Below are 139,888 nucleotides of genomic sequence, written 5' to 3'. Positions count from 1 at the left end.
TGCTTTTGGAGGCTGCCATTGTGCAGAGCCCAGTGTAAGGAGGGGATGAGGTGTGGGACTAAAAGAGAGGTCCCATCTCTGGGTCTGGAGGAGCTGCCTGCACAGGGAGAGGCAGACAGCATCTCACAGGAGCCCTGTGCATCACAGACACACAGCTAATACCAGAGTAGGAAAAGGGCAAGGTTATCCACTCAAACAGCCGAATTCCTGCTCCCTGTGGAAGAGCCATCCCCGGAGGCACAGGACAGACAGACAGAGGGCAGCAGTGCAGTTGTCTGAACAAGCCTGAGGGGATGTGGCTGCACGGCTGTTTCCACCAGACACCCAGAGCAGACACTGCCTTCTCCCCAGTGTGGGGAAAGGGATGCTTTTGGAATGTCATGATGTTCCCCCTGGTGGGCTGCTCCTCAGGGGATGCCCGTGACAGTGCTCCTGTCCCAGGGCAGCAGTGAGACAACACTTCTGCCCCCCAAACACACCCAGCCAGGAGGAAAGGGTAGCTTCATGGGGTAGGCAACGAGCCCTGTGCCTCAGATCTGGGCAGGAAAGAGACCTCTTTCTAAACCCTCAAACACCTCATTTGAGGAGGAGGCAAAATTGCATCCTACACTGACTCCAGTCATACAGCTCACTGTGAGTACATTTGTCCTACACGCTCTCACCCAGAGAAGAAAACAAGATGCTACTCACTTTTGCTCTTGAGGAGCTGGTCAAAGGACTCCCTCCATTCCAGCACCTCTTGGGAGGAGTTTCTGAAAAAGATAAAAAGGATGTGAGGCTCTCTGTCCAGCGGTGAGGGACGGGAGCACTTCAGCTGGGAGACAGCAGCATTCAGCAGGAAACCAAAGCTAGGGACCAACATCCATTACCTGTGGGCTCTCTTTCCTCTCTCCTCCCTTTCTTTCACCTTCCCTGATGGCTCACCCGACCTCATCTCCATGCTGTTGGCCAGGAGGTTCTCTAGGGGATGCTCAGAAAAGCCCTTTTCTGCCGACACAAGTCCAGCAGGTTCTTTAGGGGATGCTCAAAGAGCCCTGTTCTGCCGATGCAAGTCCTGCAGGTTCTCTAGGGGCTGCTCAGAAAAGCCCTTTTCTGCTGACACGAGTCCAGCAGGTTCTTTAGGAGATGCTCAGAAGAGCCTTTTTCTGCTGGCCCAGCAGAGTCTCCTCTGCAGGAAAACCCCCTGCCCTCAGCACTGATATTCAGTGTTCTGTGTTTAATGCTGCCTGCATTCCCCGGGGATCCCAGCGCTGGTGTGAGGCACCAGGAAGGGCAGGAGCCCTGCGGGATCCCTGCCTCTCACCCGGGCCCTGCTCTCTGTGCCTAATGCCACAGCATCCGTTCCCTGCCGGGTTTTATAGCCGCTGGAGCAGGGGAGTGATCCGCCTTCCCGGCCCGCCTGGGTGGGACTACACGGAGGGGGAGCTGTGCTCTGTGCTCTGTGCTGCAGATGGGCAGGAGCATCCCTCGGGAATGGCACAGAGCTGTGCTTGGCTTACCTGCGCCTGGAGCCCAGCTGCAGCTTGCTGGAGCTCCCACTCCTGTGTCCCAGCTCGGGTTTGTGAAGCAGGATGCCCAAGCGGCTCTTCAGATCCTTGGCTCTGGAAAGGAGGGAGGGAGGGGTCCGATGGGATCTTTGGACCATCAGTCGGCTGCCCCCACCCCTGCAGGGGTTGCACCCCTGCTTCGCCCCCGGCTTCAGCCACTTCTTGGCTCTCTGGTGTGTGAAATAAACGCTCCCCCCTTGCTTTTCCTGCTCCCTGGCAACCGTGCATTAAGCCTGGGGGACCGTTTTCTCCTGTTCGCTTCCCAGGCAGAGACACATGGAATATAAAGCCGGGTCTTTCCTCTGGGGCAGGTAAAAGCTGCTGGAGTGCTGGAGACCCCCCCGAGCTCCCGGAGAGATCCTGGTTCCTTTCCCCACCCCACTCTACCAGCATCACTCCGCTGCTCCTAAATCGCTGGAAAAACACAGCGATGTCCTTCCTCTAGGCACAGCGGGAGCATTCCCCTGCTGCTGCTCCCCTGCTCTGATTTTTGGGGTGCCCCTGGGCTCCCAGGAGCCTGTCAGCAGGTCGTGGGCAGGCCAGAGCCATCCACCTACCCCATGGCTTTGGGAGGCAGCACTGATGCTCCTGAGCCAGAGGCTGGGATGCTCCTGCAGAGGGTGGTTCCGCCAGAGGCTGGGAGCCCGTGCCAGAGGCTGATGCTCCCTGCCTGTCCAGGCGAGCGGAGAGCACTCCCTGCAGAGGGTGTCGCGCAGAAGCAGGAGGAGGCGCCCTGCCTGTCCCCAGGGTGGCCCCGAGGTGCTGTGGCCCAGCTGCTATTTGCGTGCCCGCGGTTCGCTCGGGCGTCCCCAGGCGCCCATACAAAAAAATCAGGGTTTAAATGTCAAGCCGGCAGCGTGGGGGCTTGGCAGGAGGAGCAACATGTCACTGAACAGTTCGGCGGTGTTGACAAAAATACTCCTGCTGCTGTCAGCTCGGAGCAAGTTGGCAGAGCCCTGGTGTGTTTGTACAGCCCTGGCCATCCTCCTCTCTCTCTCCCTGCGCTGGTTTCACCTCCGTGTTCCCCTCTGGGGGAGCAGAAGGGATTCAGCCGCAAGGAATCACTTGGTGCATCCCGGTTTCTACCCTACCATCACATCGGCGGCGGCAGAGGCTGGTCCAGGTGCGACCCCTCTGCCTCCCAATGCGCCTTACCTTTCCAGGCAAGTGATGGGCAGCGCGGCTAAGCCCCGGCACATGCTGAGAGCTGGGCACCCAGGCATCCAGCAACTCATCGGCTCCTCCCGGGGGCTGCAGCAGGGGGATGCGGGCACCACCTGTCCCGGCGGCTGCGACAGCGGAGCGGAGCCGCGCTTTATATGGGCCGGGAGAGGGGAGGGGGACCCAGCATCACCGCAGCCTCCAGCCAACCAAAAGCTGCTCAGGCAGCGCCCCTGAAGAGGAGAGCTTAGGTAAGTTTGTGTGTGCTGCTAAGGGAGGGAGGAGTGGGAGGCCCAGGCTCGTCCTTGAGCATCACAGTCATCGCCGCTTCCTCGGGAACAGGAAAAAACAGGCTCGTTTTCCAGCGACGTGTGGAGCCTGCTGATGAAGCGCCGGCGGGTGGGAGAGCAGGGACAGGACAGACGCTGCAGCCCTCGCAGAGACCCGTCAGCTCCATCCTGCTGCTCCACCCCGCTGCCCCAGGGCTTCCAGAGCTGTGCCCCAGTGGTTAAAACAGGGGGTGGCAGCCCCCAGCAGGGTCAGGAGGGTTTGGGCTTCCTGGGGGATGCAGATGGAGCAGCAGGGTTTAATGTTTCCACTTCTCTTTAATGGCACTGCCAGTTCACAGCTGGAATGTATATATATAATATATAATATATAATATATAATATATAATATATAATATATAATATATAATATATAATATATAATATATAATATATAATATATAATATATAATATATAATATATAATATATAATATATAATATATAATATATAATATATAATACAGCATAGCATATTATAGATAATATATATTATAAATTATATAATATTAGAGATTATATAGTAGATGATATATAATATAGCATATAGCATATAGCATGTATCATATATAGCATATAGCATATAATATATGTAATGTGCTGGCTGAAGTTGCACTTCATCACAAATTCCCTGCTGGGTGTGTGGTGAGAGGAGGGAAGGGATGCACATCAAAGGAGCCAAAACCTGAGAAAGCATCTGATAATGGAGGATCCTGATGAGACCTGGAAGTTGAAAGGGGATTAAAAGCCAGGGAGAGGCTGGAAACCGGAGGGGAAGGACTGAGCCAGCAAAAGAGAAAATGAAGATAAAGGGTTAAAGCAGTGCACAGCAGCAAAGCCCAGGGTCTGGGGCTACAAGAAGAGGTCCATGAGAACCAGCAGGCCCCGTGGTGAGGTCAGGCTCACACAGGATCCCAGAGCTGCCCTCCCTGCAATTCCCCAGCTCAGCAGCAGTAGGGGAGGGAGTGACCTTAAAACCCCCCTGCTCATGGCCAGCCAAGCACAAGGCCACAGCTGCCACTTCCACTCCTCATCCTCTCCCTTCCTCCCTGCTATTCCCAGCTCAGACGTTTTTCCAGAGCTCAGGTTGTCTCCTCCCATTGCTGCCTGCATTCATCACCCACAGCACATTGCCAGAGCAGCTTTCCCTTTGCCAGAGCAGCTTTCCCAGGAGAGATGAACTGTGCCAGGAGAATGGCAGCACGAAGCCATCTGGGCCCTGGGCAAGGGGGAAAGGCTCCTCTCAAGCTGCCTTTGGGAGCAGGAGCATGAGAATACCTGGATGGGAGACTTCAGGAGGAGCATGAGACCCCTCAGCCCCACTGAGCAGTAAAGGAGAGTCCTGTCTGTCTCTCATCACTTACAGGAAGGCACAGAATGGTCTTGCTCATGGACAGACAGGAAGGATGCATCACATCAGGACTAATGACTGAACACACACTTTTAGCTCTTCATGTAAGAGCAGCCTCTCTCCTGATGGCTCTGGGGATTTTCACTCAAATAATCAAGTTAATCTTGGTTAGCAGATACTCAGCTACAGATAAATGGCTGGAGCTACACCAAGCTTTTATTCATGTCTTCTCTGTGCCTTAAAACCAAAATTTGAGCTGTGATGCTTGCTGTGATTCCAGGGAAGAAATGGAAGAGTAAAGGAGAGAGGGCTGGAAGGTTACCTTTGCCCGTACAGCTGCTGGGAATGTCTGTGCACAGCCACAGGATGTGCTTGGCAGCAGTTTTGGAAGTGTCACCCCAACCTGGAGCCCCACCCCAGTTCAGCACCACACTGGGAGCACTGGTGTCCCAGCAGCAGTGGCACATGGGGATGGGCACAGGCTCCTGGCACCCACACTCAGCTCTTCCACAGAGCCACTCAATGCTCAGGGTTGGAAAGGAGAGCTGGATATCATGCCAAAGCAGTTTGGCACTCACCTCCCAGCTGCAGCAGGTGACCAGAGGGTTTAGGGTGGCAATGCCCCTTCTCCTCATCCCCTATATCTCCATCTCCTCCCTGGTTTTTCCATATAAATGCTGTGGGAATGTTCACCTCTATCCCTTTCCCCTGTAGAGCTGCAGCCCATCCTCCCAGCTGCAGATCTGCAGAGTCACAGGATGCTCTGGTAGCTCTGCCTGGTGTTTGTGGCATGGTCTGAGCAGGTCACAGGATGCTCTGGTAGCTCTGCCTGGTGTTTAGGGAATGGTCTGAGCAGGCCATGCCGAGAGGAAAAGCTCCTGGAGGGTGGACACGTGTTCCAGGCACACGGGACAGATGATTTCTGGCTGCAACACCCCGGAGCCTGGCACAGCCACTGTGCTGGCAACCACGTGCTGCTCACAGCAAATGTAACTATGGCAAACACACAGCTGGCATGGCAGCAACTGCAACTGGTGAGCAGCCTGGGGGATGTGAGCCAGAGCAGAGAAACTCTGCACATCTCTGCCTTGAGATTACAGCCTGCTGAGCCCCTCTCTTGGCTCCAGGCCCTGTTTCCCTGCTGCTTTTCCCCAGAGAAATAAAGTGCATTGGACAAGCGTGTGTGTGAGGTTTTACCTTGTCCCCTGTGGCACCTTTTGGAGCTCTGGGCTCAGGTGAGGCCAAGGTGACAGTGAAGCTGCCCGTGGTGAGAAAGAGAGCCCTTAGGGAAGGGAAGGGGTCGGTTAAAGGTGTTTCTTTTAGGGCACCACAAGAGGCACAAAGGTGTTTGCTGCTGCAGAGCTGGCTCTGGGGTTCAGGGCTGTCGGAACTCAGTGCATCCCTCCGGGTGTCCAGAGTTGCCAAGGACCCCGCCAGGGGGCTGGGAGACCCTGGCATGCTGCCCAGAACACCTGGGGATTTGATTTTGACCCTTGGAGCAAGTTACCAGCTTTGTATGAGGACCTGAAAGTCACACAGGTTTGAATAGTGTAATAACAAAATGATCACAGGGTGAAAATGTAGATTTTAGCATTTTTGGTATGGGGGTTTTGGGGACAAGATGGAGGAATCTGGGCATGTCCAGCCTTTCTCCTTCTTCTTCTTGTTCTCCATTTTCTGCTGTGATGTTGGCACTTTGGGATTGGTTTAGAGTAGAAGTGCACTGTCTAACATAGGTGATAGGTATTGGGAATTAAGTGTAAATATGTTATACGTAGTTTGTAGTATAAAAGGACAACACAGAGTGCCTGTGGCTGCCTTGCTGAGCAGATCTCAGCTGGGCAGAAAGGAAATTTTATAGATAAGAATTAATAAACAACCTCAAGACCAAAAAGTGAAGAGTCCAGACTCGTTCTTCATTGCACGGGCCGAAGCAGAGACATCCTGCACATCTCAGGGCAGCAATTATCAACAGCAACCCAAGACTGGGCAGTGCCAGATCCACGTGTGCAGCTCTGAGCCCTGGATTGGGAGCAGGATTGGGCTGTTCCAGCAAAATCCCCCTCCCCAAGGCTGGGACAGCCCCTGTGCCCACTGTGCCACAGCCACCAGCTGACCCCTGTGCTCCCTGGAGCAGCTTTTCTGTCTCTCCCGAGCCATGGGGCTGCTCCAGGATGGGCATGGGCTGCTCTAGGTGAGATATTTCATATTGCTCAGCCCTTCCCAGGGTTATGCAACAGCCTCTGAGCCCGTGTGTGTACTCAGATGTCTTCATGCTGCTCTGTATCTAATTGAATTACGTGCTTCCTGTCTCATTTAGCTTAGCAGCCTCCCGCGGCTCCGGCCCCGTGCCCTCCATTATCAGCCCTTGTTTTGGAATACAAAAAACTCTTCTGTGTCGCAACGCCTGGGGCCAGGCTGCCTTCCCAGAGCCCTGCCAGCATCAATCCACCTCCCAGCCATAGGGTCGGATTTCATCTGCACCAGGAAGGTCCAGGTTGGGCTGAGAAGGCATCCACAGGCAGCATTGTTGGGGGTACAGCCACCCCCAGCAGCAAAACACACACACCCCATCAGCCTCAGGGACTGGTGTTTCTGGGTTATTTGCAAAATGCCAGCAACTTTGGAAAACACAAAAACCAAAGGTTTCAGCTCCAGAAATGGGGTGGGGAATTGGGAAAACAAGGGTTTGGTGACAGGGTTGGGAGGTTGGCTGGGCTGAGAAGGCGCCCACAGCCACCCTTTGGCAAAATTTGGGAGGTACAGCCCCAGCAGCAAAATACACACTCCATCAGCCCCAGTGATTCCTGCTGGCATTTCTGGGTTAGCGTTTGCAAAATGCCAGCAACTTTGGAAAACACTAAATCAAAATTTTCATCCCCAAACTACAGAAATGGTGTGGGGAATTGGGAAAACAAGGGTTTGGTGACAGGGCTGGGAGGTTGGCTGGGCTGAGAAGACACCCACAGCCAGCCTTTGGCAAAATTTGAGGGGGTACAACCACTGGCTGGCTTCATCGTCAGCAGCAAAACACAAACACCCCATCAGCCCCAGGGATTGGTGTTTCTGGGTTATTTGCAAAATGCCAGCAATTTTGGAAAACATAAAACTAGTTTTCAGCCTCAGAAATGGGGTGAAGAATGGGAAAACAAGGGTTTGGTGACAGGGTGCAAAGTGCCCTGTGTATGTGCCCCAGTGCACAGCCAAGCTCTGAGGAGAGTTTCTGGCAGGGGTATTTTTGTGGTTTTGTTCTGTTCAAGTGGAATAAGGGGAAGATGCAGAAAGATTTTTGGAAGGGGAGGCAGGGAGAAGGAAAAGGGGAAGAGCCAGGCTGAGCTGTGCTGTTTTGGGGTCTCACTGCAGGCACGCTCCCCAAGGAATCTGTCTCCAGTTTTTCCTTTCTTCTTTGGCCATCTCTTCTCAGGGATGGCCAAACCTGGAGGCACTCCTGCCATGAAATCAGGGAGGTGCTGACTGCAAAGGAGCAGAAATGGGATGTTTAAAGGCCCTGCTCATGTTGCATAGCCCCTTCCTCCACCTGCAAGCTGTTGATGAGCTCTGGATGTGTTTAAGGAGGGAAGTAAGCCAAGGAGATGGGGATGGGATGGAGTTTGGAGATGGGCTTAGCTTAGACCTGATAATCTTAGAGATCTTTCCCAACCTGAGAAATTCTCTGATGGTGCCAGGGAGGAGCAGGGAAGCTGCCAAGGTTGAGACAGCAGCCAAGAATTTGCAAGTGGCCCCTGAGTAGCCACATGGCAGCTAGGGCTGGGCCATGGGCACAGCTTGTGGGACAGGGACAGTCAGGGGTGGCTGTGAGACACCTTGTCCATGTGGCTGCAGGTGAGCCTGGCTCCACCTGGGGCTGCCCAGCCCATCCAGGATATCCCAGCTGCCCATGAAGGATCCCTCACCCACGGGGAGTTTGATGGATTCCCAACACTCCACATTCACATGAGGCACGGGAGGAAATAGCTGCTCTGGATATTTGTAGCAGTGCAGAAAGAGATTATTGAAATAATAATAATAATAATAATAATAATAAAGAATAATTAGAATTACAAATGAGGTTTTCAAGGGGCAGCTGTTACCCACTCTGCCCACGTGCTTGCTTTGCACAGCTGCACAAGGAGAGGTAGCTGACAGCAGGTACTTTTAATCTTCTCTTTCCGTTCCTAGCACCTGCTTTTTAAAGCCACTGAACAGCCAGCAAAAAAAACCTAAAAGATGATGGCTAAATATATCCTAACTAAGAGGAGAGACAGAGCAGCACTAATGGCAGATCCCTCCTTGGATGCATTCAGATGGGTTTGGCTCGGCGACAGGCTGAGGGAAGAAGCAGCAGATGAAAAGGAAAAACAGCAGAAGAAAAGATTTAGGGGCAAAAATAAAAGGGGGATAGAAAGAAGCCAGGGGGACTGATATATTCCACTAGACCCATTTCCAGAGGAAAATTTAATGTTTGGCTTTCAATGCAACACGTGTGTGTGCAGAGCACAGAGCAAACACTCACCTTTCACAGGGAGAGAGAGGTTGGGAGCCCTCGGTGTGCCCAGGAGCAGCTGAGATCCAGGTCACTGCTCAGCCCTTCCTCACTGAAGCCCCACATGGTTCCTGCAGTAAATCTCTGTCCTGGGTTGTAAGATATGGCTTGGGGCTGTGTATTCTCATCTGTCAGAGCTGGGGCGGTTCTCTGCTGTTCATGGGGCAGTTTTCTTTATCTCTGCCACAACCAATCCTCCCTCCAGGAGATCTCTTCTGTCCATGTGCCATTAATTATTAATTATCTTCTGTCCATGGCCAGTGAGTGTCCCTGCAGGGCTGATCCAATCCCACCATCCCATGGGAGATGCTCCGCCCAGGGGAGGGGCCAAGCATTCCTACCTGGATACAATCTGAGCCTGGGGACACCACAGCAGCCTTTGCCCACTGCATTGCCAGAGGAGCAGCTTTCTGCTGCCCTGCATGGCCAGAGGGAGCCCAGGCCCATCTGCAGCAGCCCTGGAGCTGCAGAGGAAAACTCCCCCCTTGTGCAGGATCCCTGCTGCAGCAGAGCCACAGCTGGGACTGCAGGAGGGCTGAGCCCCCATGGGATGGGGCTGGGACACCACCCTGGCACAGAGGGGAGCAGCTCCTGCTCTGACTCTGGCAGTGGTTTGTTTTCTTGTTTTAATTTTTTTTTTATTATTGCATTTGTATTTTTATTTTTCCTGATAAATAACTGTTATTCCTATTCTCATATCTTTGCTTGAGAGCCCCTTAACTTCAAAATTATAACAATTCAGAGGGAAGGGGTTTACATTTTCCATTTCAGGGGAGCCTCCTGCCTTCCTTAGCAGACACCTGTCTTTTCAAACCAAGCCAATCTCTCACCATGCAATTTCCCACTAAGATCTAACCTCACCTCAAGTGTCCGGCATCCTGCCCCTGCTAATGCCTCCCCTTCCCCCCCGATATCCAGAATTGCCCTCAGCTGCTGCCTGACCCTTCCCCAGGCTCCTCCAGACTCCCCAAACTGCTCCATGACTGGCTGGTGACTCTCCCCCTACTCCTGCTCATCCCTCCCTGGTTTATCCCACCAGGATGGAGCAAGCTGAGGGTCAAGTGTGAGCTGCCTGCTGGAGCTCAGAGTGGCTTTTTTATGGTATGGAGAAAGCTCTTCATTTGCTGTTTGCTCTTTGTGACCTCATCAAGCTCCATCCATCCATCCATCCATCCATCCATCCATCCATCCACACTGCTCCCTTTCCCAGGAGCTTGTGTGTCCCCCACTGCTGCTCCTGGTGCAGGGAGCAGGCTCAGCACTTGTTCCCACCTCTGGCCATGATAGTTTTGGGATTTGGGGCAGGGAGTCCATCACTGGCAGCAGCAGGGAGGTGTATTCAGAGAAGGACAGCAATGTGCTGCTGGAAGGCTCCTGGGATTTTCCTTCCTTGCAGGTCCTACTGACTCTTTTCAGACTCATTTCCCCAACCTGGACCTCTGGGGAGCCTGGTTCTAAATTGTTTCTACTGAGGCATCCACAGCTTGGAGCCAACCCATCCTCACTCTGCTGCCCTATCCAACATGTCTGCACCAGCTTCTTCCCTCCTCTTCCTCCTCAGCAATTTGGCTGGGATTCACCCCTCCATCCCCAGGATTGCAGCTTTTCAGACACTCAGGCAGAGAGCAAATAGGCTGTTTATTACATCCTCAGGGTGTCTATACAGCAGGGGTGTAACACTGCACAGTGTGGTGACACGGCTCGGCGGGGAATTGTGGTGTGGCTGAGGAGCTTCTCCAGCCTCCCAGGGAGCAAGGGGAGCCTAGCAAACAAGCAGCTAATGCAGGGGGACCCGGGGAGCTGAACCCATGCCTCTCCTTGAGCAGGAAGGGGTCAGACTGAACAGCCTGCCTGGCCTGCCCCAACACCAGCAGCACTGCAGGGGTGGCAGCTGCAGCAGCAGGATCTCCTGAAAATAAAAGCATTGCCCAGGGAAGCACTTTTGAGCTGTTCTTTCTGCCTGGTGGCTCACTTCTGAGTTCACTGAGTGCAGCAGAGCCATCCTCACTCTCTTCTGAGCCACCCACGAGCTGATTTGCAGAGGAACCAGGTATCTTTGTTATTTTAAGCAGCCTTGCTGGGCGTGGAGATTGTAGTCAGGTCCTCAAGGGGACACTGCTGTCCCACCAAGGTGGAGGTGCCAAGGAGCTTAAGGACAAATCTGAGCTCTGATTTGGGCAACTCACAGAGGAGTTGGGGGAGAGGTTATGAGGAGATGACATTTTCAGTGGTGGCTCTTAAGGAAGGGGGATCTACCCCAGGGTGTGCTCATACCCTGCTCTCCTCATTGCCAGGAGTTCCTACAGAGGTCTGCAGGAGTAAACACAGCAGAAGGTGCCTCCTTCCCCTCCCTGCTCTTCAGCTGGTGGCTGCAGGCACTGATAGAGCAACATGAAGACATTTCTCTCAGGATAAAGCTGTCACCCACACTGGAAATGCAAAGCTGAGCAGCTCCTCATCCATCATGCTTTAGAGCCAGCCTGGGGCATGCAGCACGTGAGGCAAACCGGGAGCTGTGGGGCTGCTTCAGACAAACAATTCACAGCACAGCTGGTCCCCAGAGCTCCCTGGTGCCTCCAGAAGCAGGCACTGCCTTTTCTCCTGTGCCTTTTTGCCAGGAGTGTTGGATGTTTTTGGTAACAATCTCGTCCCCCTGTGCCACCTCCCTCCCACGGCCTCGGCTCGCTGAACTCGCGCTGAGTTCACCGCAGCCTCAGATTAGACACACATCCTCCTGCAGGAGGCACAGAGCACAGTGACTGAGTTTGCTGAGCAAATACAACCCACACACCTTTATTGAGACTACTTTTATAAACCAGAGAGCCACGGGGGTGCCCAGCTGTGATTGACCCCAGCACAGACACCCTCCACCCCAGCCAGCCCCTGCCACAAGCACTGCACGTGCAGCCTGCATGGAAGGAGGAGAAAAAGAAGGAAGACAAAAGACTTGGGGACAAGATGAGTCTCTGCAAAGCCCAAGGGGTGCGTGGTAGACAGAAGCATTCTGGTCTAGCAGCAAAATGAACTTTAATTCCAGTTCTGGGATATAATGCTACGATGCCAGAGAGAGCACAGCACCAAGGAAGGAGACAACTGCAGCAGCCCCAGGGATGGAAGATAATGCAGAAAATGATGTGAAACATTTTGTTCTTATATAATGGGCAGGGAAGAGCTCCTAGGAGCTTTACAGTGGCAGTAGGAGGCATGTAGGAGGGAGATGGCATGACCAGAGATGAGTGCCTGGGGAAGGGAAAGGCAAAGAAGAGAGGAGGGAGGGATGGGCATGGAGGAGAGGCAAGCAGGGGGGGGTTAGGGTAGTCCCAGGCTCAGACAGATGAGGACAAACAGTGCTGGTGGACAGGAAGGTTTGGAGTGCTTGGAGGAGGAGGAGGAGGAGGGAAGACAACCAGGACAGGAGAGAGAAGGAGAGGAGTTTGGAGGGAGAAGAAGCCAGAGGCCCCCAGGGAGGGGAGAGCTTGCACTGACAGGTGAGAGGCACTCCAGGACTGGCATGAGGTATGCTTTGCTATTGCTCTGAATGCTGTAAACATTTTGGTTTTGTGTCTATCATCAGTGAACATTCAGTTCAGTTTGATACATGTGCTCTTAGGGGTAACTGGGAACCTAGCAGAGTTTACATCTCCTACTACTACTTGGACTTACACACGAGGCAAACACAACACTGGCTAAAGGTCTCAGTTTATGTCATTTGTGCCTAATTCTCCTATTTTAACATGCACATCTATGTCTCAGAAAAGCTTCTGTAGTAGAGGACACTAAATAAGATACAGATGAAGTCACATGCACTCTCATCCACCCACACCCCCAGACACACACAGCAATTTCCCCCTCCCCTTTGCCCTTCACACCCTCCCAGCATGGACTAAAGGTGCATTAATGAGTCCACTAAAAGTGGTGGAAATCATCCCAAGCCTGGCTGATGGACCAAAGCAGGAGAAACTTCAGACAGATTCGAGTTCTGCATCTGACCCTGCAGTTAACACCACCTGAAGCTCATAGAAAATGAAATTTGTAAACTCTTTTTCCCTTCTGCCATCAATCTACCTGGGAGCTGACTGGGTATGGGCCAGCAAACAGAATAAAAAGAACTGAGTGAACCAAATTTTTCCCCCTCTCTTCATGCGATGGCACATTTTAACATTGCTCCAAACAGGAGGAACATTTTGGAGGTGTGTGCTTGTGGAGAGGGGAAATGGGTTTGTAGGTTGTGAGTATCCCTTTCACAGCAGGAAGAGATGAATCAAGGATAGGATATTTGCCCTTGGTGGGAATTAGTCACCACTCAGCTCTTTCCAAAGCTTTGCCTCAGTTATGATTTCCTTGATCAGCCCCTGGTTTAAGGGGTAGAGCTACAAGCTGCTTATTTTGATTCAATTCAGAACAGCATTTGTCATAAAAGAAGCAGCTGGTGCCATTTTCTTGTTTAAGAAAAATAGAATTTTACTTTAAATAACTAGTCTGCTTTCCTTCCAGAGAGACAAACTGCAAGAGCAGCAACAAAAATAACAAGTGGCAGGCTCGAGTGCCTCAGACAATACTTTTGCTCCACTCTGTGTTCTAGGATGCTGTTCCCAGTGGAGGGAACAATTTACTGGGAAAAACACTTCTCCTACATCAGCCAGCCTGATTCCAGCTCCTGTCACCACTGCAGCAACGACATCTCCTTATAAGATTTTAACTTTTGTGTTTTTCAAATCCTACACTGTATTAGTGCATAGCTCTAAACTCTATGGAAAGAGTTAACTCTCCCCATGTTTTGGTCAGACAAACAATCCCTCTGGGCCTGTGATCCAAAGACACCCTACAGCCTCAGGCCCCAAAAAGGATAAAGAAAAGTGAATTGGAGGGGGGGAACTGGGGGTAAATAACTTCATTACCTGAAGCTGTAATTGAGGATTAACTCCTGATATGTAAAAGAACAAACTTGTAATTGTCTGAAAAACTCATGACCATTGTCTATCCTAGGTGTAACCCCTTGGGGAGGTTTTGACTTTACATTTTCCATTTCAGGTGAGGCTCCTGCCTTCCTTAGCAGACACCTGGCTTTTCAAACCAAGACACCTTCCTACAGCCCAGGCAGCACCAGGGACAGGCACTGATGTGTGGCTCTGTGTCCTTTGCTTCCACCTCTGATTCCTTCCATGCATTGCTCAGGTTCACCAGACCTGTCTCACTCTGCCTTGCTTGCCATTAAGCTTTGGGACACTGAGCTCCTGCAGGATCTGGCTCCCTTGGAGAAATCATGGCAAATCTGGAGCATTTTCCTGATGTCCTTCACTGCTCCCGCTTTCGAGCAAGCAGCAAAAAGTTTGTGTCAAACTGTGCCACGTCCAGACCCTGAGCTTTGTGTCTCTTGTGTCCCATGAGGGGCCTCAACAGCCCCAGGAGCTGTGTCACTGAGCCTGGTGTGGCTGCAGAATATATATATATATAATAATATATGTATTATATATATTATTATGTATAATAATATGTCACCTCTGTCACCAAGGCCAGCCCCACCTCCTTGGGTGTCCCTGCAGGGACAGGGGACAGCCAGGAATGCTGGGTCACTGCTGCTCTTTCTGGAAATTCCTCACAGAAATTTAACTGGAGAAGGGATTTGCCTTCCAAAAACCTGGAGGATTCTCCTGCGGTCCAACCAGACACTGAAAAGCAGCTTTCCCTACTGAACATAAAGTTGTAATGTATTTAGATTTCAGGGTCTTGGAGACCACAGGAATGCACCTCCAAAATAAATCCAGCATGGTTACCACCTCTGTCTTGATCCTGTTTGTCCTACTGTCCTGCACATCATCCTTGCAAAAAGCCTCAAAAAGCTGTTTCCTACTTAATTGATGGACAGTAATTTTTAATATCCAGACAGATATTTTTTATCTTCTTCCAAAAACATTTTGCTTGGCTTTAGAATTCATTGTACCTCATTTACACCACATTACACAAAGTCTATATCAGCAGCTTTCTGATGTATCAAAGCCACCCACCACCTTGGCTGGAGCAGAGGTTTACAGCCTCTGGTCTGGGGATGTCTGAGAGAAGAAAAAGATCCATGGGGTCACTTTCCAGGCCTTCATTAAATTAAGAAAAGAGACCTCTGGTCTGCCGGCTCAAATCCACAGACAGGCTGTCTGCTTCTCCCCTCAAAAATATTGCAGGAATCTGCCAAGCTGGAGCAGCAGTGCCATGGAAATGGGGCCATCAGATGGGAGGAATTATTGCCCAGCCCAGAGGAGGTGCATGGGCACAGAGAATTCTCTTGCAGGGGCCATCCAGGCTATGGGAACAGGGCCAAAGAGCCCCTCACACCCCCCTGCACGCCCCAACACCCATCCTGCTCACTCCATGCTTTGTGTCCCACTGGGGAAAAGCACCCTGCATCAGGGTCTGTGTGCTGGGGAGCTCTTTGCAGGACACCGAACCCACTCAGAGAGTGGGAACAGTCAGTAAAAGGGAAATAACAAAAATGGAAATGGGATTTTTCACATTGCCACTGGCCAGGTACCCCATGAAAAATGCCATCTGCTGTGGCAGACGGGCTTTGTGCTTTTCCTACACCCCAGCAAGGGCCAGAGGGTTCCAACAGGTCCTTCCTGAGGAGCCACCAAGCCTGTGGCAGCCAGGAGCCCCTTTGTGCTGGGCTTTGGTCCAGTGCCCAGCACAACAGAGCCTGAATGATGGCTGAGACTGAGCTACCACACAAATAAATAACAGCCACAAAAAACAATCATTCACATTAGAAGACTTGCCTGCCCAGGCCTAGTGAGAGCTTTTGGGATTACCTTCCTCATGAGGAAAACTCAGCTCCTTGGGAATACTCTGAGCCTCCATCCCTGAAGGAAAAGGGGCAGTGACAGAGTGGCAGCCAAGCCATAAGGTGTGCAAAATAGATGGGGAGGTGAGCTGAGTGTGCTGATGGTTCCCACTTCAAAAAAGGGATTGAATCCTGTTTCTTTGTCTCTTGTCTCCCTCCCCTCAGTCCCAGAGCCCAGCAGGGTGAGAGGTGGGCTGGCTGTGGCTTCACAAGTGTCAGCACTGCCCTTGGGGCCCTCCTGAACACAAGGGAGAGGTGAGAGACAGGGAGAGATGTGTGGAAGGATGGAAAGGTGTTATTTACACACAAACCAACACAGCCATTTCAAAGGGAACCTGCCTTGCCCACAGGTGACCCTGAGAGGGCTGTGGGTTTGTGCTAGACAGAGGGAACAACTGCAAGGTGCTACTGCTAACAAAAAAAAAGCACAGATAGTCAAAGAGTCACTCTCTGGAAGCTTCCTCTGCCCCTTGTCCCTCTTTTCTCACTCCCACTGCTTTGAACACCAAGAAATTTCACATTTAGAGATGGGTTTTGGCTGTTGAGGGAAGCACGTGGTTTCTGAGGGCCCCGTGGCTGTCCTAGCTGAGCCTCCTCTGGGTCTGAGAGAGCAGGTCTGTGTAAATTTTGGATCTCAGGAACCTGGGGTACGAGTCTTTCTCCATCAGGCTGTGCACCTTCCCCTGGGCTTGGTCAAAGCAAGACAGGGAGGGCTCCTGCACATTTCTTCTGGTCAGCTCCCGTGTCTGGAAGTCTATGTTCACCTGGGGAAAGCAGCAGAAGAGAGTTTGGCACTGAGTGTCCAGCTGGCCTCCTTCAAATGGCTCATTCCCTCTCTGCCATGGCAGCAGAACCAAGGTCCTACCCCTGCCCATGCCTGAACAGCCCCCACAGTGATTCAGGGCTGTGAGTTCTGCCCCAAGCCTGGAGAAGTTGGGTTTATAGTGATCTGAGCACTTCTGAAATAATTTTATTTTTACTGAAATCACTTTACTTTTACTAAAATCACTTTTGAAATTACTTTCTTTCAGACTCTTAGGCAGCACATCACCTAAAGCTCCTGACTCAGCCAACCTCTCTCCTGTTCCCTCTCTTCTTCACCACATGCCTAATAAATGGGTGAATAAACTTTTCACTGGGTTTAAACCACTAGTACATTCTTATTAAATGTCTCCAAACTCGGCTGATCTAAAATAAACTGTTTGATTTTTCCCATAGCAGCTTCATGTTACAATATCTGGAGGAGAGGCTTGGAAAAATAAATGTTATGACTGCCATTTGTTTGCAAAGGCAGCCAGTGGAGTTTTCCTGCTCTCCTTCCCTAGCAGGGTAATCAGCATTTTTTAGGGTTATTGTCTGGAAGAAAAAAAAAAAAAGGCTGAAAAAAATGTTATTTGTTGTTATTAATTCAGTGTCCAAACTGGAAGGAGCCTGGAAAGTAAAGCTGTCTGCCTCAACATGGATATCAGCAGTATGGATTAACTCTAATAATTTCATATTCTAAGCATGACAAAATGATGTAACAGTGCTAAGGAAACATCATCACAGCACCAAATTGTAGGAAGGACCCCCATCCTACCTGCATTCCTATTTCTAATCAAAAATCAGCCTTCCAGTCCTTAAAATCTCATTTGGCTTCCTGAATAACAGTGGGAAAATGCTCAAGGAGAGCATGGAGACAGCCACACACCTCAGTGCAAATCTGGGTCCTTTCCAGTGGCCTTGCAATGGCCTTCCCAGCTGGGAGAGGGAGGAAAATGAGGAAAATTAGCCCTTTTTGGGTCCCTGACAGGCACCCATGCATGAGTGGGAGAGGCTGGGTGCAGTGAGAGCACCTCTGGCTGTGCTGTGATTGCAGTGACACAGCCCAGCGTGGTCACCAGGCAGGACCTGGCAGTGCCATCAGCCTGTGGAGTGCTTGAAAGGGGATTTAACAATCCCAGGCTCCAGGGTGTGACTGCATTTTCTGTTCAGCTCAGAGTCATTGTTTGTATCTCTCAGGAGGTGTAGGTGAGGGGGGAGTTAGTCAGAAGCTCTGCCCCCTTGGGAGTCAACAAGTTACTCACAGAATCACAGAATCACAGGGTTGGAAGAGACCTCCAAGATCATCGAGTCCAACCCAACCGGCACCCAGGCTTTGTTAAACACACCCAGGGATGGTGACTCCACCACCTCCCTGGGCAGCCATTCCAGAACTTTATCACCCTTTCTGCAATATCCAGCCTGTATTTCCCTTGGTGCAGCTTGAAGCTGTGTGCTCTGGTTGTGTCAGTGCTGCCTGGAGAAAGAGCCCAGCCCCAGCTGAGCACAGCCACTTTTCAGGGGTTGTAGAGTGATAAGGTCACCCCTGAGTCTCCTTTTCCCCAGGATAAACACCCCCAGCTCCCTCAGGGCTTTGTTCCACTCATGGGTGGGATGGTCCTGGGCAAAGGGTCCTGCCAGGGAAGAGACCAACAGCCTGCTGAAGGCTGATAGAAATGACAGAAGCACTGTGAAATGCTCCTGGGGAGCTCAGTGAGGTTAGGAAATGTAGGCTGAGGTTGCCAGTGAACTCCCTGGCTGTGACTAATTCAGTACCATCAAAGCATTGTCCTCATCAGGGATGAGTCAGGGCGAGCAGAGGCAGCTGGAGCAGCCAGGATGGCATGGCCACCGTCCTTAGCCACTCTCTGAGAGGGAAGGGACAGAGGGAGAGCACCCAGCTGGGGGTGACAGCCCTGCTGTGTGGCAGTGAGATGTAATAGCCTGTCTCAGCTATCCCGGTTCCTTCCCCAGGTGTGCTAATCACCTCTCCCTTCCCCTCCTTTGGCCCTGCTTCAGCATTCCAGAATGAAGTGAATGAAGTGAAGAATCGAGTGATTGGCAGAGTTCACTCGAGGCCCTTCTGGAATGCCAAGAATTGGCAAAGTTCAAAAGATGCCTTACACCCCTTGAGGGACATTGAGCCATCCAGGTGTCCTTTGTCCCCTGAGACTTCCCCCCATACCTGGTTGGTGGCTCCCTACCCCTTCCCTGCCCCTCTCCCCAGGGTTAAAAGACTCAGCAACCACGCTGTGCTTGTGTTGGAGCTGTTGCTGCATTCAGAGGCCTGTGGGCCAGGAATAAAACTCTGGATCAAAACCCTCCATCAGAACCGACTCCTTTCCTTCACCTCACCTTGAAGCTACTCCACCAGAGGTAAACCTGATCTCCTGCATGCCTGGACTTATCCCAAGTGCCCAGCTGCAGTATCCAGCCAGCCAAAGGTGTCTCTGAGGGGAAAACACCACATATCCAGCCAGCCAAATGTGTCTCTGAGGTGAAACCACCACAGCTGCCGCCTTTGGTCAAGCAGCAAGGGCAAGACGAGCCCAGACACGTTCCATCTGCCTATATTGGTATAAAATTCCAATACTGCTGGGTGCCCTGGCGTGCTGTGGCACCCCATACTCACCTCCCGAGGGGCCTGCACGTCGATGAACTCCTCGAAGATGCGCTGGGCCTTGGAGGCCAGCTTGGTTGCCGAGCGCGTCTTCTTGAAGTCCTCGCAGGCCAGCCAGAACTCCAGGTTCTCCTCACTGAACTCGGTCTTCAGGAAAGCACGGAAAGCTGCCAGCCCATCTGCCAGAGACACACAGGCAGGAGAGGGTTGTGGGAATCCATAAAACCAGAGGGTTTTGGGAAAGCTGCAAAAGGCAGGCCTCAGAGACAGCAGAGCTGTGATTTAGAGCTATGCAGCAGTCATGAGATTGGTCAGCTCCAGCCCATGAAATCCCATCCTTCTTGTTTTGCTCTCTTCAGCCCACGTTGTTTGTGCTCTTGGGGCTGAGATTTGGATCATCCTTGGTGCCCAGCTGGAGCAGGAATTGTTTTGTCTCCCTGCTCTGTGCACAGAGCTCACCATCCCCTCATATGGAGCCCAGACCCACACACTAAAGCAGCACAGAATCTGAAAAATATAAAAAAGCTAAAACCTGAGGCATCAAGAGAAGGCAGGGAGCTGTTCCATTCTCAGACATCCTTCCACCTACCCAGCCTACCAAAGACAATTTGATATTTCTCCCAAGCTCTGCCCATCCCAGGATGCATCCATAGCTTACACCACTGATGAGTCAGGCACCTGTGAGCTGCCACAAAGCCAAACATGACTTGATGTAACTCTGAAAAAATGTTTTCCTTTGCTAAGGTGGCAAAAAGCTTTCCTTGGGACTGGATCACCCACCCTTTGGAAAATTACTCATGGAATTATCAAGGTTCAGGTCATCTTAATGCCACAGTTTATAAGGCCTTATCTGCCACTAAGAAAGCCTTCAATAAAACATGGCTGATGTGGACTTGTTCCCTATGTTTTCTGTCATTTTGCTTTATTGCCTTGTGCCATTTTTAGTTCTTATTTAAACAGAAGAAAGCTCTCAGAGAGTCTGTTACAGCTCCAGTAAAGGGGAGAGGGAAAGGACTTGGCCTAATTACAGCTTGTCTAGTCAGTGGTAAAAGTGTGCTTATCACTTGCTAATGCTCAGCAATTGTGACATTTCAGTAATGCAATCTGAGTCAGCCAGGGCAGATTAGAAATATGGAAAGATTTATTAGGCAATCTGTGTTAAACCCCTGCCTGGGCCTATTTATGGACACAGCCATTGTTTTTTATTTCCTTTCCCTGAACAGCACCAGGGGAGTTGATGCAGCTGAAGGCTTCACACATTCCCTTTCTCCTCAGGATAAACTTAGATTGTCCTCTTTTTTTTTTTTTTCCAGTAATGTACTTCTAACTCTTTCTGGTCTTTTGCAATAGCATCCAGGTTTTTGTAGTTCATGACTGGAAAGCTCTTGGCTACTTCCAAGCAGCTGTCTAAAAATATTGATGGAACTGGGGATGAGCCTGGTGAGGTCAGACTCCTTGGAAGGATGAAGGGAGCAAGGACAAGGCATGTCCAGCCTCTCCTCCACCACCATCCTCAAGTTCTTCTGGGCAGGGCTGCTCTTGATCTGTTCAACCTCCATTCTGGATTGATTTTGGGGATAATCCAGGTGCAGCACCTTGCACTTGGTCTTGTTAAACCTCGTGAGTTTTCCATGGGCTCATTTCTCAAGCTTGTCCAGATCCCTGTGGAAAATTCTAACATTTTCCCAAACAGGCTATTAGACAGCTCCTTCTATATGCTGTATATGCTAACTATATGCTAGATACAATATATATGCTATTTATATGCTCTCTATATGCTATATAATCTATATTATATGTGTGATACAGATCTATAGCAATGTAACACTGCTCTGCATCTCCCTTGCATGTCCTAAACTTCTTCCTGCTCCCCTTGTTTCCGGTAATAACTTAGATATGGACTGATTTTGGGGTTAATCCAGGTGCAGCACCCTGCACTTGGTCTTGTTAAGCCTCATGAGATTTCCATGGGCTCATTTCTCAAGCTTGTCCAGATCCCTGTGGAAAATCCTGACATTTTCTCAAACAGGCTGTTCAGAGAGTTCCTTCTATATGCTCTATATGCTAACAATGTGCTCTATATAAGAGATATATTATATGCTATATTACATATAGCATATATATAATATATATTATATATATATTATATATAATACACATATAAAATATAAATACACATATGAATATATTATATATAATACACATATTATATATATAATATTTCTATATTATTTATATTATATATTAATTTATATTATATATTACATGCTATTTATATGCTCTCTATATGCTGTATATATCTATTTGCTATATGTGCTACAGATCTATAGCAATGTAACATTGCCCAGCATCTCCCTTGCATGTCCTAAACTTCTTCCTGCTCCCCTTGTTTCTGCTAATAACTTAGATATTTTCCAGCTCCCTCTGAAACCTCAAGCCCTAAGAAGTGGCCCTGGGTATTGAACAGCACCAAACAATCCTATTTCTGTCTGTGTGTCAGTCAGAGGAGATGTCTGACTGCCCAGATCCTCAGAGGGAAAAGGAAAGGCCAGACAAGCCCAAAGTACAGCCTAAACCTCTCTTCTCTGCCTTCCTCAAAGCTCCTCCATTTGTTGGTTTTTTTTTTTTTATCAGCAGCCTGCTATCAGCATAAAAATGGATCCATCCCATCTCAGCCATGCTCCCTCCTGCTGTCAGCCCCAGAAATAGCTGCATTATTCCAGCTCCTCCTGACACTTCTCCCTTCAAGCAATTTTAGGGGGAGATCAGGGCTTTGCACTGCTAGGGTAGACAAAGAAAGGGCCTCTCATCCAAGTGACACTGCACATTGTGGGTCCAAGCCTGGGGCAATGTTGTGACATCAGCCCCAGAGCAGAATGCCAAAGGAGCAGGGCACCTGTCCTGCTGTTATCTACCTGCTATTATCCACCCTGGACAGGTAAATATGGTGATAGGTAAATATGGTGAAGGTTGAGCAGCTCCCCTTCCTGAAATCTGGGACACAGCAACATTTCCCAAAAGCCGTGCCGCCCTTGGTGCCTGTAAAATTCAGAGGGCCTGTGTGAGAGCAAGGGAAGGACTGGAGAGCAGAGCAAGGAGCCTTTGCATGCTGATAAATTTCAGAAAGAAGGAAATAAAACAGAAAGTTCCAGTTCCTTGAAGTCTATGTCATTTTATCAATCATCAGCTCCTAGCATGCCTGACGTTAAATATTCCAGCACACAAGCACACTGCTGTGTCTCTGCAGTCTCTGCTGAGGTCTTGCTCCCCTGTCTCTGCCTTGGTCTTTTTTTTCCCCCCTTTTCCTCTACAACAGCCCCAGAGATGCAGCACTGACAGAGGAGCACTTGCAGGAATAGCAGTGTTGCATGAAAGTACCACATCTGCAAAAGGTCACTGATGCAGAATAGGATATCTGAAAAATAGGATACCTAAGCAACAAAATACCTGAAAAATAAAATACCTAATACCTGAAAAATATAATACCTGAGAAACAAAATACCTGAAAAAATATAATATCTGAAAAATATAATACATGAGGAAAAAAAAGAAAACAAACTGAGGAACAAAATACCTGAAAAATATCATATCTGAAAAATGTACTATCTGAGAAACAAAATACCTGAAAAATAAAATACTTGAAAAATAAAATACCTGTAAAATATCATATCTGAAAAATACAATACCTGACAAATATAATACCTGAAAAACATATCTGAAAAATATGATACCTGAAAAATAAAATACCTGGAAAATAAATTACCTGAAAAATGTACTATCTGAGAAATAAAATACCTGGAAAATATCATATCTGAAAAATAAAATACCATATCTGAAAAACCTGAGAAATAAAATACCTGACAAATGTAATAACTGCTAAAAGAAGGGAATGTCATGAGTGACAAGGAGAGAAAGGCATTTGCTACCGCCCTGCCCCAGAGAGCAGCTGCAGCAGGTTCCCCTGGGACCAGGAGGTTTCCAAGAGCTCTGCCTCCTGCTCTCTTGTCAATCAGCTCCTTTTGATGCTGAAATAAGTTTAGACAGTGAATGGATAAATAATAGTGTCTGGCTGTTCTCTGCTTTTTTTATCCACTCCTGTCATGCAGTCCCCAGAGCCTTGGAGGAGCTGCAGATGGTGAGGCCGAACCTTCGAGGGACTTGCTGGGACACTGTGGGTGCAGGAGAGCTCAGCCCTGACTGCCTGCTTTGCCATGGTTTTCATCTTTAACCCTTAGCTGCCTGCCAGCCTTCCCAGCTGTGCCTGACAGCCAGGTTTGGGCAATCACTGCCTGAAGTTTGTCATGGAGCAATGACAAGTGTGACTGGAAGGGCAGGAGGACAACTGGGCGTGGGAGCTGCCACCACCTGAGCTGGGATTTGACCTGGATGTTGACTTCAACCTGCTCCTCTCCTTCAAGGCTTTCAAGGAATGAGCACTCATGAATGATCAGCATTTCAAAGCTCATCCCACCTAACTGGGCATCTTTTCTTTCCAGGACAGCCACCACTGGAGTGCAGTGTGATACAAGCAAGAGAGAGATTTCACCTCCTGAAGTATCCCAATGTGCAATTCCAGGGGGATGCTTTACAGAGAAAGCACAGTTATTTTAACTTTGCAATTAACTGGACAACTGGACATCTTTTTGCCGGGACAGCCACCACTGGAGTGCAGTGTGATACAAGCAAGAGAGAGATTTCACCTCCTGAAATATCCCAGTGTGCAATTCCAGCGAAAGCAGAGAAATTAACTGGACAACTTTTAACTTTTCAATTAACTGGGCAACTGGACATCTTTTTTCCAGAACAACCACCACTGGAGTTCAGTGTGACACTGAAAAATCTCAATGTGCAATTCCAGAGGGATGCTTTAGAAAGCACAGAAATTAACTGGACAACTTTTAACTTTTTAATATACTGGACATCATTTTGCCCAGGACAACCACCACTGGAATGCAGTGTGATACAAGCAAGAGAGAGATTTCACCTCCTGAAGTATCCCACTGTGCAGTTCCAGAGGGATACTTTACAGAGAAAGCACAGAAATTTTAACTTTTCTATTAACTGGATAACTGGACATCTTTTTGCCGGGACAATCACCACTGGAGTGCAGTGTGATACCAGCAGGAGAGAGATTTCACCTCCTGAAATATCCCAGTGTGCAATTCCAGGGAGATGCTTTACAGATAAAGCAGAGAAATTAACTGGACAACTTTTAACTTTTTCATTAACTGGGCATCTTTTTGCCAGGACAACGACCACTGGAGTGCATTGTACTATGAGCAGGAAAGAGATTTCACCTCCTGAAAAATCCCAATTTCCAGTTCCAGGGGGACGCTTTAGAAAGCACAGAAATTAAAAGCAGGATCAGAATTCTGCAGAGGCAGCAGCACAAAATAATCCCCAACGTGAGCCCCAAAGGCATGGCCACTCAGGAGGACGGGATGTGCTGCTGTGGCTGCACAGCCCTTCAGGACAACTCTTGGACAATTATTCAGGAATTTGCCCCAAGAGTCCTTTGCTTGAAGCCAAAAGAGGAAATTGATGCTGGTGGAGCAGATAAATTGAAGGCAAAGAAGCAGAGCTCTTTACTGGATGTTGAGAGTCTGAGGGAGAATACAGCAGACATTTGATATTTTACTTTTGCAGTATAAATCTAAGCTTCAAAATGCCCTGCTCTCCTTTCAGACTGACTGAGGAACGTGCAGAGGGGATTGTGCAAGTGCTCAGACATTGCTCAGGATCCTGCACTGCTGGAATCTGAAATGCAGGGAATTCTCAGAGCCTGTAAGCCAAAGCTTAGAATTAAACACAGGATTTGATCTGAGACCTTGGGAAAGGCTTCTAAAATAGGTGCCAGAAGTGAGAATATGGATTTTAAAGCAGAGACACATTAAATTAGGAAGAGGGAAGTTTAGAGCTTTAGAGTTTAAGATATAGAAAAAACAAAGGTGAACAAGGAGTTTAGGATGCAGTGCTGTAGGTTTGTGTGTCATAACATGACTGGCTTTGAAAGCTTACACTGTAGCATGAGTCCATAAGATAAAATATTGAAGGATTGGATCAAAACCATAAATATCCTTATTGGCAGTGATTTATTGGTCAATAAATCTTTAAAAGGGCTTGTAACTAGGGGTTGTGTGACCTTCTGAACCATGCTGTGAAGATGTGAGCTGAACTCCCCCTTTCTGTCTGTGTAGAAGATAAGAAAAATAAATGGCATCATCTAAAAACCTCAGAGATCTAACTCAAAACTCCTTCAACAACCCCCATACTGCAGAGTTAGGCAGTGACAGGAATTTCTGGTTTATGAATGGGCAGCGCCAGGCAGGTCAATGACCATGTGAGGACAGGGACACCTGAAATCCCATTCAGGAGATGGAAAGTGGATCCTTTCCAACAAGAAGGGACCGAGGTGGAGAGCAGAAAACACAAGACAGGGCTCAGCTAAGCTTCATCAGCATGAGGAAAAGCCCAGATTAGTGGCCTAAATCATTCAGGCAGTTTAATAACCAAGCACCTGCCACTGTCAGAGCAAGAAAGCAATCTCCAGTAATTTATTTAATGCATGTGTTTCACTCCTTGAGCAAGCAGGGAGTAAAGGCAGGGTCCCTGTGGCTGGTGGAGGGATGGATTGGCTCCCTGGAAGGTGTTGGGTGCAGGGCTGGAGGGACAAGGTCACAAATGCTCTGCACAGCACACAAATGTGCTCCCACTGCTGCTGAGCAGAGCTTCCCTTCATCTCAGCTGCCTGTCAGCAGCACAATGCAAATGCTCTTCTGGCTCAGAAGGAGCTGGGAGTAGGTTGGGATATTCCTGTGCTGTGTAGGAAGTGAAGGAATGTGTAGACAACAGGAGGAGGAGAACAACAATAAAGTTTGGGAGGAAGAGCACGGAGATCACAAAAAAAAAAAATATCCAGAGAAAAATCACCTTTTCCTCCAGATTTCAAACAAATCCAGAGAAAAGTCACCCTTGAGATAAAAGTGGCAATTCAGGATGAATGTTTTTGGTGTGGAGTGAGAAGTTTACCAAGGATTGAGGACAGATTGTCCTGCTGGATGCTGGAGGAACAAAAATCTGTGTGTCCAGCCCTGTGGGGGATGCAGAATGACACATGCTGTGGCTTGTATTTCCCTCCAGCAGGCTGTCAGGATAAATCCTCATCTGGCCAGCCTCCTGGGCACGGGCACAGGGAGGGGATTACTCCTCACTTACTCACAGGCATGCACTCACACATGGGGACCACGCTGAGCTCACTTCCCTGGCACAAAATGGGAAAAGTTGCCAAAATCCAGCGTTAAAACCACTGCTTTTCCTCCCTGGGCCCCCAGGGAAATGTTGCACATGGTTTGCCTCTTACTCTGCCTCTGTCTCTTACTCTGGGGTTTATTTTCCCTGGCAAGAACAGCATCAGGTTCCCCTCTCCTGTTGCTTCCTCCGAAGCCCTGACCCCAGGGAACGTGTCAGTGAGCTCAGACAGTGTAAAATAGATGTAGAATAGGGATTGTCTGCTTGACCCCAGGGTTTCTGAGTTTATTTCCTCTGCCCATTAACAATTAGGATTTTATTGCACTGACCTATGGATGTGGAGCTGCTGCATCCTGCTGCTCAGCTCTGCTCACTCCAGGAGGGATGAGGGAATTCAGTCCCAGGGCCAGCACAAAAGGGAGGTGGGGAGAGCCCTCCTGCATTTCCTACTCACAATCTCTTGTTAACTCAACTTGTCAGCTCAAATTATCCTTTGAATGGCTCGGGGAAGAAATCCAAATCAGACCAGTGTGTGCAGAGACAAGGGCATTACCCAGCCTGGAATCACCCAGGAGAAAACAACTGCTTCAAATCCCAAGGGATTTCAGTCCTCTTCTCACAACAGGATCAAACATTACCTGCAGTCAGCCATTCATTCTTCAGAAGAGAGAAGGGAGAGCAGGGGGAGCTCCCCAGGGCCATCAACACTTCAAGGAATGTCTGGCAAAGGTGATGATGGAATCACACAATGGTTTGGGCTGAGAGGGACCTTAAAAATCATCTCATTCCAGCCCTCTGTCGTGGGGGAAAACAACTGCTTCAAATCCCAAGGGTTTTCAATCCTCCTCCCACAACAGGATCAAACATTACCTGCACACCATTGCCTGACTGGCAAAGGTGATCATGGAATCACAGAATGGTTTGGGCTGGAAGGGACCTTAAAAGTCATCTCATTCCAACCCTTCTGCCATGGGAGTAAACAACTGCTTCAGATCCCAAGGGATTTCAATCCTCTTCTCACAACAGGATCAAACATTACCTGCACAGTCATTCCTTCTTCAGGAGGGTGAGGGGAGATCAAGGGGGTTCCCCAGGGCTGTCACACTTCAAGGGACGTCTGGCAAAGGTGATCATGGAATCACACAATAGTTTGGGCTGAGAAGGACCTTAAAAATCATCTCATTCCAGCCCCTCTGCCATGGGCAGGGACACCTCCCACGAGACCAGGTGGCTCAAATCCCCACGGACTCTCCATGGAATCTGTGTAATGCATGACACTGCTCAGGTCACTTCTGTTAGAAACTGTGGGAAATGGATTTGTAAAGAATTCTCAAAGTCTGACAGAAAGCTCACATAGTGTGCATCTGAATGCAAACCTTGAGGTAAGAAATGCTGATTTAGAAATGCCATAGAATAAGACAGATATTGTTGAGAGAGAAATGGAACTAGGAACAAGTTTCAAAGGATGGTTTTGTAAATAAGACTGGATACTTTGGAGAAATAGAACTATGAAAGATGAATTGCAGTAGGACCCAGGAAGGGTAATTTTAATGATTTGCTTTAAGGCATTTACAGCATGGTGTGGCTAAGGCTGATAGGCCAAGAAATGCTTATAATGTATAAGCATTATAAGCTTATAGATAAGTTTATAAGCCAAGAAGGGCCAGTTGTCTTCACACTATTTGATCCTTGCCTCCTAGAGTGGAAAGTCAGTTATTCAGTGGAAGATGTTGAGAGTTCAGGGATGGCCACAGAGACAGCATTTCCTTCTAAGACATAATTGGCTTCTGATTGTGATGGTGTGAATTATAACACCTGCATTGTCTCACCCTTCACATGAGACTGAAAATGGAATAAAAGATTTTAAAATGCCTCTAAGTCACCCCATCTCTAAATCAGTATAATGCAACAAGAATGCTTTTGGAGACTCATGGAAATAGGAAGGGAATAGGAAGTGTTTTTCCCATCTCCCAGAGTACTGCAGGTCTCTGAACCTCCTCTGTGTACTAGGGAACCTGCTCAGCTGGGCACTTTGGAGCCCTCCTGGGGAGCTCTGATCCACGTTTTTGCTCCTTGGAGTAATTTTGCCACTAGTCCAATATAAGAATGTGCCTCTTGTTGATGGAGAAAGGAAATAAGGCCCTTAAGAAAGGAAATAAACTCAGAAGTTTCTCTCCTCAATTAGGTGAAAAAGCATCTCATAGCCTAGGGAACTTTACCTCAAACTTAAGGATAGCCAATTGGACAGGAGCCAAAAGTCCCACCTGAACAATTTACTAGAAAAAGAAGAGAACAAAGAAACCAATTGCTTTTGTGGGGTGTTTTACCAGGAGCAAGAACCTCTGGCACCTAATCAGTTTTTTCTATGAAGAGTTTATTATTTTGCCTTTTATGAAACCTTTTTGTTTCCAGCACTACCACAGAAGCCATCCTGCTGATTTTATGCTTTCTAAGGTAGCTGAGCTATCTTGGGTGTGAAATAGCTCTCCAAGAGCTCATGAGACCTGGCTCAAGGAGAGCCCTATTTCAGTCCCACCCCTGGCAATGTTTCCCACAAGATCTACCCCGTTTTCAGCTGCCCCATCAGCTCCTGAGCCCTGCTCCAGCTCTTTGGGGTTTATTTTCCCTGGAGAACAGTTTGCCTGGAAGGCACTGAATCCATCTGACTGCAGCAAAAGCACCACACAACCCCCTGAAATCACAATCCCCTTCCCAAAATAAATGAGCTGTCCATCTAGTGAAGACACTTTCTGACAGATGTGTCAAGCACAAGTGCTCTACCTGCTGATGCTGTGAGCCCCAGGGGGAATTCTCCCTGAGCCCAGCTGGTGCTGAGCCCATGCCCCCGAGCATGAATTCCAATTTTCCCTGGCTAATGCTGGGAAAATTAGACTGCAGCAGTTCTGTCCTCCTCTTGGCACTCAAAGCAGAATTTTTGCTGGCAGCTTCCTTCACAGACAGATGCCAGCAGGCCAGGCACAGCTTTATTTAATCCCAGATTTTGGCCAGTTAAGGCACAAGGCTCCTCTACCTGTGTAACATCAGCACATCCTAACAGCAAAAATGCAACTTGTACAATATAATTAATTCCATGAGTATGTGCTGTTCTCTCCTTTAAACCAGTGTAACTAAAATAACACTTCTGTTTCAACAGAACTTTTTGTATTTGCATCATTATAACCCTTGACTGCCAGGCTGGCAATTCCAGAAACTTCAGGTGCAGAGCAGTTATAAAATATTCCTTTAGAAAGTAGTTTATTAAACAACAAATTTTTTTGTCACCAACCAATCACCAGGCAATGTCACCGTGACTGCTGATAAAAATAGATTAATTTAAATTTTAAAGATCACCTTCTGTTGCCATTAGGAACTGAATATTTTTCATTAGAAACTGAATATTTTTCATTAGTGCCAGAGAGTTATCAGAATTACTTTCCATTCTAAGAGATGGGAAAGGTCTTGATAATTCATTTATCACTCTCTAAGGCTAATTTATTAATAAAACCAGACAGCCTCGTGGAGGCTGCTGGACAAAATCATTGAACTGAGGTTTGATTTTGCATTTTTTGCAGTAGTCAGCTGAAGAGGGAAGAATCTGTGTAACATCAGGACACAGGTGGGTAAATTCACTGGGATTTGCAATCCAAGCCCTTCTTCTGCAGTCTAATAAAGAAAATTTCTACGTTTAACTTTTACACCAGTGAAGAAGAAATGGGTTTGAGTTCAGGATGATAACAGGGGTCTGACAATCCTGCCCTCCCCTTTCTCCATCCCCCAGGTACCCTGTAATCTCCTTGGTGTATTTTCCCCTTCTTGTTCTGAATTTCCACAAAAGAAACGTTCCTTTTTAGCCATACCCAGCTACACCATATATTTTTTTCCCCAATTGGCTGCAAGAGCAATGATCTCAACTAGATACTGCTGCTAAAATTACATCCTGCTTTTTCCTGCCTTGGTCAGCCTGCCTGTTTAAAGTTGTCACTTAATTCCCTGCCAAAACTGTTGTCATCTCAGTAGAAACCTGGCAAAATTACCTTCAAATTAGCTTAATAACATAATTTACACTTACATTTTAAAATGTAAGGAAAACCTGAGTCTCTAAGCAAGCCAGACGGCTCCTTATTGCCATGAAAGAGTTCAGCACCCACGGTGGCTTTTCCCCAACCTCAACTCATTTGGGTGTTTTCCTTCAATAGAAGCCCATGAATGAACCCATACTGGGAACTTTGCTTTGTTTATAATTTCTCAGTGTGAAAATGCTGCTGAAGCAGAGCAATATTTGCAGAACAGACCTCACAGGACTGAACAGAGCAGGGATTGCTGATTATAGGTTGGCATGAGGGCTCTGGATGTGAAATTTTTGGGTTTGCTGTGGTAACTGCAGCTCAGGGGGACCAAGGGGGATTCCTCTGTGCCAGGGCAAGCTGGTCAAGGGTGCTGAGCTGGAAAAAGCAGCACCTTGGGCTGATGGCTTTAGCAGTTGTGGTTTTCCTTGTTGTCAGGAGCAAAGATGTGAAGGGAACACACAAAATTCTCTTTTTTCCTACCTAAAGGATGGTGGCTGGGAGGGACCATGCCCCTGGACAGGGGTTAAGGGAAATGGAGGGAAAAAAAAGATAGAATTTGATCTTTACTCACATTTATGGGACAAAAGGACATCAAAAGAGTCTGCCCATCTTGTAGCTTCTTCTGTTGACAGTCTTCTGTAAGGAAGGGAAGGAGCAAGTTACAGACAAACCACAGCTGCTCATCCCCTCTGGAGCTGTTTGCTGAGGACACCGAGGAAGGCTGGGATTCCTCTCACCTGATTTTGGAGATCTAGGGTGTAGAACTGAGCCAAGTGACCCTGGGCTTGCTTTAGAATCAGGGAGGAGATCCCAAGGGACCTGCAGGGACTCTGCTCAGCTCACATCCCCAGGCAGGCAGGCAGGTAAAATAGGACAGATGAATCATGCCCAAAAAGGCACCAATTTTTCCTCATTGACTCTGAGCAGAGGCCCAGGAAACGAGCTCAGATGCAGACATTTACATTGTAAAAGCCAAAAGTCAGGCGAGATGGAACTCAGCCCTGCAGAAGTGTTTATTTCTCTTGCTTGCCTTTCAGGGGAAGGACAGATCTTATCTCAGGTGGAAGCAGGGACTTGTGGTCAGATGAGTCCCATCCCACACTTCTCAAATCAGGACTCTGCAGGGGTTGAAGCATCTCCCTCCAGCATTTTTCAAACCATCACCCGAATTTTTGCAGTGTCAAATACCAGGCTGAGCTGAAGATGACCTGAAATTTCGGGTCACCTCTTACACCAAGCCAACTGCTCAGGCTTTGATTTGTGATGGCAGAGGTGTAAATTACATCCCCAAAGAGGTGCAGACGTGTCCCACACACAGCGGTGGGGACTGGGAGCACGTCCTGTCTCACAGAGCCACAGATCCAGGAGTTTCCAGAGCTGTTCCTGCTGGATCAGTTTGTTTTCCTGCTGGAAGCACTCACAACTCATACAAAACACAACAAAAGGAGGACAGTACTGCAGGGGGGAGGTGGTGGGTGGGAAGGGGAAGGGCAGGAGTGGGGTTGTGTGGGATGCTGCAGCTATACTCACTTCAAAGCCCGGTTGGGCTTGTCCGGAAGAATAGCTGTGAAATCATTATATGAGTCTGATTTGTGAGACAGGCAGCCCAGGCGAGTCCTCATCCCTCTGCTCCTGTGGTCGAGGTGGGGAAGCAGGGGTGTTAGCAGGGGGAAAACCAAAGAACAAGGATGATTATAAGTCTAGCCAGCTTGGCAAAAGAAAAAGAACAAACCCAAAAAAAGGAAAAACCTCGGTGCCAGATCTGTGTCCTTGGTTCCCTCGTGTGTGAGAGGGAGCCTGAGACATCTCCAGGCTGATGTTATGGGTGAACACAGCACCAGAGCAGCTGAAGGCTCCCTCACACCAGGCTGGCAGAAAGGCTTTGAAGGGCTGCATTTTGGGATGGTTTCTTGGAAAGTCCTGCCCTGGTCGGGTGTGGGAGGAGAGCAATGGGCAGCAGTACAAGAAATCGGTCACCTCGTTCCAGCTGCACCAAAACCAGCACAGATCCCTGAGGTGGAGGGGGCTGGAGGAAGGAGAGGGGTAGGAAGGCACCTGCAAGGTGAGCCTGTGCTGCAGCCCCCTGAGCTCCCAGCCAGGATCGATCCCGAGCGGTTTAGACTCAGGATTACATAAGCAGGATCAAACTGCTGTCTCCTGACACGCTTACCCAGGCAGAAAATGGCTTTATAGCTTTTTTCCTCTACATTTCAGCCCAGCCCCAGAGCCTTCAGCCCCGTGCCAGCCCCTGGTGTCCTTGCCCAGCCCCTTCCCAGGACAGCAGCCGCAGCATCCTTCATTACATAACCCGGGATGGGCAGGACAGAGGGACAGGGAGAGGGAACACATGCATTTCACAGGACTGGCACCACCCTCTCCCCATAAACATGTAGGGGCTGCTTTTTGGTGGGGTTGTATGGGCTCTGTGATCTGCCTCTCCAGCCCGAGGGTGTCTCCTCTTGGAGATTCCCTAGATATCAAACTGGGCCATTCTCTCCTCAGGACCATGGGAGGAACATTCAGTGACCCCATCTCCCCTTCCCAGCTGCTGGACCTCCTTTGGAGCTGCTGAAAGCTCTGCTCCCAAACAGATGCCCAACACTCTCTGTGGCTGCACAAGTAGAGCATTTTTCCCCTTCCATCTGTAATTCTTGCAGAACACTTCAGCACCAGTGCCTGAGCCAATCTGTGGCGCGCCTGTTTCCCCCTTCTCCTCCCGCCCTTCGGAGAGCTTCTATTATTGCACATTTTAATGTAATCTTCAAGCAAATTAAATGTTAATTAAATGCACCGAGTGTCTCCCTGGTGCAGCACAGGCAGCTCACAGCGTTTAACAAGCACAAAACCCAGGAACTCCTCAGCCACAGGAATTGTTGCACAGCCTCCAACTCCGGCCCCATGGCCGTGGGCACTGCACAAACTCCAGAGGAGAGCACAGGGAGTGCCACCTTCCCAGCTGGACACCAAACCCACTGCAGGATCCTTCTCCAGATGCCTCCTACCCCCACCTTTCTGTGCCCTGCTCTGTTTGCTCACGAATTTCCCAGCAAGAGGTGTGACAGGCGTCAGCACAGCAGCGCTGCTCCCGTTCCCCTGGGATGCCTGAGATCAAGGGACTGCAGCAGGGAATCAGAGCAGGGAGCTGGTTCCTCGTGGAAAACACTTCTCTCAGCCAGGACTTCCAAGCCAGGACACAGAGGAGAGAAAAGGGGAGAGAAATTGGGTGTGCAGGAGGTGGAGAGGCAAGGGAAGGGCAGCAGGGACACTGCAGTGGGCAGAGGGGCTTGCTGGACGAGGTGGACAGGGACAGGGTGGCAGGGTGGGGATGCACTGTGTTTGTTCCAGTTACCTCCGTGGGATCAGTAAGGCAGCCATGCAGGCATCCAGCTATGGTTAACCCTTTAACTGGCTGGCTTGGACCTCAGTCAGGGCTGCTTGCAGGAGGCAGGAGGGCAGGAAGAAGGGATTTACTGTTTCATGTCCTGGCACTTTAAAAAGCACCAAAGAATCCTCTTTGCCAAAGCCAAGAAGGGCCAGTTGTCCTCAACCCATTTGATCCTTCCCTCCTAGAGTGGAAAGTCAACTGTTCAATGGAAGACGTTGAGAGCTGAGGGGTGGCCACAGAGCAGAGACAGCATTTCCTTCTAAGACCAGGCCAAGTCCAGCTTCAGGTGTGAAGCAGTGTGAGTTTGGTGTCCCAGCTCACCAGGGAGCAGCAGGAGCTGGCTGGATTATCCCACTCATCCTCTGAAGGTCTCTCCTCAAGGGGCAGAGCTCCAGGCTGGCCTTGCTAGGATGGGTCACAAACTACATCTTGTGCCTGTCCCTGCAGGTCACGGCTGGAGCCAGTGGCCAGGCATCACGGGAGAGCTGGCACTGCAAACAGAACAACAGCAGGACTTCACACATCTGCAGGGGCTGCTCCTGCACCACCAGGGCTCAGGCACTCACACACAAACCACCCAGAGCAAGCAGGGCCTCGTTGGGGTGGTGGGAGACACCAGGGAGGTGCATAGGCTGCAAAAGGGGGAAGAGGAAGGAAATGAAGGAAAGGAAATGGAGGAAATGGAAGGAAGAAGAAAGGAAGGAATGAAGGGAAGGAAGGAAGGGAAGGAGGAAGGAAGGGAAGGGGAAGGGGAAGGGGAAGGAGGAGGAAGGGGAAGGGGAGAAGGGGAAGGGGAAGGGGAAGGGGAAGGGGAAGAGGGAAGGGGAAGGAAGGAAGGAAGGAAGGGGAAGGGAAGGAAGGAAGGAAGGAAGGAGATGCTGGGTTCCTCGTGAGCCTTGGCACGCTGGGGATCACTGGCTGACAACTCTCCCATCAGCAGAGAGTGAAGGTGAGATGCAGCAGGCAGGAGAGCCAGGGGACAGAGAGCAGAGGCAAATGTTCCTGGTTTGCCAGGCTCCAGGTGCCCTCCATGAGAGCTGAGGGGGGGTGCAAGGAGCCAGGACCCTGCTCTGCTGGGGGACACCCTGGAGCTTGGGCTGCCCACTGCACCATCCCTCTTAAACCCTGATTACATTAAAAAGGCACAAAGCCTCTTCCCCACTAAATTAATGGAACTGGGATTGTGCTGCACTGCCAGTGAGTGCATTCCCTTAATCCTCGCCCCGGCCGGCTGCTTCTCTGACTGAAATCAATCCTTGTAATTCCTTAAGCCCCTCTAAATTTCCTCATTAACAGCCTCACCCCCATGTAGGGCCACAGCACATGACTTCCTAGAGTCCAGCAGCTCCTGCTTCCCTTTCCCACTGCTGCTCCAGTGGAGCCATCTGCCCTCCCTCTCCCTTGCAGGCTGAATTTTGGGGTTCTGTTATGAAAGAGCCGCCAGCTGGCCCCCACTGCCCCCCACTCACCCCCACAGCAAGCACCCAACTTCCCTGGGACCCCAAAGTCTGTCTGACTTCAGGGGTGCAGGGACCTGCATTCCCCATGGAGGCAATGCTCAGCTGGCATCCCCGTGGATGCTCGCTCTGTTTGCAAATAAATCCAGTCAGTTTTGGCTTTAAAATGTAATCTGTGGTGTCTGGCAAATTGCAATGAAGGTCTTGGTGAGGGGTTTTTTCCCCCCCCCGCTCCATCCTTCATCCTGCCTCCCCCTCCTATGGAAGGAATCCAGTCAAGGAGAGCCACCAGCCTCATCATGGATGAGTTTTGGGGGTTTCTCCTTGACAGACAGCGAGGGAGGGCTGTGATTAGGACATTCAGGTTATCAAACCACCTGGGCACAGATAAAGAAGCCATCCCAATACAAAAAAACCAAACCAGCAGCACAAAGGTTAAAACACCAACCAACCAAATAAACAGAACAGCAAACCGTGAGATCTCTCGGGGGGCTTCGGGAGATTAAGACCATCCATTCACATGCACAGAAAGCCAGGGGGGAAAACCGAGCACGGAGGCACTGCAGACAGACAGACAGACAGACAGACACCGAGATAAAGATACTCACTGCCTTTGAGCCGTCCTCCCTGCCGGTGGGTCTGTGCCGACGGCGTGCTCAGAGCGGCTCTGGGGAGACAGCGGAGCTTCCTCAGGGCCAGCCCCCTGCTCGGGGTGACGGGCACACCTCGGCACCCTCCCCTCCCCTTCCCCTCCCTCCCTCCCCTGGCAGCGGCAGCAGCGCAGCCACAGCCGCTCTCGCATCAGCCCCAGCCCGGCTGCGCAGCCGGCTCTGCTCAGGATTCCAGCGTTTCCCGGCGCATCCCAGCGCTTCCCGGCGCATCCCAGAGCATCCCCGCGGATCCCAGCGCTTCCCACCTCATCCCAGCACTTCCCAGTACACCCCAGTTCATCCCAGCGCATCCCAGCTCATCCTAGCCCATCCCAGTTCATCCCAGCACATCCCGGCACATCCCAGAGCATCCCCGCGAATCCCAGCACATTCCAGCTCGTCCTAGCCCATCCCAGCACATCCCAGCTCATCCCAGCGCTTCCCCGCGGATCCAAGCTCATTCCAGAGCACCCCATCTCAGCCCAGCGCATCCCAGCACATCCCAGCTCATCCCAGAGCATCCCAGCACACTCAACCTCCAAGCACCAGCACCTCACGCATCCAGCACATCCCAGTACACCCCTGTTCATCCCAGCGCATCCCAGCTCATCCCAGAGCATCCCAGCACATCCCCGAACATCCCCACGCATCCCAGCTCCCCCCAGCTCACCCCAGTTCACCCTAGCACATCCCAGTCCATCCCAGCGACTCCCGGGGCTTTGGGGCCCCCAAATCATTCATTTCCAGGAGCTGCCACAGGCAGGAGGGATGGGAGAGCTCCACTGGAGGTGTCAGCAGGGCCAAGGGAGGAGGTTTGGGCACAAAGCAAAGGAGGGTTTTATTGCTGGGCACAGCGGGACAGAAGGGAAAATGCAGCCAGTGCTGTGGCAGGGAGCCTGCACCCACCTGAGCCCAGGGGATGGGCTGCAATCCCCCTTTTCCTCCTGCACCCCCCTTTTCCTCCTGCACCCACCTGGGCTGGGCATCCTCAGTGCCCAAAGGATGGGCTGCAATCCCCCTTTTCCTCCTGCACCCACCTGGGCTGGGCATCCTCGGTGCCCTGATCCCAAAGGATGGGCTGCAATCCTCCTTTTCCTCCTGCACCCACCACAGAACAGGTTTGGGATGTCCAGGGCACCACAGGGGCTGTAACTAACCCTGAACAACCTCACCCCTGGCACCAACATCCCCCAGGTGTGGGCTCAGCACAGCCCCGTGTCACACAGCACTGATAGGGGCACAGCCTCACTGAGAGCTCAGCCAGTGGGATCTCCATTGATTTTTTTTAGATTGACTAAAACAAGCAAAAAACACAGAAAGAAGAAGAATTACCATAATAAAAAAGTCCCCTGCAGTTTAACCTGTCACATTCATATTTTCTGAAAAATTTCTTCACCCAGGATTTTTGTCCTGGAAAGGTGAGAAGCCTCAGAGAAAAATGAAAACAACAATTATCTCATTTGCTTCTCCTCTGTTTTGCTCATATAAAATGTGTTTAAAATTTATTTATCCAACAGGTGATTGTTTCATCAGTTTCTGCCGTATTTTCACTCATTAACCAATCAGTGCCAAGCTATATTGAGACTGTAGAGAGAGTCACGAGTTTTTCATTATTATCTTTTTAGCATTCTGTAAGTATCCTTTCTGTATTCTTTAATAAATTTTAGTATCATATCATATCATATCATATTTTCATATCGTATTTTCATATAGTATTTTAATATAATGTAATAAAATAATAAATTAACCTTCTGAAAACATGAAATAAAATTCTTCCTACCACAAAAATCCCTGCAAATACAATAACTGCCTTTTCCCTGGATACTTGTAGTCACCTTCCTGTCTGCTCAAGCACTGCTGGCCCTGGCACCCTGGTGCTGTGAGCAGGAAACATGCCTTGAGATAGCACATTATCAGCATCCCCCATCCCTGGGGAGAGGCAGAGTCCTGCAAAACCTCCTGGAAAAACACAGGGATTAGCGGCAGGCCAGCAGAGATCCTGGCTCCCCATCAGCCTGGGTCCCTCCTGCCCTGCCTGGGGCTGTGTGGAGATGTTTGCCTTGTGCTCATCCTCCCCTGGCACAGCCCAGCTCGTCCCTGCTGGGATTATTCACATCTCCACTTATCAGAAGACAAGCACTGCAAAAATGCCCTGGCCAGCAAAACCTCCTCTGAGCACAGTCAAAGGTTGAGGTCCATCCTCTGCCTCTGTTGCCACAGGCTGGTTTGGCCGAGTTAAATAACAGTCAGCTGCAGCCCTTGCCCCAAAACCCAGGCCAAATTTAACTTCTAACCTGTCATTTTTGGTTTAATACAGCATTTCCATGCCCCCAGGTGCCCTCTGGGCACTGCAGGGGTCATGAGTGACAAGGTTTTCATAACAGTGCCAGGACATCCCTGAGCTCTCACTCACAGACACATGGTGGGCTGGAGGAGGTCACTCAAGTGTTCAACCCACACAGCTCAGAGTGATTCTGCTCCAATATTCAGATTTTCTGAAATTTTTTTTTTTGCAGTCCCAAACAGATCAGACTCTGGTCCACCAACACTGAATGGGAGAAATTCCTGGATCATGAGAGTGCTCCCATTTCTCCCTCTGCTTTTATATATTTTTATATATTTATATATATTTTATATATATATTTTATATATTTTTATATATTTCTATATATTATATATATATATTTATATTCTATATATTTTTATATTTTTATAAGTTATATAATTTTATATATACCTATTTAATATATTTATATTTAATATCTATGTGTATTTATACATATAATATATATAAGTATATATAATATAGACATATTTATCTATTTATATATAAATATTTTATATATAATTTTATATCTAATTCTATATATGAATATATGTCTATATTTATATACTTATATTTACATATATTTTCTAATTATATAACATAAAATATATATTATGCATATTTATCTATTTTATGTGTTTTTATGTGTATATAACTATAAATATAAATATTAATATATAAATACATACTTTATATCTTTATCTAAATATCTGGTTTATATATTTATATAAATATATCTTTTATACATTTCTATAAATATATATATTTAGATATTGCCATCTCACAGCCATCACCACGATGAGAACCCCAATTCCTACTTCTCCAGCACCTCCTTAGACCCTTTTTGTGAGCTCAATGAGATCCTGAAAAGCACACAAATGACTCAGAATGCCAACAATTTTTCCTTCTGGTTTCCTGGGGCAGGTGTGAGTTAATAGAGAACAAGAGTAAGTGAACTGTTCTGACACAGGCACTACAGGAAATGTAATTAAATTGCAGATAAAGAGAATTACGAGATTTTTACAGGGTAATATTTTAGAAAGCTTTTGTGTAGCAGGTTTATAGCAAATTCCTTCTAAAACAGCCCCCCTGCTTCTGACCACTCCTTAGTTTCTATTTAAATGCTTTTAATAAAATAACTCATTTTGATATTAGGCTTGAATCCCATCCAGAAATTTAAATCTCTCCAAAAATTACTCCAAAGCAATTTCCTCCTAACCTGGCAGCAGCAAACACCAGCAGTGACCACGTGCATTTCCCAGCCTCTTCCCTACATGTTAATCTCCCTCTCCAGGATCTTTTTTATTTTAAGTGCCTCCCTGCCTATCACAGGTGTTTTGAGCATTGATCACGGCTCAAATGGGTTTTATCCAAAAAATCTCATCCAGACCAAACAGCTCCACCAGCTTCAGCTGCTTTTACTTTGTGATTTTTCTTCTCTGGCAGCATCTCTCCTGGCTGTTCTCACATTCTGTAAATATCCTTTCTGTATTCTTTAATATAGCTTAGTATAATATTAGTATAATATTATACTAAAATATGGGTTCCATGGCCGTGCTCCAAGGGCCTTGCTCAAGTTTCACAACCTCTTGGTCCAAGAGGATTTTCCCTCCTGCCAAGAAAAGCGCATTTCCCTTTGCTGTGGTGCTGGGCAGCTCCATCCCTGCAGGTGAAGTCACTCCCTGGTGTGTTTTCATGAGATCCTTCCAGAGGATGCTCAGCACCCACAGCAAGGTGCTCCTGCCCTTGGCAGGAGGCTGGAACTCGATGAGCTTTAAGGTTCCTTCCAATCCAAACCCTTCTGGGATTCTGTGTGGGCTCTGAGGCTGCACAATGCCAATCACAGGGGCTGGCTGCCTCCCACAGCAACCCTGGCTCTGGGAATTCAGGTGAGCTGCAAAACCCACCTTAGGCTCAGCCACAAACCTGCAGCTGGAACCCAGGAGGGATTTGGGCTTTTGCTGCACTACTGAAAAGATAAAATGTCATTTGCTCTCCTTCATAGTCATTCCAAATTTATCCAGAGTGGCACTGATAAGGGCCCAACCCCAAGGGAATTCAGATTAGTAATTAATTAATCACTGTCCAGAGAATGCTCTTCTCCACCCACCACTGTTTGCAATTAAACCTGGAAGGAAAAATTACTTGGAACTTGCATCCAGCTCTGCTCACTGTGCCAGGCTGCTTTGTCTGAAAGCACACTTGGTCCAGCACAAGGTGACTGCCTGGCAAGGAAGGAATTATGATTGGTGTAGATCACAAAACAAACCACACACTTGTCTTAATTGCAAACAGAACCCCCTTCTAAAAAATACCAAAAATCTCAGGTAATGTGTGGACAGCAGGAAATGTCCACAGATGAAGCTCGGAATGCTTCACCCACAGATGAAGCTCAGAATGCTTTTAAGGAGTTGATTTATCTATTCATCTTAAATCTCAAATCATTCTCCATGTCAGGCCTGGCAAGGAGGAAATCCCAAAAGGCGAAAGAAGGAGAGCCAGAGTTTCATGGACAGGTGAGGAGAGCGAGCATCTCACACGTGCTCTGTGAGACAGGGCAGGAGATGGGAGACACCCACCGAGCCAAACTCCCCTAGAAAATGAAAGCACACGTTCAAAAATAGAAATAAAAACGAGTTACATAAAGCGAGATCCGCAGATGTGTCTGTGGCTCAGCTATTTGAATTGTCCCCTGTGTCAATGACAAAAGTGTCTCCTGGCCCTGCTTGTGGCTCCTGGGCTCGGTGGCTGCTGCAGCACAGCAGATGCTTCCCCTGCTCCCTCCCAGCCCCTCCGGGCAGGCAGGACACAAAACCAACAGCAAAGCAGGGCAGGGAGCTCCAGGCCGAGAAGGGCAGGCAGGAACCAAAGGGAAGAATTTCCCCTTTAAAGCACTTTTATTACAATTTCATAATTGTTCTCCGAGGAAACGCTGCCGTGGCCAGAGGCAGCTCCGCGGAAAGCAGCGCTGGGGAGGATGCTGCGAGTGAGGAGCAGGGAGGCAGAAGGGATTGGGGCTGACACAGAGATGCTCTGTGCAGCCCTGGAGCCCTCCCAGCTCTGAGCATCTCTGCTCTGCTGTCAATATGGCAGCGGCTGTGCACGGCTGGGGAGCTGGGACAGACCCACCCCGCCAGACAGACAGACAGACAGACAGAGCTCCACAGTGATTCCCTGCCATGGATTGCCCTGTGCCTCGCCGGGTTTGATGGAGAGCTGATGCTCAGCACGGGGCAGGGAGCCAGCCCTGCTGACAGACAAGGTTAATTTTCTGCTGGGGGATCATCCGAGGTGCTCGCAAGCAGCCTGCGTTCTGTGAGCTGACTATTGCAAACGAGCTGTTTATTGAGTGTTAAAAATCGGCCCCAGAGCTCGGGGTTGCAGCCCCAAAGCCATTTATGATGGACAAGGTCTGCTTCTGCTCTGCTCTTATCTGCTGGTATTCCACAGACTGGGGCCTGCAGGGCATCCAGGTCCCAGAGCAAGGATTTCCTGGGGCCATTCCCTGCTCCAGGGATACACAGCTGAGCCAAGGGGAGGTCATTCCCACCACAGCAAAACACCTGAGCACGTGCTTAGCTTTTAACACCTCACCCAGGATGAAATACAAACACTGCTAGCCACCAGGGTGAGCTGGGATTTCTCTTTCATCCATCTCTGGAGGCTGCTGCTGTAGCCTGAGCTAAAATATAAATGAGGCGGGCGAGATGAGCTCGTCCTCTTCCTCCAGCAGATTTTTCTTTCATAAAAATGTCTGATGCATCCAGCAGCAGCTTCTCCTCGGCAGAGTGGCTGCCAGCAGTGCCCGTGCCCTGCCAGGCTGCAGGGAGATGCCAAAGCCCAGATGGGCAATGTCCCCAGAGCCGCATGGCAGGGGCACAGGGTGGCAGGGGGACAGGGCAGGATTGTCACAGCGCTGCTCTGGGGGCTGCAGGGATGAGAGAAGGGCAGAGGAAGCTCAGCCCGCTCATTATGCAACCTGTGGGCTCCCCAGCGGGAGGAATTCCACCGCATTCCGCTGGGATGGGGCACAGCAGCCCGAGAGGATGCCAGCACAACGGGCCCCCTTGGATTTGCCAAATAACCGGTTTGTTTCCCAGCTGTGCCACATAACCAGTTGGTTTCCCCCACCCTTGGGAGAGCAAGGAGCTGACCCTCACCGCTGTGGGGGTGTTACAGCAGCAAGTTTACAGGAGCAAAATAAACCCCCCAGTCCAGCTGGTTCTTCCCCAAAGGGTGCACATGTCTCTGCTGTCTGCAGTTTTATCTCCAGCCTCGTCTCAGCACAGCTCTCTCCTCTCCAACACGGAATCTTTTCGCTCCAGTTGGTCTCGTTTTTAACCAGCTCAGCCCCAGCGCTCAGTCACAATGTCACAGAGACCCAAATACTCAAAGCGAACACAATCCACCATTTTAAAACCACAACAGCAGCGAAGCAGGGCGGGGGGAGATGCCGGGGTGCTGAAGATCTCCGAGGTGCAGGCACAAGCACAGGCTCAGACTGGTGTTTTCTGCCAGCATCAAAGGCCCAGCGTTAATCCCATTGCAACAGAGATCACCCAGCGCCGGTCCCGCTCCTCCCCAGGCAGGGCTGGGCTCAGCCTAAGCAAAGCTGCTCTTTCCCCGCCTGCTAATTAATTCCCGGCCGTGCCCGTGTCCCTGGGACCATTCACAAGATGCCACGGGATGATTAACACGGGGGGAGCAGCACCGCGGTGCCATTGACGGGGTGACATCCCAGCATCACCCTTCCCCTCCCACTTTGCAGAGTCGCCCTTCCCCGCAGGAAACCGGGTCAGGAACAAGTCAAAAATCCCTCCTCCCGTAGGGATGCAGACAAGGGAAGGCCTTTCATCACACTCCTGCCTCTTACCTGTGCTGCAGGTGCCTGGCTTTTGGTGCTGGTTGGGGCCCTGAGGAGCTGCGGGGTCTTGGAGCATGGGGGCGGGTGTGGAACCTGTCCTAGCCCCGTTATCCCTTCCAGGACAGCAGCTCCGTGCCCCTTCCACCGTGCCCAGCCCCGTTATCCCATCAGGAGCAGCACCATGCCCCTTCCCGGGCTGCCCAGCGGGGAAAGGGACGGGAAAGGGATGGGAAAGGACAGGAAAGAGTCAGGAAAAGGGACGGGAAAGAGATGGGAAAGGACAGGAAAGAGTCAGGGAAGGGGCAGGAAAGGGATGGGAAAGATACAGGAAAGGGAGAGGGAAGAGATAGGAAAGAGACAAGAAAGGAACAGGAAAAGGACTGGAAAGGGACAGGAAAGCACAGGAAAGAGGTGGAAAAGGGACAGGGAAGAGACAGGAAAGAGACATAAAAGGGACAGGAAAGGGGCAAAAAAAAAGACAGGAAAGGGACAGGAAAGGGATGGGAAAGGACAGGAAAGGGACAGGAAAGAGATGGGAAAGAGATAGGAAAGGGATGAGATAGGACAGGAAAGGGATGGGAAGGAGAGGAAAGGGACAGAAAGGAAGGACGAGAGAAGGAAAAGGATAGGAAAGGGACAAGATAGGACAGGAAAGGGATAGGAAAGTGACAGGAAAGGGATCAGGGCCTCACACAACATCAGAGCGAGGAAAGGACTCCTTTATTTTCAAAAACTCTCACTCCTCCACATTCCTACTCCTATATTATCGACAAACAAACAAAACAAAACAAAACTCTCCTTTACTTTTAATTAATTTTAAATAACTGCAACAAAAAAATTCCCTAAACTATAGGGTTGTTTTTCCTTTTCTGAAAACCTACTCTAAACACCCAAAAACCTCACACCTATAACTCACCAAAACCTAAACTACAACATTTCCAACACTGAAAAAGTAATAAAAAACTAAATAAACCAAACTACAACCCACAAAAAAACCTTTCTAAATTTATAATCTCTTTTAAAACAATGAAAAAATTTATTATTTAATATTATTCTTTTTTATATTAATAAATACTTTACCTATTAAATAAACATTTTTTCCACTTTTCTTCAAAAAAATATTTTTCCCAAACCAATTAAAAAAAAAACCTTAAAATTTACTTTTCTAAAAAAAAAACCTTTAAAAATTTTCTCCCAAAATTACCCTAAACTAAAACAAATACAACTTTTGGGCTCCATGGTCTTTGTTTGCTGTCACCTGAGTGTGGGAAATAGATTTGTAGAGAGATCTTAAAGTTTAATAGAAGGATTATTTGTATGTAATTTTTGAGATAAGAAATGTTGGCTTAAAAATGTTATGGAATAGGATAGATGCAGTTGAGAGAGAAATGAAATTAGAAATAAGTTTTAAAAGATGGTTTTGTAAATAAGACTAGGTATTTTAGAGAAATAGAACTATGAAAGATGTATTGTAGTAGAACTTAAAAGGGGTAATTTTAGGTAATTGGTTTTACGGTATTTATAGTATAGTGTAGTGTAGTAAAAATTGGTAGGTTAAGAAACACTTATAATGTACTGTAATTAGGAAATAGTTGACTTTTGACTGTGATGGTGTGAATTATAACACCTGTATTGTCTCACTCTTCACATGAGACTGAAAATGAAATAAAAGTTTTAAAAACTCTTCTTAGCTGTTCTATCTTTGGCTAGAAAAGAGTTTAATCTGACAAAATTGGTGTTTTGTGCGAGGAATAAAATACTGGTTAGTTCTGTGTTGTGAATTTGGGTGAAGACATGAAAGCCTTCATTATATATTATATATTATATATTATATATTATATATTATATATTATATATTATATATTATATATTATATATTATATATTATATATTATATATTATATATTATATATTATATATTATATATGTTATATTACATATGTTATATTACATATGTTATATGTTATATGCTGTATGCATATACATGTATACATGATATTATATGTTATATATCTTATATATGTTATATGTTGCATAGGTAACATGTTATATATGTAATGGTCTATGGTATATGTTATATGTTATACTACATATGTTACACATTATATAAATTTTATACATAATATATAAACCTTTAAAATAGTAATAATAGTAATGATGATGATGATGATAATAATAATAATAATAATAATAACAATGATAACAATGATAATAATGATAATGATAATGGTAATGATAATGATAATAGTAATAATAAACAACTTAAAAATTTCTCTACAAATTTATTTCCCTGGAAGGAAGGGGATTGCAGTGATAGTTCAGCTTTTTGTGGGTAACTCCATTTTTCCTTTGAAGATAACAAACCCCCAAGCCTGGTGCTCCCCAGGGACACTGAGGGATGCCATGGGGGTGGCCTGAGCCAGACAGAATCCTTCCCAAAGGGGCACCAATTCCTCACCCCACAGATTTTATTTCTCTAAAACATTGAGTGTTTAGAAGTGTGATCCTCTGCGAGAAAGGGAGAGCTTTGCACATCATGCCTTTTTCAGCTTTCCCTTCCCCTCCTCTGCTCCAATGTTTTGCCTCTCAGATCTCACCTGGGGGAGCTCAGTTTGGTCAGAAGGGTTAAAATAAAGTCAAGTCAGATGTTTGAGGTATTGTACCCTCCCCAAAAGCCCCACTCACCCGTTTTTCTCCAAGGCTTCCCACTGGTGTTTGCAGACACATGGATCTCTAGCCACAGGGCTGCTGTTAATAGAAATCAATGGGTGATGCATGGAATTACAAGTGCAGAATTTCCAAGTCAATACCCTGCCCAGCAGTTAACCTGGGAGCACACCAGCCCCATCCCCACCTCTGGGTGCCTGTGTTCAGTCACACACCTTCAAGACTCACCTAAAACGATGAACATTCCCACAGCAGAGGACAGGATCAGTCCTACCGAGCAAAATCCAGTACCCTGCCTGCTCCACTGGCCTCAGTGGATGTTGGCACCCAGCTCCAGGAAAGCCCCTCCTCACAGATCACCCTGCCAGGAGCTGTCAGAACAGATTTCAAGTCTCAGCATTCCATCAGCCCTGCAAGAGAAAAGGTCTCACTGTGGGTCTGTGGCTGTGGGCGGATTCTCTGCCTGGAGCCGCACATCCAGGGCCCAAGGGATGATCACTTCAGGGCCTTTAACCAGGTATTGATGCCTCAGGTTTGAGTTTTTATATTTTTTAAAATTCTGTGCTGCTTTAGTGTGGGGGTCTGGGCTTCATATGAGGGGATGGTGAGCTCTGTGCACAGAGCAGGGAGACAAAACAATTCCTGCTCCAGCTGGGCACCAAGGACAAATGATCCAAATCTCAGCCCCAAGAGCACAAACAATGTGGGCTGAAGAGAGAAAAACAAGAAGGATGGGACTGCATGGGCTAAAGCTGGAACTGGACAATTAACTCCAATGTGCAAATGGAGCAGAACTTATAAAAGTGAGAGACTCTGTGACTGGGGATCCATTTTTTGTGACCATTTTGGTTCATCTTGGGCGTAGCCCTGGCTGGGCTCTTGTGCTGCCCAAGGTGGATCCATTGAGTCCTTTTAATAAATCCCTACTTTATTCTTTAACTCCATCTACTCTGTTCTAGGTCAGCTCTGACAAGACATCATATCCCATCCTCATTCCCACCACAAGAGCAGCGAGGAGCTGAGGTTTGGTGCCATGACAAAATCATCGTTTCTCGTCCCAGAGAGATCCCAGTGGTGCTGGGGAGCTGGATCCCTTTAGGATGCTGAAATTGGGAGCACATCACTGCAAAGGGGGGTGTGGGGCTCTGTCTTGCAGCACTCTGTATTACTGACACCACTAACAAAGCTGCCAGGAGTCTCTGAGGATGCACAGCTTTCCTACAGCCCAGGGCTGGGAGATTTCCAAGTGACATCCATCCTCTGTAGGGCTGTTTTTAATGCAGATACACTGCAGAGCTATCGGGGAAGGTGGGCAAAAACCATCTTTGGGGAAAATAATCCCCGTATCTGTGTCTTGTGGGGAGTGAGGAGCTGCCTGCTCTGTGCCCCAAGCCAAACTCCAAGTCTCTAGGAGGACAGACACCCTGACAGCCTTGTAGGCTGGGATCTGACTCTCCCAGAGGGGAAAAAAAGGGGCAATTCGATGATTTGTGGTGTCCAGGACTTGCAAGGGGACACTGTCAGTGCCACTCTCTGTCACCACCATGAAGGTGCCCCCCAGCTTCCAGCTTCTCCCTGGCTGACCCAGGATTTCCAGCTGCATGTGGAAAAGCAGGTTTGTTTTGTATTGCATGCAAGATCCTAAACTTAGCGAGCAAGATGTTAATTTGGGAGGGGAAAATAGGCCATATTTATGTAACTGTGAAAAGCTGCAGCAAAAGGCTACGGATCCAATGGGAGAGGAGCGTCTGCTCCCAGCTCAGGGCTTTTGTGAGAGCTCCAGCAACTGCATATTCATCTCCCCACACCCCAAAGAACCAGCTTTGAGGCTTTCCAGGCTAAGAATAGAGGTTTTGTTGTGTTTGCTGCTCCACGGACTGGGTTTTTGTCCGGGATTAGAGGCACCAGGGTGTGGAGCTGCAAACGGCAGCATCTCCTCCTGCCTGTCAGCCCAGCAGGGATGGGGAGCACAGAATAAAGGGGGAATTCATTCCCAGCCACACAGGATGGCATTAGTGCTGGCCCTCTGCTCCCAGAGACATCCCCCGTGGTGGATGGGGCACCCACAGAACACGACTCCCTTGTGCACAAACAAAAACCCGAGCAGGGCAGCTGGGGCAGTGCCACCACTGAAATTAGCAGCTCGTCCTGGCTGTGAAGCTGATGGCTTGGAGCCACCTCGGGTCCCTGCAGGGACACACAGCTCCCTGCCAGCCATTTCTGTGACATTTCTGTCCCTTTCCACTCGCATTCTCTGCCCTATTTTAAACCAGGTTGGGAATCCAGCAATGCCCAGCCTGGGAAATGGGAACTCCAGGGATTTTCAGACAGCCCCGCACTTCAGGGGTCTTGCAGCTCCAGAAATCATCATGTGGCACTGCTGGCACTGCTGGGAAGCAGCAGGACACTGCTCCCTGTTTGGCTTTGAATTTGTCACCCTGGGGCTCTGGGAAATGCCCTTAAATTCCCTCTAAGGGCTGAATTGGGCTCACAAATGGCAGCAAAGTCGTTCCTGTGGGGAAACCAAGAGGAGAAGGAATTCTAGAGGCTCCTGTGGCCTCTGACTCCACATTCCCTGAGCCTGGGGCCATATTCCTGGAGATTTGTCCTAAAGAGCAAGGGATGAGACTTCCTGCCAGCCATTTCTGTGACATTTCTGTGCCTTTCCACTCACATTCTCTGTCCTACTTAAATCAGGTTGGGAATCCAGCAATGCCCAGCCTGGGAAATGGGAACTCCAGGGATTTTCAGACAGCCCCGCACTTCAGGGGTCTTGCAGCTCCAGAAATCATCATGTGGCACTGCTGGGAAGCAGCACAACACTGCTCCCTGTTTGGCCTTGAATTTGTCACCCTGGGACTCTGGGAAAGCCCTTTAAGGGCTGAACTGGGCTCACAAATGGCAGCAAAGTTGTTCCTGTGGGGAAACCAAGAGGAGAAGGAATTCTAGAGGCTCCTGTGGCCTCTGACTCCACATTCCCTGAGCCTGGGGCCATATTCCTGGAGACACATCCTAAAGCAGCAAGGGATGAGACTTCCAGAAAGGATGGTGACCCAGGGCTTTGGTACCTGTAGCCACGTGAGAGGAAGAGTGGATTTGTCTTTACAAACAAGCTGTGGGTCTGCTGGTAGATAAAACCAGCACTGGGAGAGAAAAGAAACAATGGGGAGGATTCCACTGATTGATGAATGGATAAAGATATTTGCTTTTGCAAATGAACTTGAGGTTTGCTGATAAGTGAAATTAGACCCTGAAAGATGAAAGAAACAATGGGGAAGAAAAAAAAACCCTAAATTCCATGAGAATTAAAGATTAAAAGGGAGGGTTGGAAATTAGAGGGGAATCTTTGGTATCAGGCATTCTGGGAAGTCTGAACCTCTCAGGTACCTCAGAAATGGGGAAAACCCCCTAAATTCCATAAGAATTAAAAATTGAAAGGGAGGGTTGTACATTAGAGGGAAATCCCTGGTATCAGGTATTTTGGGAAGTCTGAACCTCTCAAGTCCCTCAGCCAATAGGGAAAGAGAGAAGGGAAATGCAGCTGGGAAATTGGGATCAAAAGGAGGCTGCATCCTCCAAAAATGTGAGAGACCCCAGGGGAATGCCCCATGGCCTCTCCCTTTATTGGAATAAAGTAAAAGGACTCCTCTGTCTCCTTTTTGGACACAAACCTCTGGTGTTTGTGGGTTAATTTTCCTGACACAAGGGCAGCACTGAGCACAGGCACTGGCTGCAGACAGCAGGATGACTCCTGTCCACCAGAACTCCAGCCTGGGAGGTGAGAGAGGCCACCACAGCACAGACTGAAGGCTATGACTGATATGAGATGGTGTTTTCAAATACATGGGGACAGAAATTGGTTTTTTGAAACATGCAAGGAAATGCTCTGCAAAACATGAATCCCCTGAGAGCATGCACAGTCTCTAGAGAAGGCCTTTCTTGCTAAAACATCACATAACAGAAAAGTCTCTTGGGAAAAGACTCTCTCCTAAAACAAATGCCCCTGGGAGCAACTGTCTCAGAAAAAAAAAATAGAAAAAGAAGTGTTCTAAAAGCTGCTATTGATTCTGTATTTACCCTCTCTGCAGCAGCAGCACACAGAGCTCAGAGGTGAGCCATCATCTCCCATGCTCCTTCCTAATCAGAGCTGAGAAGGATCCAGCAGTGATCCTGCTGCTCCCTCATTTCCTCCCCATCACTCAGACCTGCTCACTGTGAGCAGCAGCTCCACAAAATCTGTCCTGGGCTCGTCTGTGCAGCACCACAACGGGGCCATCCCATCTGCTGCTGTTTGTTCAGCCCTGGCATTGCCAGAGGAACATCTGGGAATGCTGCTGAGCCTCTGCTCAAAGCACAGGGACACGTGGGGGTCTCCCCATGGGCTGTGTGACCCCAGCACCGTTTGGCAAAGAAGGAGAGGCCAAGAACCAAGTGGTGCCTGCTGGAATTAGCCACTCTCGTGATGCTGGCTGTGAAAAATGCGTATTTTATTATTGGCTTTTCGCAAATATTAGAATGAATATTATATGTGTTATGTTAGAAAGTGATGCTGTATTAATTCTTGTAAGTGCTGTGTTAAATATAGTTTTGGGTTATAAAAATTGTTAAAATAGAAACGATGCTATGTAGGATACTTTTTTTAAAGAAAGGACTTGCACCAAGATAGCAGCCAAAGGACACCTGAATCTTTCAGAGAAAAAGAATTAACTGCCCTCTTATCAGAAGAAATTAACTTCTTCCTGCCTCTAAGGTACTGTCAGGATTCAGAAGAAGAAGTTGACACTGCCCAGACAGAATCCTGTGTTTGAATGGAATTTATGCATCATGTATGAGGTGTATGAATATGCATCAGGCTGTTGCTTTTAGGGGTTAATCCTCTGTTAACGTGGGTCCTTTTTCGGGCTGGTGCTGCCCAGAAAAGGTACCTGGACTGTCTGTAACTCTTTGTATTTGTTGTCTCATATTGTCCTAATTCAAATTATCTAAATTATTATTACCCTAATTATATTATCACTTTTATAACCATTTTATTACTATTAAACTTTTAAAATTTTAAAAACAAGTGATTGGCATTTTTCACACTGGCCACCATCCAGGCACTTGGCCAAACACAATCCAGACACTCTGACCCTGAGGATTGGCTGCCATGCCTGGAAAACCACGTGCCAGCTCTGACTAAGCACCTGCAGGTTAATTTATCTTTCACATTTCCATCGGTGTAGCTCAGCAAAACCCAGAGCCACGCTGGCAGGCAGCAGAAAATTCCTGATAAACAGCCATGAGTGGGGAAGGCCTGAAAATTCTCCAGGAAATATTCATGGAGCAATTGAACACTGAGGATCTGCTGTAGGGGGCATTGGAGACCAACCCTTCTGCTGCTGGCAGGAAAGATCCTTTGGATGTCTTTAGGAGAGGAAGGCAGAAGCATTCTAAAGCCTGGTCTACCAACTTGTTAAAACCTACCTGTCCTCACTGTGGTTTAAGGCATAAATCTGTATTTATTGCCCAAATTCTGCATATCCTGCAGTCCCCTTTTCCATGAGCAGATGTGTGCAAACAAGGTGACCCCCAGAGAGGGGGTTATATTTCAGGGTGTTCCATCACCAGCAGGAAAATGAGGTGTTCCTGAGACAACAGGAGTTGATGCAGATCCATTCTGAGCTCAGACTGATTGCAAAGACAGCATGGATGCAATTCCCAGGACTTCAGGCAACACCCACAGAACACAACAAGGTACTGTGTGAATAACATCTCCCTAAAAATCCAGTTCTGGGGACATGGTCATCCTCTGGGACTGTATGGTTAAAACCAAAAGAAACAGGCAATGAGATCAAGGAAAAAAAAAAATACTGGACTTCCACAGCCACCTAAGCATGAGCATCTCTCTGTCTGGGAAAATAGATGGACAGAAATGGAACAGAAATGGACTAAAGAAACTAGAGTGGTCACAGAGTGTCACAGCACCTCTGAGTGGCCCAGGGCATCACCATGCACAGCGCCCAAAGAAAACCCCATTTATTCACCCACATCAGTCTCTGCCTGCCCTGCTGGCAGGAGGAAGTGTCACCACATTTCTCTTCACAGAGAAAAGCAAGGCACAACTTCCCAAGAAATTCCTGAGATTCACATTCTCTGAACCTCAGAGAAAGAAAAAACAATTCTTATTTACTGCTCCTATGTTTCTTCACAAGTAAAATACATTGTAGAAGATTGTTTACCTAAAAATAATTAGTAATTAGATTCTGGTGTGAGTATTTTGATTCAGTGACCGATTGAATCCATGTGTGCATGCTGGGACTGTCACTGACAGTCACGAGATGCTGTGCAGTACAATTGAGTGCTTGGCAGATTCAGTTTAGATGTAATATAATACAAAATAATGTAGCATAATGAAGTAATTAATTAACCTTCTAATAAGATGGAGTCCTCCTCATCATTTCTCCCTGCCACAGAGGTCAGCTTGTTCCGATAATGTGAAAAACACCAATCACTTGTTTTTAAAATTTTAAAAATGTAACAGGAATAAAATTGTTATAAAAATAGTATATAATTAGAGTAATAATAATTTGGACAATTTGGATTAGGACAATATGAGACAATAGAGACAAAGAGTTATGGACAGTCCGGGTACCTTTTCTGGGCAGCATAAGCCCAAAAAAGGACCCACGTTAACAGAGGATTAACCCTTAAAAACAATAACCTGTTGCATATTCATACACCTCATACATGGTGCATAAATTTCATTCAAATACAGGATTCTGTCTGGTCATCAGATTCTGTCAATCCTAACAGTGCCTTCGAGGCAGGAAGAAGTTTGTTTCTTCTGATAATGGAGCAATAAATTCTCTTTCTCTGAAAGATTCAGGTGTTCTGTGGCTGCTATCTCAGTGCGAGTCCTTTCTTTTAGAAAAAAAGTATCCTACACAGTATAATTTCTATTTTAACATTTTTTATAACTTAAAACTATATTTAACACACTACTTAAGAGAATTAATGCAGCATCACTTTCTAACACAACACATATAATATTCATTTGAATATTTGCAAAAAGCCAATCATAAAACACATGCATTTTTTCACAGATAAGGAAGCAGCTTTTCTGTGCCAGGCTGCAGCCAGGCACAAGGCAGCAGTGAGCAGCTCTGCTCTGGCCCAGGAGGGACTGGGATCAGGGCACTGTGCAGGGTCTCCTCAGGACAACAGCCCCAAAATGGGGAATTTTGGCTGAGAGCAACAGGAGGAGCCAGCAGCGTGTGTGTTTTGCTGTCTGCAGGGCAGCTCACACCCAGCGTGGTGTTTGCCTTTGCACAATGGGCTCAGTTTGTCGACTCGTGTTCAGCTTGTGACCCAGCAGCAGCAGCAGCAGCTGATCCTGCTGGGCTGCTCCCTCTAAACCCAGCATCTCACACTCACTGAGAGCTTTCCATCACCATTTCTCAAGTTATCAAAGCTCAAAACATTTACTTAGGTTTTAGGAGAAAACCTACCTTTAGGAGGAAACTTACCTTTAGGAGGAAACTTGCCTTTATAAGGAAACCTACCTTAGGTTTTACATTTTTGTATTCTGCTTTGGTGTGCAGCTTTGAGCTTTATATTCAGTATTACTGGGATCTTTTCACAGGGTGGTGAAGACAAAACAATCCTATTCCAGCTGGAGACTCAAAGACAATCTCTTCAAACTTCAGGCCCAGAGCATAAACAATGTGAAAAGAGGAGGGTGGGAAAGCAAGCAAGGAGGATGAAACTTTGTAATTTGAAGCTGTTAATTGGACAGTTAACTTCTACATGCAAATGAATTAAAACTTATAAAAATGTGAGATCTTGTGACCTCTTTTGCTCCCATCTTGGAGCCATCTGGGCAGAGCCACAACCAGAGCCAGTGGCTCTGGTACTGCCAGGGTGTGGCCTTTGAAGGCACTATATATATATAATATAAATAAACATAAAAATATATAAAATTTATATAAATATATTAAAATTCATACTGTATATTTATATATTAGATAAATATATACATATATAATTATATATAAAATTTTAAAATATAAATATATAAATTTGTAAAATATATAAATATATAATTATATAAATATATCAATATATAAATATATAAATATGTAAAATATATAAAGTTGAAATATAAATTTTAAAATATAGTATAAATATACCAATATAATATATATAAAATCATAATATATAATATGTAAATAAAATATATTATTTCTATATATTATATAAATATAGAGATAAATAGATATAAATAAAGTGAAAATATGGATTTTAAAATATACTATAAATATAATATAGAATATATCTAAAATTATAATATATTACATATAAAGAAAATATATATTACTTATATATTATATAGATATAAATCTGTAAATATAAATTAATATTTATATATAAATATATAAATGAAGTGAAGGCACTTGAATAAATATCCACTTTATTCCTCTTAACTCCATCTAGCCTTTGTTCCAGCTCCTTAAGGCATCACACTAGCCTATAGATTCTCAAATTTGTACTAGTTTGCTCACAAATATAGGAAACAACATTTTCTATTCACCATCTCAAACTGAATTAAAGGACCTGAAAATACCCATTTAATTTTCCTTATAGCAGCCTTCCAGTACCTAAAAGGGGTTAACAAGGAGCCTGGAGAGGGACTTTTCACACCAGCCCTTCCCCAAAACAACCCCATGGTTTTACCTGCCCAGCACCTTCCAGACCTGTGCCTTTTTTCAGTTTTTTTGTCCTCCTGCAAGTGAAAATTAAACTGATCTGTAATTACCCAGGTTCCCTTTTTTTCCTATTAGAGCCAGGTACTGAGCGAGTTTTAGAGCAGTCAGGTTCCTCACCTATCCACCCAAATTTATCAGAAAGCACCACAAATTATTCTGAAATCACTTCAAAGCTCTTTATTGAAATTCCTGCCACCCAGGCAGCCTGATTTCCCAAGAGCCCTCTTGAATGTAATTTTTTTCCCCTCTATTCCAAGCAAAGCCCTCACTATTTGTCATTATCACCAGCAGTGCTACTCAGCACTTCTTTCTCTTGAACTTTCTAACAATGACAACTATGAAAAATAACCATTTTGGCCTTCCTGACATTTTTTGATAGTTCTTCGTGTCCCCAAGATTATCCCACATGGACATTAACAGCCTGAGGAGGACCAAGGGAAATGCTGACCTCGTTTGTTGTGATTAGCAAGACCACTGAAAGGAAGGGTTGTCACAGTCAGAACAAGTATTTCTTACATTAATGGACCATGATGAAGCAAAATGCATTTTTCCTGCAGGTTTAGAGAATAAAGCAAGCCCAGGGTTACAAAGGGGAAGTGTTTTTATTCACTGAATAGTGGCACCTTTAGGTCAGTGTCACAAAAAGCTCATTCCCAACAGCCCAACACTCCATCTATCATGAAATGTTATATGGCAAATTTATCCAGCTCCAGGGAGGGAGAAAAACCTCCAAACAAACCTGCATCAGTTCAAAAGCAAAGCCAAGTGAAATGCAAGAGTTGCCAAAGAGGTCATAATTCAAATTGAGCTCAATTAGAAGCACCCCAGTGTTTTTACAGCATTAGGTTCAAGTCCTGACTGTGGACAGCAAGGTGAGTGAAGCATCTCACCCTCCTGAGCACCTAAATCCTCTTTTATATAATAAAATATATATATATATAAATAAAATAAAATATATAAAAATATATATTAAAATATATATAAATAAAATATATATAAATAAAATAAAATATATATAAAAGCACATATATATAATATAAATATAAATATAAAATATAAAATAAAATATATATAAAAGCACCTATAATCCTCTTTTATGATGGACACAGCCCCCAGCAAAATTCTCCTCCTCAATTTTCCCTATCCTCCTGGTATACTTAATAAATAAATGAGCACCATACATCCACTACTACATAAAATGACTCTTCCTGATTATGAATTTGTTAAAATTACTACAGTTTTCTATAACTGCATATTACATGGTGCCTATTCTTCACTATAGGATGCATAGTAACACAGAATTTATATATTTACATACAATTTGTGTAGATTTGTAGCTTTTAGTTCCCACTTCTGTGAAAGACTAAGGAAAAAAACCAGCAACCTCTTTTAGGATTTCAAAAGGAACAGTAACCCCCAGGAAAGCACACAAAAATCTTCTGTGTCACTGGCTATTTAAAGAACAGCTTCAGTATTTCCTACTGTTGCATAATAGATTCTGATTATTTTGACACTTTTCAGTATTTTTAAATCTTTTTAAGCTGGAGCCATGGGGAGGCAGCACGAATTAGCTGCACCTTATTTTATTCCTGTCAGCTAATTTCTAGATCCTCCAAAGCTCAGTTATTTAGTCCTGTTCCTCACCAGAACTGCAGCAGCTGCTTTGGGAAGCCATGCAGTGTTCTGGGTCCAAAATCTGCTCCTGGATGAAATAATGAAAGGCTGCTCATCAGGCACCCCTCAGATACTTTGATCAGTGCTGCCAAAGAAGCAGTGAGGAGCAGCAAAAAGGCATGGAAATGACCTTGATGTGAAGAAAAAAATGTCTGCAGGCTCCCAGCTTCAACAGCAGGTTTTTTAGGTAGCATTAACCAAATTATAAACTCACAGAAATTGCCTTTTCAGAAAGCATCATTCCAGCAGAACATTCCTGACTACAAAGCACATTAATTCAGTCAGCACAGTTATTTAACTGGTGAGTCTACATTTAATAGGTGTTTATATTCATTAATATTTATCTCATCTTCCACAAATGAAATTAGTAACAGCATGCCAGAGATTTTCTCCACATGGCTCCTGCAAATGCATTAAACCCAGCTATCTCCAGAGGCAACTGTGGGCAGAGCTTGGCCCTGTGTGTTTCTGTGGCAGCTGTGCTAAAATTATGCTCCTCCCATTAAAAGAATCCTTTTTTTTTTGCTGGATCTGGCTTTAGTTATACAATTTTAACAGTGAAAATAGGAGCTGAGAATTCATGGCTTCGTAAGCTTTCAGTTTAAATTCTATTTAGAGAATTCTTGGGATTTTATGAGACATCTTAAACATCCAAATCAAGCTCTCGCCTTCCATAATTGCTTTGCTATGAATATTTTAATAATTATTTTGTTGTTATTATTATTATTATTTTAATAATATAATCCTTTACTATGAATATGACAGGGTAGCTTTTATATAAACTCTTGCCTTGAAAAGAAGCATGGGAGGTTAGAGATGAGTGAGATTTAAAGTACTCAGAGATGGAAATGTATGGGTTGGGAGGGATCTTAACATCTAATCCCACTCCCTGCCATGGGCAGGACGCCTTCCACTACCCCAGGTTGCTCCAATCCCCATCCAGCCTGGCCTTGGACACTTCCAGGGATCCAGGGGCAGCCTCACAGGGAAGAAAGTTCTGGAAGGCCACAATGAGGTCTCCTCCCCAGGCTGTTTCTGGGATGCTCCCTCTGGGACAATACCTGTGGCACCTCGAGCTGCTCAGCCTGTCATCCACCCACATCCCCTCATGGCTCTCTGGCAGCTTTGTACAAAGCTGCAAAAAAGGCAATTCCTCAGCTAGCAGGGCTGTGTCATCCTCCAGAGAACTCCTGGCTCTGGGCAGTGTTTGGCTCTGGCTGATGCCTCAGGTTTTGGGTTTTATGTTTTTCAGGTTCTGTGCTGCTTTAGTGTGTGGGTCTGGGCTTCATATCAGGGGATGGTGAAGGGATGGGAGACAAAGCAATTCCTTCTCTAGCTGGGGATCAAGGACAAATGATCCAAATCTCAGGCCCAAGAGCACAAACAACGTGGGCTGGAGAGAGAAAAACAAGCAGGATGGGACTGCATGGGCTAAAGCTGTAATTGGACAATGAACTCCAATGTGCAAATGGAGCAGAAATTATAAAGGTGAGAGACCCTATGACCAGTGATCCATTTTTGGGTTCATCTTGGGTGTAGCCCTGGTTAGGCTGTTGTGCAGCCCAAGGTAGATCTAATAAATACCTAATAAATCTCTACTTTAGCTCTGTCCAGCCTCAGTTCTAGGTCTGCCTTCCCAAGGCATCCTGGCCATTGTTGTTTTGCCATTCAGAGTGAAATGATGCTGTGTGAAAGGATAGACTCACTCAGTCCTTGTCCTCAGAGCCCTGCTGCTGTAATTGCTGTCAAATTAGTTCTGTTCATGCTGCAGGAAAAAATCTATTGAAGGCTTTTCTTTCCCAGAATCAGCCTGGATGTCTTTTCTCTTTACATATAAATAAAAATAATGGCAAGGAGAATTGAATAGATGACAAACAAGGAGGCTGCATTTCAAGGGACAACATCAAGGAGCTGAGGACTTCATCTCCAATTCCCTTCAAATTGCTCAAGTAAACAATAAAATTCTCAGGACTGAGACAGGGTAATATTAAAAATCCAAGAGTACACTGTGATTGCTGTTTCAGAGAAAACTGCCACCAAACAGGCCCCTTGTACCAAGTGTTCTCAGAAATGTTTTTATACTGTTCACGTGGGCAATTAGAAAGTGTTGTCCAAATCTGCTTCTTGTTTTGTCAGATAGAGTGGAGTGGGATCTTTCTGAGCACTTAATATTTTTTAAATATGTATATATATAAATATGTGATTTAATGCTAGTTTTTGCACCAAAAAATATCTAGTCACTGGAACTGAAGGTTGGTAAATGCTAACAGCAGGATGTTGGGGAAAAAACCTACAAAAACAACCAACAAGAGCATTCAGCTTTGGCCATCCAGCTGTCCATGGGTATATGAAAAGTCACTGCACTGAAGTCATGCAGGGATTTCCTCAGGAAAGTAGGTGAAATTACCTAAAACTGTACAGCTTAAAATAAATGTGAATAATAAAAAAAATGAGAGGATATTAATTCATGAAGTTATAAGCAGAACAGAAAACACATAAGAAATTTGAATATCATTACTTCTATAAGCTACATGAGAAAGTGACTTGTGCAATGATCAGGTGAGAGGTTTAAATTAAGCATGAGGAAGTAGTTTTTAGAATAACACATAATTTAACAGAACTCAAGGCTATAAAAATGCAGAAGGGAGTCTGCAAGAAAGAGGGGGAGGTACTTTTTGCAAGGGCACGCAGTGACAGGACAAGGGGATAGAAGTTTAAAGTGACAGAGAGCAGGTTTAGATGGGATATTGGGAAGATTTTCTGCACTGTGAGGGTGGGCAGGCCCTGGCACAGGGTGCCCAGAGAAGCTGTGGCTGCCCCTGGATCCCTGGAAGTGCCCAAGGCCAGGCTGGATGGGGCTTGGAGCAACCTGGGATAGTGGAAAATGTCCCAGGGTGGAACTAGAGGGTCTTTAAGACCCAACCCAAATAAATTCTTGGATTCTATGACTCTATAAAATACAAATATTGTTAAAATATAACCAAATTTATGGTGGAACCATTCACAATGCTTTTCTTCAGCTCTGCAGTGAACACCAAGGCTATCAAAACATAACAAGCAAGCTGGCTCCTGATGGGTTATTAGAGAAAAATGTGACCAAGCCATCTGAACAGATCTGTCACGGAGCTCTGCTCGCTGAGAACTGTGCCTGGCACAGCTGGTGACTGCATGGAATCATCATTTTTTAATTACTGAAAACAAAGCTTCCAAAGGAACACAACAAACTGGAGCACAAGCCTGGAATCAGAGCCCAAATATTGAGATGTGAAGTCATGTGAAGCTGACACGGGGGATTTGCATCTGGCACTGTTTAGGTGGCTGTGGTTGTCTCTGCCTGTTCTGTGAGCACAGGGGCTCAAAATGCACCAAGAATGCTCCAAACACACCCCAGGGCAAGCAAAGGTAAGAAATAACTGGGGGGGAAATAAAAATCCATACATCTGAGAGCATAAATTCTCTCGATCCTTCTGCTTTTAGCAATAGAGATTCATTTTTTTGGGCTGCCTGCATTCAGTGCAGCATCATTGCTCCTTTCCTCACAGTGGGAGAGGTGGAATCCAGAGCAGCAGAGGCATTCCTGGGATTGGGAATGTACAAAGCCACACCTCCTGCTCACACCCAGGATAAAAAAGCAGGTACAAATCCAGTTGCAAACAGCTGAAACCATTTTTCGAATATTTCTGACTTTTTACAAATACTAATACTTTCTGTTTTCAGCAGAATTGGGAATTCATCTGCACTCTGAACCTCTGGGTATCTGCAGCACCACAGGATTACACAAAGCTGCTGTGATACATTGCAATTTGGTAAATTATATTGTAATTTAGCTAAACTCAAGAGAGATACCAGGACAATACAGGATTAAACTCCATATTAAATTCTGGGAAGACTTTCTGTCTTCGTGGCACTTTATACAAATAAATTGACCCAAACCACCTGGGATGGCTGAAATCAAGGGCTGCAATTTCTCCCCAGGCTTGGAAACTTTTAAGAAACAAAAAAATTTAAAATAACAACTCACACTTTGGCTGCTGAGAATCCCCTCCCTGTTCTGGAGAGGGAGGGAAATATCAGCAGAAATTGATCTCTGCTTCCACAAAAGGGTAGTATAAATTTACTAGAGGGTTGTTCTGGTCAAATCTGTTGAAACATCCACAGAGTAGGTTCTCCTAGAGGTGAGGAATAATCATTTTACCAGGGTTTTGTTCAGATCCAACAGAAGAAAATCAGTAAGAGGTGGAGTCAAAGAGTGCAGAGGCTCCACAGGCAACCCTGGCTGCTGCTGGAGCACTCCTTGCACAAACCCATTGCCCACCCTGATCTTCACATCTCATCTGTGCCACTTGTGAAGTTCTCTGGAGAGGAGAGGATCATGTCAGGAAACACTCAACCTCACATTCTTACCTAAAGAATAATTCTTAACAGATGAGGATTTGGCATCTTCTAGCACAGCTGACAGAGCAGCATTTCTCCACAGGTTTGTCTGACACACAAGGAAAATAACAAAGAGCAGAAGCAACAAGAGGTTTGTGATGGTTTCAACATCTCTTTTCAGGATCACAGGCTGGCATCTTCTCTCCAGCAAGCAGGAGATTCTGGTCTGCAGTAGGATCAGCCCTGATTTCCATGGATTTCTTTGTACTGCCTGTCTGCTCTTGCTCCTACCAAAATAAGCAGTGTGCCAAGCAGATTGTGGTTTCAAGGATTTTCTGTAGATTTGGCTTGCACAAGCCCAAGCACAATCTTATACAATGCTCCATAAAACAAAACAAAACAAAAAGTAGTATCTTAAAACAAAAAAAAAAAAAAATGCTTAGCATCTTCTCTGCACACAGGCTGGCAAACTCACACTTGGAGAGCCTTGGGAGCCTCCTTCATTCCCCAATCCAATCACAAATGGTTTTCCTGGATTTGGGACACACCTTTTACCATTAAACCTAATTGTGGCAGGACAGCAGCAGCTCAGACAAGGTGTTTGGCTGCACTTTTGATTTCTACCTGCAGTGATTCCCTCATCTAGCAGTGGGTAAACAACCAGCAGCCAAAGCTGCTTGCACAACAGGGATGTGTATGGCTGGGAGACAGCTCACTCACATGTTTTAACAAGTGCTCTCAAAAAGAATGTTCCAGGCAGGGTTACATTTCTGCCTGAGCCTCCCAGAGCATCAGCTTCCCCTTGAACACTTGATAATCCTAATTTGGGACTCAGCAGAGGTAAACAGCATTTGCCTTTGCAAGCAGGTGCTAAGCAAGCAATATGCTAGTCCTGATTTCACAATTAAAAAGCAAAGTTCAGCACATTTTGTTTACAGTTACTATAAATAAATAGCCTGGGGGGAGTGAAGAACTTTTGAGAGTAACTTATTTCCATGACCTCAAACAAGCCTATGACATCCCTGCTTTGGGAACACAGATGATCCTCAAGCAAATTCCATGCAAATCTTAATCACAGTACCAGTGAAGAAACCAAATCAGAAAATCCAGCATCCCACAAAGCAGCAGTCTGAATACAACACATAGCCTGCAGTGGCTGCACTTTGCATCACCACTGACAAGGCAGGAGAACAAAAATATCTGCTCTAACTGCCCCAGGGTGACTCTCCTCCCTGCAAAAGCAACAACAAAAATTAAATAATTGTTTTTGAAGTCACAGGATGTCCTCAGCTGGACAGGACCGACAAAGATCATAAAGTTTCAATTGAATCTGCTTAGGGATCTGTTTTTCAGGTCAGCTTCTCTCTGAAAACTGATCCTCACTCCATTACTGACAGCTTCTACTCAAAGAAAGAAAAAAAAAGTTAACTACAGATGAATTGATTTAAAATAGAAATGAATACCCTATATGAAGAAAAAATGAAGGAATTCAGTGTTTGGCTAAAATAAATGTGAATACAAATCCAGGATTGTTCTGTTTAAAGTAATATTTAACCAGCTCTGAGACTGAAATAACAATCATGCCAGAAATAAAGTATTTTCTTTATTTACATTTTACATTTTACACATGTAACTCCATCATTTTATAATCTGCAAAGCAGCAGCAAGTCAGCTCTAGTGCCACTTTCTATGGATGGTATTCAAAAAAACCCAAAGACCACCCTTAAGGAGAGGAGCTGCCTGCATTACTGATTCTCATCAGCAGGACAGCTCAGTATTTAAATAATAACTGTGAACCATGCAGTGCTATCCATGATGTGGAGACTGAAAGAGTGGCCAAGCCTTGGAGCAGAGCAGGATGTGACAATCTGCAGGACAGGCTGGAGCTCAGTATCAGCTCAGACAAGAACTGAAATCTTCCTCCTGTCCTCCAGCACCTCCTCTGGCATGTGCCTCCTGCTGTCCTTCCCAGCTGGGACACAGGAGCTCTCCTTTTCCTCCTTTGCACCATCTTCATCAAGGAAACTCTTTTCCTCAGTTTCTTCACCTCCACCTCTCCTCAGAACAGTCACTGTGGATGTTCTGGTGTGGGACAGGGATGATCAGCTCCCTGGGAGGAAACTGCTGCTGCCTCACCACCACTGCAGCAGCAGATTTGCAGAGCTCACAGGAGCTCATGCTGTGCTCCCACAGATTTCTTGTCATCTCCTGGAAGGGCCAGGGGTCACAAAGCCAAACTGACAGCTTGCTGTTGTAGAGAAAAACCAAAGCTACACTCAGGCAAAACCACACGGCCAAGTAAACTTTATTTATAAACATACAAACTCCTGAATGACTGTGCTGAAAGCACCAGGACCACAGGCCCCAAAGACAGATCAACACCTCTTGGATGAGTATTACAAGGACAACTGTTGCAAACATCATCCATGCTTCTCTCCCTCTCCTTTAAAGGGAAAACACAGCTGAGTGTGAATTCCCCATGGCAAAGTTCTGCATGATCTGTATCCTCCATCAGGAGACAGGCTGCTGGCTGAGCTGAAGTTTGGCTGTGTTCAGAGCTCCTGGTCCAGCAGTTTTATTGTCACAGTGCTCAGCTGATGTAATTTAATGAGGATCATGATTTAATTCCTGCCAGGGAAGCTGACTATCTCCTCCAGATTGTAGGAGGAATACTTTACAAGGGACATGGAAAAATTGGGAAAAACCAGAACCCATCTTCCTTCCAATATGACACCCTAAAGCAAACAGTCTCAATATCCTATGCTCAAATTATATTCTTTGCTATTGCTTTTTTGCATGTCCTTCCCATTACCTCCCAAAGATGAATTCCTATCAGGAAGATCTCTCATCTACTTCCACTCCATCTGGAAACTGCCACAGCACAGTGGAGCTGGACTGTCCCCACCCTGCCACAGCAGCTGATATTTCCTGAACTCAGTCCTGGCCTTTAGAAGCTGTAACCACCTCTGGCTGATCAGATCAGCTTACACCACTGGTGTGAAGTCAGTTTTTCTTTGCTTCTTTTTCTTCAAGAGGCCAGGAAACCTGAATGTGATATGGCTCCAGCTCTTCTGGAGTGACATAGTCTGGAGCATTGCCCATCAGGTCTCGTCCCCTGAAGGATTTTGGAAAGGCAATGACGTCCCGGATACTTGGAGCGTCAACAATGAGAGAGATCAGCCTGTCAAGTCCTACAAGCAGAAAACAAATTGGTCAAACATTTGAGTTATGGCTCTGTATTACCTCCCCTGAGTCAGAAAAATCAGAAAGATTGAGGAGGTAATATCACTGAGCTTGAAGAAAAAGAGTGAAGCAAGTTAAGGGAGGGGAAAAATTAATCTCAGCTGGTAGCAGAGAAAGAGATTTGCCTCGAGAGCAGAAATGTCTACCAAAATAAAGCTTTTCAATATTGCAGGAAGCTCTGTAACACGCTAAGGGCTGCAGGACACAGACAGCAAACACAGCATAACAAAACTCGGGCAGCTGAATGGCAGAACACTGGCAGGGCTCTGCTTTACAGCTCAGGGCTCTGCAGCAAGCAGTTTGGAAGGATTACAACTACTGAGAATTCAAGAGGAACAAAAGGCTCTGGGTGACTGGATGGAGGAAAGTCAAACTGCAAGACCACAGGTTAAAAAAATAACTCCATTCTTTGTAGGCTTTTTTATTTTGATGAGTGTAGGGAGGGTGTTGTTGGTTGGTTGGGTTTTTTCCCCTCTTTCTTTAAACCGTGAACTTGCATTGTTCTAGGGAAAAAACCAAACCCCTACATTTTCTGAACTAATGAGCAAAACAGGTGAGGAGAGAAGGGAAGTGAGATGGCAGCAGAGGGGAAGGGTGTGAAACACAAAGTGCCATTTCTGTCCCAGTCTCCAGGCAGGCAGCACAGGGATCCTGCTCTGGCTGCACAGGAATGGGAACAAAGCTGACTCAACCTCACTGAATACAGGGTTTGCAGAGCCCTAAACCCCACTGTGACTCTGGAGAGGAACACCCCAACTTTCTGCTCTTGGTGACCAGACCTCTGTTTCTTTCCACAAAGCTGCTGCAGAGATGGAAGCAGCAAGGCTTTTCCTAACAACCATGAGCCTTGTTCCCTGGATCTAGTATTAAAAAAAGCCACCAAACAAACAAAAAATCCCCAACCAAACCAAACCCAAAAACCCCACTAAAGACCTGCATGTGCAGAGCTACAGATCACTTACCTAAAGCAATTCCTCCATGAGGTGGAGCTCCAAATTCCAAAGCCTCAATCAGATGGGAAAGCACCTCAGAGTCCTCCTGCAAAATCACATTAAGAGGTGTCAGTGGACAAGCAATGCTCCTCCTGTTAGCAACACAAGATGAAGGTACAATGAAATCATCCATTGCTCAAGGCTAGGAGTTATGTCTTTATCTGACAAGATGAGTGTTTCTTTCAAACTATGTAATTAATATTTCAATTAATCAGTGCTTTTAAATCTCCAAGAGATCATTAGAGGCATCTGTAGGTGTTACCTTCAGCACTTTCTCCAGCACAAAACGCTGCTGTTCTGCACTGTGAATTCTGATGGAGCCACCTCCAACCTCATTGCCATTCAGCACAAGGTCGTAGTGCTGGCTACGGACCTGCAGAGAGACAGGGACAGGCACTCTGTGAGGCTGGCCCACAGCTGCACCTAGAAACAACCTGCACAGAGATTCAAAGACACCGGGAATGAAGCCCTGGAAGGTGTAAAACTGCTCTCTCAAGGGTATATTAAAATTTAGGTATCAGTCCTGCTGGAGGAATGGGGTGCCTCTGACTGTTGTGGGAAGAGAATAAATCCTTTTGAAAGGTTTATCAAACCTGAAGCGAATGAGATAGGTCAGAATATAAGATTTTGGTTTTCTGTCAGCTCCTTTTGCTGGGGCACACGTGAATATTTGCTATTTGCAGTAATCAGGAAGCCATCCCTTCCAGCCACATGCAAGATCATAGAATGGTATGGGTTGGGAGGGACCTTAAAGATCCCCCAGTTCCAACCCTCTGCCATGGGCAGGGACACCTTCCACTACCCCAGGTTGCCCCAAGCCCTGCCAGCCTGGCCTTGAACACTGCCAGGGATGGCTCAGCCACAGCTGCTCTTGGCAATCTGTGCCACTGCCTCACAGGGAAGATTTTTATCCTGATACCAATCTAAGTCTACCCTCTTTCAGTTTAAAACCATTTCCCTTTGTCCTATCACTGCTTGCCCCTGCAAAATATCCCTCTCCAGCTCTCTTGTAGCCTCTTTAAGCACTGGAAAGGACTCTGATGTTGCTCCTGAGCCTTCTCTTCTCCAGGATGAACAACCTCAGCTCCTTCAGCCTTAACTCACAGCAGAAGTGCTCCAACCCTTTGATCATCTTAGCAGTCACCTCTGGACTCATTCCAACATATCTACATCTTCCTTGTGCAGTCAGTCCCATGAAACAACACCTCTTTTTACACTAAACCCAGCTGCTGCTAGCCTGCTTTTCCATGTAAAAGAGCCAGGCATGAAGTTGGTTACCTTTGTGGGATCAGAATACAGGAGGCTGACATCTGAAGGATGAGGGGCAGTGAAGGGGTGATGAGCAGATTCCAGCTCAGTGGGATTCTCAGCCTTGGGGAGGAAGAGGGGGAAATCCACCACCCAGAGGAAGTGAAAGGCTGTGGGATCACGGAGTGCCAGCCCAGCTGCCTCCAGGAGGTTGGCACTCAACAAGCGCAAGGCTCCTAAGGCAGAGCACTGCAACAGAGAGAGAGAAGGGAGAGATCAGCCAGGGTGGTTTCACCATCAGGAACTCACTCAAACACCCAGCAGGCAGAGTGTTCCATGAAGGAAGTACCACAGACAGCATCAGCTGGAATGCATTGCTGCCTTGAAGACTTTAGCCTCATATTCTGAAATGTATCACCTTCCTACCGAGGCAGCAGCAGCACCAGGGTTTGACAGACACCAAGTAAGGAGCTTGGAAGTTCGTGTTTTTCCAGCTATTTCATCTCCAGAACTTTCTTAGACTAACCTGGATAAACTGGGGGACCACATGTAAGATCCACACTTTGCAGACTGAGAAATGAAGAGAATGCAACAAAATGTTGGCTATTGAGCAAAGCGTGACACTTTATAATAAAACAATGCTTTGTTTTATTGTTTTATTTCTCTCTGCCCTTGCCAGTAACATCTGCTGGCAAGAACAGAGAGAAGGGTAGAAACAGAATCTCTCACCATTGCTGCTCATAAGTCATGCACTTGTGGGAGACACAATTACCTAGTTGACCTCATTTTCCAATCTGTTTGATGCTTCAAAAATGAAGTTAAAAAAAAAGAAGGCACTGATTTGTTGCAGGGTTTTTTACATTTCAGGCTTCATTTAAGTTACAAGTCCTGCCTAGAATTTGACTGGGGGCCATGAAAGTAATAGGCACATTTCATGCTTTATCTGCTGTTGCTATAGCTGCCGTTCCAGAGAAAGAGAAAATTAAATGATGACCTATTTTAATAACAAGAAGAATCAGACTGAGGTCAGATAACATCAAAACCATCATCAGCAACATTCAACCCACAGAGCCACCCAAGAAAAGCCTCCTACCACTTGCTTGTGCTCTCCAGCTGCCAGCAGCACCACATCACCCTCCTGCATGTTCAGTGCTTGGATGAGCTCTGACTGCTCCTTCTCACTGAGGAACTTGGTAAGCAGAGATTTCAAGCTTCCATCAGGTCTGCAGATAATTTCCATGATTTCCTGGAGAAAGGTTATGTTCAGTGCAGTGCTGCCCTCTCTTGACTTGAAGCATTACATGCTCAGGCTCTCTCAGCTATTAAAAACTGCTCTCCTACCTCCCTCTGCCTTTATCACACTTTGTCACTCACCCTTCCCAAAGCCTCAGGACAGTTTCTGTCTCACCTGGTTAAACTGGGATTTTGCAGACTCCTTCAATGATCCCAAGTCTTTATTTGTAAGATACCTCTGGGGAAAGAGCAAGAGAAGACACAGCAAAGATCAGCTTGGAAAACTTGACTAGATATCAAATCTACTGATTAAGCTGGTTGCAAACATCTCAATTCTTTTGTTTCCAGCTCAAGTTCTTATGAAGGCTGTGGAACAGGACAGGGTCCTTAGCACTGAGCTGGGTGTCTGCTCTGAGGGCTTCTTTCAGGAAAAGACCCCTCCAGATCTACACATTTTTTTCCCCCTCTCACAAATAAATGTATCTGGTCAGCAGGGTCAGGTCACTGCCTCCAGCCTGCAGAAACAAGGTTACACCACCACACTGAGGATGGGGAATGCAGAGCTCAAACTGGAGGAAGAACAGAGAAAAAACAACTGGGCTGACTCTTGCATGCAAAGCCATGCAGTAAATGAGGAGCTGCAATAAGATCTTGATTATTTTTCAGCTACTCCAGTGTTTAGGGTGGGTCTAGATGACACTTTTGTGTTGCTCTAACAAACACATCTGTGCCCTCTCGTGGGAAGCCACTAACTTGCACTTTGTGCCAAACTGAAAGGAATCCCAAAGGAAACCATGGCCACGAAGCCCTGCTCCCCAGATAAAACTCAATATTTAGAGGATTTGTTTTTTCCATACTGCCCAAGCTACAAAGATGTCTACAGCCAGAATTAAATCTGTTTCCTTGCCAAAATGCAGGACTGTGTCAAAAGTCTTCCACATCTATTATAAACCTTGATTTTGGTCCATGACAAGACACAAATTGTACCCAAAAATGCAGCTAAAGCAAACAAGAGAAGAACCACCTGATCCTTCTCTGCCTATCCCAGAGCTGTGCCATGCTCAGCCCCTAACCAGGACAAATCTCCTGTTACAAGGCACAATTTATTATTGAGATGCACATCAAAAAACTGATAAAAAGCAAGGTGAGACCTGAGAGGGTTCCCTATCCTCATGGGATCCTGCAGCTCTGTTGTTTTCCTCCTCTTCCTAAGAATACTCTCCCTGTTGCCTTTTTATTCTAACACCACTCAGCCCCACCTAACATGGAGTACAACCAATCCCAAGCTCCCTTAAGAACACCAGAAATAGCAAGGAACATTTCCATACCAACAAAGGAATTCAAATTAGCATTTTATTTATTCCACACAAACCATAAACAGGATGTAAGAGCATCACTTACCACTCCCTGAGGGATACAAATGGCTCTGATGGAGCCATGTGGGTAACTGAGGGCATTCTGCACAAAATGAATGTTTGATCCTCGTAAAACCTCACTGACATCCACGATCTGACAAAGGAGAGAGCACAGGAAAAAGCACTGCTGGTAGGAATACAAAGCAAAAATCCCTGCATCTGTGTCTTAACACCTTCAACACTATTCCCTTTGAGAAGATTTTGCTTTTAAAATAGTCAAGATACATTGCTCCCTACATCACCTTTAAAATCAAGTTTTATTAGAACATATATTTTTCACAGCCAACTGATTAAATCCTCTCTTTTTCAGCAGCAACAATGGAACAGGCACCTTGGGTAAATTACAGCACTCAAAACTCCAGCCAACCATGTATCCATGACCCAAAGGTTATTAAAGCACTGACTGAAAGGAAAAGCTGCAAGCTTCCAATGGGCAAACCCTCACCTTCATCCCAAAGCGAGTGTCTGGTTTATCAGTCCCATACTCAGCCAGTGCCTCCTCATAGGTCATGGAAGGGAAAGGAGTCACAATGGAGCCTCTTTCCTCAGGCCAGGAATGTTGCAGGAGGCCCTCTATGAGCCTCTGGATCCCAGCTTGATCTATAAATGACATCTCTATATCTATCTTAAAACAGAGAACAAGGGGGGGGAATTCCACATTAGCTACAGGTTGTGCTTTCACGGTGCTTCTTGTGAGTACACAGCCAGCAGAACAAGAAACAATGCACAAAATGACATCACAGCATGACTGCATTAGGCCAGGAATGTGTTTAGGATCACCCTCCAGGCTGATGACTCAGCCAACAGCCTCCTCAGAGAGTGAATGAGGTAAGGATGACAAGGACACAGAAGCAGCCTTGAGTGAACCAGGCTAACTCAGCCTGGGATTTCAAGGCTGAGGAATGGGATGTCTGCCCTAGCAGGACAGGAGGAGATTGTATCATCACAGTAAAATCACTGCTGCAATGCAATTCCCACATCTGCACCTGGGGCACTGCAGCAGCCAAGGACAGGAACCACGCACTCATCCCACACCACTTTCCAAGGCTGTGCCTGTGAAACACACACCAAAGCAGCACCAAACTAGAACAGACTAAGCCTCCAGAAGGGAAAACAGCTCTGAGCCACTCGGGGTGAGGAGCAGCAGCAAGGCAGCAGAGGCTGGTGATTACCTGGGTGAATTCTGGCTGCCTGTCAGGCCGTGAGCCCTCGTCCCTGTAGCAGCGAGCGACCTGGAAGTACCTGCAGTGACACTGTGACTTAGATCATGGTTTAAAGTATCCTCAACTCAACTGTGGCTATAGAACTGAGCACACAAAGAGAAGGAAAAAAGAAGTAAAGCAGAAAGAGAGGGCTTTGCTCCCACAGCAGATGATCTTTGTTCCCATCCCCTTCAAAAGAATGGAATCATAATGAGCAGTATCCATCTCCATATCTTCCAGAGGCACTGGAGACTGCCAGGTGAGCTGCCCCCCAAGGGCAGCACACTCAACTCTTTATTTCCCCTCCCACTCCACTCCAGGACTCTCCTAACAGCCATGCAAAGCTCTCAGACAAACCTGGCCTGCAGTTCACTGTGTGAACAATTGTCTGTCTCCCCGTTCATCCATTTAATTTGGAGAAGTAAGCTCAATTAAAAGCTTTGCACTTGGGCACCCTGACATGCTTTTCCTTGTCTCAGTCATGCTCAGCTGCCCAGCCTCACCTCAATTAATTCTGTAGGTTACTCCTGGAGCAGCTTTCATCACACATTAAATTTTCTGCCCTTCAGGAAGGCTCTGCTTCAGATCAGGTTTGCATTTAACACAGCAGTAAAGATTTCAGCTTTCCACAAGGATACATTTCATCTGACTGTAAAGTCTTAAATACTTTAAGGATCTCTCTTCAAGACACAAATCCTTGCCAGTGAGGTTTTTTTAGGGAAGTTTCTAAACTTCAAAGATAAAGCAATCAAACCCTAGAAGGACATGCAGAGAACAGGAGTGCAAGAAACTCTTACCTGTCCAGGCCTCCAACCATGAGGAGCTGCTTGAACTGCTGAGGACTCTGTGGCAGAGAGTAGAACTTGCCTGCTTCCCTCGAGGGCACAAGGAATTCTTTGGCTCCCTGGCATCAGAAAGAAAATTTACAGAGTTCAGCAAGTAAGTGGCCCCAATTCCTGACAGAGCAAAAGGAAAGGACCTATTTCTCCCATTATGAAATCCCACATGTGAGGAAATGGCTGTTTGTACATAACACTTCATATCTGTTAAGCAACTTGGTCCAAAATATCTGAAAGGAGAATTCTCTGCCTTCTTCTCTGAGAGCCTAATGCATAATAGACCATCCAAGACTGGGGTTTAAATGCAAGAACTCCAGGGTAGCTGCATCAACAATTCCTCAGCTACAGCTCTCTTCTCTCTGACTATTTTTGAAATGAAAGAAATGAATATAAGATCAGAAATTTAATTTACTTGAGTATGATCTCTACAATAACCTACTGGTTAAGAGATAAATGCTGAAAAGACAGTGCTTTCAAGATTTTTGGGTTTATAATCCCAGGGTAGACTTGCATTCAACATGTGCTCTACAAGGCAGAAGCTAATCTTGTTTGAAGGTTCAAAATTAAGACATGAATTATCATCTCTCCCCTTTCTCTCCCTCTACTTTTAAAAGAATTTGTGGAGGATATCAGAAGTTTCACAAGCTGTTATTTAGCAAGGGAAAAGCAACGAATGCTGAGTGGCAACTGGAAATGATTCAGCCCTGACTGTGCAGCTGTAGGAGGCCAAAAAGCATCACATACATACCCCTGGGGTTCTTTTAAACAGAGTTGGAGTTTCTACATCCACGAACCCTGGGGAACAAACACAGAATATGCTGAGAGGAGGGAGAACTAACATGACAGAGTAGGCTAGAGTAGGGTTAGTCAGCAAAATAGGTTGTGCAGCACACCATGGAGCCTCTCCAAAACCAACACACTTTACTACTTCTAATAATTATTCCTGTAATGACAGATCTAAAGGCTCTGAGCTACTCTGATGTCCTGCCAGAACTGTTGATGACAGAGGACTCCAAACAGGCTAAAAATGTGTTAATTGTTAATTCTCTATCTAGTCTAAACCAAGCACTGATTTTCCAAAATGCACATCCTGATTTTAAGAGAAGTAAAAGCCCTAAACAAAATCCATCCCTCTGACACGCCTCTGACCAAAAGAGGGCAACGACCTGCAAAGTGTCTTTTCTCATTGGAAACAGCTAATTTCAAACAGGTTGCCCAGAGCTTCATCCAGCCTAGCCTTGAACACTTCCAGGGATGGGGCAGCCACAACTTTTGTGGGCAGCTTCTTCAGGCCTGATGAAGAAGTAGCACCCACCCCACCACAAGCAGACATTTCCTTATTAAGTGTGACCAGTTTGGAGCAGCAAGTTGGTTAGGAATCTCTGCCAGCACAAGGAAAAAGCAGCAGGGAGAGCTGGAATGTCTTGAGTTTGTGAGGGTCCCCAGGACAAGGTGAGAGATGAGAATCTGACTCCACGTTCTCAGAAGGTATATTATATTAATTATATTATATTATATTATATTATATTATATTAATACTATACTAATACTACATTATATTATATTGTACTATATTATACTATATTGTACTATATTATATTATATTGTACTACATTGTATTCTATTGTACTATATTATACTATATTGTACTATATTATACTATACTATATTATACTAATACTATAATAATACTATATTATATTATATTGTATTATATTATGCTATACTAAAACTATACTAAAAAAAGGATATAGACAGAAGGCTTAACAAGAATGAGAATGAAAAACTCATGACTGACTCCTCAGAGTCAGTTGATGGCAGAAGACTCCAAACAGGCTGAAAATGTAATTCTCCATCTGAAATGTTAATTATCTCGACACAGATGATGGTGATTGGTCATTAATTAAAAACAATTCACATGAAACCAATCCAACATGCACCTGTTGCATAAACGATCTCCAGCCACATTCCAAAGCAGAGAAACAAGGAGAAGCGAATGAGACAATATTGTTTTTTCTCTGAGGCTTCCATTTTCCCAGGAGAAGCAATCCTGGTGAGGGGATTTTTCAGAAGACACGACAGTGGCAGGCAGGAATGTTTGCTGCTCCAAGCAGCTCCCTCACCGTGCAGGTTGCAGAGGTACTCGCGCATCCTCATCACCACGCGGGAGCGCAGCCGCAGCGCCCACTGCAGCCGGGAGCTGCGCAGGTCCAGGTACCGATACTGCATCCGCAGCGCCTCCGACTTCTGGGGACGAGACAGGGGCAGGGTTAAGGACAAAATTTTAAGGACAAAATTCAAACTGCATGGCCAGTGAAGGGATCCTAAAGCCACAGAGGAAAAGGAGAAGATAAATAAATGGGTGATGCTCGGTTGCCGCAATGCGCCCGTTACGCACAACCTACACAAATATGGCAATTGCTTGGGAAAAAACCCAAACTGCCCACAGAAGCTGGGGCTGCCCCATCCCTGGAAGCGTTCAAGGCCAGGCTGGATGAAGCTCTGAGCAACCCTACCCATGGCAGGGGATTTGGAAAAGGATGATTTGTAAGGTTCCTTCAAACCCAAACCATTCTGGGGTTCCACGAATCAAACAAAACAGCCCCATTTCAAACTCAAAAACCCAGCATAGCCCTATGTTGAAGCTTGCAATGCAAGATGTTTTCAGTTACCATCTGTATGGTAATTGAAAACATTTGTCTTTGTCAAGTGGGCAGTTTGCTTTATCTCTCTCTTTGAGTGACCACATTCACACCTCCCTGGGAGGGGACATTGCTGATAACAGACTATTGAATGTCACTGCATGGCTGATAAGAACTGCAGCATCCCATTGGGAGATGTGAGCCCAGAGGGAGGAGCCAAGCATTCCTACCTGGATACAATCTGAGGTTTCAAACATTCCTACCTGGATACAATCTGAGGTTTCAAGCATTCCTACCCAGATATAACCCAGAGGTTTTGAGACACCAGCATGGCTTCTCCACTGGATTCCCCAGAGGAACAGCAGCTGCCTCTCCTTCCACTGGATCTTCAGAGGAAGAATACATCCTTCTCTGCAGATCCCTGCTCCAGCAGAACCACCCCTGACACTGCAGGAGGGCTGAGCCACAATTCCAATGGGACTGCCACCAACACCCTGACCCACAGGGTGTCAGGCTGGGTTCTGACTCTGTCAGTGTTGTTCTAGTGTACTGCATTGTTTATTTTATCCTTTATTTTTTCTTCTCTATTAAAGAACTGTTATTTCCTGCTCTCATATTTTTGCCTGAGAGCCCCTTAATTTAAAATTTATAGCAATTGGGAGGGGTGGGGAGGGTTTACATTCTCCATTTCAGGGGAGGCTCCTGCCTTCCTTAGCAGTTTCCTATCTTTCCAAACCAAGACACCCCATTTCTTTCACTCTTTCCTTTGCCATCAGTGCTTCCAGAAATCTGGAATCATTCAAGTCCTGTTTTCTACTTAGCTCTAATTGGAAATAAATCCTCCCAGCAAACAAACACCACCTCTGTTTTAAATACCATCATTCCTCCCAAGTGAAGTGGGGAGAACCAGACACAGCTCTCAGATGTTTTGCCATCACCCTGGGCAAATTCCCAATTTAGTGAAAAGCCACCACGCTGATAAGAAAAGCATACCTTGATAAAATCCTTGATTTCAAAAGGCAGCTTCTTGCAGGAGTTTAGGATCTCTGCAGTCTCTGCCTTCACTTCAATATCCCCTGTTGGCATTTTCTAGAACAAAAAGGCAAAAAAATTAGAACTCAAAACAGTTGGACAAAGGTATTTCACAGATGCTCAAAGGGAAAAAAAGAAACAATGTGATTACCCTCCCTGCCTTCGAACACAGTGTACAAATCAGAGAGTTTCTCCCAAGGACAGATTTCTTCCAGGTTTCCCTTTTCAGAGAAACACAAGCCACCTGACCAAAGATGGCAGCTTCTTTCCCAGTAGCATACTGGTTAATAAACACATCAGTCCCAGCAAAACCACACAGTGTAAGTTTCAGTGAACATGAGCAGCAGCAGCCCTTAATATGAGTCAAAAAAGGCAAATTTGAGGAACTTCTCAGAACTTCCAGTTCTAAACATCAGTTCTCAGAACTGGTATTCTTTTGACTCCATCCCCAGGGAGGACAGGCAGCTCCCCTCACGTAGCACTGAGGCACAGCAAAGTTCACTTGATCCTGCAGGACTCTCACTATTTACCAGGGGAAAGGACACACAGCCCTCCCAAAATAAAGAAATTAATAAAAGAAATAAAGGCATTGCTTGAAGCCTGCATTTTAAGTGGATATCTAAAAGATAGAGCAAGAAGGAGCTATGATCATAAATACAATCCTCTTTTTAGACCTGCCAGTTACATGCACAGTCCTGAAAGATCAGTCCTGAAAGATCAGTCTACAGCTGATGACAATGACAGCTGAGGAATGCAGAACATTAAAAAATTATTCAACCTCTGTTCCCTATACAGAGGATTTTCCTACAGCAGAATATTCCTATTCTGCTGGGAGACCAGCAGAATAAACAGGTGGAAGTCGACATGACAATATTTATTTTCAAGCAAAAGCAATTCCCACCACACTTTGAAAGCCTGGAAAATCCAGCTTTATCCTTGCAAAGGGATGGGATCCAGTTTAATTTGTGTGTGCCTGTAATGTGCTCTGAGATTCTCCTGTTATCTGACATAGTGTGAGGTGACACCAGTGCTATCTGAGGATGGGCTGTCACACAAGCAGAATCTGTGACAATGCTCTGACACAAAGCCCACCATAATCCCACCATCCAGGGGTGTTTCCTTCGAGGAATAAAAACTCTGGGAGTCCCCCTGACCCCATCCTCACCGGATTCTCCTGCCCCTGGGGCCGGGGGGACACTGTCCCAGTGACTCTGACCACAGACTCCAGTGGGGCGTTGGACAGCAGCTCCTTCACGTGGGAATGTGCCTGCAGGGAAAGGACACAGCCTCAGAGGAACTCCAAGAACAGCACAAAGGCACTGAGGCCAAGCAACTAAACCCAAAATCACTCTTAAGGCAGGGGGAACAGCGCTGATGCTTCTGTTGCAGGGTCAGGCCAGGGCTCTCACAACGCTGCAATCTATTTGTGAGTCAGAGCACTCAGTTTGGCAAAGTGGCTGCTGAAGCCAAGCTTCCAAAGGAAAAATAAAAACACAGATTCATGTTTTGGTAGCACTTACCTCATCCTGAGGAATGATGACCTGGGTGAGTCCCTGGAAATCCCTCAAAACCAGAAACAGGCCTTGTCTGATCCATGAAAAGCACAAAAGGAAGAACATTTTATTCACAGATTTGGTAGTTTCTGCTTTTTAAAGCATATGGCAACTGGCTACACTTTCAGTACCCTGCAACTCATCCCAAAGCACTTCCAAGTACTGAATGATGGACACTTTTCCCACACCTGAACAATTCATTTCACCTTGTGATCAGCCTCACACAACATACAAATAACCAGGAGAAGCAGAATTTTAACTTGAGCTTTCATGCATACAGAGCTGGGGTTCTGGACACGTGAATTTTCCTGCTGGGAAACATCATTCAGCTAAAAACAAATGAGCAAAAAAACCTAAAGTTCACGTGGAATAAAAACAACAAGAACAAAATCCAATCATAAGTCAAGAAGGGGAACACTCGTGCCATAAAAAATTCCACATGAACAATCCACACTGCCAGCCCCAGAACCATAAACCTTGATTTGTTCAAGCTGCAGCAGGGACAGCTGCCACTGTGCTTTATCCATCAAAAAACTGCCCAATGGGACATGCTCTGCTGTCTTTAAAAACAAGATCACCATGACCACATTACAATAATCCTAACTCCTTTTCCTGGGTCCCCATCCACAACTGCTCAAAGATGAGACGCTCAGGACCTCCTAAAATCAAAAAACCCATGCAGACCATCACTGGAGAGCAAGGGTGCATGAAACACAGCTTAGAGTGGATGTGACAAATAATCATCTCCATTTTCACCATGGTTTGCACTTACCTTTGATACTGAACCCATCCATACAGGGTCACCTTCTGTCCCACGTGAGCAGCACGCAGCTCTCCACACGTGTTGGTCCGAGTGACAAAACTGTTGAAGTCTTAAATAAATAAAAAAAAAATTAAAAATATATATATTATATATATACATAATCTCTCATAGTTTTTGTAGATGAAACAGAATAAAATTTGTACATATATGGAGAAGTTACTTCTTATCTAGATCTGGACTATGTTTATGTCATAAACATGAAATTAAGCTAATCTAAATGCAATTTAAACAGGGATTTTTTTCGGTTTCTCAGTCCATAAAGATACTTGACCACAGCCTTGCTGCAAACTGTTTCCCTGCATATTTTAAGAGCAAGAGAAGCAAAAGTCACAGATCAATCCTAAGGGGTGCTGACAACTCCACATTTAAATCCAGAATCATAGAACAGTTTGGGTTTCCAGGACCTTAAAGCTCATCTCATTCCACCCCGCTGCCATGGGCAGGGACACTTTCCACTATCCCAGGTTGTTCAGAGCCCCATCCAGCCTGGCCTTGGACATTTCCAGGGATGTGGCAGTTCCTCTCAGCAAGACCAGGACCTCACCACCCTCACAGGGAAGAATTTCTTCCAATATCCAACCCAAACCTGCCCTCCTTCAGCTCAAAGCCATTCCCCCTTGTCCTGCCACTGCAGTTCCTAGCGGTGACAGAGCAGAACAGGGCTTAACAAACCAAGAATTCAACACACACGGAGGACACCCACCATGTAAATGTAAATTTAATAGTTCCAGCCTAAAACAATTGGAAGAAGACCTCAACCATGGTTACAGAAAGGTTTGCACAGACCCCCGTGTGCCTGTAATTATGGCCTAAGTCATAGATCCATTCACAACCACTTACACAATGTGCAAGAGGCTCGGCTTTCAAAGAAAAGCCTGAAGGACACCAATACCTGGTCTTATATAAATAATTCTTCATGATCGCCTTTAGAATTAGAAGAGATTTACAAGACACTTAGTAAACTGATACAGGGAAAATAACTTGTGATATTAATCGATTCTGGGGACTACCCTGACCTGTACCCCGGGAGAAAAGGCACCCAAACCTCGAGGGGCCGGGACCAGCGCTCCTCCTCACCTGGAGCCGCAGGTGCGGCGGCAGCGGCCGCCCGGTGCAGCGCTCGCACCAGCAGCCGGGGCAGCGCCATCCCCAGCCGCCCCTCAGCCTGAAACACAGGGAGGAGCGCCGCGGGCCTGCGCGAAGCGAAAAACGTGAGCTCCGGAGGGGAAAAAAGGGAAATCACCGCCGCCTCCTTCCCTCAGCGCCGCCCGCCCCAAAGATGGCGGAGGGGCGCGCCCCCCGCGCTGGGGCTGACGGGAAGAAGTTCGAACGGCGCCGGCGGGCCGCGGCGGCCATGGCGGAGGAAGCGCCCGAGGACGGCGCGGTGCGGACCCTGCCCAGCCTCAGGCGGCTCTCCCGGGGTCTGCCCTTCGGACGGAGCCATGGCCGCCTCATTGTGCCAGCGCTGTGCTCTCAGGTACGGGGAGGCACGGGTGGTGGCACCTTCGTGTTCCCTCCGTGTCCCCTCAGCCGCGCTGCGACGCGCGGGAAAGTCAAACTTGAACCTTATTCCTTTTGTTTTGTTTCCCCGCTAGGAAAAGGCGGACCCGCAGAAAACAGCGTTCGTGCTGCGGAAAGCCTGGACGCTGTACAGCGTGACCCCTCTGTACGGCTTCCGCCGCGCCCGCCTCAGGGACTACGCGCGGCTGCTGGGCGCCTTCATCGCCGCCGAGAAGCAGAAGGGGCTGGCGGTGGAGGTGGGCGTCGAGCTGGACATCAAGGTGGCCCTGTCCAGCCTTGCCGACATCAGGGGCAGCGAGCTGGACCAGGCTGCCCTCCTCGTGCAGGTGAGGGCGCTGGTTTTGTTCTGATGGAACGCTCTGTCTTGAAAGGAAGCCCCGAAGTTAAACCCTAGCTGTGTGGAATAGCTAGTGGGGCATCCACTGTGGTTTAATGAAACTGAATCGTGTCTATTTTTAAGTGAAACTGAACATTTATAGGCTTAAGCTGTGCCAGGGCAGGTTTAGGTTGGACATTAGGAAGAATTTCTTTACAGAAAGGATGATTAGACATCGGAATTGGCTGCCCTGGGAGGTGGTGGAGTCACCGTCCCTAGAGGTGTTTAAGTTAAGACTGGATGTGACACAGTCAAAAGCCTGGTCTAATGACAAGGTTGAGCTTGGTCACAGGCTGGACTTGATGGCCTCAGAGGTCTTTTTCAGCCTAATTGATTCTGTGATCTCCCCTAAGCAATGCATACAATAAAGAGCAAGTTTGAGTTCAACTTTTTAATAGCATCTATATAGTTAAACAGCAGCAATATCTATCTATATTCTACAGTACAACTATACATAGCAATCTCTGTCTGATGTTTTAGCTCAGCAGTCAATTTACTGCCAGGACTTGGATGGGTTATTTTTCTTCCTGGATAAAGCATAATCCCACTTCCTGAGCAGAACTTAATATTTCTGAAATGCTTTGCTTCAAGTGGAATGTGCTACTGAAATGTCAGGCTCATTGTGGCAATGGCTGTAGGATGTACCATGGGAGTTAAGCAGCAGAAACTCAGATCTCAGGACTGTTCCTAAGGAATTTAAAAGTGCTTTTTCTGCTGTTTTCAACATAATTGCATTGAGCTTTTAGAGATGTCATGGATAGACTGAATAATTGTATGTGTTTGACACAAGGCAAAAAAAAACCACTTGTAAAAAAGTCTTAAAACTTTAAATCAGTATCTGTTTTTAGCTGATGAAAAAAAAAGCCATACTTGCTTTGCAGCATTGCAATGCTTCTTCTCCCCATCGCAGCTCTCCTCGAGGTCACGAAGCTCCTCCAGGAACTCTGAGGACAAACCCGTGTGGCTGGGCTGGTTCTGCTCCGTGTTTGGAGACGAGCTTTCCGAGAGCGTGCCCGAGCACTTCACCTGCCTGCCCCTGTTCCTGAGCCACGGCGCCGAGAGCTACACGGCCCTGGTGGGCAGCTGGTTCCAGAAGACTTTCGACTGCTGCTTCCGCCGCCTGGCCATCAGCCCCCTGAACCTCAGCTGGATGGTGGCCATGTGGGCTGGCTGCAAGCTGGACAGAGCTGCCTCAGCCGTGGAACTCGTCTTCTCCGTGCCCCGCCTGGCACAGCCGCTGGATATTTCCTACGCCATCCACCCGGAGGATGCCAAAGCTCTGTGGGACACGGTGCAAAAAACGCCGGGAGAGATCACCCACGAGGAGGTGGATGTCTTCATGGACTGCCTCTATGCTCACTTCCACAGGCACTTCAAGATCCACTTGTCAGCTGCGAAGCTGGTGAAGATTTCCACAGCCATTGCCTCGGCACACTGTGATGGGATTGTAAAGGTGAGGCCCTTAGGAGCAGGTTGTTCTAATGCTGGCCAAATTAAACAGCTGTACCTGAAAGTCTCATGGTTCTTTTGCATGATTTCCTACAAGGAATTGTTAAACCCTCAGCTTTAGAGGTGGGGCAGCTGCCAGCACAGTATTATATTACTGTGTTGCAGCAGAAGCTACTTGCCTGGAGCAGAAATAGGTGTGTATTAGCTGTGGTATGAACAGGAAAGTTTCTTAGGCCATAAAAAAAGTCATTTTGGACTTAAAAAGATCCCAAACTTCACAAAAAGTTCCTAGCTTTCTAGTATTGTAGTTATTAAGACATAGGCAGAAGACTCCTTCACATGTAAACCTTTTCATAAAGGTGCTGGTCTTTCTACAGAGGTTATCTCCAATACCCTTCAAACCACAGAATATTAATTCTTCAAGCAATACAATATTTTCTTCTGGGTTAAAGAACAGTTTGTGTAAATGCAGTTGTTTAAAATTAACCTATGATGGGACTTGGCACATTGTGCAAATGCAGTTGTTTAAATTTACCCTATGATGAGGAGCACATTGCTTGCTTTTATCTGTAATAGTTTAAAACTGCCTGAAACAACTTTTCCTGTTGCAGTTAAGCACACAGAGATATCTCAGGCTTTCTGAAGGGTGCTCCTGTGGAATGTGTGCTGTGTAAATTCAGATATGGTTTTTCATAATGGGATAGGATTCAAGTCATATGCAGTATGGGAGAAGTAAAGCAACAACAGAGCAGCTGAATAAACACACAGAACACTTGGTAGTTTCCTTCCAAGCAGGGCTTCAGGGTGTGGAAATCTGGCAAATGCAATTGTTGCTTTGACAGGCTTTTTTCTCTTTTTTTTTTGCAGATTCTACACAGCCAGTACCTGCCTGGAGTGCTGATGCTACTGACTGAACTTGCAATCTCTCAGATACAGTGAGAGCCATTTCAGTAGCTCTTCATACTCAAAAGGCTTTCTGTTTGGACAGTCTGTGCTGAGAAACCCCCAGGAAACTCACTCCTGCAGCATCTTCTTTCCTCTCATTCTGGCTGACTTTGGACAGACTGTACCTCCAGCACTTGGCTGTGTAATTCCATGCACAGCAAAGTCAAGCAGACATTTGGCCCTGAAGAAGGGCTGCAATGCAAACTTGTGGCAGCTTCCTGAGCAGCTTTGTTTTCTCAGAGTCACTCATTTCATTTATGAGCAGCTATCAGCTCAGAGACAAACAGTGCAAGTTCTTGGTGCAACTCCCTGGCAGGTATTTCTGTTGTTTCTAAGTTGGTTTTCACTGGACAGCCTAAACTGTGACTACTCTTGGGCTACCCCAAATGCAAAGTTCAGCACACCTGAGAAAGGGTGCATGCTGTAAAATCCAGGGCAGAAAAATCCAGGTTTCTAACTCCTTTTTTAGCTTGTTAAGGGTACTTGGTAATGGTGATAATGTTCATTTATGTTCCAGTTGGGCATGAAATTGGACATGTCAGCCTGCTGGTCCTCCCAGGCACATTGACAGATAGGAAAGTGTGGATAAGCTTGATAGTTACTGGGCTTTGTCCTGATGTTTGTAATCTTGGATGTAATCCTGTAGGCCAGAGAGCTCTCAGGGTTGGAGCCGTGTGCTAGAATTTGATGTTGGATCCCTCCCTTCTGAAGCAGGTTAGAGGTCAGAGGGACATTTAAGGAAGAGAAAGCAGCACCTGCTGAGAGATTTTTGTAATACAGTACTAAATAAAGAAAGTCTTTTCCATCTTTTTTTCTTAAGGAAAGACCACCACTGTCTAATTAAATATATCCTTGCATGGAGCTTATTTCCAATTCCAGCTTACCTGACCAAACCACCCCTTGTTACTTATTAAATGCTTCTGTGAGCAACAAAATTCCAAGTCTAATTTCTTGCTTCACACTTGTGCAGCACCTCTGGGAGCTGATTTGTACCATGACCTTCTCCTAAATAGGGGTGCAAGTTTCCTTTCTCTTCCCAGTGTAAAACTGCCTAACACATGGCATAACTGCATGCCTAGCTCCCAATCTGTCTCCAGAATTACTTGGTTTCAGATTCTTTACTAGTTGAGGGTGGATTTTTTTTTGCATGTTAAGGCTGAAGTCTGTAATTCTTACCCTGGTAAAAGCAGCTAAGTGATCTTCTGAAGGTCCTGACAGCTCAGCAGCTACTTAAACTATCACTTCTGGTGCTTTAGTTTCCTTATTAGAAATATCTCAGACAAAGTTTGCTCTCTGGAGTCAGAAGAGCATTGGACAAAGGAGTAGAAGGTCTGGAAATAACTGGCACCTGTATTTGGTTTGAAAATAGGACTGTTACACCCAGGGCTAAGTTTTAAATCTAATGCTCAGCTCTTTCCAACAAATTTGCATAAATAATCTCTAAAAACTTAAATTCTTACAGCCTCTTTTAACCCCTTCCTTGAGCTGTCCTCATTGTTAAATGAGCAGAGATGAGATTTAGCAGATAGCACAGATACTTCCTTCCACAAAAAGCTGGCTCAGAGTGATGTGAAGGGTAACAAGAAACAGCAGAGTTTTTTAAGCCTCTTTTACTGGAATTTATCTGGGGAAAAAAAACTCCTCCAGCATCTTTGTCCATATAAACCACAGAAAACCACCTCCCACTGCTTTCATTCACCCCAAGGAACAAACCAGGAACAGCGTAGAAGAAATTTATTAAGATAGCACTATTTATACAAGTTACTCATGCTAGAAAAAAGCATAAATGATACATGTAAACATTTGTTTACAGAATACTTGTTTTCCTTGTAAAGGTGCAAATGATCTTCATATGTAAACACAAGAATACCGACCTTTAGGGGGGAAGGGGTTTTTATAAAAGTTTTAATGTCCCATTTATGACTGTAGTGTATTTTTTACTATATTCAAGCACATTAAAGTCTGAGTTACATGAATCAAACGATGAAGTTAAAGAACTTAAGGTGTCAGCACTGCCTTTTTCATCTCAAGAATTTACAGTCCTCTTTTTCAAAATGAAATTTAGTAAAGGTCCACAGTTAGATCAGGTGCAAAAGGTCATTCTTCCATACTCAATAGAAATTACAGTAAAAACAGAACTGTTGAGTCTTGAGTTCTTCCCTGCTCTCTCCCCACTCCTGGGTGACCCCACAGTTATTCACAGTGCCAGAAAACAGCCCTTCCCCTCCAAACTCTTCAATGAGCCTCACACCTTTCCCTGCTCTAACCACACACAGGCAAAGTGCACAAAAACCACTCAAAGAGAGGGCTCCATCCATCAGGGTCAGGAATTCTACAGACACAGACAAGAGGGCAGCTGAGCTCAGGCTGGTCTGAGGATTTTTTCCCCCAGCAGGAAGGAGCTGGCTGTGGGTCTGCCCTTCCAGCAAGAACACAACAAGTGGGTATCAGAATGAACAGATGATACCTGCACCCTGCTTCAGACAAGAACTGATCTCAAACAGGCAACAGGAGGAAAAAGGCTTTTAAAAGTGAGCTAGATTGAAGTTCTGTCAGTGGTTGCAGGATAAAGTACCAGTGTGGGTGTAGCCAAACTGCATTCCACACCCAGCTGCATGATTTCTGACATTGTTCCTGGGAGTGGTGGGTCCTTTGTAACAGCTGGGAGCTGGGTGCAATGTTCTCTGTCCTCTCAAAGTGACAGCTGCACCCAGCTGTCCTATCAGGGACTCCCCAAACATCCTATGACTCAGGACTCCATCATTTCATTGGGAAATCCCTTGCTCTGGGGGAAGGATTCAACATTCCTGCCTGGATTTGAGGGTCCATGATCTGGGGGTTTGGGGGTCTGGACACAACCACCACCACTGGACATCCAAAGAAGGACCAGGCCTTTCCACAGCACCAGTGCTTTTAACAAGACCTCATCCATCACTAACAGGACTGCAACCACTGTTTGATCAGGACTGGTTTTAAGCCACTCTTTGTGTATTCATTGCATTTATTGTCATCTCTCTGTTGAATTGCAACTCTGACTTGTAATCTCTCACAAGGTGTTTCTGTGGGGTTAATTCCTCCCCTGCTAGTTCACCTTCAAACCAGCACAAGTTCACACACAGGAGAGAGAAGAGAGAAAAGCTGAATTTTTGTACAGTAAAAAGGCATTGCTTGAAATCCTTTTCCTCTCACCCTTTTTGGGCACCTCACTGATTCAGCTGAGCGATGAGAGTTCTGGTTCTAAAAAGATACTCAGGGCACCCATCTCACAGCTCTCCTGTCCTCTAAGAGACCCCAAATCATACCACAAGGGTTGGAACCACAGCAGCTGGCAGGACACAGCCCTGCCCAAACCACCAGCTGGTCGAAATGCAAGTCACACATATACATATATATATATATAAAATACATATATATATGCACACACAGATGTATATAAAAAGCTGGAATCATCGCTGTGAGCGATACAAAGGAAATACATGATACAAATCAAATGAAAAAATAAATATACTCTGTGCACAGAAAAGCTTCTGTGCAAAGGTGGCACCTTGCAGGTCAAGTAATTTTTTTTTTTTTGAAGCTCTCTGTAAAATAAGGCAAAAGCAATGTTTTCTGTATCACTTTTTTTTCCTCTTTCGCCCACCAAACAGCTGCCACATCCACTGCTCCCACAGCAGGAGGGAAAGCAGGAATCCCTCCTCCTAGCCAGACTCCCAGTACAGAGTGTATAGGCTCTACATCAGCATCCTTTTAGGCTACAAGAACTGTTACAGTTTGGTTTATTCCAAAAATGTAGAACTATTTAGAAAAAATACGGACATAAGCAACACTTCTACTTTTGTCCAGTGGTTCCCTGGAGTCTGACAACGTGGTCTCCCGCGGGGCACACTCTCACAGAAGTCAGTTTTTATAATTCCATAGAAAGAGTTCACCGACAAAGAGTTACATTGGAGCTAGACCGTGCATACTAGAGCTGCAAAGAGGTCCAGTGTCAACAAGTCTCTTCAGTTTGTTTTTTTCTAGGAATGAGAAGGCAGGGGACTCCCTCCCTCTGGAAGCTTACCATATATGAGATTCACAGTGTGTCATTTTGATAACCCCCACGCCTCCGCCCAGCCGCCGGTAGTTCATGCCGCCGTACAACCTGCAGAGACAACATTCCAGAGTCACACCTCCTGCTCCATGGGGACACCAACCTCTGGCAGCTGCCATGGCAAACGCTGAACCATCTTTAATGTCTGCTTAAAGTCAAGAAGAGCTTGTGGAGCACCCATCTTACACACTTCATAAGTAAACAGCTGTATTTGCTCGTGCCTTCCTCTCAGGACAGAAACTGCTGCTTGATTTGACACCAAATTTCTGTTAAATAAATACTTCCTGCTCACTGTCTGGTAAGAAAAAGAAATTTGTAAACTGTAGCTGACCTTAAGCTAGGTTTTGGGTGTCACAGGACTAGGCTTAGTCCTCCTAATTCAACTAATTTAATTTGTATGTCTAAACCCCTACATTCAGCTGAGCCAACTGAGATATAACACATCCCAAGCACCATCTGCTGACTGCAATGGTGTCTGCATTTCACAGGGATACCAGATCCCTACAGATTGCAGCTGCATATCCCCCTCTATGCCACTGGAGTCTGCTGGCAGGAACAGGAGAAGCAAGTTCTCCAAACAGCTTTGTTAAAGTCAAATTGCAGCAGAATCGTTTCTCAGTCAAGCTGTACAAATAAAAAATATCTTCAAGATACAAAAGAAAGGGAAGACCATGGAAGCTGGTTACCTATATTGAGTTCAGTGGAGGAAAAAATCACAAGCTAATAATACCCTGAATAATCTCCCAAGCTGTGTGAATGCCTGCCAGGCAGTCACTCCTAACTCTGGACTCACAGGGAGTAGCTGAAACCATTCCACTAAGGAATTTGATGTATGTACCACTTTCTCCTCAACTGGTTTCCTCAGCAGTTCCAAAGGTCCTGTGGGCCCATGGCTCACCAAACCAAGGGAAATTCCTCCATTGCTGCTATGACAGCCATTCTTATCAGTGAAGGGTTAAATTACTACTATCACTAGTAAGAATAAGGATATTAATTTCTTTCTATTCCCCACCCTTGCCAGATCACCAGAGCAGCAAAAATAGCCACAGGTGCTTGATACTTCATGCTAATTACATTTGGGAATAAATACACAAGCAATTGTTTTCAAGTATAGTTATGACTAGAAAGGCTATTTTTCCTCTTTCTTTTCTGCTCAGCATATATTTTGATCAGCAATTTCATATTATTTGTCTCAGCTTGGAGATTCTTCCAGTGGCTGAATCCTGCTGATTTAAAGGGGAATAACATCATGTGCTTGAAGTGTTTCAGCTCCTCCAAAAGGTCTCAGAAATCACTGCTTCAAATTGAAAGCAAGAAGTGATCAGGCCAAATTCTACATGGTGGCTGTGAGTTCCTTCTGCTAAGGACAAGCTCAGTTTTACTGGGATGCAGGAGAGACTCAACCCAAAATGAACAGAAGGGGCATGGTGAGATATTTTTCAAAATGTGGTTCTTTCCTGCAAGGCAAGAAGCCAGAATGGGAATGTTGTGATGGCTCTACCCTACACAAGTTCTCTGTTATGGTGTGTACCACATTCCTCATTTTCCTGGGACAGCTCCAGCTGGATTTCACTGTCTGATTGTCACACAAATTCAAGTTACCTCCACGTGTTGGCATCTGGATCAAACACCTCAATGGTCTTCAGGTACGTTGTGCCATCAAAGCCCCCCACTGCCATCAGCTGTCCATTCACCACAGCCAGGCCAACCTGCAAAACAGCCACTACTTAGCTGGGATGTACTCAAAAGAAGGTTTAAAATGAAAATATTAATGAAACTATTTAATAACCGTGTTTGGTGAAAGGCAGTCTGCAGGAGAGGGTTGGGGTTTTTTTCTTTAGGGCACAGCACGATAAAATACCCTAAAAAATGAGACATGGAAAGTTAAATGTGTATCTCAGATTAGAGAATCTCTCAAAGAAAAAGCAGAGGGTTCCCCTTATTGCCAGCTACAAGAAGTAGAACCATCTGAGTGATGATAAATACACGAGAATCTAAACTTTTTCCATACAAAACTTACGTTCTGGACTGAAATTCTTCCCCAAGAAAGAATATCTACCAGCCCACAACACTTGGTTAAAGTAGCAGAACTACAGGCAAGCCCTTGGTCTCAAACCTCTCAGGTTAGGGCTTGGACCATCTGTAAGCACCTTGGCCTCCAGACTTTCTATTTAATCTTTGAAATCACCGAAACATCAAAACGTGGAGTATAACTAAGTGGAAAATGTGGAGTATAACAGAAAAAAGGGAAGGTACACATTGTAAAATGGTCCCTGTTTGGCTTTTTGAGGAAGTCAGGTGAGCTGCAGATACAGCTGCATGTGTTTAGCAGTTTCTATAGAAAGCAAATACAGAAGCAGCTGCTAAAAAGTCACTGTCTAATGAGAAACTAAAGTGGACAGTGCTGGACTCTGTGCTTGGAGAACAGAAATAAATATGTGTTCCCTGCCTCAAAAACCAGTGGTTGCTCAAACTGTGATTCATACTTGCCTCACCAGACACTGAACACTAACTCACAGACAGAACTCATCCTCTCCTTACCACAAAATCCAATATCTAATGATAAACACCCAGATCATTTCCATCTCCCCAGCCATGATGGCTGCTGAAAACACTGCATAACCTGTTGTTCACAAGAAATCACCACCATCAGCAGCGGATGGGAACTTGCTGTCACTCACAGCATTGAGGAGGAGAGGCACAGCCCAAGTGAAAGCCCAGGAGCTCTGTTCCCACACATGCCTCAAGGCAATGAGAGTGCTGGGAATGTGCATCTGAACACATGCTAACCCAGTTTCCCAGCTTTTTCCTCTCAGCAAGTGGGTGTTTTCACCTCATTCATCCAGAGACATCCAGGTACTAATTTGATAGTGTTCTTTGATGGTATTTCATACCAGGTACAGCTATGTCACCTAAAAGCTCCTCTGCTTCAGGCTTAGTTGACTGCATACAAGCCCCAAAAATATTTAAAAACACCCTCAAATATCTCATTTCCCCATCCTAAACAGCTGTGTGTGGCATGACTTGGCTATCTCTGCACCCTCTGGAGAGTTTTTTGCAAACTTTTTCCCTCACAGAAAAGAGGGGAAGATGCAGAGGAGGAAGCAGGAGAATCTCATGAGAAGACTGACACTTCAGCGTGTGCTCTCCCCACAACAACAGTGACAATGACACCCTGCCCTGTGCCCTCTGTACTGGGTCATCAGTTTTCCCACTTTTATAAGTTTTGGTCCATTTCCATATTGAGGTTAATTGTACAATTCCAGCTGCAGGTGATGCAGTCCCATCCTCCCAGTTTGCTCCCCTCAATTTGCTGTTTACACTTTTTGGGCCTGCAATGGTATCCTGGGTTCTGGGGCTGGAAAATGATTGTTTTGTGTGACTAAACTGTGAGGAGAACTTGCCAACACTTTATATGGAGTTCAGAGTTATAAACTAAAGCAGTGCACAATCTGGCAAATGTGTGTGAGAAAACCAGAAATTTCTACAGACACTGAAGGATCTGATCTGCAGCCTTGGAAGAAGCTTGGATTGATGTAAAAGTACAATAGCAGACATTAAGCAGAAAAATCACAAACTTATGTTTCTATAGTTGTAAGAGTATGCTTAAAATAAATGAGAAACTGTATTGATAAGATGGTGAAGGGTTTGTAATCTAAGGGTGTGGTTGTATAGAATAAACTAAGAGTTTAGAAGTTATGAGAATGTGTAAGTGAGACAGAAGCTCTTGGATAAAAGTATCTACAGTGCAGCAGAAGTAAATAAAGGTGATAGGTTAGAAAAGCAAAATAAATTCTGTGGCAACTGTCTATTGGGTTAGAAAGTTCTATATTGCCTTGTAACAAAGAACTTGTGACTATTCTTGAGCTATGGCCAAATGCTTCCTCCTCTAAAACCTCATGGGCTCTGAGACTGATGTTTCTCTGAGCAATAAATAGTTCTTAGCTTGAAAATAGCCCCATCCCTTCATTTCTAAAGGCAACAATGACAGGAAAACACGAAATGTAAAACCTGAGGCATCAGACTCACCCCGCTGCGCCGGGACGTCATGGCCACCACGGGGGACCACTGGTTGGTGCGTGGGTTGTACCTCTCAGCACTGCTGAGCTCTGTGGTGTCATCCCTGCCTCCCACAGCATAGATCATGTCCTGGTACACAGCACAGCCCAGGTGCTTCCTCCTGGTGCCCATGGGGGCTATGGTGTGCCAGCGGTTCTCCTGGGGGTTGTAGCGTTCCACTGCCGAGGGAGGGAAGGGGTGCGGTCAGCGGGCTTGGCAGGCAGTGGGGAGAGCACTTTTGGAGCTGATTTCCACACACCAAAAATGCCATGAACCCATTGTTCTTTTTCCTCCAAAGCCATAAACCCTTTGTTTCTCTTTCCTCCAAAACCATGAACCCATTTGTTCTCTTTTCCTCCAAAGCCATGAACCCCTTTGTTCTCTCTTTTCCTCCAAAGCCATGAACCCCTTTGTTCTCTCTTTTCCTCCAAAGCCATGAACCCCTTTGTTCTCTCTTTTCTTCCAAAACCATGAACCCCTTTGTTCTCTCTTTTCCTCCAAAGCCATGAACCCATTTGTTCTCTCTTTTCTTCCAAAGCCATGAACCCCTTTGTTCTCTCTTTTCTTCCAAAGCCATGAACCCCTTTGTTCTCTCTTTCCTTCCAAAGCCATGAACCCATTGTTCTGTTTTCCTCCGAAACCATGAACCCATTTGTTCTCTTTTCCTCCAAAGCCATGAACCCCTTTGTTCTCTCTTTTCTTCCAAAACCATGAACCCATTTGTTCTCTCTTTTCTTCCAAAGCCATGAACCCATTTGTTCTCTCTTTTCCAAAGCCCCGAACCCATTTGTTCTCTCTTTTCCAAAGCCATGAACCCATTTGTTCTCTCTTTTCTTCCAAAGCCATGAACCCATTTGTTCTCTCTTTTCCTCCAAAGCCATGAACCCATTTGTTCTCTCTTTTCCTCCAAAGCCATGAACCCATTTGTTCTCTCTTTTCCAAAGCCATGAACCCATTTGTTCTCTCTTTTCCAAAGCCCCAAACCCTAATGTTCTCTCTTTCCTTCCCAAGAACTCTTGCTAGTATCTCTCCTGTCTCCACACTCAGAGGGAGCTAGCAGTGCTACAAACTGACCTGCAGCAGTTTTACCTTTGGCACCTTCCTTCCTACAGCAAAAATGGCTGCTGCAGGAATTCACAAGATAAAAAACTGCTTGCAACTCCTACGCAAATTATCAAATCATTGTATTAAGGACATACTGCCAAATGAAGCACTGAAGAAGTAAAAAATATGACACACAAGCAAGTAATAGGGGCTCCCAAGTCTGGAGAGTGAGTTATTGTATGGCAAAATAATATTTAAAGAAGAAACAACTCCACAAACTGATCACTGAGATATTCAACAGCTATCTGGGGACATGACAGGCTCCCAGGACCAGGCCAAGCAGTGACTGGGATGAAGGGACAGCAAAAGGCATACCAGTATTGAGAGGAGATGTTCCATCAGAGCCTCCCACAGCATAGAGGAAGCCTCCCAGCACAGCCACGGCCACTCCCAGGCGCCTGGTGCTCATGGAAGCCACTCGAGTCCATTTGTTTTCTTTGGGATCATACCTGGCACAAGAATAAACAGCAGAGCTGAGGGAAGTGCTGACATCTTCACAAAGGGGCAGGAAGACTGAATTCATTCTCCCCAAACAAAAATCCCTGTAAGATTTGTACAGTTCCTATCTCCTCTCTCTCACCCTCACACTCTCAGAGGGTGCAGCTTTTCTGCCTTTAGCTGCACCCTCTAAGAGATCCTCTTTCTTGCTGTGCCCCACTTTTTTGGGTTTTTTTTGTAATTAAAAAGTACCTCTCCACAATGTTGAGACAAGAGACACCATCCTGGCCACCCACAGCATAGAGGTAACCTCCAAGAACTGCTACTCCAACACTGGTCCTGCAGGTGCTGGTGGGAGCCACATCACTGCTCCACTGATTGGTCTTTGGATCATACCTGGAAAAAAAAAAAAAAACCACACCAAACAGCAAAATTTATCTGCCTAGGTTTGTTTCAGACTCTCCCATGCTTGGGACCTCTACAAGGCTGTGAAACTTGCCTATCCTGAGCTTCAACTGCAGCACAGCTCTTTGTAAGCTGGATAAAAGCCCTGAAGTGATACAATGCATCCCCTCCATGTTATTCCAGGGATGTTCAAACTGCAGGTTGGGATGAATCAAGCTGGAGATCAAAGGTTCAGGCTCCTGAGAGAGACTGGCTGGCGTGTGGTAGCTTGCAGCAGAGTTAACTCTGCTCTGCTCCCTGCAGCTCACACAGGAACTCAGCCAGCACTGGGACTTCCAGATAAAACATGGATGGACTTGGGAATCCAGAGAAAAAGAAATACAGTGCATAGCAAGGAAGTGCAGGATGTGGGAGATACAATGATTTGGGAATTTGGGAGCATTCAAAGAGATAGGTGGGAAGAAGGGGAGGCTCAAGGTGGGAGGAGGTATTTTTACAGCTCATTGAGTTTGTTACAGGGCCAAGATTTAGAGTAGTAGGAGAGCTTGACTCATGTGGCTTTCAGGCATGGGAACTGCCCTATGCAGCTCCCAGAAACAGGAAGCTTGGTAAAAACTTGTTTGACTTTAATCTTTCACAGGCCTAAAACTGACCTATTTTCCTTCTTCTGCCTATGTGCCAAGGTTCCTTAACTCTCAAGCTGTCACTTCACAAAAAGAATAATCCAGGATCTTTCCCTCAGCATCTAAGAAACGCTCACTGTAACCCCACCTTCCCCAACAACACTAAAAACAAACCCTCAATTGCAAGGAAGGTTAACCAGGATCAGCACTCCTTCCAACACACCCAGACCCATCTCCTAGAGATTCCTTCCTTATGCAGAGGCTTTGGTTTGTCCCATTAAGCTGTGGCACAATTGCACCAGGGGTGTGCAAGGCAGGAGGAAATGGCAAAAATGAACAGAATTCCTAAAAAGCTGCACCCTTTTATTTAGTTTCTATAGAAAGCAAATACAGAAGCAGCTGCTAAAAAGTCACTGTGTAATGAGAAATTAAAGTGGACAGTGTTGGACAGCTCACTCTGTGCTTGGAGAACAGAAATAAATATGTTCTCTGCCTTCAAAAGCAGTGGTTGCTCAAACTGTGATTCATCCACGAGCATTCACAGCTGAAATTCTGCACAGGGGCCTTATGGAGACCTACCTTTCCACACTGTTCAGATAAGAGGAGCCATCATGGCCTCCCACAGCATAGAGGAGGTCGTCCAGCACGCTGACCCCGACGCCACAGCGCCTCTTGCTCATGGAAGCCACCATCCTCCACTCGTTGGTCTGGGGGTCGTAGCGCTCCACGCTGGAAATGGCATCCCCGCTGCACCAGCCCCCCACTGCAGCAAACACCAACACAGGGTCACAAAACACTCACTGAGCTCACACACTGCCCGTGCTCCTGGCACAAATCCCCCCTTTGGGCTCGTCTCTAAGTTGCTCCTTCTGAGGTTTGTAGTTATAAAATAGGAGATTTTCAAAAGCCTGAAGTTTGGAGATGCTGTGGCATGCACAGTACCAAAGAAATCATGTGAGTAAGAAACATAAGTTAACTCAAACTTTCAAATATTAATGCACAGGTCACATCAGAAATAGGTTGTGAAGACTTTATGGGAACACCACCACCAGAAAATCCTGCCTGGAGTCTCCTTGCCTAAGCCAGTGGGAAAAATGCATTGATTCAGAAAATCTTGAGTTGGAAGGATCAAAGTCCAACTCCTGGCCTGGCACAGGATTGCCCCAAGAATCCCACCACGTGCCTGGGTGTGTTGTCCAAATGCTTCTTGAGCTCTGTCAGGCCTGGTGCTGTGACCACTGCCTTGGGAAGTCAATTCCAGTGCCAGACTCTACTGTGGGTGTAAGAACCTTTATCCAATATCCAACTTAAGCCTCCTCTGACACAGCCCCAGGCCTTTCCCTTGAGTTCTGTTGCTGGTTACACAGAGCCCAGAGCAGTGCCAGCCTCTCCTCTCCCGTCACAAGGAAACCATGTAAAGCATGATGAGCTCTCCTCTCAAGGCAGAACAGACCAAGTGACCTCAGCCACTCAGATGGCCCCTCCAGCACGTCCTGCTGACACACAGACACAGCTGCAGGGACACACACCTGCAAAGAGCACCTCTCCACAGCGGATGGGTTTGCGCGGCCTCGTCCGCGGTCCCTGCATCAGCGGCCGCTCCTGGGGCAGCAGCAGGTAGTTCTTGGCTTCATCCACCAGATCCCTGTGCAAGACAGGAAAACATTAATCCCCAGAGGTCAGGCTTGGGAGAAGGGGCCAATCAGAAGTGATGGGAAGAGCAGGCAGCACTAGTCATGCACCTCAGGTATTGCCAAGTCACAGGAGAAGAGCGTGAGCAGCTCCGGTTAAACGCGCGCTGTCACCTCAATGCTCATCGGCTGTTTACGAGCCACTGACACAGTGACAGCAGCAAACCAGCACCAGTGCTTGGCCACAGCTCATAATAGATACAGTTTGCTATAAAAAGACTGATAAAAAAATATATATGACAAGAGATTTGTCAGGCTTACTATGCAGAAAAGAAAAACCCAGCCTGCCTCAAGCTAAACTGAACAGTCAGTGGTTTTGCCTCGGAAGAGAACAGGAGTTGGAAAGCACACAAATACATAACTCACACATGACCAATAGATGGAGATAGTACCCTTCTGATAACTATTTTCTCCAGCTCACACTGTCCATCCATCCATGACTTGCCACCTGGACTAATCCTAATATTCCAAACCCTTGAATTAAACAAAAAAGAACAAAAAGTCCTCCTTCCCTCTACAAATGTGGAATTCCCCCAGTATGAATGCTTATTCAGGGAGAGAATAATTTAGCCTGTGCCCTGAACTTCTTTACAATATGCACAGGATAGATCATGTGCTTTGTGGATGATACAGAACTCTGCAGAACCAGAAAGGTGAGACTCATACCATAAAAAGAGGAAATGAAAACTTCCCTGCATTATCCATGTGGGAAAGAGCAGACTCTAATCCCAGAGTTCAATTCTGCTATCAAAGTGCAGACACTCTACCTAGAAAAACTACTTTAGATCCCACAGAGATCATCATGAAAGCCATGCAAGAGCTACGCTGCAATAAGAGGCCATGACTAAAGGGGGTGAAAAAAAAAGGCAAAATGAAAACCAATACACTGAAAGGTCTTTTACCAACAGACAAACTGCACACTCAAATTTGCCATTTCACTGAAAACCTGAAAGAACAAAACCACTTCTAGGGTACACCACTAACTATTATACAAATAGAAAACAATTTTTCCTGCTTCTCCTATCCTGCCAGTTGCCAAAGACAAAATTGCGAGGCATCACCCATTTACCAGTGACAAATGAGCACAGTTTCAGAGGACAACATAATTCAATCCTGTAAATGGCTGAGGAGATTTACCTGCATTCCTCATCACTCTTAATGAGTGGATCAGAGCCCACTGTACCCACAAGAAACTTGGGACTCAGCAGGGGCAGGCGGACGTGCTGCAGCACCTGAAACACAAACCAGAACGCCTATGGTGAAACCACAGATACCCACAGAGATGCAAAAAGCCAAATGGAAAACAAGAGAATTTTAACTGAATGCAGCTTGTCTCACAGCACATTTGCCTTTTCAATATCCCAGTTTGGATACCCAGCAGAAAATCAGTTTTCAGAAAGGGACAATCCACTGGATGCATCAACAGCTGAAAGATGACAGCTGGAAACTTTTAGAAAATTACAGATGTCAAGACATCTGCCTGAACACTAGTTAAGTTAGTGGCTTTATCAAGCACTTAGCTCTCTTAAACCTGAGTGGTATTGCAGAGTAAATGAACAATGAGAAACAACACATCTTTCAGAAGAGTTGAGAATTTGAAGGCCCAAGCACATATAGACAGAGGCAAACAGTTATAAAAGCATTAAAAGCTGCCTTGAGAAGAGCAGCTTTTTCCAGTTTGGTTTGTTTACCTAAAACCATTTTCAAAAGCTTTCCAGTAAATAAAGTTGCATTTAACATCTCTTTCCAAAGCAGAAACAGTGAGGCAGGCAGATGCTCACCTCTTTTGATCATCCAGCCCAGACTTCAGAGGCTTTGGGCTGACAGCTTTGTCAGAATGGGTTCTGCTCTGTGAAATGCCTTGGCTTAGATGAAGCATCACATTCCAACAAAACCATTCTGACAAGCTCCACTGTAACATGGTGAGGGCTGAGGCACAAATCAAGCAGCAGAGCTTAAAGAAGCACTGCAAAGCAAGACAAGGCTTTCCCTCTCCACTGTGGTGTTGATACGACTCTCCCAGCAGTGCAGGCAGGTTTGTCTGGACAGACTGCTGGAGTGAGCCTGTTTGGCAAGTCCTAGCTGGGAACAATCCAACAAATCCCCTAAGGAAGGCTCTGGCCAGCCTAGATGAAGGGACAGTGCAAGCCACCTAACACAGGTGGGAGTCAGAGAGAATTCTGGTGGCTTTACAACACTCAGAAGCGCTCTGGCACCACTCTACCGTGCCTCCTTCCTCTCTCCCTGGATAAAGCAGCCTGGAATGTCTCTGTGCCCAAGATTACCTGTGGCAGCTGGGGTCTCCTCTCCTGGATGCTGTACTTCACCCAGGCCATCACGGCGTTGAACACCTGCTCCTCGCTGCGCACGTTTAACTCGTCACTGGATATGATGTCTATGAGCTGGTTGGCAGGAAGCAGCATGAACTCCTCACTCTCCATCACCTGGGAAAGGCAGAGGAAAAAAGGAAGGGAGTAAGGACAAAGCATCAGAGCCATTCACCACTCCAGCACTTCATGGACTGAGCCAGTAAAAAGCCAAATCCCCATCAGTTCCAAGAACAACACACATAAAGGGTTTGCTGCACTGGGCAGAACACAGCCCCCAGCAACACAACAAGACACTTATGGATGGGCATGCCTTTTACACCCTTTAACACTTTTAAAGGGTTAAACCACACTGATCAGGTTTGAAAATTCAGGAAAAACAAAGCCTTTCCTTAAAATCAGCCTCCTCATTTGCCGTGTCTAATACATAAAGCAGAAATGAAACCGCAATAAATACGTGACTAAAAAGCAGCACTGGAGCACAGAGATTTCCACAAGAAAAGCAAAACAGAGCACAAAAATAAGAGTCTCAAACAAGTTACCAGAGGCATTGCAGAGAACACAGAAAGCCTGATTTGTGGCAGAACAGAAAACATTTCAGGAGACTCATCTGATCCTGCCTCTTTCATTTGCTCTAAATACACACATGGAGTGTGCAGCAGTCGAGATGCACTGAAGAGGGAATCAGAGCCTCCAGAGCCCCTAAGGACTGATCTCCTGTGAAAGTCAAGCCACTGACAAACACATGAATTCCTTCAGCATCCAAGATAGCAACCAAGTTCCTCAGGAGGCCTTGGCTGCTGCTGGGGGACTGCTCACACAGCATGAGTCACTCAGACTGCCCTGGGCGCTCACACACCACCACAGCTCCTGCACACACATGGGGAAAGGGACAGGAATCAGAATTCAAACTGCAGAAATGGCCTGACTGGTAACTGCCAGCTCACTTTCCCTGCAAGCATTCCCAGTCTGCAGCTGGGAATTTCCAAAAGGTTCAGGGACAGAAAATAACTGAATGCTGGCTTGCCCTTATCATCTGTGACCACATTAGAATTCCATGACTTATTTCACAATTTGCTGCATAAATTAAAGAAAAACACTCTTTGACACGATCATCTCAACAGCAGTCAGCTGTGCAGTCCTTCTAATTACCTGAAGAAGCTATTTAAGGGCACTGAAAAAAAATCCAGTTACTGACAACAGAAAATATTGTTAAAAAAAGAACAAAGAGGACAATGAGATCAGTTGCCACACTTGGTTCTTGGGCACCCTGAGCTTTTGGGGACAGTAAAGGCCACAGCAAGATTGGCCCACACACTCCTTCAGCCTTTAAGTAGGAACTGGGTTGGTCATTAAAGATCTTTATCAGCTTTTTTCCATAGTCTCCTTTCCTCCTACAAAGCTTATGTGTAAACTTTACTCTGATGGTTTTAAATGCAGCTTCTGCAGAGTCTGGAAAGAGCAGCTGTGGAAATTCCTGAGTTAAAGATGCTCATCCAGCCTCTCCCTTTGACCCTCAGGACATCCAGTTGCATTGATGGCCTCACAAAATTCAAAGCACTTCTTTAAACCAAATTATTACTACTGTGCAACTTGTTAGTTTACATAGTAAAACAAATCATTATTTAAAATGCTTTGGCTTTTTTTGGCTTAATTATAAGGACACTCATAATTACCTGACTAATAGTAATGATCTATTTCACTGACTTGCTTAGTGGACAAGAATTGGCTGGATTTCATTTCCTCTGCAGCATTCCTGAACATCAGTGCTTTTATAAACAGAGAGAATTCATGTCAGACTATACAATATGGAGTGCAATTTTTGTCTGTTGATAAAAGTGCAACTTGTCCACCCATAAATATATTTTTTTCCCTACACACGAATGTCAAGAGACAAAAAAAAATAAAGGCTGTTCTTGTACAGTGGAGATGTTAATAGAACCATTTCACATTAGATGCACAAAATCCACTAGAGGTTATAGGCAACAAATTAAATTGGGAGGAATGGAAAAAACTGAAAAAACACTTTACCAAGAAGTTAATGATGTAATGCAGCAACACACATAAAAATTTAATAGAAGCAGAGGTTAGCACAGCAGAGGACATGAAGCAATTCAAACTGCATTCAAAGTAACTGCATGGGTTGGCCTGCTGCCTGCTGCTTAATATTTCACCTTGGCACCCAGGAAATTCCCAGCTCACGTTCCTTTCTGCCAGCTTGGAGGAACAATGACCACACAGCCTCTGCACAGGAAGGCAATTTTTTTTTTTTTATCAGCTTTTTATTTCTTTTTTATCAGTTTTCAACCTCCACAGTGGCTGATGGTTAAACAGACGAGTGCCTGGCTTCCCCCAGGGATCACCAAGCCACTCCTCAGATGGGAAATGCTGCCAGAAAGGAATGCAATCCCAAGCAGCAGCACCACTCACACTGTCTGCAGAGAAACAGTGCAAGCAAAAGAAGTGATGATTAAGGATGAAGAGCTGCACAACTCCTGGGGCACTGAACTGGACACCAAAACCTGCCCAGGCCAAAGAAACAGTGCTCTAATCTAAGCCTCACTTTTCCAGAGGCTGTGTTTAAGTCAAGTCAATTATAATTTGCATCATCTTCGAGGAAGAGTGCTCTCTTCTCTTTTTCCTCCTTGTGCTTTAACAGGGATAAGGAAGACAGAAAGTTGTCTTCAAGGGACTGCAAAAGAAAAGAAGCCCATAGCAAGCAGCTCCTAACAGCCAGCTGCATGTATTAATACTAAAACATTTTAAAACAAAACTGTCAAGCTGTTAAAATGTTATTTAGAGGCTTGTAAGCATGCCCTACTCATGTAATAACAAGATTTAATAACCAGTAAAACAACCAAGCACTGAAAATAAACAACCATCTGGATAGCATCTTGCTCCCCCACCTCCCAGAAATAAAAAACAAAACCAAACAAATCCAGAAGAAAAGAAGTGCAGAGCAAGCACAGAGGATATGAAGTGGCCAGCTAAAATGTAGGGCATTGGGAAACCACCAAGTTCTACAAAAATAAACCTCTCATCTTACCAGCAAATTCTGTTTGGTTAGAAAAGATGTATTTAATTGCAGCTTTTATAGTAAACTGATGTTTCAGATACCAAGAATTGTCTTCACTGTGTCCAACAGTTGTGTTGCTCCTGCTCAGATTTTTCTTAAGTACTACCTGACTGAAATTAATACAATTCCAACCTGCTTCTTGCATGTTAGAAGGGAAAAAAAGAGACAAGCTGCCATCACTCACAGCACTTCCATACTGCTGCTTCTCTGGGGAAAATAAATTAGCACCAGGAGTTCCAGGAGTTCCTCCCTTTGGAAAGGATCTCCCTGTGAAGCTGGTGGGAAGAGGAGATTTTTCTGCAGCAGTTCAGTTAAGACCCACTTTTCTCTATTGCTCACACAATCCTTAATTATTATGTTGATCCTTCTCTGAACCAGCTGCTGGCATTATTTTTTTCACCAAAAAATCATCAAGGCAGAATTAACAAAGGATGAGAAACTTGAGTTTATAAAGGTCAGCTACAATATTACACATCTGAATTACTTTCAGACAGCTTCTGCTGAATAATAGATGCAAAACTCTAGTTCTGCTACAACCAGGGATTTGAAGACTCCCCTGAGGTGGCCTCATGCTCCCTCAAACACCCACTTTGCCAATCCCAGAGCTCAACATCAAATTCCTTGGGTTCTACTGATGTGTTGTCCTTACTTTTAACACCTTCCCCCTCTCCAATCATGTAGAATCCAGAATATTTCTGAAAGAGGAGTGGAAAATCAAACATTGTGCAAGCAGGACAGATTCAATGCCAAATCCACCTGCACCCACAACATTGCACTCACCACACACCTTTCAGGGAAGAAATGCTGTGCATAATTTACAAACCACTGGTACAACACAGTCCTGCCACCTCTCTCTTCTTTCCTCCCCACTTAACATCTGGCACCCATCACTGGGTCCCATTACCAGCACCCATCACTATCAGGGCACAGAGCAGGTGTAAAGGCAGGATTTGGAAAAAAGGACAAAATGAGAGTTGCTGAAAGCTCTCACAGGCCACATGGATGCATTTTACAGCACAATTCCAGCACACCAGCTCCTTACCTCCTGGAAGTTGTGCTGTGTGAATTTGTCGGCGATCCTCAGCAGCTCGCGGCACGAGTGAGTGTCAGCGAAAGCCCGGATGCCCAGGCAATTGGAAGGGTCCAACTGTCTCTTGAGGAACTCACAGCAAGCCTCCTGGATCTCGGCCAGCTGGAGAAGACAAGCAGCTGGCAGCAAGGTCTGGACATTCCCCTCTTCCACAGTGATCTGCGAGGTGTAGGCGAAGTCGATGAGCAGCTCCATGGCGCGCTCGTCGATGTCCCTGATCACCACCTCGGTCTGCCGCGACTCCGCCAGCTCCCCGGTGAACATGGCTCGGAAATAGGGGCTGCAGGCCGACAGGATCACCCTGTGGGCGTAGATCTTCTTGGCCCCCACTACCAGCACCACATCACAGAGCTCCCTGTGCTTCCTGAGCAGGTTGATGACCTCCAGGGTCTGCCGGGGGTGCTTGTCGGAGATGTAGGGCATGCGCGCGGGCTGCGGCACGCCCTCGGGCAGCTTGTTGGGGTCTCCGAGGGTGCAGCGGCTGGTCACGTCCATTCCGGTCTCTCCTGGGCGAGTGCTGGCACACCTGCAGCGCAGGAGATACAGATACAGCACCATGGTCAGGGATCTCAGAGCCAGCTGGGAGCTGCAGCTCCACAGCTCGCGCCGAGCACCAGCCTGAGGGACGCAGACACGAGCCGTGCCCGTAAGTCCACGGCGGGACACGAAAACAAGCACGTGACCACATGAAAGAGGAATCCATCTCCAAGCAAAGCCAGCTGAGAAGTAAACAAATGCCAACTTGCAGCAGGCTTCTATTCATTGCTATTTTTATAGGCTTTCGATGACACACGGCTGTAATATCCAGCTACACGTACATATTTATGAGCTGAACCTCGTGTGGTACAGGCACATTATCCCCATTTCACAGAGTGACTCAAAGCACACATTAGCTGGCTTGCCCACTGTCAAATGCTGGAGTTTTCTCTGGCAGAGGTGGAGATGGATTTCCAGCTCTGTGATTTAACCAAACTTCTCTGTTCTACCTACGTTTTTAACGGGGTCACTCATCACTGTAATGTCTGAACACACTAAACTGTCACACAGACTTTAGGAGCTCGAGATGGCCTGCAGAGTACCATGAGCATCTTTCATTTTAATCATCACCTCTTCAATTATTTTTGAGCTGCAGAGTCTCCTGACTCAACCCACCCTCCCTGACACGTGTCAAAAGAAGGTTAATCCTCCTCAAAAATTGCAGAAGGCAGGCAAAACCAAACCAAACCAAACAGGAAAAAGATAAAACAAGTATCCACCACTATCAGCCTACCAGAAAAGGAAGAATAGGAAGTCAGGATGGTAACTTTAGAGCTGAAGAATCACTTAAGAACACATAAACTAAGTTACTGGCACAGAGAAGAAACACAGTCTCTTCCCAATTTCAGAGGCAATTAGGAAAAACCAGGAAACTGCTGCTTGTTCCCACATCAAAGGAAAAGCATCACTTAGAGCAATTAAAGGACATTGAGCAAAATATCAGAATATTGATGGTTTATCACCACTGAAGATGTACTGAAAGACCCAAAACATGTGCTGGCCACTACCAGTTTTTCCCTGATCCACTGGCATTTGTGAGCTGTCACTACCCCAGTGCTCATATTAAGAGTTAAAATGAAATCAAGCTTGGCTTTGCCATGGCTCAACGTAATTTGCAGCAGGCTTGAAGGAAAGTATTAAAAAAAAAACCACCTCACATGTTTTCCCCTCATTATTATGTCAAATGCACTTTCTAAGCACTGGGAAACCAGTCTCTGCAGCAGTTCAAATTATTTACTTGCATCTTAGCCTGTTTTCCCATTCCCTCCACACCCTGTCCTTGATCATCATATTCAGATGTTTTAGACCATTACCTCCTCCTCCTCCTATCTTGGTTACACAGATCCAGCTGGGGCTCCCCTCTGGGTTTTGCTGCTTGCTCCTGCTCAGCCTCTGCACCTTAAATGCCTTGGATTTTTATCCCTGCTCCATCTTTTTTACATCCATCACCGTTCTGCTTCCCTGACACCTCTGACAAATCCTCCTGCTCTTACACTGCCTCTCACTCTCCTCCACCCACTCCCGTCCCTCACAACCCAAATTCACCTTTGGGGGGCTTGACAATCATTCTCAAAGCTCTGCCAAGTTCCTCACAAACAATGCATAAACTAAATTGCCCTTGCAGCAACACACACCAACCACAATTAATGGTACCCCTGCAAAAACCCCAAGAAACCTGGGCTGAAGATTAATTGACCTAATTGGCTTATTTTCACAGTCCTTAGCAGCCAAGGCCAGAAGGTAAGTCATTTAATCCCTCTACCAAAAGATGGAGAAAGGTGGTGACAAACATTCCCCTGCAGAGTTTGGCTCTTGCTAAGCAAGCTGAGTTGATTTTATTGTGCATTAAGTGTTTTGAACTATGTCAAACCAACCCTTGGAAGGAAAAAAAAGAACACAGTAAGAGCTCTTTTAAGACACATGCTACTACAGTTCTGGACAGTTTGTCTTGACCAGGCTGTCAGTCAAAGAACAGAAGAAGCATTTTTCAAATAAAAACCCATTTCATGTAACTACAGCACAGAGGAGATGGTGCACATCCAGGACAGGGCATCCTTTTGGAAAGCACACAACCCCTCTGTAACAGATTCAGGCAGTAGCCCTTGTCTTTCCTAGCCAGGACAGAAGAGGATTTTTCTGCCCAAATGAGGCCCTGCTGAACACATCTTTAACTCACTGAAAAGGTGTCTGGTTAGCAAGAACTGAAATCATCCCTGCATTGTTCCCACCAGCATTTATCTGAGAGCCTGCATTGTACTCAGCCTCCTTACTCCTGGGGAGAAAGTGCTGGTTAATGATTAAAGAAGATTGAATAGACAGAAAAAAAGAGTAACAACCAAACATTCCTGATTCACCCATAACTTATCTCTGGGTGGTACAGAAGCCAGTGATCAATTGGTTTAAGAATTTCCAAGCTAGATCAACCCAGATGCTTGATGTGAAGCTCGGTAGGCTGCTGCTACACACAGGCACAAAAGTGTGAATTTAAAGGACACCTCTGCTGGCTTGTGTCTCCACAAAGCTTGTAATTCCACTGCATTCTGTGTGCATTATGCATAAACATGCACAGAGAATGAAATGATGAGTCAGTAGCTTAGAGGTGTGAAAGACAGAAGGCAGCACTTGATTCTCACATGGCAGGGGAGCTGCCTCCCCCCACACACAACTCAGGGCTGCTCCTGAATAGCCAGGGTGATTAAGGAAGGCTGAGAAACCAGAGGAAATGGGGATAAAAACATTCACACCCAGCTATGCAGATATTCTGGGATTAGCTTCCATCAAAATGCAGGGCTGGGGAAATCAGCAAATACAATGGGATTAAGAAAGGGCTGACAAAGGATCAGTTTTTGTAGCACACTGCTGAGAAGTACAAATGGGAACACAGGCAGTCTGCAACACTAAGTCAGCTAAATAAACAGGCTGCTCTGCCTCCATTTTATTCCACTAATGCCCAAAATTTCATTCATTAACAGGGGCATGTATGAGACATCCATCCTAACAGCAGCTCCTCCCAAAGTATTAGGTATTAAAAAAATTACCTAATAACACATACCTAGGGAAAATTCCCTCCCATGCTGTCATAAGAGCATCTTAACTTTCAAACCTGTATTTTTTAAGACAATGTGTGTTTTAGCACAAGATTACAAACAGGCTTTAACACAATTCAGCAGAAAACAACAGGCTGACCTAAAGCTTATGAAAACACATTTCAGGCTAAAAACATCAATTGAAATCCAAAAATCATGTATTGCTGGAGTGGATCTCCGTGGCAAGAGATTTTAGTAGCAAATAAAAATAACAAAGCAAACAGGTAGTGATTTCTGTCAATGCCTTGATTTGAAATTAAGAAATAGTTCCTACACTCATTACAGAGCAAGAACAAGGGCCATTGACTTGGCCCAGCCTTTGGCAAGAAAAGTCACCACCACAACATGCCAACCAAGTAAATGGAAATGCTTTATTGTGGCATCAGTACCCTAGGCATCAAGTTAGCTAGAAGTCTGATTATCAGGAAAAATACCACTGATTCAATTTCTTGCCCAGCTAGTAAGGTTTCCAGTAAGTTTCCTCAACAAAGTTATGCAAACAAGCAGATAAACATGACTGAAATACTATTTTACATTACACAAAAGGAAACCAACAAGGACCTGGTGTGTTTGCCTCTATTTATATTGCTTGGTTTGAATTTTACTGACCAAGAATAGAAAATTCAATTTCACTCTGACTGAGGAAAATGTGACATCGTGACATCCTAGTCAGGGTGAAACTGAGGATGCCCACACTCTGAAAGAGGAGGTCATTACTGGAGCCTTCCAAAACCTTCCTGAGCCTTTTGTAGCTTGTTTTGGGCAAGAGCTGTGTCCAGGTAGCTGGATAACTCCTGAGTGCACAACCAGGATCTGAAGCCTCCTTCCCCCTGCTGGGTCTGGCTGCTCTGATCCAGCACAGCTGGAAGCTGGGAAAAGGCTGCCAGGAAAAAGCTGAGTGAGGAAGAGCTGGGAGAGCTTCCCCAGTTTGTTTGGGAGCTGCTCAAGCCCTCGTGCCTGAGCTGTGTTGAAGATGTGTCTGCAGCTGACTGTGCACCCACCCATCCTGAGCTGATTTCCCTGCTTCCTTCCTCACCCCTGCTTGCCCAAGGGGTGCAGGACTCCTGTCTGGCCCTGGCCATCAGATCTGCTCTGCCCTCCTTGTCTGGGTGCTCTGGGACCATGCCCTTCACTCAGAGGTCCCTGCTGCCTTGTTTTTCCCCTCAGCAAAGCCACATTCTCTTGCTGAGAGTGAGCAAGAACAGCCTGCCCCAGCCACCCCTTCATTCCTAATGCAGGGTAAATCCTGTTTGCAGCAGCAATTCTGCGTTCCCTGCTATAATCTTGACAGGAATAGCTGGAATTCCTTGTCTGTTCAAGCTGTTCCTCCTCCCCTCTGAATGCTGTACACATTTGATACCATCTCACTGTGTTTATTAACCCATTCCTGGTCAAGCCACAGGGTCTCTCACTTTTATAAGTTTTGGTCTATTAGTGTATTGGAGTTAATGGCTTAATTACAGCTTTAGTCCATGAAGTCACACTTTTCTTGTTTTTCTCTCTTCAGCCCATGTTGTTCATACTCTTGGGCCTGAGATTTGGATCATTTGTCCTTGGTCCCCAGCTAGAGCAGGAATTGTTTTGTCTCCCTACTGTGTGCAGAGAGCTCATAGGAAGCTCAGACTCACACACTAAAGCAGCCCAGAATCTAAAAAGCATTAAAAGCTCAAACCTGAGGCACCACCTGGGCAGGCAGAGCTGTGGATCATTATTTCTCCTTTCTGCCCCACCTCACGTGGGGGTGTTAAATTGGCTTCAGAGCCCTGAGTTAAAGGATAAAAGAAAGTGCTCTGCCATCTGCATAGCTGGAGTTCATAGGAAGATCTGTGCTCAAAATCCAATCAGGAACCTTTTATCATTTTCTGCTAAGACAGGCAATAGGAGGAGAACAAACAGAGATTTTAACAAGCCACACTGAAACCCTTAAAACAGGTGAGTGTGCTCCAGAACTGGAGTCCACAGCTCACAGCAGAGATGTGCTTGTCAGGCCAGGCTGCAGCAATAATAAAAAACCTCCACTTCTTCAGCTCTGTGCTGCTGCCCACCACAAACACTAAAATTGAGTGGCAGCCAGAACTTCCACAATAGCAAATCCAAGGCCACAAACCCACAAACAGACACACCAACTCCAGCACGTGAATTCTCTGCCTCAGTGTGACACAGAAAAGAGCAGGCACAGAAACAACTTTAGAACCTCAATTTCCCCATCAGGAACACAAAAAGGAGGGAGAAAGCAAGAACACAAGCCAAGCCAGTTATCAATTTTATGTCATTCTGCAAAAATATCTTGATAAATGGAGCAAAACATCAAAACCTAAAAAACTGGTTAAGATTTAAATAATCTCTACTGAAGAGGGCTACAATGAAAGAAAGCTCATCTGCTATTTAATCCATCCTGGAGGAAAAGGAATTCACTGTAAAAGTCACATACAGCTCCTCACTAACCAAACCCCATTTCTTATCTTGGCAAAAATGCAGCACAATACCCAGGCTCAGCCTCTGTCATGTCCCAGGTTTACTCACTGCTGAACTGCAGCAGCGGCACAGCAAATTAAATTCATTAAAATGCATTTAATTAAAACGGCATTGTGCCATTCTTCAAGGGTTTAAGTGGCTCCTTACTTCTTGCCTCCTTATACAGAACCCAGGCTAATGGTTTCTGTGGCTAAGAATGCTCTATAGATTCATCTATGGTTAAAAGCCTTGCCTTCCCTTGCATGAATGTTTATAGATTTACCCACAAAAGAGTTTTCCTTCTTTCAACATCCCAAAGAGCACAAACAGACCAAGCAAGCTGCCTGAGTATTCTCCAATCCATTTAGAGGTGAAGAACTTCAGGCAACTTTGCTTCCACACAGCCTGTATCCTGTACAGAAATGCATCTGCTGCTAAATTCTGCTGTGGGATTGCCATCAAGCAAGGAAAATCAACAAGAACTAGCAGGGAACCATGTTTGCAAACCTGTCATCATGCTGAACTACTGTGACAACTCTTCCCTCTATGAGAGAGAATGTTTTTGACACCACCACAGCAAGAACTCCCCTGAATTAAACTTCAGCTGCATCTCCAGCTCATTAGAACTGAGGCAGCTGGCATCCATAATTAGAAAAGGAAATCTCCTTTTCACCCAAGACCTCACCAAACTCCCTTCCTTAAGGGAAAAATAATACCCCTTGGAAATCAAGTTTAAATTTATTCCTGGCAGTCTATTTTTTCTATTTTCCACAGCTTTGATGCCTAAGTAATTAAATACTGAATTTTAAAGATGATAGTAAATGGGGGAAGTGGAAAAGGGGATGGAGAATTACAGAATTACAGTAACTTGTCTTCCATACTCTTCCTTAAAGACACCTGGCCTTGTAAATACTGAAAACTAAATACATTTAAGAAAGGACTAAAGAGGAATGATTTATTTCCCAATTCCCCATAGCCAGGCTTAAAAAAAAAAAAAAAAAAAATCCAAAGCCACACAAGATTTTATAGTCCAGGCACACAGCAAACCAACTCACACGATTTATCCTGTTTGGGGAAGAGAAGAACAATTGTTTTTGTGTCTTACCTGCGCATTGGCTTTCCGTCCATGCACCGTGAAGAGAAACCTTCACCCTACACTTCAAGACCTGATCCAACAGGAAAAAAAAGAGAAAAAAAAAGGTGATTTCTTATGGGTTGCTTTCAATTTTTGATGGAATGCTTTGCTAGGCTCTGTCTCTACAAATGAGCTGATATCTTTCTTGTATTCTGATAGAATGGTGTTAAGTTTTACATCTCTTGTGTCTCACTATTGATAGAGACTGAAAACAGAATAAAATCTTTTAAAACCTCTCTCAGTTACCCTGTCTCTGTAAAAACTAAGGAAACCAACAATTTCCAAGTGAAAATAACCTTCCTTCCCCTCTTCAGTCCTAATGTGCCTTTGAGCTCTTGTCCAGTTATAAATTCACATCCCAGATTAACAACACCTGGACTGCAGAGAATAAAGCAGAAGAAAACATCACCAGCATTCAAAACATTTCCACCACAGCTGCACAAAGATTCCTCACCAAACAGAACACACACATTATAAAGTCAGCACACCGCCTGCCTCCCTGAATCCTTAAAACTGTTCTACCAAAGGGAAAAATATCTGAAGTGACAGGGTGCTCGCTGTCACTTCTTGCTCGGAGCCAGGAGGTATCTCTCCCTCACACATTTAGCAGAGATTTAAGGCAGGCTGGCACCTAATAAACAGCACAGCGCTGCTCACCAGCTACACTGCAGAGCCAGGATTTGATAGAAGATAAAACTTGTGTCTGGAAATTGAAGATAACTGTGCCCCAGAGGTAAGAGGGATGTTAATAATGCTACTACATCTGCAAAGATGAATGATGCTGCCTGACGTTCGCTACACTTCCACTCCAAATATTCATTTTCTGAGAGTAATAACAGTTGCAAACTGCACAGGCCTTTCATATTCAACCACTAACTTCTAATTCTAATGTAAATTAACCCTTTTTACAAGGGCATCGCTTCACCCAATTTCATTTTTGATAGCTATTCACTTAGGAATACATTTAATTCAATTATTATTCAAAGCAATAAGCCTAACTTTTTTGTAAAAATCCATTAAAAGAACAGAAAGGTGTTCTGCTTCCACACTGATAGTCACAGGCTTCTACCTCTCCAGAAATGAGCAACCACTGAACTATGGGAAAAGCAATGGCAGAATGAGAATGAAATAAACACAAGTAGCACTCACAAGAGGAAAAAAAATATAATTAAATTTAGGAAAAAAAAAAGATCATTTTTGGAAGACTGAGACTGTCAGACTGGAACCTTATTTCACAGGCAGCACTCTCTAGGAGCATTATCCCAGACACACCAGCGGAGCTGGCTAATGAAGAATAAGCTCAGACTTGCTGTCTGCCACACTTGCAAATTACTCAGGTTGGCAGCTCCCTGCAAATAAAGACAGGCGATTCCTCCCGGTTAGGGCACTGCATAGCGACTCCGAGGGGAGCTCGGGGCTGCCGGGGCACCGAGCACCGCCTCATCCCGCCGGGGCACCGGGCACGGCCGCGTCCCGCCGGGGCTGTCCCGTGAGCCGGCAGCGCCGAGCGGCCCCCGGAGCACCCCGCACACGCGAGGGAACGTGCAGCAGGCTATTCTTAGCCCCCCGATTGCATCAGATTTAATCCCCTTAAACCCACGTTGAAAACCGGGGAGGAGGGGAAAACACACACACGCATATACAAGCAAAATAAAGGCATTTAAGCCGCGCTGTCCGCGCGGCAGCAACAGGCTCAGGGGCGGCTCTGCCAGCACAGCCCGGCCCTGCAGCCCCCGCGGCACAACTCGGCTCGGCCGGCGGCAGCTCCTGCGGGACGGGCACCGCACCTCTCCGCCGGGCCGGGCCGAAGGGCCACGCCGAGCCCAGCCCAGCTGTGCCGAGCCGAACCGCGGAGCCCACGCTGCCCCAGCCCGCCCGGACAGCGCTGCCCGGCCCACCCTGCGCCCCCCGGCCCGCAGAGCCGCCTCACTCACGCCGGGCGCGGGCTCCTCGCCACCGCCGAGCCGCGGTCCCGCAGCGCCGCCCGAGCGCCTCCTCAGCCGCAGGAAGCGGCCCGGCCCCCGCCAACCGCCGGCGAGCCGCGCCCGCCCCTTCCGCCCCCGGAGCCGCCGCCTCAGCGCGGCCCGGCCCCCAGGCCGTGAGGGGGAGCCCGTGGGGAGCCCCCAGCGAGGGGCAGAGCCGCCGCAGGCACCGGGCTCCGCGGGTGCTGGCGGAGAATCAGAACGGGCAGCGTTGGGAGAGGGATTTAAAATGACACCGGGCCCAGGCGTGCGCTCTGCGCGGCCGCTGGAAGCGCTAAAGCAGCGCCAGGTCCAGACGCCTCCTAAACAGCGACTCCAGCACCTCCCTGGGCAGCCTGTTCAATGCCTGACCACCCTGACAGTGATTTTTATTTTCTGGTCTCTAAGCTGAACTGCCCTGTCTCAGCTGGGCAGTTCTTGTTCTCCCAGCAGCAGAGACCGAGCCCAGCTGGCTGCACCCTCCTGTCAGGTGGCGATAGCGATGAGCTCCTCCCTGAGCCTCCTCTTCTCCAGGCTGAACACCTCCAGCCGCTCCTCAGGTGTTTTCCGGACCCTTCACCAACCTTGTTCCCCTTCTCCCGACACACTCCAGCACCTCAATGTCCTTTTTAAAGTGAGGGACCCAGAACTGAATGCAGCCTCACCAATGCCAAGTACAAAGGGACGATCACTTCCCTGGGCCGCCTATCCCTCCATAATTCCAGATTAACACCACTTCTCATTCGCTGTGGGTGATGCATTTCTCAATGTGCCTGAACTTGGCACACGGTGTGATTCTGGGGTTGCCCTGTGCATGAGGAGACCTCATTCATGTGTATAAATATCCAAAGGGGAGATGCCAAGATGCTCTTAGTGGTGCCGGCCACTGGGAGGAGATCCACAGAAAGTTCCACATGAATACAAGGAAGAACTTTACTGTGCAGTGATCAAGCACTGGAACAGATTGCCCAGAGAGGTTGTGGAGTCTCCCTGGGCAGATATCCCAGACCCACCTGGATATAAAGCAAGGCCATGTTCTGGAATGGCTCTGCTTGAGCAGGGAGGTGGCACCAGATGACCCTCTGTGCTCCCTTCCAACCCCACCCATTCTGCTGTTCTGTGCAGGGCCATGAGCTGGATTTGGATGATCCTTGTGGATCCATTCCACCTCAGGATATTCTGTAATTCTGTGAACTTCTGGCTTTCCTCTTAACATGGATGACCATGTGTCCCTGTAAGGTGACAGTGCCCAGTGCCTGCCCATGGCCTGCTGGGTTCCTTTGTCCTTAGAACCTCCAAGGCTGGCAGGATCACAACTGGAAGAGGAGCAGATATTTGGAAGTAGCTGGATAACAATGCCAGCTGGAGTGTTTTCATCCAGACAGCAGTGAATTCCCTTCAGGATGACAACCAGCCAAAAGGTGCCTCAGCCCACCAAAGGCTCCTGTGGCTCTTCCACTGCCTATGCCCTCTTCTTCTTGCCTGCCACCCTCCCAGAGGTGTTCCCAGGCATCCCAAAGGCCAGGAATCTGTCTCCTTAAACATGACAGAGCATGCCCGTGCATCAGATGTGTCACTGAAACTCAGCAAAATTCCTGCTAGGAGCAGCCAACTTTTGGAATCTTCTTAAATGAATTTTATTGTTCCTGTGGCACGTGCCCTTTTGGTAGGAAGGGCATCCAGGGAAGGAGCAGCAAGGAAGGCAGGGGTCAGCCAGGCTGCTCTCTGTGAGCTTCCAGAATGTGTGTGTGCCCTGGGAGACATGGGAGAATTGGGATGGCAGAGAGCAGGCACCCCACATTCCAGGAGGAGGCCAACGTTCCTGGGGCACAAAAACCCCCACTCCTTGTCCTTGCCCAGGTGGACATGTCCTGGAAAACTCTGGGCATGCTGGGCCTGGCTCATATAGCCCCCAGCATCTGGAGAAATGTGCAGAAAAACCAGAGATGGGCAAGCAATGTAAACCAGTCCCACAGGAAGGGACAGGTTTGGGGGATGCAGGTAAGGCCTGGCCCTGTCATTTCCAGGGATGGGGACAGCCAGCTTCACATTCCACAAGGACAGACTGCCAAAGTGCACCTTCCCACGTTCCCAACTGCACAAGATGAGGGCCAAAGCCATGGTGATGCTCAGGACCAAAACCATGATGCTGATGTTTGGGGTTTTTGTATCACCTTTACCTGCAGGAGCTCCAGCACCAGCACTAGCAGAGGAGAAGGGCAGGAGTTTGGAAATCCCCTTGAAGAGGGACACAGCTTAGAGCCAAACTCAGGGGAAGGGATAAAGCTCCTCTCCCAGCTGGGAAATATTTCAAATTCACAGACTGGCTGGGGTTGGAAGGCTCCTGGCACCTTAGTTTGTCCAAGCCCATGCTCAGCTGGGGTTGTCTCAAAGCAGTTGCCCATAAACTTCTGCAATTTTGATATCTCCAAGAAAGAAACTCCACAACCCCTCTGAACAAGCTGTGCCAGTGCTCCATTACTCTCCCAGCAGATGTTTCCTGATCTTCAGAGGGAACCCCTTCTTTTTCAGGTTGTGCCCATGTCCAACCACTGGCTGTCTTTTCACCCTCCCTCCTGCTATTTTTATACATTAATAGGATTCTCCCTCTGCCTCCTCCAGCCTGAACAATCCCACATGTCCTAATCTTTCCCCACAGGAGAGATCTTCCAATCCTTTCATCATCAATGGACTCTCACCAGTAGCTCCTGTACTGGAGAGCCCAGAACTGGACACAGCACTCAGGTCTGGCTTCATCTGAGCAGAGGGGAAGGATCACCCTAACCCAAAACTTCCCCTAAAGCAGCCCAGGATGCCATTAACCCTCTGCTAATGGACAACCAGGACCCTCCCAGCCTTCCCTGTGCATTCCAGGTGTCCCAGCACGTACTGGCACGTGGGATCATTCTTCCCCAAGTGCAGGACTTTGCGATTCCCTTTGCTGAACATCAAAATGTTTCTGTCAGCCCATTTCTCCACCATGCAGGTCTTCAGGGAAGGTGTCAGATGGGCTGGACCTAGTGACACGAGTTACTGGTGTTCCACCAGACACACAGCACTGATCACCACAGTCTGGGACCAGTCTTTCAGCCAATTTTCCATCTACCTCTGGGTTTTTCCAGCCTGTACATCACCACTACCAGGAGGTTACAGGAGATCCTACCAAATGCCTGACTCAAGCCAAGGCAGACAACATGCCCTGCTCTTCCTTCACCCACCCAGGCAGTCATTCCTTCAGAGGGTTATCAAGTCCTTTAAGCCTGACTTCCGCTTTTTGCGCTCATGCTGACATCAAGTGTTTTGCCACAAATCCCTTTGCCAAAAGTGTCCCCCCTGCTGGTGCTAATGCCACCCTGCCTGTGAGGGCTTTTGATGACTGTCACTTATTCAAGGCACTGGGAAGGGCTGAACTTGTCCAGCTCTGCTGTTCTGGGAGCAGAGGGGTTTCACAACACCACCCCAAGCCACACGTGCACCAGGACTTTCTGAGTGTGACAGATTGATGTCTTGACGCATTTTGGGGTGCATGTGTGTGGGGAAAGGCACAGGTCAGGCCTTGCCCTGGTGAGGCAATGCCCTGCTCTGCACATCCTCCATCCCTACAGTTTGTATGCCAACCCTGAGGGGCTGCCAATCCCTGGCACAGCAGAGGTAGTGCTCCACACCTGCCCCTACAGCCCCAACCAAGCTCCCCAGTGGCCAAATGACTGGAAAACCCACCTGGGGAAAGGGCTCAGGATGGCTAAGGAGTAGATAAAGCTGAACTTGAGGTGAGCACAGGCCTTGACCCTATCTCCTTTTGGAGTTTTCATCAAAAGAAACACCTCTGGTAGCTATATGTGTCCTCTTTTCTACATTTTCTTGCTTTCTTCTTTAATTCCCTCCTCTTGGAATTCATGAATAATTTAAAATGGAATGGGCCTAAAGTTTGCAAAGTTGAATGGGCCAATTGAATTCTCTGAGGTGTTTTATGTCTAGTGTGTGCTACTCTAAACCTTCAGTCAAAGTTCTTTTGATTTTCTAAATTTGCCATTTGGTTGTTTTCACCTCTTGAGAGTATCTTGTCAGTATTTCTCCTGTGCATCTAAAGCAGAGCACATCAACAACCACCAGCCCTTTTAGAGCCTTGTCAGGTGAGTTTTTTTGGGCCTTACAGTGGATGGAACCAGCCAAAAGACAGAGCTGCTGCCTCCTTCTTCACCAAGGGACTGATCTGTGCCAGCAGCTTTGCTCCAGGTCTGGCTTAGACTTGCAGAATTAAGACAAGGTTGGCCAAGCCTGTTTCTATCCTGGGACTGCAATCAGCACCAAACAGGAGACAACACCAGCATCCATTTATTCTGTCTTTATTCACTGGGGAGAGGAGGCCAGTATTTTACCTTGTCTTCTGCATGAGCCCTGAGAAGCCTCACCAGTTCTGCAGAGCTTTGGTCCCTCTTACCTACACAGAATCAGGCCTTGGTCGTGGCAAAGTTGATGTGCCTGGAGGAGTTTTGGTACACAGGGAGAGGGATACAAGGAATGAGTCTGCCCCAGCAGCAGTCACTGGGGAAAGGTGTTTCCTTTCTTGTTCTCTCCAGGACCAAAGCCTGTCCCAGCTCACATCAGCCTGGAGAGCAGTGGAGCATGGTTCACTAAACTGCTAACCACAGAGCAAAGCCAATGCTCTGGAAAGAGTGAAAGAACCATGAGGGAGCAAGGCTAAGGGTCTCTGCTCCAAGCTTTGTGGGATGCCTGTGAAATTTTGGGTTTGGTAGGGCAAGTCAGGCTTAGCAGCACTGGCAGATGGATCTTTGCTGGCCACCATCCCACCAAACCCCCACCACTGTCTCCCACCAAGCCCCTGCCCCACCTTGCAGGGAGATTCTCCAGGCATCCCTAAATCTGCAGTACAACCCCACCAGCCCCTCTGGACGTGGCTGTTGTAGCACCACCAGGTTAGGCAGGACTAACTCTCACCCTGGGCAAGGGAGGGCACTGCCTGGGGACAACAGGCAGCAGGGACAGTGTCCTCCCCCAGGACAGTGAAAGGGACACAGGCAGGCTCTGCAAACAGGGAGCAGAGGACTGCTGGGCACCCAGTTTCACACTGCCGAGATGGGACCTGTGGATGTCCCACGTGGGGATGCAAGGCAGCCCAGAGACCATTACACACTGCTGAGCCCTTCAGAAAGGCAGCTCAGCAGCTGCCTTTGATCAGCCATTGCCCCTTTCTTTCAGAAGAGGCTGGTTGTCCCTTAACCATACCTCATAATCCCCCACAAGAGCAAAACCCATGCAGGTGAGGAATGAGACACACCTCTGACCTGCAAGCCAACCTCCAGGCAGGTCAGCCCAGGGTCAACCAACAGTGCCACCAAGCTCCAGAGGGGCTGAAGGTATCCACGTGCTGCCCCTACAAGCCAGGCACTGAGACTGCTCAAAAGGCTGTGTTTATATGGCCACATACCCAGCAGGTCCTCACTGCAGGGTGTGGCAGCAGCCCCACACCTGTGGTGGGAAGGGGTGTCAGGCACAGAACGGGATGCTGTTGAAAAGCTGGGACTTGGAGCTGCAGAGAGACAGGGGGAGATCATTCCCCATCATTCTCCCAGCTGCCAGAAGCACTGTGCAGCACCTGCCAGCTAGAACCAGGCTGCTTGAACAGCAATGGCAGGAAAAGACAAACCCAACCAGGTGTAACATTTAGGCCAGAATCTGTTGAAAGGCTGAGACTTGGAGCTGCAGAGAGACAGGGAGAGATACTCCCCATCATTCTCCCTGAAGCACTGCCAGCCAAAACCAGGCTGCTTGGACTTGAACAGCAATGGTAAGAAGAGAAAACCTAAGCCAGGTGTAACACTCAGGCTACACTGTTGAAAGGTTGAGATTTGGAGCTGCAGAGACAGGGGGAGATCATTCCCCATCATTCTCCCTGAAGCACTGCCAGCCAAAACCAGGCTGCTTGGACTTGAACAGCAATGGTAGGAAGAGACAAACCCAAGCCAGGTGTAACATTCAGGCCACACTCTGTTGAAAGGCTGAGACTTGGAGCTGCAGAGACAGGGGGAGATCATTCCCCATCATTCTCCCAGCTGCCAGAAGCAGGCTGCGTGCCCCTGAACAGCAATGGTAGGAACAGACAAACCCAACCCAGGTGTAACACTCAGGCTGCCCAGGATGGAAACCACCACAGTTCTTCCTTCCTTACCGAGTTTGAGGTGAAGTTCCTGACACCAACACCTCCTAGAATCCCCTTTTCCCCACTCCCTCCCAGCAACACTGAGCCTGGCAAATACCTGACAGCAATTAATTTTACGTTATTCTGCATTTACGCAAAAATAGAGCAATTCTATATTTATAGAGGTTTATAGCCGGATCCGTGCTGGAGGAGTTATGGAGCGAGGCCGGGAGCTGAGGGTGGTCCGGGCTCCCGAGCAACCGGCTGCTTCTCGTTGGGCAACTCCAACATACAAAATTAAAGGCATTCGTCTCCGTCTGGTTTCTTAAATAGATAAGGGGGGAACGAGTGGACAGTATGTACAGAGGGGCCGTGCTGGCCTCGGCTCTGCCCGGGTCAGTGGGGCCGGCTGCTGGACTCTGAGGGCTGCCGCTGGCGCGGGGGAGTGTAGCCATTCAGGTACCCGTTGCTCTGGCGTTTGCTGAGTCCTCCGTTAAGAATGTCCTGGATGTGCTGCACTATCAGGTTTATGGCCACTGTGAGCAAAAGGGGGAGAGAGAGTGTTAGGATGGATGCAAAGATCAAGCAGAGCTGAGGTAGGGTTGTGGCCCTGCTGTCCCTCCCAATGTTGTCCCCTCCTATTCCCCCCCAGGACTGATCCCTCTGCCACTCAAGCCAGGATAGTCAGGCTGAATCCAGACGGGGTGGTGGGGCTGATCCCAGTCAGGATGGTCAGGCTGAATCCAGCCAGGATGCCCAGGCTGCTCCCAGCCAGCATGGTCAGGCTGAATCCAGCCAGAGCACTCAGGCTGAATCCAGCCAGAGCACTCAGGCTCAATCCAGCCAGGGTGGTCGGGCTGACCCCAGCCAGAACACTCAGGCTGAATCCAGCCAGGACACTCAGGCTGAATCCAGCCAGGATGCCCAGGCTGACCCCAGCCAGAACACTCAGGCTGAATCCAGCCAGGACACTCAGGCTGATTCCAGCCTGGCTGACCCAGCTGCACATTGCCTTTTGTATGGGATGAACCAAGAGCTAGCCTGGAGGCATTAGAAGAACACAAACTCCCAGTCAATAATGCTCCAAGCAGGAGCAAAGGGAACAGGCTCATCTCGGCACACCTGTGGTAGCAGCACTCTCTTGGCAGTGCTGCTCTCAGGCAGTGGCCTGAGTCCTCTCTGGGACAGCTCCATCCTAACTCCACTGCAGCAGCAACAGCCCAAGTCTGGCTGCCAGGGCAGAGCAGCAGGGCCTGGTGCTTACCTTCATTATCTGCTCCTCTGGGAATGATCACATCAGCGTATTTCTTGGTCTGGGAGGAGAGAGAGCACTTTGTTACAGGGAAAAAGTGGAGAGACAGCGGGCTGGGGCATTGTCCCTGCTCCCTGGGGCAGCTCCTTGCCCTCCCCAGACCCTCTGGGAGGGATGTCATTGCTGATAATACATTTTGGACGCTCTTATTTGTGTTCTGCTGTGTTTCAAGGGCCATGCTTTGTGCCCTGACTCCATTTTCATGAGCTCATACAGAAGCCAGTAAGAGGCACCCTGACCAAAACCTGCAATTAAGAAGCCTCATAATCACAGGACTCCAGCAGCTGATGCTCTTGGGAACACCATTCCCCCTGAATCCACCCCAGACTTGCTCCAAGAGCACGAGCTGGCATGCTTGGGCACAGCCACCAGATCTGCCTGGGAAGGGGGGAGAATTCTCTACCACACCACTTGCAGAGGTGTGATTCAGGACACCAATCCTGACCTAGATTCCCCTGCAGGTGCCAGTCTCAGTCTCCTCCTCATTTGTGGCAGTTTTACAGCTGACAGCCAAGCCCCACCAAGCCAGCTGGGCTGATGGGTGACACCTGACACCTCCAAGTGCTTCCAGACATATCAAAAACCACCAGGATATGCTGGACCATTTCAGTACTTGGCTCAGAGCTGCTTTAGGAGTCAAATAACAGCAGCAGTGGGTGCTGAGCCAACACCAGGTTGGAAGTGGGAGCAGACCACTGCAAAGCTGTGGGTAGAAACAAGGCAGTTCTGTGCCCTCCTTGTTTCACACTTCATTCTCCTACAGACTCTTCATCAGAAGAGCCTGATGCAGCATCTGCTGCTCTGAAAAACTGGATTTAGAAGAGGAGCCTTGCAAGCTGGACCTGCCTCTCAGGAAAAGCCTTTCTGGGCTTTGGAATTGGTCCCCAGAGCCACAGCTAAGTGAGACTGAAAAAAGAGAGCTGTGCAAGAGCCAGGAAAAGATCTTGCAGCACAGAATGAGCCCCTCTAAAGGTAAGGGGCAGAGCTGACCAGGCAGACAGGCATAGGGATGCTCCCAAGGTGGGAGGCACAGTTTAATTCCTGCCTGTGGTGCTGGCCAGCAGTTCCCAGGTTTCAGGACTCTGCTTGCTCACTTCCTCCAGAACTAAAAAATAATCCTCATGTAAAAATATAAAAATCTTCATTACCACATCTGCTTGAGAAGCCTTGAGAAGCAAGGCACAGGCTGCTCTCCATGAGAGCCAGGAAAGGTGTACAATGGCTGATCTGCAAACATGTTATTTCCATGCAATCCTGCAGTAAATTCCCCCACACAGTCCCTGCCTGCCAGGCAGCCTTGGCTCTGTTATCAGCTCCCAAAGGAGTTTCCTTTCTCCAGGCAGGCCTTGTCCCCCTGGCCACTCAGCAGCCACATATCCCACTGCACAGGCAGAAGGAAGAAGCTGCCCTGCTCTCCCAAGAACGAAGGCAGCAGCACTGCAGGGTGAAAAGGGCAGGCAGCACAGCCCAAAAGAGGAGGCAGACACAGCAAACACTGCCTGGGGGCAGAGACCTCCCATTCCCCAGCTAAATACAGCCAAGGATCCTCCCTGCCAGGCTGAGCTGCCCAGAGGTTTGTCAGCCCTTGCCCAGGGAGGGATTCCTCTGGCCATGCTGCCTTCCCAAAGGGAAGGGTGATCTCACCGGGAAGGCAGTGGCCGTATAAACAGCCCCCATCACAGCCTGCCCTGGCTGCAGAGAGAGAGGAAGGCACAGGGGGCAGATCTGAGCCCTGGGCAGGCACAGAGTGCTCCTGTTGCAGCACTCTCACGGTGCACTCCCCTGACTCACCGGCAGGCAGAACTCCTCGAAGGCAGGCTTGACAAAGGTGATGTACTGAGACAGGATCTGCTCCAGGTCCCTGCCTCGCTCGCTGATGTCTCGGAGCACTGAGGGGAAGGTGGAAGGCACAGTCAGGAGCTGAGGCACAACTCTCTCCACCCCCTTTCCCTTCACTAAGTACAGCCTTTGGATATTTTCCCTGAGATCTCTGTTCCTGCAAGCTGCTGTCCATGTGTCTGAGCACATCCCAGCCCAGCTCCTTCCAAATCTTCCTGGGAGCCAAGGGCTGCCTGACCTGGCCAAGGGCTTTTCTTGGCCCCCTTTTCAGCTCTGCATGCACATTCCAGCTGTAACCAGTGTCAGCCCAGTCCTGAGTGCTCCCAGCCTCAGCCCTGCCTCCCCCCTGTCACTCTGCCCTGCCTGTCTCTGCCATCCCTGTGCAGAGGTGCCCAAAAAGTAGAAAATCAGTGGGGTTCAGCCACACACACATTAAGGCACAGTTTAACTCAAATCTGCAGAGGTGGGGAGAATAAAACCCACCCAGCTCCACAGCTCTGCCAGGCTCCTTGTGCTGTCCCCAGCTAGCAGGAGAAGCAGAGGTGAGGGGGTCAGCTCAGGAGGAAGCCCAAAGGCAGGAGAGCAAGCTGGCCTCCTGCTTGTTCTGCCACTCAGGCCTTCCACCCTGCTTGCATGAGCTGTTTGGGCCAGTGCCATCTCCAGTCTGACACCACTTCAGTGTGGACAAGTGGCCCAGTTCAGCAGGAATTCAAGCCTCAGGGAAGAGCCAAAGCAGCCCTGTGGCTGAGCAGACAGCTCTTGGCTGTCCCCAGGGGGCTGCTGGCTTTCCCCCAGCATGTGAGTGCCTGGCACTGGCTTTGGAATGAGCCTTCCCTCGTGTCCCAGGCAGAGCCAAGGCACAGCGCTGCCCTGCCAGCCTGCCTGACCTGCTGGGCAGCACTGCCTGTGTGCTCTCAGGGCCAGGACACTGCTCTGGCACTGCCCCCGTGGCTCTGTTTGTCCTTGGCCAGCAGCTTCACAGTGTGGCCTTTCACAGCCCTGCAGGGGGAAGTGATGGGGGAAAGGGCTGGCAGCAGGATGGGAACCAGCAGCAGCTTCTCCAGAGAGCAGGAGCGAGCCCCAGCTTGAACAACAGAAAAAGAGGCAGGGAAAATATAAGATTCTTGTTTCTCAGCTCCCACACCTTATTTTCTGGGGTGCAGCAGGCCTGTGAGCTGGGCAGAGGCTGGTCCTGACAGGGCAAAGCTCTCCTGCTTCTTCCCAGGGCAGGACAACCACCTCACACACAAACACAGGTCAAACACCCGCTGCTGTACCTGACCCCAAAGCAGCAGGCCCCAGGTAAAACCACACACCCTGTCCTGAGCGATTGCTGGCAGGGCAGGCAAACATCCCAAGGACAGATTGGCACCTCTCTGAAGCCAGTAGGTCCAAACTCAAACTGGACCCAAAACATGCATGTGACCTGGTTTCTTTTTTAGGGAAACTGGCCAAGGACAGGGCAGTGAGGGAGCTTAGCCACAATGAGGTCCCTGAGCCCCATGGATCCCTGTCTGAGGCACCTGGCAGAGCTTGCCCCTTGCACTCTGCTAGCAGAACTTCTGAGGTGGGCACAGTGTGAGCTGCACACACTGAACCCCAGCACTGCTGATTAACTGAGCTGTCAGCTGCACTTCCAGGAACCTCAGCTCCTGCTGCTGCCCAGCTGAAAACCCAAGTCTGCAACCCTTTAGGGCTTCTGGGACACAAAGATGACTCAGGGCCACATCACAGCACAAGATCCCAACTTTGGTGAGGAGTTGCCTCCAGCCACGTTCCAGGGACATGATTATACCTTTGGCACCTCTCACACAGGCTCTCCTTTCCCAGAAATGACAGGCAGACATGCAGTAAACAGATTTGATGCTGCAATGGTCCTACCAACTGCTGATGGCAGGGAAATGGGCAGATTTCTAGCAGGAGAACAATGAGCTGCAGTAACCAGGAGACAGCAGCACCTCCATCAGCAAAGCTGCCCTTTTGCAAGTGGTTGATGGTGGGTGGGAAAAGTACAAGGCTCACAAGAGCAGTGTGAGCACAGCAGTGACCCCACAACTCCACACCACCTTCTCCTGTCCTGAATGACCACTAGGACAGATGGAGCCCAAAGTCAGGGGCTAAATTAATTCAGTGGACACTCAGATCTGTTACATGGCATTCCATAAAATAGAGGATTGATATTTGTGTGAAACACCAAAGGTGAGGAATGAGAATGGACTGGAGAGTGTGGGGCCTGAGCATGATTTAAGTGGTTTGGAATAAGGGCTGGAGAATGTGCTGGTTTTGGTGGGGAGAGAGTTAAATTTCCTCACAGTGGCTGGTGTGGGGCTGTGTTTTGGATTTGTGCTGAAAACAGCACAGATAACACAGGGATGTTTTTGTTATTGCTGAGCACTGCTCACACAGATCCAAGGCCTTTGCTGCTCCTCACCCCACCCCACAGTGGGGGAAGGGACACAGCTGGGACAGCTGACCCTGACTGACCCAAACCATGTCCCTCATGATGACAGAAAGCTGGGGAAGAAGGAGGAAGGTGAGAGGAGACATTCAAAGTGATGGCACTTGTCTTCCCACATACCCATCACACACCATGGTGCCCTGCTTTCCTGGGGATGGCTGAACACCTGCCTGCCCACGGGAAGTGGTGACAAATTCCTCCTTTTGCTTGCCTTGTGGCTTTTGCTTTACTTCATAAACTGTCTTTGTCTCAGCCCACAACTTTTCTCACTCTTACCCTTCTGATTCTCCCCCAGCAGAGGAGGTTGAGCAGGGAGCTGTGTGGGGCTGAGCTGCTGGCTGGGGTCACTGTCACCACCACAGTGTCCTACCCTGTGGCTGAGTGTGGCCCTGAGCTCCTGCACAGCATTTTAAAGGATTAGGGCTCACATTTTGGGACCCTGCATATCTCACATCTCCCTGCAAGTGACTGTGCTGTCACCTCCCTGGGTGAGTCATGCAAGAACAGCGGGCAGGGTCAAGAGGGATTGCTAAAAAGGAGAAGTTCATCAGTGCTGATGACATCCCAGCAGCTGAGGAGGCTCTGCATGTGTCTGACAGCAGGAGGGCAGGCAAGACCAGCTCCACTGCAGAGTGGAACATGCACACACACAGTCCCAGAGTGACGCACTGAGACGCGCTCCCCTCGTCACAGCGCAGAGCTCTGGCAGGGACTGCTCCTCTTCAGTCATCTTCTGCATCCCCAGGCACCCTGTGGAGCCTGTTAGAGCCAGCCAGGGGTAGCAATAGTTCAGACAGAAGTGAATTCTGCCCCAGGAGTCCCCAGATGATTTTTTAGTCACCCGGGAGGTGCTGCATCAGTGACCCACCCCTCAAAGCTGCTTAGAAACAAAGGACATCTCAAGTCATGCAGGCCCTGCAGTGTGGGTGTCCCTCCCCATGTCAGCTGGCACCCCACAGCCAAGCCAGCAGGACTGGGGAGTCCTGGAGAGGGACACTTTGGTTTCTAGGGCTCTTTGCCCCCAAAGCCACATCCCACACAGAGGCTGCACAAATGTACAACCGGACTCCCCATGTGCAGCACCCACAGTGGACACCATGGCCCAAATGCCATCCTCAGAGCACACCCACAGCCCAGGTCCTGAGTGGATCTATCAGGCTCTGACTGAGCTGCCCAGATGCTCTGCTGTGCCCTCTCTTCCCTGCTGGCATCTGCTGACTGGCAGCAGCTGCTGCTCAGCTGCTGGCACCGGGCTGGTGCCATGGGGCCGTGCGAGGACACGGCACACTCAGCACTCATCAAAGGAGGAATCCCAGCCAAGGCAGCAAAAATCCCACTGAATCCCAAGAGACACACACAGAGCAAGCCACAAGCTGCCCTAGTGACACTCTGCACTGGGCAGGAAAAGCTCCACAGCTCTTCACAGCTTTGTGCCAGCTCTGCTCTGCTCACTGTCACTGCCTGTGTGCCCAGAGCAGTCAGGGGCATTGGTATCCCTGCTCACTGTGTGCCCAGAGCCGTCAGGGGCATTGGTGTCCCTGCTCACTGTCACTGCCTGTGTGCCCAGAGCAGTCAGGGGCATTGGTGTCCCTGCTCACTGTCACTGCTTATGTGCCTAAAGCAGTTAGGAGCATTTGTGTCCCTGCTCACTGTGTGCCCAGAGCAGTTAGGTACATCTCTGTCCTTGCTCACTGTGTGCCCAGCTGCCCAGAGCAGTCAGGGCATTTGTGTCCCCACTCACTTTCACCTTCCTGTGTGCCCAGAGCAGTTAGGAGCATTGGTGTCCCTGCTCACTGTCACCTGCCTGTGTGCCCAGAGCAGTTAAGGGCATTGGTGTCCCTGCTCACTGCCACCTACCTGTGTGCCCAGAGCATTTGGGGGTATTTCTGCCCCTGCTCACTGTGTGCCCAGACCAGTTGGGGACATTTCTGTCGCTGCTCACTGTCACTGCCTGTGTGTGCCCAGAGCAGTCAGGGGCATTTTTGTCCCTGCTCACTGTCACTGCCTGTGTCCCCAGAGCAGTTGAGATCATTTCTGTCCCCGCTCACCTCTGCGGGACAGACGGGTGTCGGCGTCCGTGTCCACGAAGAGCTTCATGCGGAACAGGTCCCTCACCTCCTGGCTGTAGAAAGCCAGGATGCCCTCGAAGAGCACCACGTCAGCAGGGTACACTGTCACCGTCTCCTCTTTCCTGGCATGGAGAGCACAGTCAGACCCTGCTGCTGGGGGAGGCTGGCCAGCACAGAGAGAGGTGTGGGGGAAACAGCTGTGCTCCTAAAGCACTGCTCCAACCCTGGGAAAACACTTGAGGAGAAGGAGAGGAGAAGGAGAGAACAGACCTACCCCACCACCGTGGAGAGGATCCAAGGCATATGTACACTTCCTGGAAGGATAAATGGCAAAGCAGGAAGCACACCAGCCCTTCTCCCCCTACCTGGGCCAGCTGCTGCTCACAAGGGTTATGTGCCAAGCTAAAAAGCCCAGGGAACCTGCACGGCCAGCTCTGCTTCCCTGGGGAGCAGGCAGCACTTCCCTGACAGCACAGTGATTTTGTGGGAAGCACAGCAGAGCAACACCATCCACGACCAACACAGGCATGCAAAAACAAGCTGAACACAGGCAAGGGGAGTGGTACAGGAGCAGGAATTGTTGTCCTCCTCCTTTCCTGGCACTGCCAGGGTGTTTGAGGCTGGAGTGCTTGTTAAAGTTGCAAACACTGAGTTTGTGGGGAGAGGACCATGGATGGGGAAGAAAAGGGAGGTCATTAACCACCCAGCACTGATGCCTGGATGTTGCTGGATGGTTACACAGCTTTCCAGACCCTTTGCCTGAGATGCTCTAACCCAGGGCTGGAGGAGTTAGGATGGGAACTTTGTGCTGGCAGTTAGGCACCCAAGCAGAGGGCAGGAGTTTGGGGAGGGCAGGGCTGCCACAGGACGTTAGCAGAGGCACAGCAAGGCAGGAGCAGCTGTTAGACCTGGAGTGGGAGACAAAGTCATAGACAGGAATCTGGACCGTCTTCCCTTCTGTGATCTCTTTGAGCGTTTTCACGATCAGCTCGTTGTCAAAGGCATCTGAGGAGAGAGGAAACGTTACCCGAGGCAGCTTTGCAACCTCTCCCACCCACCAGCTGCCGAGCTTTGCCCAAGCCAGAGTCGTTGGCACCTCACACTGGGGACAGACAGACACACAGTGAGGAAAGCCCTGCACCTCCCCAGGGACCAGGCAAGGCCACAGGGCTCTGTGGCTGTGCAGCAGCCTGGGATGTGGCCTGCAGAGATCAATACTGTCCTTGTGTCAGCCCAGGCACAGGAAGGCATCTCCTCCAGGGCTCCAGCCCTCAGACAGAGACTGCAGCAGTGTTCCAGCCACACAGACAGGGCTCTGTTTGCTCAGGGCTCGCTGCCTCTGGCATTGTCCTCCTGGGGACCAAGGGACAGCAGCTCTGGAATTTTCCCACCGAGCCCAGAGATGGTTCAAAGAGCCCCTGTTGTGGTAACAGGGCAGGGCCCCTTGCTGGAAGGGTTTGCAGAGCAGCTGCACAGCTGGTTCCCTCCTTGAGGGAGGGACAGGGAGCTGCTGGCTCCAGGGACTCTGCCAGCCCAGATCTCTCTGGGCCTGACTCAGCTGCACCACAAACCAATCTGTTCCTTTGCTGCCTGCTCTAGGTGAAGGGTATTGGAACAATATCACCTTTAAGGTCCCCTCTAACCCAAACTATTCCATGATTCTACAATTCTATGAAAACCTTGTTCAAACTGGGGGATGTTGTTGCAGGAAGAGGAGGGTCTTAAGGAGTTTGAGGGTTATAACCTGCTCTTTCACATCCCAAACACTCCACCCCATTTCCTTTCTAAGAGAGATGGGGGGATTACACACAGGTGGTCCCAGCCACAAGAGCTTGACTAAGCCATCCCATGAGGATTCAGAGCCCCAGTGTCCATGAAGGGTCTCCATCTCTGTCCCCACAGTGCATGGCAGAGCCCCAGGGCTGCTCTCCACTCACCTGGGTGGTCAAAATTGAACTGGCCTTTGAGTGCTTTGGATTTCTGCTCCGAGGTGAGCACCCTGTAGAAGCTGTCTTGGCTCACGATCACCACCTGCTTCTGGCGATAATCCACCTCGTTCTGCCCCAGCAGCTGCACAATCTTGGAGCACACTGAGGACTGGCAAAGGAACAGAGCAAAGGAGGCACATCAGCAGCAAGTGAGCAGCACAGGGAGGATTGTGGTGGTGCTCCCAGGGGTCCCAGGATGAGGGAAGAGATGAGATCTTGACTCCATGTTTCAGAAGGCTGATTTATTATTTTTTAATATATATTATGTTATATTATACTATATTATATATTATTATACTACATTATATAACATACTATACTATATTATACTCTACTATATTATACTATACTATATTAAAAGAAAATTATATACTAAAACTACACTAAAAGAATAGAAGAAATTATTTCATCAGAAGACTAGCAAGGAATAGAATGATAATAAAATCTTGTGACTGACCAGAGAGTCCGAGACAGCCGGACCGTGACTGACCATTAATTAAAAAAAACAAGATGGACCAATCAAAGATGCACCTGTTGCATCCCACAGCAGCAGATAATTATTGGGTTTTTTTTCCTCTGAGGCCTCTCAGCTTCTCAGGAGGAAAAAATCCTAATAAAAGGACTTTTCATAAAATGTGTCTGTGACAGAGGATGTCTCCAGGTAACACCCCTGCCTGCTTGCTGCACCTACAGCCAAGAGTCTGTGGCTTTCCCAAAGCCACCGAGGCAGAAGTGCTCCAGAGGCATCACCATGGTACCCTTTAATGTGACAGCAGCACCAAGTTTGCTGCCTGCCACCCTCTCCTGCGCCCCTATAGCCTGCCCACAGCTCCTATTCTGGGCACAAGTGGCAGCAGAAAAACAGTTGGCTCCTGCCTGGGTTCAGCCACATGCCATGGGCACTTTCTCCTTCAGAAAGCAGTCTTGGCTCCCCCAGCTCTGCCCCATTCCAGAAACCCCACCACAGCACGAGAGAGAGCAAACAAAGCCCAGGTATGAGGAGGAGAGCCCGTGGGACTTTATCAGGGATCTGTGCCACGGCTGCCAGGCTGGGAGGAGCCAGCACATCCTGGTGCCTGCTGGCACGGGAGGCTGGGGCACTGCAGAGTCAGCAGCTGAGCAGCCACGTGGGCCTGGCTGCTGGCACGGGCAGCGGGCACCTGGCACTGCCCACGGAGCAGGCTGGGACAGGGCGGCTGGCACCGGCTCTGCTGGCACCAGGGCACGGCCACCACTGCCACAGGACACAGGGCACAGCTCGGGGGCAAGCCCAGAGCCTGCTGCAGTCCCTTCTCCTTAGTCATGGCAGTCCTTGGGGGTGACTGCACTGCAGCCTGGCAGCCAGCACTGCCCCTGCCACTGAGAGCCACTGCCTCTGCCCCATGGCACCACTGCCCAGACAAAGCAGCTCTGTGCCAGGGGGAACAGCTCCCACTCAAGCAATCACACTGTGCCCAGCTGAGCTGCTCCTGGCCCTGGCCACCACAAGGGTTGTGCTGAGCCCTGTGCCTTGCAAAGAGCAGAGTGCTTGCCCCAGCCTGCCTACCCCAGCCTGCCAGGGGCTCTTTTCGTTCTCCTGCCTCCTGGATGGCTCAGCCATCTGCTCCATACCTGGCTGGAAATTCTGAGCTGAAGGCAGCACTGGTGAGAGGGAGCAGGGAGGGGAGTGCATGCCTGGCAGAGCTCACCCCAGCAGGCAGAGGGCAAGGCTGTTTGCCTGAGAAGTGGAAGATTTGACAGCATTCCCCTCTCCAGAGACCATCTCTTCCCTCCAGGCCAGGCTGACCTGCCTTGGCTGTGGCCACTGGGCTGTGAGTCATGCCCAGCCTGGCTGGAGAGGCTCTCTCAGCTCTGCTGCAGAGAGAACCAGCTCCAGCTCACCCACAGCAGTCTGGGCAGCCCTGGGCACCAGTTTGGGTTTTGGCTCAGGGATGGGGTCTCCTGAGCATCCCACCTTCTTCTCCTGCCTCTCCAAGCCAGGCTGGCAGCCCTGCCCTGCAGCAAGCTGCTCCCACCCGGAACAAAGCCCTGCAAGTCCGTGCCAGTCACTTACCCTTGCACACAGGCAGGCAAAGCCAGAGCACGCTCTCCTTTTCCTCTGTTTTCCCACTCCCCAAATCCTTCTCTGGCTGCTCTCCTTTTCCTCTGTTTTCCCACTCCCCAAATCCTTCTCTGATACAACTGTTTATCCAGCTGTATCCCATAGGTTCTGCAAAACTGGGGTGTGTTCAGTGCTTCTCTTCCACCTTTCCTGGCTGCTCACTGCCCCAGACACCACTGCCCGCCCATGCAGCAACAGGACACAGAACAGCAGGGCTCAGCCTTGGCTACAGCTGCCCAGGACACCAAACTTCCCAGGCCCTCTGCCATCAGGAATAAACTGCCCTTCAGCACAGCCACTCAGAGAGATCCCCAGAGCCACAGGTTCCACGTGGATCTGCACCCCAAACTGCTTTTGCCAGCCCAGGGCAGGGAGCAGGACTCCTTTCCTTTGAATCAGTGAAAGCAGCACATGGATTTGCATTCACTCTCTCCCCTTGGACCTCAGCATGTGTATTGGCAATAAAATCATCACAAATGGTGTCAGTCTTCCTTCTGCCTTGTGCACACTACTCTCTGGTCTGTGGATTCTGGAAGGTGGAGAAGAGCCTCCACCAGCTCTAAAAATCACCCTGTAGCTCCACACCTCACAAACTGAGGCACTGATAGTGAGAAAAGCCTAAATAAAATGCACCCCAAAGCAGCTGGAGACAGGAACACGTCCTCCCTCCAGGTTCCAGACCAGGAACAGATTGGATCCCAGCTGCATCTGCCATCCAGGGCTTGGGGGCAGATGGTGCCTCTTGGAAAAAGCAACCTGGCAGACACAGGTTGGACCCTTCCCTTGTCCCTGGTGGGCTCTGGAGAGCTGGCTGAAGTGGTGGAGAAAGACAAGCAGGAGGACATCCTGCTCTCAGCACCGAGCTCAGTTTCAGCCTGGCTGAGCAGGGATGTCACCTGCTGGCTCTGGGAACAGGAGGTGACACCTTGGACAATTGTCACCTTGGTGCTGCAGGTGTGGGCCAGGCACTGCTCACATACTGCACCTGCATGTTCAGCTTGCCTCAGTCCACTCCAGGGCTGGATTCAGCTCTCCTTTGCAGGGCCCTGAACCTCAGCAAGGTCCAAGAGAAGGTTTTTTCCTTTTTTCACTACCATTTGTGGTAGGAACAACAATGTCTCATGAGGGGCAGTCCCTGATGCCAATGTGAACAACTCCTACAGCTGGACATGCAGTTTTTCCCCTTGGTTGATAAATACTCACTGTTAAGAAGGAAGAAAAACCAGAAACATACAGCTTGGAAACTCCCCTACACAACAGGAACAGAAACTCCCAGCCTCAGGAAATGTCCCCCCAAATAAATGAGATATTCCCTGCTTAAACCCTTTTCTCCCAAAACTGCACAGCATACATGTGTGACTGTGAAAAGATCCATCAATAATAACTGGAAATGAGCACAGCCAGGTTTTGGGGAGACCCACAAATGCCCAGTAAAGCAAGAACAGAGCATGACTCCAAAGAACTGTGCCAGTGTGCCTCAGTCGGGAGGCAGGGGACACTTGCTGACAACAGGCACTTAGCAGCCACTTGAAGGGGCAACCTGGGCTCAGATTCCTTCTTTTGTTGCTTCTCCCAGGGAAGAAGACAACTGTTTCTTCTCCAAGAAGCCCAGGAGTGCAGAGGACGCCTTGAGAAAGGTGACTTGATGCCAATACACAAGCTGGAGGGTTTGAAGCCCATCACTAGCCATGCCTTACATGACACAACTCATCTGCAGGACTATGAGAGCTGTGCCAGAGCTTCTTGTCTCTGCTCAGCCCCTTTCCATACCCACCTCATCCATGCACACCTTGCCACGAGCCAAAGCTGGTGATTCAGCTGCAGCAAACTCCAGGCAACAGGATGCTGCTTTCTCAAGCAAAAGGAGAGAGCTTTCCCTCCTCCAGAACTTGGTTACAACTAAATATAGCCAGGCCCCAGCAGCCTCTGTGGTTGCCAAGCAGACCTTTCCCATGCAGCCACATGGAACTGAAGCAGGACTTTCCAAGGGACCCTGGCTCCTGCCATGGGTCCCAAAATCCCACACACTGCAGGGAGGGGAACTCGGCTCCAGGCTGGAGCTGCACTCCCCCAGGCTCTGTGCTCGAGCTGCTCTCTGGGAAAGCTGTGCAAAGCAGCCCACACCTCCTGGAGAGGAAGGTATCAGCACAGCACCACACCAGCCACAGCTCCAAGAGGTTATTCCTGAGCAGGAGCAGCTGCAGCTCCCCTTGCAGGACTCCTCCCCTGAACCAAGCACACAAACAGGCAGTGTTCAAGGAAGAAGTACAGCTTTATTCTGCTAGGAAGATGCAGAGGGCATCTAGAGAAGAAATCCAACATATTTTCCCAAAAGGAGAGAGGTGGTACACAGGGGAAGAAACAGATGGGTGTTTGGAGGCCTACCTCTAACATTTATTTGGAATACATTAATTACATATTTAATTCACATTCACTGGTGGCCTATAGCCAGCTGCTCAGATATTCTTCAGGAGTTGACTAATTCCCTGACATTATTATGCAGATTATCCCACAATCCCTCCTGGGTAGCTCCGATCAGTGAATATCACTTCTGATAGGTGTTAAGGAGAAAGCTGATGGACAGTGCCACTGTCACCCACCAGGTGAAGGGGCCAGGACACAGCTGATGCCTCCAGCCCCAGGAGGGCAAGGCCTGTCCTGGGCTGGCAGAATCCTAAGCCTTGTGCAGGTGGATATGCTAAAAGCCACCTGCTGACAGCAGCCTGTCCATCCCCAAGGAACCCAGCACTGCAGAGGGATGTTCAAGGTCCCATTCCAGCTGCAGGGAGGAACTCCCATTTTCCCAGGGACTCTCTGAGACACCCAGCAAAAGTGACTTAGCCAGATCAAGTGATTCCAGCCCTAGAGAAACACTGGAGCTGCCAGATCCCTCAGGAGGGGGAAAAGGGTTGTGCCAAAAGTGTGGAAAGAGAGGCACAGCCTCCTGCCACCACTGCAGGCTGCTGCTCATGAGGACTGTCCTCCCCAACAGAGCAATGCCCTTGGCCCAGAGCACAACCAGGAGCCAGGACAGACTGCAGCAGTCCCATCCCAGCAGGGAGAGGTTATCTCCAGGGATATCAGTGCCATAACGCCCTTCCTGCAGGATCTGATTGGGAGCTGGCTTGGCAGGAGCTGGCCATGGCTCTGCAGCTGCAGCAGCCTGCTTGGGGTGTCCTCATCACACCTCTGTGGATAAAACAGTCTCCAGTTTTGTGCTCTGACAGGATTTTCCCTCACATCAAACATAAGGAACCACTGTAATTATTTGTTTAATTTCTCTGCTGTCCTGTGTAGCATGCTGCCCTTATCTCCTGCAGCACACGAGTTACAGATGTTGGTCTCTTCCTGAAGGTTACGGTGATTATAAACTACCAGGAAGTGTTTGGACTGGGATGACACACAGAACAGACAGCAAATTGGGAAGAGTCCCAGAGCATCCATCAAATGCCTGTGACTGCAGACAGCCAGTTCATGACCCATTCCATCCTTTCTAGCCCTAATGGGAGCATACACATGTGGCAACACCAGGACTGGAAACTTAGTATTATTCCTGAACCAAAAGCCTGTCTCTCCACCCAAAGCACTCCCAGGCAGGTTCACCACCCTGCCTTTCCCTTTGTGAGGCACAGGCCAAGCAGAGCAGGAGGGGGATAGCCAGGTTTCTATTCACTCACCCTGGGACACTGTGCATGTGATCAGCAATCCAGGGCTGGAGCATAAACAGGCACACACAGAGGCTCTAAACACAGATTACACGCAGGGAGGAAAACAAGCCCTCTAACACAATCCCTCCCAATCCTCTGGTTTTAGGCACAGGATATTTTCCTCTAGCCCCTGCTGCAAACTCCATAGCCCAGAGCTGGCTGAGCCCACGGGACTGTGGTAAGCAGACTCCATAATAAGCACATATTCCATCAGTAACAGGAAAGGGCTGACCCATCAAAACGCCCTGTGGATCAGTCTGATCAGGGCTGGCACACAACAACGTTCTGCTAGAAAGTTTGATGAGTCTCTAGCACACGTTGACACCAGTGTTTAACTAGTCAGACCTTGTGATGCAGGGCTCCTGCCAGCCACAAACCAACGTCACCAGGAAATGGTGCTGAACCGGCACAGGGCTGCTGCAATTCCTGTTAGTCCCCCTCCCGTGGGGGAGCCATTCCCGGATCTCCCCTGGCCTTCTGTGCCAGCCATCCGGGTGGTGACATTGTGCCAGTGACCCCAGGCTCTGTGGGGGACCTCTGCCCTTGGTGGGCTGAGTTGTCACAGAAGAGGCTCCATGAGAGATGGAGCTGCCCCTTGCAGCTCTGAGCCCGCCTTCCCTGGGGGCCAACACTGCTGTGCCACCCTGGCAGGGCAATGCCAGCCTCCTGGCAGCCTGAGCCAGCCCTGCCAGTGTGGTGGAGCCAGTGAAGAGCACACCTGGCTGATCACAAGGCTGTAATCTTGGTGCTCTGCAGGCTGGAAACTCTGAGGCTGCATGTTCAAACAGACATTGGGAACTTGATGTGCTAACTCAAGACCCAAATGATGTAACTACCTCCAAGGCTGCAGCGGCACCCATGCTCAGCCCTCACTGCCATCTGAGCAATGAGCAGCCAACCAAAGCAATCTGTCATTTCTCACAAGCTCCTGTTGGAAGGCAGCAATCAGCACCTCACTTCACGTGGGGACAATTAATGCTTCAGCCTGAGCTCCAAGAGCTCTCCCCACCCCTGCAGCCACCCCAGCACCAGATGCTGCTGCTGGGAGCAAGCTGCTCCAGGCACTGCTGGCAGAGCTGCAAGGTCCCTAAGCTGAAGTGAGGACACAAAGAGCTTTAGGAGGTATCCCAGCACTTCCCAGCTCATCTCAGCAGCCAGTTTGCTGAACTTTCCTCCAGCCTGCAGCCTGGCTGCCTGCCTTGTGCTCCGCAGAGTCCTTGCTGGTCAGGAATGTCCTGCAGGAGCAGCTGGCACAAAGGCCATGGGTGTAAGAGGGAACAAGAACTCCAGCAGAACACTTGAGAACAGACAGGGTGAAAGAAAATGTGACAACAAGCCTTGGGAATTGCTCTGAGGGAATGAGGCAGTTGCAGTGCTCTTCATGTTTGGAAGGATGGGGGTCTTAATGCCAAGTGATCTCCATCCCAGGAAAGCACAGACTGCACAGTGCTTGGGTTTCAGGGGACAACTCTTTTTTTTGTTTTGTGAAGAGCCTGTCCCAGCTGAGCTGACTCAAACCAGCCACTGTGCAGCTTGCACTGCCCTCACAGGGGCTGTGACATCCCAGACTGCTCAGGGCCTCTGCAGCTCCCCAGTTTTGCTCCCAGCAGTCCAGCTTTCTTCCCAGAGCCAAAAACCAGGAAAGCACTCAAGGTTCTACCTTTATTTGAGTGGGCAAAGTTGCTCAAGCCATTTTTGCTCACTAGGGAAAGAGCGCTCAGCCTTTGAATTTGAGTTCTCACAGATTTAAGGAACACTATCCAAACAATCCCAGCGTTTTGGGAAGGCTGGTTGTTTCCAACACCAGCCTCCCTAGGGTACCACGGCACACAAGTCATGGCCAGCTACAAACACATCCCATCCTTGCAGAGCCTGACCCTGCTGCTGCACCAAGAGGGATGGAGGGGACTGTGGAGCCTATTGTCCCCATGTCAAACCCAAAAGCAGCAGTGGGAGGAGCTGCAGGGGGCCTTGGAAGGCAAATTCCCTCCGTTATCTTCGGGCTGGTGCGCTGCCAAAGGGGTGTGTTGGGACAACAACCCGCAATTGGTGTCGAGGCCAGTCGGATGGATCTGTCACTTTCCCACTGGGAAAGGTGCCTGCTTCACTCCCCTGCTAGCACTCACTTTTCACCCAGAGCCAGCACATCAGCACGGCAGCCCCTGGGCTGGATTTTGGCTGCAGGCAAGCCCTGAGCTAAGCAAACCTCATCAGCCCCATTGCTGCTTTCCCAGAGCGTGCTGCAGCACCCGGCACAGGCCACTGTCACCAGGCAGGTGAGGGACAGCCCCCACATCCCTGCGTTGCAGCCACACCAAATGTGAATCTGAGGAGCTGTGGGCACAAGCCTCAGGTCATTTTTTTTCCTGTTTCCTGGGGTTTTTTTGCCAGTATATTTCTTGTAGCCTTTTCCCACCAACTTTCCCTCCTGAGCGACCTGCCGGACTCCCTTCAACAGGCAACACTGCACAGAGATTTTCAGCAGTCACTGGAGGGGGGGAAATCAAAGCTGAGAGACAGGAAAAGCCAGTTAGTACATCTCCCTTGCTAGAAAAGGACTATTTCCCTATTTTTTTCCTAAGGCAGCCTGCTGCTCCTGAGCATTTTCACTTTGAAGTCGAGCACCACTGCGGTGCATTGTACTGTAATCACTGCTTTTACCTTGTGGGCCTGAGACACCGTGTTCAGAGACATAACAGTTCAGCAGCGCCAGACGCGATGTTATTGGGACAACTACAGAGAGGCAGACCCACGCATCAGAGAACAGACAAACCCAGCGTGTTTGAGTCACCAGAGCTGTGCTGCAAGAACAATCCAGCTTTCCTTCCCACCGGAGGAGATTGCATCCTCTCTCTCACCATCCCTCCCCTGTTACAGCTGGATTTTTCCCCCTTGCAGCAGCAACAGCAGTCCAAAAATCAATAGGGAACTCGGAGACACATGCTTAAAACACTGGGCTGAGGTACAGCAGTTGGGTTGTGCCTTCAAGAGAAGGAGGGATCCCCCGGAGATCAGCCCGCAGATCCCAGGCTCATCCTTCTGAATGTGCCAGCCCACATTCAGTTTCCTCAGCAATAAATATTTCACAGGTATAGAGCTACTTCCAAATCTATTCATAGTTTCCTAAATACAGCTAGAACGTGCTGCCCTGCATAAGTGCTGATGAGCTGCGGAGCTGTTTTACCGCTCTTAAATAAGAAGGAAAAAAAAAAAAAAAAGGTATTTTCTTTTCCTATTAAGAAAGAAAGTGACCTAGCGAGGTTAAACAAATTCACACGGGCACACTGCACGAAACAAGGAAAATAAAGCGCTGGAAAGCTGCAAGGCTGCCGTGCACTGCAGTTTGGGTGTAGCAGCCTGCCGGCAACACCCGCATTGCCCCGGCGGGCGATGCCCCGTCCGTGCCCGCAGCCCTCGGCCCGCTCCGCGCCCACCTGCCGCTGCCAAGGGCCAGCCCCTCCCGGCACGGCAGCCAGGAGGTCCTGCTGCCGCTGTGAGTCAGCATTTGCTGCAGAATCCCCGCTCCTGCCACCCTAAACTTGGGCAGATAAGGGCACCGCCATGCACGACCGGCGGGGGTAGAAATTAAAAGAATTGCATCGGCCCCGAGGTGCCCTGCGGGGCGGGCAGCGCCTGGGGTCGGTGCGGGTGATGGGGAACGGGGGAAGCGCTGACTACAGGACCACAGAAGAGATTCTGGAGGGGAGGGAGATGCTGCCGCTGCCCCGGCCGAGCTGCGGCCGCCCTTGCTCCGCACAGCGGCCCCCGGCTCTGCCCGCTGCCACAGAGGGACACAAGGTTCCGGCCGCAAAGAAGGAGCGAGTAAATCCCGCACCCACCCCGCACCCCCTCCACGTGTCCGCGGGGCTCCGTCCGCCGGCCGGGCAGAGGCCTCGGCGGCCGCGCTCCTTCCCCCGGACCGTCCTTCTCCGGGCAGCCGGCTCCATCCGCAGCCGCGGCCCCGGCTCCTCCATCAGCCCCGAGCCCCGGCCGGGCCGGGAGCAGCGCACGTGGCGGGGCGGCCGCTCGGAGCCGCCGCCGCCGCTGCCATGTGGCCGCCGGCCCGGCCTGGCGGGCAGCTCCCCCGCCGACCCCCGCACCTTGCCGCTGGCCGTGCCGCCGCTGACCCCGATGAGGAAGGGCTCGCCGCCGCTGGGCTGCCCCTGCTCCTCCAGCCGCTGCTCGCTGTCCCCCGCCATCCTCCCCGGCTCACCGCCGCACCTCCTCCGCCTTCGCTCAGCCGTGCGGGGCTGGATTTATCTGATGAGTCAAGGGCCTTCCTCCCCGCCTGGTTCACATCCCCGGCGCTGCGGCTCCTTGCCAGGTGCTGCCGCAGCTGCACATGCTCCGGCCCAGCCCGCCGGCGGGCGGCACTGCGGCCACATGGGCCCGCACCGCGCCGCCGCCCTCTGCCCGCCCGCCCGGCCGCGGACAAAGGCGGCGGGCCACGCGCTGCTCCCGAACCCCGCACTGCTCCTGAACCCGCTCCCTTCCTCTCTCCGGCCACTCCGCTTCATCCCACACCACGGTGGGCCCCGGCAGAACCTCCATTGTTTGTGTCCCACGCTGGCCAAGGAGGCCAAGGGCATCCTGCTTTGAATCAGCAATAGTGTGGCCACCAGTTCCAGGGCAGTGACCGTGCCTCTGTGCTGGGCACTGCTGAGGTCGCACCTGGAAAACTGGATTCAGTTTTGGGCCCCTCACGACAAGAAAGAAAATGAGGGGCTGGAGTGTGTGTAGAGAAGTGAACAGAGCTGGGGGAGGAAGGCCGGGGGGCTCAGCCTGGAGAAAAGGAGGCTCAGCAGGAGCTTTATTGCTCTACACCTGAAAGGAGGTTGTGGCCAGGTAACAAGAGATAGGGCAAGAGGAAATATCCTAAACTTTTTCCTAGGCTTGCATGTGTAGGTTGGGTATTAGGAAAAATTTCTTCACCCAAAGGGTGGTCAGGCTTTGGAACAGAGTACCCAGAGAAATGGTGGAATAATCACTATTCCTGGAAATGTTCAAGAACCACATAGATGTGACATTTGAGGACACTGTTTCATGGTGAACAGTGCTGAGTCAGTGGCTGGACTTGGTGATCTTGGAGGTCTTTCCCAACCATAACAACTTTCTGATTCTCCCACCCCACCTGGGCCCTGGTCCTGCAAAGCACTCATAAATTATTATTATTATTATTAACAACTCAAATCTAGGAATAAAAGTTATGCTTATGTCTTTGGCAAATGGGACCTGTCTGGAAAGAGCCATGAGTGCTCTGAAGGCTAGGATTCAAAGTCAAAATGACCTCAACAAAATGGAAAAAGGATTGGAAATACGTAGGGTGCAAGTCCACGCAGACAAATGTGATATGATCCATGACAATGTGAGATAGGAGCCTGCTGGTTAGCCAGGCCTTTTACAGATAAAGATCTGGTGTAGAGTGGATCAAAGAATCAATTGGTGATGCCCTGTGAAGAAGGCAAACATCCCATTGGGGGCATAGAAACATCCACAGGTGTGCTCTGAGAAAGGTGAGGCCTGGTGGGAACTCAGGAGCAGCCCAGGGTCTGGCTTTGTACCACTGCAAAGAGAGACCTTCCCCATGTTTAGTCTGGGGAAGGTCTCTGCTGCAAACAACTATATAACTATTTAGTGCAATACAACATCTGCTGGGCTGTAAGGCTGTGTGGACATGATAACTGTTTACAAATACACAAAAAACTGCCACAAACAGAAAGGGAATAAGTTTCTTTTACCCTTAGGGACTAAAACAAAATGTTGCCAGCTGAACACTGTTACAAGGACAATCCAGGCACATTTTCTAGGGTTGGAAATGGTTAAATCATAGAAAAGGTTGTTTAAGGAGAGTAAGGACTTTAAAATCTGAGGATTAAAAAAAAAATTTAAAAAGAAAAACCAGTAGACATGCTCCTGTATGGAAAATGTTCAGTAATGCTGATCCTGCTTTGGAGCAGGAGCAATGCCCCAAGGTTCCTCCCAGCCCTGTTCAGAGAGGATCAGAACTCTCAGTCAGGTTTCTAACTTCCCACTTCAACACAGCAAAGCAGGTGTGGAGATGTTTGCCAGACAGGTGCCATGTCCCCCATCCCACAGGATGTGAGGGAGGATCCCCTCAGCAGCCCTGACCCCTCTGCCCACTGCTCCCCATTCCTCTCCAGCAGTGCCAGCATGGGAGACTGGCACTGCATGCAGCCCTGCCAGGGAAGGAAGTGCTATATATGGATGAGAACTTCCTGCAGGGATGAGTTCCCGTGGATTCCCATGGCCCCGGGCCAGTTTCCAAGCACTGGCCATGGGCACAGCTCTTCTTTCTTACCTCAGCGCTGACACAGTTCTATGTGGATGGCAAAACCCCCTCAGGAGAGAGAGAACTCCAGGTTCTTGGGTTCTCCTCCTGCCTGCCATCACTGCTGCCCTGCTTGGGGACAGTGCTGTTTCAGGCTGTGCTGCCCGGCTTGAGCTTCTCTGGAGGATGCCCGTCATGGCATTTCACCTCCAGGTGAAAATGGACTTGTCCTTCATGTGGCAGGAGCTGACACACACCTGCAGGGGAGGGGGTTGAGCTAAGGATACCCAAGGCTTATTTATACAGAGCACAAGGAGACTCGAAAAGGTCAGATTAATGGCTCTTTCTAAACCAGGCCAGGGCTGTGACCTAGAAGTGAGCCAGATGCAAGTCCCAGTTAGTTTCAGATGGCACTTTTCCTCAAAACGGAGAATTTTACACACCCTTTTACTGGCTGCTGGTCACTAGCACACTGTGCAAAGCAACTGAACATTTGTTCAGTTTAAGCTTGGAGACTTCAGTATGTGAAACCTTCTGGGATTATGTGTCACTCTAATCTGGTTTCAAGGTTGCCTCCATAAATATTACCACTTCTATATCTAGAATGTTTGTGGACTACACCAGCCCCTGACTCTTGAAACCAGAGTGATGTATTATGCAAATGCCTTTCTTTTTCTCATATCCCAGGCTGGTAGATCAAACCAGACTGCACCCAACTCTCATCTGTCCTTTACACGTTGATCAAAGCACAAGAATGCTGTTTTGAAAAGGAAATGCCATTGAGGGTAATGTGCTGTGTGTTGTCTGTAAAAAGGATCTGCTGATAAGGATCCCCGTGTGATTCAAAGTGACAGGATGAAATTACAAAGAGCCTGTTGTCACCTCTACCTCCAGTTCAAAGCATGGACCCTGCAGAGAAAAGAGGTTCATGGTTCACTGACCATCTCCTCCTGGCCTGCATCTGCCAAAAAAACCACACTCAGTATCAATAAGTGATACCATGTGAATAATTTCCCACAGCAGCATCTGAGAAATGATTTCAAAATACTGCTTTGATGCATCTCACAGCCAGGAAAGCCAGGGAGCTCTAAAGGGAGGGAGAGAGGGGGGAAGATGGCATACAGCACAGGGAACTGCATGAGGTGGCACAAAATAATATAGAATCACAGAATGCAGTGGGTTGGAAGGGGCCTTACAGCTCATCTCGTTCCAAGCCGCCTTCCACTATCCCAGGGTGCTCCAAGCCCTGTCCAACCTGTCCTTGGCACTTCCAGGGATGTGGCAGCCACAGCTTCTCTGGACACCCTGTGCCAGGGCCTGCCCACCCTCACAGGGAAGAATTTCTTCTATATATCACAAATCCTTCTGTATCACCAGCTGTAAGCATCTTCCTGCTGCTCACCCCAAACAGAAACATCCAGACTCAGTTCCACCCCTGTCTCCCTGATGGCTCTGAGTCCCATTTTGCTGACATCCAGTTCTCAGTTTTGCCCTGGTGTTGCAGGAGGTTCCCTGTACACAGTGCTGGGACTTTTCCCACCTCCCTGTGACATCTGACACAGCCACCTGCACACAGGTGGCTCTCTGCTTTCCTTGTGTGCCTGTCCCCAGATTTGCAGAGATTGTTTGCTCTCTGAGTTCACACCTCACTCGCTGTCTTCTCCTCTTTCTGCATGCTATGTTTAATTTAAGGGTGGTAGATTTTTTCCTTTACCTGTTTTTTACTCAGCTCTGCCCCTGTAATCTTCTGTCACCAGCAGCAAACTCTCTGTTACGTAAGGACAGGCACAAACCTGCCCTTCCCTGCTTGCCCTGTTTCCTTTTCTGTATTTCTGCTTTCTAGGTCTCCTCACCCCATTACAAACCCACGGTTTGGTCTAGTTCTGCTGCTCCAGGTGTAATTGCTGAAGCCTCAATAAAAGTCAATTTGTCTGCCAAATCCTTGCTGCTGTTATTGCACTGGCCTCGTTAATGCACTGCATAGTGCCATCTCTTCCATGAATATTTTACACACATAAGCAATGGGAGATTTGAGTCCCTGTGAATCACAGAATGCTGTACTCCACTGCTGGCTGTACAAGGGGCATGTGGGACAGCAACAGCACCTGGTAAAGGGCAGGCAGCAATATTCCTAAATATTTGATCCCAGAAAGTGCCTCTTGGTGAGATGCACTAACAGGCTGTTCACAGAATCCTAGAATGGTTTGGGTTGAAAGTGTGAAAAATGCGTATTTTATGATTGGCTTTTCTCAAATATTCAAATGAATATTATATGTTATGTTATAAAGTGATGCTGTATTAATTCTCTTAGGTAGTGTCGTAAATATAGTTTTAGGGTATAATATAAGGTTAAAATAGAAACTATGCTATGTAAGATACTTTTTCTAAAGAGGACTCACAGCGAGATAGCAGTCACAGGACACCTGAATCTTTCAGAGGAAGAGAATTTATTGCTCCATTATTCGAAGAAATTAACTTCTTCCTGCCGTGCTCAGTCCTGAAAACGCCATCAGGATTCAGAGGAAGAAGCTGACATTGCCCAGACAGAATCCTGTGTTTGAATGGAATTTATGCATCATGTATGAGGTGTATGAATATACAACAGACTGTTGCTTTTAAGGGTTAATCCTCTGTTAACCTGGGTCCTTTTTCGGGCTTGTGCTGCCCAGAAAAAGGTACCCGGACTGTCCGTAATTCCTTGTTCTATTGTCTCGTATTGTCCTAATTCAAATTGTCCAAA

The 139,888-nt window shown here is 47.8% G+C and overlaps 6 protein-coding genes and 1 long non-coding RNA gene across 16 annotated transcripts in view; 1 reads left to right on the top strand and 6 right to left on the bottom strand.

Moving 5' to 3' along the window:
* LOC135451118 (regulator of G-protein signaling 16-like) overlaps window positions 1-2,831 on the bottom strand; it is a 7,682-nt gene extending 4,851 nt beyond the window's left edge. Inside the window, exons 1-3 of one of the 2 annotated variants that reach the window (XM_064720019.1) lie at window positions 2,703-2,831; window positions 1,500-1,601; window positions 691-752 (exon numbers count right to left, since the gene is read on the bottom strand). In XM_064720019.1, the coding sequence (XP_064576089.1) occupies window positions 691-752; window positions 1,500-1,601; window positions 2,703-2,782 (244 nt within the window). In that variant the 5' untranslated portion in view covers window positions 2,783-2,831. Of the gene's footprint in view, window positions 1-690; window positions 753-869; window positions 1,398-1,499; window positions 1,602-2,702 lie in introns of those variants that run through there. The other variant, XM_064720021.1, reaches the window with a different exon arrangement.
* Window positions 2,832-10,546: 7,715 nt separating this feature from the next.
* Window positions 10,547-36,323, bottom strand: RGS8 (regulator of G protein signaling 8). 5 transcript variants are annotated; one of them, XM_064719277.1, is made up of 7 exons: window positions 36,254-36,272; window positions 35,946-36,004; window positions 34,202-34,371; window positions 32,026-32,127; window positions 31,067-31,131; window positions 19,193-19,359; window positions 10,547-16,523 (listed from the first exon to the last, which is right to left on the bottom strand). In XM_064719277.1, the coding sequence occupies exons 3-7, from the start codon at window positions 34,237-34,239 to the stop codon at window positions 16,341-16,343; spliced, it is 555 nt and encodes a 184-aa protein (XP_064575347.1). In that variant the 5' UTR covers window positions 34,240-34,371; window positions 35,946-36,004; window positions 36,254-36,272; the 3' UTR covers window positions 10,547-16,340. The 5 variants fall into 5 exon arrangements, with proteins under 5 accessions (XP_064575347.1, XP_064575345.1, XP_064575348.1 ...); XM_064719275.1 differs by lacking the exon at window positions 34,202-34,371 and having other exon boundaries at window positions 36,254-36,323; XM_064719278.1 differs by lacking the exon at window positions 36,254-36,272 and having other exon boundaries at window positions 33,845-34,371; window positions 35,946-36,033.
* Window positions 36,324-45,864: 9,541 nt separating this feature from the next.
* On the bottom strand, window positions 45,865-53,519 carry LOC135451153 (uncharacterized). The gene is made up of 3 exons (XR_010441235.1): window positions 53,386-53,519; window positions 46,073-46,254; window positions 45,865-45,925 (listed from the first exon to the last, which is right to left on the bottom strand). It is a non-coding gene; the product is annotated as an uncharacterized LOC135451153 (long non-coding RNA).
* An 8,646-nt stretch (window positions 53,520-62,165) lies between these two features.
* Window positions 62,166-78,068, bottom strand: DARS2 (aspartyl-tRNA synthetase 2, mitochondrial). Of its 3 annotated transcripts, XM_064720468.1 has the most exons (18): window positions 77,936-78,068; window positions 76,808-76,907; window positions 76,003-76,069; window positions 75,648-75,749; window positions 74,444-74,539; window positions 72,932-73,055; window positions 71,557-71,603; window positions 70,767-70,873; window positions 69,940-70,009; window positions 69,213-69,392; window positions 68,754-68,861; window positions 67,528-67,590; window positions 67,213-67,365; window positions 66,150-66,368; window positions 65,134-65,244; window positions 64,842-64,917; window positions 63,625-63,827; window positions 62,166-62,884 (listed from the first exon to the last, which is right to left on the bottom strand). In XM_064720468.1, exons 1-17 carry the CDS (start codon window positions 78,003-78,005, stop codon window positions 63,640-63,642), a joined length of 1,881 nt encoding a protein of 626 aa, XP_064576538.1. In that variant the 5' UTR covers window positions 78,006-78,068; the 3' UTR covers window positions 62,166-62,884; window positions 63,625-63,639. The 3 variants fall into 3 exon arrangements, with proteins under 3 accessions (XP_064576538.1, XP_064576537.1, XP_064576540.1); XM_064720467.1 differs by having other exon boundaries at window positions 62,166-63,827; XM_064720470.1 differs by lacking the exon at window positions 69,213-69,392 and having other exon boundaries at window positions 62,166-63,827.
* Window positions 78,069-78,137: 69 nt separating this feature from the next.
* CENPL (centromere protein L) lies at window positions 78,138-82,875 on the top strand. Its single transcript, XM_064720474.1, has 4 exons — window positions 78,138-78,335; window positions 78,454-78,705; window positions 79,666-80,208; window positions 81,072-82,875. The coding sequence occupies exons 1-4, from the start codon at window positions 78,138-78,140 to the stop codon at window positions 81,141-81,143; spliced, it is 1,065 nt and encodes a 354-aa protein (XP_064576544.1). The 3' UTR covers window positions 81,144-82,875.
* KLHL20 (kelch like family member 20) lies at window positions 82,869-109,308 on the bottom strand. 3 transcript variants are annotated; one of them, XM_064720471.1, is made up of 13 exons: window positions 109,199-109,308; window positions 107,235-107,295; window positions 100,005-100,578; window positions 95,845-96,003; window positions 94,697-94,791; window positions 93,398-93,513; window positions 92,448-92,631; window positions 91,093-91,236; window positions 90,718-90,851; window positions 89,269-89,477; window positions 86,842-86,948; window positions 85,210-85,290; window positions 82,869-85,119 (listed from the first exon to the last, which is right to left on the bottom strand). In XM_064720471.1, exons 2-13 carry the CDS (start codon window positions 107,255-107,257, stop codon window positions 85,089-85,091), a joined length of 1,857 nt encoding a protein of 618 aa, XP_064576541.1. In that variant the 5' UTR covers window positions 107,258-107,295; window positions 109,199-109,308; the 3' UTR covers window positions 82,869-85,088. The 3 variants fall into 3 exon arrangements, with proteins under 3 accessions (XP_064576541.1, XP_064576542.1, XP_064576543.1); XM_064720472.1 differs by lacking the exon at window positions 109,199-109,308 and adding an exon at window positions 109,052-109,096; XM_064720473.1 differs by having other exon boundaries at window positions 82,869-85,290.
* A 5,908-nt stretch (window positions 109,309-115,216) lies between these two features.
* On the bottom strand, window positions 115,217-135,236 carry UCK2 (uridine-cytidine kinase 2). Its single transcript, XM_064719488.1, has 7 exons — window positions 134,960-135,236; window positions 125,001-125,160; window positions 123,972-124,068; window positions 123,043-123,185; window positions 118,489-118,586; window positions 116,650-116,698; window positions 115,217-115,921 (listed from the first exon to the last, which is right to left on the bottom strand). The coding sequence occupies exons 1-7, from the start codon at window positions 135,056-135,058 to the stop codon at window positions 115,782-115,784; spliced, it is 786 nt and encodes a 261-aa protein (XP_064575558.1). The 5' UTR covers window positions 135,059-135,236; the 3' UTR covers window positions 115,217-115,781.
* Window positions 135,237-139,888: the final 4,652 nt, after the last annotated feature.

The sequence above is a fragment of the Zonotrichia leucophrys genome, chromosome 8 (assembly GCF_028769735.1).
Source record: "Zonotrichia leucophrys gambelii isolate GWCS_2022_RI chromosome 8, RI_Zleu_2.0, whole genome shotgun sequence".
Taxonomy (NCBI): domain Eukaryota; kingdom Metazoa; phylum Chordata; class Aves; order Passeriformes; family Passerellidae; genus Zonotrichia; species Zonotrichia leucophrys.
Note: the sequence above shows the minus strand (reverse complement) of the source record. Positions and strands in the feature narration are given on the sequence as shown.

What these genes read in the sequence shown, in the direction of transcription:
- DARS2 (XM_064720467.1), bottom strand. Translation starts at nt 78,005, where the DNA reads ATGGCGCTGCCCCGGCTGCTGGTGCGAGCGCTGCACCGGGCGGCCGCT. An exon ending in CGCCGCACCTGCGGCTCCAG is followed by an intron (nt 76,908 to 77,935) that starts GTGAGGAGGAGC and finishes TATTTATTTAAG; the next exon opens with ACTTCAACAGTTTTGTCACT. An exon ending in ACACTCGCTTTGGGATGAAG is followed by an intron (nt 68,862 to 69,212) that starts GTGAGGGTTTGC and finishes CTCCTTTGTCAG; the next exon opens with ATCGTGGATGTCAGTGAGGT.
- KLHL20 (XM_064720471.1), bottom strand. Translation starts at nt 107,257, where the DNA reads ATGGACGGAAAGCCAATGCGCAG. An exon ending in TGACGTCCCGGCGCAGCGGG is followed by an intron (nt 86,949 to 89,268) that starts GTGAGTCTGATG and finishes GCTGTTTTGCAG; the next exon opens with GTTGGCCTGGCTGTGGTGAA. An exon ending in CACTGTGAATCTCATATATG is followed by an intron (nt 85,120 to 85,209) that starts GTAAGCTTCCAG and finishes ACCTCTTTGCAG; the next exon opens with CTCTAGTATGCACGGTCTAG.
- RGS8 (XM_064719275.1), bottom strand. Translation starts at nt 36,298, where the DNA reads ATGCGCTGGGATGAACTGGGGTGTACTGGGAAGTGCTGGGATGAG. An exon ending in CTGGGAAGTGCTGGGATGAG is followed by an intron (nt 36,005 to 36,253) that starts GTGGGAAGCGCT and finishes CTGTCTCCCCAG; the next exon opens with AGCCGCTCTGAGCACGCCGT. An exon ending in AAGCCCAACCGGGCTTTGAA is followed by an intron (nt 31,132 to 32,025) that starts GTGAGTATAGCT and finishes CCTTCCTTACAG; the next exon opens with AAGACTGTCAACAGAAGAAG.
- UCK2 (XM_064719488.1), bottom strand. Translation starts at nt 135,058, where the DNA reads ATGGCGGGGGACAGCGAGCAGCGGCTGGAGGAGCAGGGGCAGCCCAGC. An exon ending in GACTTTGTCTCCCACTCCAG is followed by an intron (nt 123,186 to 123,971) that starts GTCTAACAGCTG and finishes TCTCCATGCCAG; the next exon opens with GAAAGAGGAGACGGTGACAG. An exon ending in TCGAGGAGTTCTGCCTGCCG is followed by an intron (nt 116,699 to 118,488) that starts GTGAGTCAGGGG and finishes CTCTCCTCCCAG; the next exon opens with ACCAAGAAATACGCTGATGT.
- CENPL (XM_064720474.1), top strand. Translation starts at nt 78,138, where the DNA reads ATGGCGGAGGGGCGCGCCCCCCGCGCTGGGGCTGACGGGAAGAAGTTC. An exon ending in TGCCAGCGCTGTGCTCTCAG is followed by an intron (nt 78,336 to 78,453) that starts GTACGGGGAGGC and finishes TTTCCCCGCTAG; the next exon opens with GAAAAGGCGGACCCGCAGAA. An exon ending in ACTGTGATGGGATTGTAAAG is followed by an intron (nt 80,209 to 81,071) that starts GTGAGGCCCTTA and finishes TTTTTTTTGCAG; the next exon opens with ATTCTACACAGCCAGTACCT.